Genomic DNA, 121,896 nt, shown 5'->3' with positions numbered 1-121,896 from the left:
AAATCAGTTGCAGCAATAGACACAGAAATGGCAGAGATAGTGCAATCATTGAAGACATTAAAACAGGTATCATAAATAGGCATAACTGCTGAAGAATACAAAAGAAACGTGGGTGAGCATAGTGAGGATAAAATGGAAGATATAATAAACAACAAAACTAAATTTCCAGAGGAGAAAAATAAAATTAAAATTAGTGGACTTCCCTGCTGGTCTAGTGGCTTAGACTCTTTGCTTCCAATGCAGGGGCCCCGGGTTCCGTGCTTGGGAGAGAACTAGATCCCACATGCCGCAAGTAGGAGTTGATATTCTGCAGCTGAAGATCTCACAGGCTGCAGCCAAAAGATTCCGCAAGCTGCAACAAAGACCTGGGGTAGTCAAATAAATAAATAAATAAATATATTTTAAAAAATTAAAATTAAATTGAATGGGATTAATGACAAATTGGATAATACTGGAGAAAATATTAGTGAACCTGAAGTAATAGGAAGCGCATTTATCCAAACTGAAGCAGAGAAAAAAAGACTGAAAAATAAAAAACAAAACCAGCAGAGCTTAGTGATCTGTGGGACATCAAATGATCTAAAATATAACAATTTGAGTCTCAGAACTGTTAAAGGGGAGTCTTCAGGTGAAAGCTTTTAAAAATCACTTTTTCCCTTTTATGAGCTACAAGTCTCCTTCTTTAAAATGACATGTCAGCTTTTTGTCATGTCATGTATTATTGTTATATTTTAACAGTATAGTTCGTGGGACTTCCCTTGTGGGCCAGGGGTTAAGACTCTGCGCTCACAATTCTGAGGACATGGGTTTGATACCTGGCCACATGCTGGCATTAAAGATCCCACATGCTACAACCAAGACCCAGTGCAACCAAGTAAATAAATATTTTTTTTTTAATTACAGTTTGTAGAAATCTAAATGATTTTCTTAGTAATATCTTGACCCAGTACCAATGATAATCTTTTATTTCCAGTGGGATAATCAAAGCTTATCTTGATATCTTGGAATTCTATATGAATAGCAAAGATAGATATATGTAAAGTATAGGCGGCCCTTGAGATAATCTGGAATCCTCTTTTGATGTAGGGACCAAAATGTCATATATATTTCAACTGTGTTTATTTTAATTGTAGATAACTCTAACCTCTAGTATAGAATTCTACTTTAATAAATACAAATATTTTTGTCTTAATGATTTGTGAACTAAAACATACAAAAGTCAATCAAGAAGAATTTGTATAAATCACATTTTATTTAGATAACATTTAATTAAGTTGATTATTGTGACGATTAATTTTATGTTTCAATTGACTAGGCTATAATGACTAGTTGTTTGAGCAAGCCCAAGTCTAGACATTGCTATAACAGTATTGTGTAGAATGATTAAAATTTGCAACAGCTGACTTTAAATGGATTACCAACCATAACATGGGTGGGCCTCATCCAATCAGTTGTAGGCTTCTAAAGCACAGATTGAGGTTTCCTGGAAAAAGAATTCTGCCCTAAGATTCAAACACAGTTTCTAACCTGCCCCACATATAGATAGATAGATAGATACACGTATATGTATATATATAAATGTGTCAAATGCTGAACATTTAAACTTACCCAGAATTTCAAAACAAAGTTTTCTATAGATTCAGGAAACTTTCAATTGTCTTAATTTGTATTAGAACTAACTCACAAAATATCAAGTTTTATATACACAAGCACAATATGTTCCACTTGAAACCTCATGTTTTTCATTATATTGACATAAATTTCACTATTTAATTTTAGTATACAATTCAGAATCTGTGCATGCCATTAAACATACAATATCCCAATTCCCAATTTGGTATTTTTTTAGTAAATGTACTTGTCACTACTGATAAAACTAGTAATACTATATTTCTTTAAAAATCAGGATAAAAATTTAAGTCTCCTAGATTCTTTGTAGACTATTTTATATCTTTAGATATTAAAATATGTGTAATACAAAATATCCAAATTTGGAATGTTAGAAAAAAATCCTGGAATTCATAAATCATCTTTCTACTTTCTGCCAAAAGGGATGGGGGAGGCTGGGTTTAATTCCTATCTTTATAAAACCAGAAATTTTATTTTAAACTAGATAATATTTAGAACTATCATTTTTTTCCTCCTTTATTTCTTTGAAGTTCTTTGCCTAGTTTCTATCTTTGAAGTCCCTTTGAAGTGCCTATTCTTTTACTGTCACCTATAATGTTTCTTTTTTATATTTTGAGCTTACATCTGATTTTAGAAAAAACATATTGTTTTCAAACATTTATTTTACACCACTTTTAGCTTCAAATACATTCACAGTCCCCCTGTTCCTCCCCATTTTTGGATAAAAGCAATTTCAAGTACAATAGTCAGCCTCCGATTCTTTTTATTTCATGTATTTAACCAATCAAACCTTCTAATTAAATCATGTTTGGAATACACAAGTGTCAGATAATTGTTCTTGAGCCCTGAGATCTCTGAATACCATTTTGAGTTCAATAGACTTCTACTATGTCTGTGTGATTCACAGCCTTGTAAGCTCTTTTTGGATAGAATAGAAACTTGTATCTGTGTAACAGATTACCTCACACTATAAAACAGAGTCTAAACATTTATAAATATTTAAAATTCATCAACTGCTCACTCACTGCCTTCTGCTTCACTGGGATTCTTTATTTCAAACATGGGCAATTCTTTACTCTTTGTAGTCTAGGCTTATTCTGACTTTTAATTTCTGAAATACTAAGCTTTAGACCATGAGGAAATTAATTTCAGTACATCTGACCTCTTCTGGGGAGATGTCTTTAGTCCATTTAAGATAGGTGGGACAACTCCAGTGGAACACAGCACTTTTATAAGACCTGCTGCTGCTGCTAAGTCACTTCAGTTGTGTCTGACTCTGTGCAACCCCATAGATGGCAGCCAACCAGGCTCCCCCATCCTTGGGATTCTCCAGGCAAGAACACTGGAGTGGGTTGCCATTTCCTTCTCCAATGCATGAAAGTGAAAAGTGAAAGTGAAGTCACTCAGTCGTGTCCGACTCTTAGCGACCCCATGGACTGCAGCCTACCAGGCTCCTCCGTCCATGGGATTTTCCAGGCAAGAGTACTGGAGTGGGGTGCCATTGCCTTCTCCGTTTATAAGACCTATATCCTGGTAATTCTGGACTTCCCGGGTGGCACTAGTGGTAAAGAACCAGCCTGCCAATGCAAGAGACATAAGAGATACAGGTTCAATCCCTGGGTTGGGGAGATCCCCGGTAGAGGGCATGGCGACCTACTCCTAGTATTCTTGCCTGGAGAATCCTCATAGACAGAGGAACATGGCGGGTTACAGTCCACAGGGGCCCAAAGAGTAGGACATGACTGAAGTGACTTAGCGCGCACGCATCCTGGTAATTCTACTTCTATTATTTTTATGATGTTTGCTAGGATATTCAGGCCAGCTTCTCCTCAAAGTGGAAAGCAAATAGGAAAAAAGTACCAGGGATTAACTAGTGTGGCTAGGGTCATGTGCAGTTCTTGAAAGGGACTGTCTCTGGTTCAGAGGACTGGGAAAGCCTCAGCCTTGGTTTTACACCCAGGCCTGCGGAGTGAGGGTTGTGAGGACAGAAGTCAGCTGCTACAAGGGAGGGAGAAGTGGTGTTGATTTTAAAGTCACTACCTGTAGACTGAAAGGAAGTACTCAATCTAAGCTGCTTTTGCATAAATCCCATAGCATTATTCCCATCAAGATTTCCAGGGACCTGAGCTTTGTAACACTTACTTTGCTGACTATTCAAGTGCCATAGTCACAGGAAGGAGACCCTGCTTTTACCAATAGTTCTGCTACCCAGCATGGAAAGGATTAGCTAGGAAATAGTTGGTCACAATAACTGGAAAATGAAAGCATTCCATGTTTGTTCCCAAATGCGCTGAGATATCTTTATCACACCTGTTATGGTCCTTTATAACCAAATTCAGAAATTATAGTTTTGTCACACATGCATGAAGGTGACGCTGATTGCCTCATTTCCAAGTGGAGGTACTGCTCTGTTGAAAGGAGTCCATATTGAGCCAAAGGATGCAGTTTCAGTAAAGAGGAGCCGTGAAAGTAATGTGCTTTGTATCCGGTTGCTCACTTTTAGTCCTTTTTGTTATTACAAATTTGTGGAGAAAAAAGAGAAACTCTGCAATGTGGTTTTCCTCTATTACAAATGTTCTCGTCTGTAGCCTCCACAGACGCATGTTTGCGGCTCTGCTAGTGTGATTGTGAAGCTCATTTCACAATGTATAACATAACAAAACATGTACAGATATATACATTTTCTATTTGTCAATTATACCAATAAAGCTGAAGAAGAGTTCCCATAAGGTGTGCATGACAGGCAGCAATGCTACGCCTTAGTCTTCTTCACTGTGCAGAATCTTAGATCAACCTGTTTGATATTATAAACATTTTCAAATTTTTTTCCTCCATGAGCTCCAGAAATGTCATGGTCTCATAAATGGTTGTGCTCCGTCACTAAATCGTGTCTGACTCTTTGCAACCCCATGGACTGTAGCTGCCAGGCTCCTCTGTCCATCGAATTTTCCAGGTGAGAATACCGGAGTGGGTCACCATTTCCTTCTCCATCATAAGTATTTAGTCAGAAGTTAATATCATCATCAGAGAATGAATGTAACCACACTGCATTCATATAATTTCAGCATAAAAACAAATAAAATTAGAATTTCTGACTGGCCTTGGCTGCAGAATTATAAATGTGCAATTCCTGTTTGGCTTTTGAAATATTTAGATTAGTTTCTCTATCGCTGCTACAGTTTTCAAGACCTCCTAGCCAGAAATGATTGATCCACTGGAAACTTCCATTTTACATCAGAAAAAGTAAAAATGTAGGGGAAGTATGGAATTGACATTAAAACAAATTGACATTAAAGCTCAGTATTCTTTGTTCCATAGCTCATTTGCATTTAAAAAAGAAGGCTTCAAGTAATTAATTTTAAAAGTCACAAAGAATATATTTCTAGTATTGGAGTTTTAGGCAGTTTTTTACTCTACTTTCATCCATACCTCTAGGGAACCTAGACTCCACACTGGAGACTTCACATATGGGGAGGGGTGTCAGGAGAGGGAAGGAGAGAGATAGGAGAAGATAACTATTTCATATCTCCTATTCCTTAATTTTTCAATTCAACTCAACTCAAACATTCATGGCAGGCTTACGGTACATGGAGAATTTTTTGACTCTGGAGATACAAACAAATTAGACCTGGACTTGACTTTTAGGTGCCTAAAATCCAGCATAGGAGTGTGGTTTATTTATATATATGTCTAATTGTTTTTATTCTAGAAAACCTAGCATGTGAGATGAAATAATTTACAATGCTGTAGTCACGTATTGGTCAGGAAAGGTGGCTAATATCTTGGAGTCCTTTGGAATTTCTTCCACTGTCAGGATCATTGTAAACAGTTTACCGCAGCTGGAACCAGCTTCTGTCCTTTCCAGAACCACTACACTATTTTTAGCTTAGACTGGAAATCTTCCTGTACCACTCCTGGCCAAGGTTCCAGCTGCTTTGTGTTTGCTCATTTCAATATTCTATTAACTTTTCTTTGGCATCGCAGAAAACTCCAGAACAGTTTACTCTTTGCACTATAACAAAAAATACGGTGAAGGTTTAGGCTTGTATTATGCTGCAGTCGCACAATACCAGTATTTCCTGAATGCCTAAGTCAGGTCTCTGGGATATGCTGATGAATATAACAGGCAAAGATTCCTGCCCTCATGGAACATATACTCCAATTATAACATATAATAAAAAATCCAAAATAACCGAGGCTCGAAAGAACATAACTTTTTTTCTCATGTAAAATAAGTCCAGATTTAGTCAGTCCAGGTCTCCATTGGTGGCTCCATTGTTGCTAAGGTTCTTGATCCCTTCACTGTCTGTTCTTCCCTCAGCCTGATCTCATAGCTTTGATCCTCAGAATCACCTCATAATCAGAAAGTGGCTGACGTAGTCCAGCCATCATATCCACATTCTAGGAGGCAGGAGGGCAGGGAGTGAAGGCAAAAGACCGTGACTTCATGTTAACCAGGTCTTTAAAAGTAGCTTTCCTAGAAGCCTCACCCAATTATGTCCACTTACAGAAGGGCTATCCACCAGGGGGGCTGGAAACTGTAGCTTTAAACATGGCCCATAAGCACAGCCAACAATTTAGGGGTTTTGTTATCAGGGAAGAAGGAAAGAATGTACGTAGGATAAGCAACTGTCTTTGTCATGTCTATCTTAATCTTCAATATAATGTGTGTGCATGTGTATATATTTATCTATAAATAGATGACAGCTAGGTAGGTAGATAGATGGATAGATGTACAAGGAGAAATTTTAGAGCATCATAAAGGGGAATTATCACATGTATGTAGTGCTTTGCAGTTGTTGTAAGTACTCTTGTAAAAAATCATATATATAAAACTTAACTTTAACTATTAGACTTCTACCTATTTTCAAATTTTTACAGTACTGATAATCCCACGTCATTATTATTTAAGAAGTGTGGGTTATGAGCTGTCACTTATTTAATTAAATGAAATCCACTATTCTTAGTTCTCAAAATAATCTGCAAATTTTATACTTTATTAATAATCTCAATCAAAAAGATCTCAACTGATTTTTTAAATAAGAGAAGGGAAAAAAAAAGAACTTCTCTGAGAGGTCATGTATTTAGTTCAGGTAAAACAATGTGTGTCCTTAAATCTTAATTCAAGGCCTCTTAATGATGCCTCAATCATCGAAAAAGCAAGGGAGTTCCAGAAAAACATTTATTTCTGCTTTATTGACTATGCCAAAGCCTTTGACTGTGTGGATCACAATAAACTGTGGAAAATTCTGAAAGAGGTAGGAATACCAGACCATGTGATCTGCCTATTGAGAAATTTGTATGAAGGTCAGGAAGCAACAGTTAGAACTGGACATGGAACAACAGACTGGTTCCAAATAGGAAAAGGAGTACGTCAAGGCTGCATATTGTCACCCTGCTTATTTAACTTCTATGCAGAGTACATCATGAGAAACGCTGGGCTGGAAGAATCACAAGTTGGAATCAAGATTTCCGGGAGAAATATCAATAACTTCAGATATGCAGATGACACCACCCTTATGGCAGAAAGTGAAGAAGAACTCAAAAGCCTCTTGATGAAAGTGAAAGTGGAGAGTGAAAAAGTTGGCTTAAAGCTCAACATTCAGAAAACGAAGATCATGGCATCTGGTCCCATCACTTCATGGGAAATAGATGGGGAAACAGTGGAAACAGCGTCAGACTTTATTTTTCTGGGCTCCAAAATCACTGCAGATGGTGACTGCAGCCATGAAATTAAAAGATGCTTACTCCTTGGAAGGAAAGTTATGACCAACCTAGATAGCATATTGAAAAGCAGAGACATTACTTTGCCAACAAAGGTCCGTCTAGTCAAGGCTATGGTTTTTCCAGTGGTCATGTATGGATGTGAGAGTTGGACTGTGAAGAAGGCTGAGCGCCAAAGAATTGATGCTTTTGAACTGTGGTGTTGGAGAAGACTCTTGAGAGTCCCTTGGACTGCAAGGAGATCCAACCAGTCCATTCTAAAGGAGATCAGCCCTGGGTGTTCTTTGGAAGGAATGATGCTAAAGCTGAAACTCCAGTACTTTGTCCACCTCATGCGAAGAGTTGACTCATTGGAAAAGACTCTGATGCTGGGAGGGATTGGGGGCAGGAGGAGAAGGGGACAACAGAGGATGAGATGGCTGGATGGCATCACTGACTCAATGGACATGAGTCTGAGTGAACTCCGGGAGTTGGTGATGGACAGGGAGGCCTGGTGTGCTGCGATTCGTGGGGTCGCAAAGAGTCGGACACGACTGAGTGACTGAACTGAACTGAACTGAACGGAATGATGTAGCAGGGCAGTGAGAGTGCAGTCAGTTTCTCCCTTTCCTCTTTACTGTACCCTGTAGCCCCAGGAAGATACGCACGGCTCAAAAGCAGTGGGTATAATGGTGAGAGCTCTGTGCAGAAGATAACTCTTAGTTCTGGCTCAGTCAGGAAAGAGCTGACTTCCTTTCTTTTGGCCTAAGTGTCCTAATTTGTAAAATGAAGGTGATTAAGTTCAATTACTGTCTCAGCATTTTGTTTAACTGTTAGAATAATCACTAAATAACTTTTTGAAAAGATTCTGAATTTGTACTATCTTTCTCTTTCTCTCTCTTTTTTGTCTTAGAAAGATTTTTGATTGAAGATAGGCATCAGTTCAGTTCAGTTCAGTTGCTCAGTCGTGTTCGACTCTTTGCAACCCCAATGAATCCCAGCACGCCAGGCCTCCCTGTCCAGCACCATCTCCTGGAGTTCACTCAAACTCACGACCATCAAGTCAGTGATGCCATCCAGCCATCTCATCCTCTGTCATGCCCTTCTCCTCCTGCCCCCAATCCCTCCCAGCATCAGTCTTTTCCAATGAGCCAACTCTTCGCATGAGGTGGACAAAGTACTGGAGTTTCAGCTTTAGCATCATTCCTTCCAAAGAACACCCAGGGCTGATCTCCTTTAGAATGGACTGGTTGTATCTCCTTGCAGTCCAAGGGACTCTCAAGAGTCTTCTCCAACACCACAGTTCAAAAGCATCAATTCTTTGGCGCTCAGCTTTCTTCACAGTCCAACTCTCACATCCATACATGACCACTGGAAAAACCATAGCCTTGACTAGACGGACCTTTGTTGGCAAAGTAATGTCTCTGCTTTTGAATATGCTATCTAGGTTGGTCATAACTTTCCTTCCAAGGAGTAAGCGTCTTTTAATTTCATGGCTGCAGTCACCATCTGCAGTGATTTTGAAGCCCCAAAAAATAAAGTCAGCCACTGTCTCCACATCTATTTCCCATGAAGTGATGGGACTAGATGCCATGATCTTCGTTTTCTGAATGTTGAGCTTTAAGTCAACTTTTTCACTCTCCTTTTTCACTTTTATCAAGAGGATTTTGAGTTCCTCTTCACTTTCTGCCATAAGGGTGGTGTCATCTGCATATCTGAAGTTATTGATATTTCTCCTGGCAATCTTGATTCCAGCCTGTGCTTCTTCCAGCCCAGCGTTTCTCATGATGTACTCTGCATAGAAGTTAAATAAGCAGGGTGACAATATGCAGCCTTGACGTACTCCTTTTCCTATTTGGAACCAGTCTGTTGTTCCATGTCCAGTTCTAACTGTTGCTTCCTGACCTGCATATAGGTTTCTTAAGAGGCAGGTCAGGTGGTCTGGTATTCCCATCTCTTTCAGAATTTTCCACAGTTTATTGTGATCCACACAGTCAAAGGCTTTGGCATAGTCAATAAAGCAGAAATAGATATTTTTCTGGAACTCTCTTGCTTTTTCCATGATCCAGCGGATGTTGGCAATTTGATCTTTGGTTCCTCTGCCTTTTCTAAAACCAGCTTGAACATCTGGAAGTTAACGGTTCATGTATTGCTGAAGCCTGGCTTGGAGAATTTTGAGCATTACTTTACCAGCGTGTGAGATGACTGCAATTGTGCAGTAGTTTGAGCATTATTTGGCATTGCCTTTCTTTGGGATTGGAATGAAAACTGACCATTTCCAGTCCCATGGCCACTGCTGAGTTTTCCAAATTTGCTGGCATATTGAGTGCAGCACTTTCACAGCATTATCTTTCAGGATTTGAAATAGCTCAACTGGAATTCCATCACCTCCACTAGCTTTGTTTGTAGTGATGCTTTCTAAGGCCCACTTGACTTCACATTCCAGGATGTCTGGCTCTAGGTGAGTGATCATACCATCGTGGTTATCTTGGTCATGAAGATCTTTTTCGTACATTTCTTCTGTGTATTCTTGCCACCTCTTCTTAATATTTTCTGCTTCTGTTAGGTCCATACCATTTCTGTCCTTTATCGAGCCCATCTTTGCATGAAATGTTCCCTTGGTATCTCTAATTTTCTTGAAGACATCTCTAGTCTTTCCCATTCTGTTGTTTTCCTCTATTTCTTTGCATTGATGCCTGAGGAAGGCTTTCTTATTTCTTCTTTCTATTCTTTGAAACTCTGCGTTCAGTTGCTTATATCTTTCCTTTTCTCCTTTGCTTTTTGCTTCTCTTCTTTTCAGAGCTGTTTGTAAGGCCTCCCCAGACAGCCATTTTGCTTTTCTGCATTTCTTTTCCATGGGGATGGTCTTGATCCCTGTTTCCTGTACAATGTCACAAACCTCAGTCCATAGTTCATCAGGCACTCTATCAGATCTAGTCCCTTAAATCTATTTCTCACTTCCACTGTATAATCATAAGGGATTTGATTTAGGTCATACCTGAATGGTCTAGTCGTTTTCCCTACTTTCTTCAATTTAAGTCTGAATTTGGCAATAAGGAGCTCATGATCTGAGCCACAGTCAGCTCCTGGTCTTGTTTTTGCTGACTGTATAGAGCTTCTCCATCTTTGGCTGCAAAGAATATAACCAATCTGATTTCGGTGTTGACCATCTGGTGATGTCCATGTGTAGAGTCTTCTATTGTGTTGTTGGAAGAGGGTGTTTGCTATGACCAGTGCATTCTCTTGGCAAAATTCTATTAGCCTTTGCCCTGCTTCATTCCATATTTTAGTCTATTCAGGCTGCTATAAAAAAATACTGCAGATTAGGTTGCTTGAACTACAACCATTTATTTTCTCACAGTTCTAGAAGTTCATGATCAAGGTGCTGGCAAATTTAGTTTCTGGTGAGAAGATCTCTTTCCTGCTTGTAAATGGCCACCCTCTTGCTGTACCCTCACACAGCTATTCCTCACTGTATGCACAGAGAACAAAGAACACTGATGTGTTTTCCTCTTCTTATAAGGACTCCAATCCTTTTGGATTAGGGCCCCACCCTTACAACTTCATTTAACCTTAATCACCTTTAAAGGATCCATCTCCAAATTTGGTCACATTAAGAGTTGGGGTTTCCACGTAAAAAGTGGTGTGGGGAGAAGGGGAGACACAATTAAGACCACCACAATAGTAAAACAGAGAGCAACGTTTTACCATCATTTCCTGATAATTGTGACAGTGCAGTAGATGAAATACATAAGCTATATGTTAGTTTAATGTTTAAATAGCTTCCTCACTTGGGGCATAAATTATTCAAATTGGATAGCTTGACTGACAATAAAACTGTATAATTGCTCCATGTTCTCTCATTTAACTACCTGAAAAATTAAATACAAACCTCCTTTCAAAGGATACATGATCTTAGATACCATTTAACACTTTTCAGAACTCATTTCTTCAGAGCAAAAGTCTGCTATGAACACAAAGACAGTAATAATTAATAACAACAATAACACTATATATTTGTCTTCCTATTTTAAGCATTTAATTAACTTTTCCAAATTACTAAAAAGCCAAGAGAGAAAAAATCTAAACTTCATTGAGCATTTACTATGTGTCTGGCATAATACTAGGCTCCTGGCATAATTATTCACTAAATCATTACAGCAACTCTAAGGGCTATTATTGTATCCATTTACAGAGATGGAAACTGAAGTGAAGTGGTTTGCCCACAGTTGAACTGAGAGTGGTGGAACCTGGATTTCAACCCATATTTTCTTAGTTCCAAAGTGTTCTCAGCAATATTATTTTGGGTAATACTGAATATATATAATTTCAAGTAGATGAAGAAACTTCTATATTGTTAAAAAGCATGGGATAAAATTATGTGTGTTTATTGAATGGTCTACAAGATACACTGTGGGAATTTTTAACTGATAGTTGCATATGGTAAAAAATTAAAAGATGAAAAAATATCCAGTGACTAGTAAGTCTTGATTACTAGTCCAGAGTCTTTTCTCTTGCTTTCCAGTGGCAACCATTATTATCAGTTTCCTGGTGTTTCTTTTCAAAGATATTCTATGAATTGAATAACAGGACATGTATACACATATACACATTTTGAAAACACAAACGGTGGCATATTAAACACTGTTTTTCACTTTGCTTTTTTTGGTAAACAGGATATTTCTCTCTGAGCAGGGGCACTGAAAAGTTAAAGAGTGAGAAGGAGACTGCTTCTGTGTATGTTGTAAAACATACACGCAAGAAAATGTGCATGTTCTTAATATTTGGATGAAGATCTAAAAACAAATAGTTAGATTTTAAAGAAAACTAATTCAAGGCCATTTTATGTCTCATTTCTACACCTTGAGGAGAATGATTTTCAGCATCATTACTTTCTGAATTAAGCTTTGGGTTATAATGCTACCTAAAATCAACTCACACCTAATAGGAAATGTTATTCTGCTGTCTACGAAATATAGAATCCAAATTTTGAGATAACGTGTGGCTACATCCTGGTAGTCTTACTTTGAATTAAAAAACCTTCATACAATAACTTTTCTTTATGACAAGTCTTGGAGTCATGATAGTAAGAGATAAAAAGAATTGGAATCTACCACACTTATTTTACATATGAGAGTACCAAAATGTAAAGCAGTATGTCCGAAAACATAAAAGAGATTCTTGACATTCAGCCCACTGCTGTCTCTATTTAAAAAATCTTAATAATCATTATCCTTATAAATATTTTATTCATTAAATTTGTCACAAAAAAGATATGATCCATACCATCCCCAAAAAAAGAAAAAATAAGAAAAGCAATTACAATTGTTACAAATGATATTAGATGTGTGCTGTTTTCATATTTGGAAGTTAAGTTCTAGAGATGAGCTACAATTTCTCGAAGTATTCAATCTTGAGGGAAAATCTGGAAGAGGACAGAGAGTTAGTTTGTGGGATAAGAAAGCAAAAGACTTTTCCTGCGTAGGGGGTAGCATTAAAGAACACCCAGAAAAGTTAGTGGGTGTAGGGAACAAAAGGATCTTTCAGAAGAAAGCTGTATGCAGCAATCCGTGTTAGTGAGATGGGAGAAGGGAGATTTTATTTTCTTTTTTAGCTTTTTGAAAGTTTTCTCTTGGAAGGGTAGTGGAGAATAAAATTAAATTTTAAGGCCTTTTGATTTATTTAAGAACATTAATTGCCAGTACAGTTTGTTTTTAATGCACTAGACTTCCTATAAAATTAAGACTATTTTTAGAGCCATTTTAGGTTCACAGCAAAATTGAGGGTAAAGTACAGAGACTCCCTATACCCCCCTTGCCCTGCACATGCATTGTTTCTCCCACATCAACATCCCCCCTAGGTTGATACCTTTGTTACAGTTGATGAACCTACAATGACACATCTTAATCACCCAAAGTCCGTAGTTTACATCAGGGTTCAGTCTTGGTTTTATACATTCTGTTGACTTGGACAAATGCATAATGACATGTATTCATCATCATGGAATCATACAGAATGTTTTTGCTACCCTAAAAATCCCCTGTGCTCTGCCTGTTCATCTCTTCCAACCCTCCCTCCTCTCCCGACCCAGCACCCATGGATCTTTTTACTGTCTTTATAATTTTGCTTTTCCAGAATGCCGTAGTTGGAAATCATACAATATGTAGACTTTTCAGATTGTATTTTTTCACTTAATAATATGTATATATAGTCCCTCCATGTTTTTTCAGGGCTTGATAGCTCATTTATTTTTAGTGTTGAATAATATTCCATTTTCTGGATACACCACAGCTCATTTATCCATTCACCTACTGAAAGACATCTGGGTTGCTTTCAGGTTTTGGCAATTATAAATAAAGTTGATATAAACATCCCTGTGCAGGGTTTTGGGTGGACATAAGTTTTCAACTCCTATGGGTAAATACCAAGGAGCACAACTGCTCGGTTGTACAGTAAGAGTATGTTTAGTTTTGTAAGAAACCACCAAACTGTCTTTCAAAGTATTGGTACAATTTTGCACTCCACCAGCAATGGATGAGAGTTCCTGCTGCTCCACAGTCTCACCAACATTTGGTGTTGTCAGAATTACACACTTTGATCATTCTTATAGGTATGTAGGGGCTTCCCTGGAGAAGGCAATGGCACCCCACTCCAGTACTCTTGCCTGGAAAAATCCCATGGATGGAGGAGCCTGGTAAGCTGCAGTCCATGGGGTCGCTAACAGTCGGACACGACTGAGCGACTTCACTTTCACTTTTCACTTTCATGCATTGGAGAAGGAAATGGCAACCCACTCCAGTATTCTTGCCTGGAGAATCCCAGGGATGGGGGAGCCTGGTGGGCTGCCATCTATGGGGTCACACAGAGTTGGACACGACTGAAGTGACTTAGCAGGTAGCAGGGGCTTCACAGAGTCGGACACGACTGAAGTGACTTAGCAGGTAGCAGGGGCTTCCCAGGTGGCCCGGTGGTAAAGAACCTGCCTCCCAATGCACAAGATGCAAGAGATGCGGGTTCGATCCCTGAGTCAGGAAGATCCCCTGGAGAAGGAAATGGTGACCCACTCCAGTATTCTTCCCTGGAAAATTCCATAGACAGAGGAGCCTGATGGGTTACAGTCCATGGGGTCCCAAAGAGTCAGACACAACTGAAGCAACTTAGCACATACATAGGTGTGCTAAGTGTACATACACATAGGTAAGTAGTGGTATCCAAGTTCTCTTAACAAATCTCTAAGTTATATGGCTTCCAGATCCCTCATTGCTCTGCTTGCCCTTCTCAAGAAGCTCTATTTTATGAAGAAACTGAGACTCAAAGAAATAAATTATTTGCTTAAAATCATACTGTCAACATCTGTGCTAAAATTTGTATTCATCATTATTTGCAATGAATTGATTCACAATGTAGAGAATTCGTCGTCTTCTTCTTCGTTTACTGTGAATAATGCTGTACTTTAAAAAATGTTACAGAGCCTGGGGGCTATGAGAAGAATGCTAGACAAAATCTAAGATTCCTCTTTCACATGAAAGCATGCCTGCCTTTTTTGAACAGTTTTGAAGTAAATCAGTGTTGTTTCTACTTCTCAGTTAATGAAAAGGATCACTTTTGCAGAATATGCTATTTTCCTGAGCTAAGAAATCCAAGGCAGGTAAAGAAGATACTAAATTTTCAAACTCTGATATTTACATTTAAGATGATCTGTATACTCCTTTTGTATTTGGTACAAAAGCAGAAGCCCAGGTGGCTAAAGGGTAAAGAAGTTTCCTGCCAATGCAGGAGATGCAGGAGACATGGGTTCGATCCCTAGATCAGGAAGATTCCCCTGGAGGAGGGCATGGCAACCCATTCCAGTATTCTTGCCTGGAAAACCCTGTGGACAGGAAAGCTTGGCAGGCTACAGTCCAGGGGGTTGAAAAGAGTCAGACATAACTTAGTGAGAGCGCTAGCATGCACAAGCTGTTTCTCTCTCTGATCTTATCTTTCTTAAGAATATGTAAACATATATACTGCATATTTGCCTGAGAGAATGAAATGTATTTAGTTACCTAGGTTTGTGTTTATTGTAAACGGTAAGATTTATGAATTGCTGAATCAACCTTACCAAGAATCCAGAAATGAGCAATTCTAATCTGTGATTTCTCCCTGAGGTCAGCTCTAGGTCATCATATTCTGAGTCTTTATGCCACTTAGTCATGACGGGAATTACAGTTGACCTGGACTTCCTCATTGACATTTCCAAATGATTAGCTCCGTTTCATTCGAGACTTAAACAGCAAAAAACTTCTGCTGTTCTTCTCAAATATGCCCTCAAATTTATGGAGTCAGAAGTCCCAGTCAAAATTCACACCACAGACATTTCTGGCATATGAATCACCTATTGGGACTATGTAGGCACTACTAGCAAAGGAATTTTTCACAGGTCTCCAGGGTGTACTTAACAAATTAGAACCATTTCTTGCTAATTCAAACTCATCGGACACAGAAAAGTCTGAATTAGTAAAATCTTTAATCATATACTTAAGAAAACCTTTTAACTGTAATAATTTCAAACTTATAAAAAAATTACAAAAATAATACATGAAATGCCCATATATCTTTTGCCCAGATTATCAAATTTTTAACATTTTAAACCACACTTGTTTTATCTTTCTCCCTATCGCACCTGTCTATATGCTTCATTTTTTTTTTCTGCACCATTTGAAGAGTTATTCCTTTATAATTTCCTTTAACTCTTTTTACTACTTAAGTATTTCCCAAGAATAAGGGCATCCTCTTATACAACCATAGAACAGTCATCAAATTTGGGACTCAAACTGATACAACTGTTTTTATCTATCATTTATATTTTTGAATTATTCCAATAAGGTGGGCACGACAGATGGCAACTCTATTTACCTCAGTCCTCTTTGCTGTACAGAATCTTAGAGATCAACCTGTTTAATACCTATGGGTGCATGCTAAGTTGCTTCAGACATATCCAACTCTTTGTGACCCTAGGTTCTGCCAGGCTCCTCTGTCCATGAAATTTTTCAGGCAAGAATACTGGAGTGGGTTGCCATTTCCTTCTCCAGGGGATCTTCCCTATCCGGGGATAGAACCCGAGTCTCTTACGTCTCCTGCATTGGCAGGCAGGTTCTTCACCACTAGCGCCACCTGGGAAGCCCGTTAAATACCTATTAATGTTTTCAGTTTTTTCTTCCCTGAGCTCCAGAAACATCATAATTTCATAAGCAGTCAATCAGAAATTAATATTAACATTAGAGAATGACTGACCACACTGCATTCATATAATCCCAGCCTAAAAACAAAGAAAATTAGAATTTCAGGCTGGTCTTTCCTGAAGAATTATAAATGTGCAATTCCTGTTTGTTTTTTAAATATTTAGATCAGTTCCTCTAACCCTGTTACAGTTTTCAAGACCACCTAGCTAGAAATGATTGATTCAGTTGAAACTTTTCCATTTTACATAGGAAGAAACAAGAATCTAGGCAAAGTTTATTACTGAAAACTAAAGGGCAAATTGAGATCAAACCTCAGTAATTTTTGTCCTGTAGCCTACTTGTGTTTAAAAGAGGAATCTTTAAATAATCAATTAAAAAACTCACTGCTAATAAATTTCTAGCATTGGAATTTTAGGCAGTTCTTAACAGGAAAACCAGGTCAGTGGTTGATCAGAAGTAAGGGTGGCTTTGAATGAAAAGGGGCACAAGGAAACTTTCAGGTTAGCTAGGCTTGGAAAATACCCTAGTAGGTTAGACTTTGGTTAACTAGTTTTCCCTGAGAGCAGGTCTTGTTAAGGCATATTTCAAAATGGTTCCTTTTCTTTTCCTTCTGCAGAAGATGTTTGTTTTTTCTTCCTTCTGATATTTACTATGAGAACCTGGTTGGCCTCCTAGGAGTAAATCTCACAATATTGTAGAGTGTAACTCTCTCCCATTAGCATAATCTTTGTTTACATTCTTATCTTTTGCTGGAACTATTGCTAAAGTCTTAACTGGCCTTCCTATCCCCAATCTCTGTCCTCCAGTTTTGTGCTGCCAGAAGATCTTATAAAATGAAACTTGGTCATTTAATTTCTCGCTTAAGAAACGACGGTTCCCTATTGCTTAAATTACAATATTAGTCCAATTCTGTTGGTATGACACACAAGACTCTTCATGACACAACACAGTATTCTAGTCTCTCCACCCAATACTCTTCACTATACCCCTTCCGTGAGGACAGGCTGATTCATGGCAGCTATAATCTCCTATAGATCATGCTGTTTTAGGTCTCTTGTTCCTGCTCCTGTAATCTCCTATAGATCATGCTGTTTTAGGTCTCTTGTTCCTGCTCCTCCATCTCCTTGTCCATTTAAAGGAAACCTTATCATCAACCCGCCTGCGAATACTGGAGATATAAGAGACTCGGATTGGATCCCTGGGGCGGGAAGATCCCCTGGAGGAGGAAATGGCAATCCACTCCAGTATTCTTGCTTGGAGAATCCCAAGGACAGTGGAACCTGGCAGGCTACAGTCCATGGTGTCACAGAGTCGGGCACGACTGAAGCAACTTAGCACTTATCATCATTTACACAAATATTACTTGCTTTCTGAAGCTTTTCCTCCTGTCTCCCATCCTCCAGCACTTTAGTTTTATAAAATATAAATAAAACAATTAGTTTTATTAAAAAAATAGCCCCTATATATTTCTCATAGCACCTACAGTATTTTGGTTACACTTAACTGATGACATGGGACTATATCTTCTTGCTTTGGAATCCCCAGTGCCTAGTACTGCACTTGGTGTATATTTTAAAGTGGCCATATGATTAGGTTTGTACCTGTTGACCTGGCTTAATTATTAACTGCACTCTCTTTCACTCTCAAAAGGGCCTTATTGGCAGATAAGTACTATATGGCCACTCTCTACATGGTATAGGTCTTCCCTAGTGGCGCAGAGATAAAGAATTTGCCTGCAATTCAGGAGACACAGGTTCGATCCCTGGGCCCGGAAAAATCCCCTGAAGGGCATGGCAACCCACTCCAGTATTCTTTCCTGGAGAATCCCATGGACAGAAGAGCCTGGTGGGCAAAAGTCCACTGGGTTGCAAAGAGTCGGATATGACTGAAGCAACTTAGCACACTATATTGGTATGTGAAGTGAAAGTCGCTCAGTCATGTCTGACTCTTTGCGATCCTACCAGGCTCCTTTGTCCATGGGGATTCTCCAGGCCAGAATACTGGAGTGGGTAGCCTTTCCTTTCCTTTCTCCAGGGGATCTTCCCAACCCAGGGATTGAACCCAGGTCTTCCGCATTGCAGGCGGATTCTTTACCAGCTGAGTCACAAGGGAAGCCCTATATGGTGTATGCCTGGTAAATATTTGAATGGATGAATGAGCCTTCGTTTTTCTTTATCAGCTCCAACACCTGAGCAGTTAATTCTATACAATAAATATAATGACAATTAAAAAAAATTTTTTTTTAAGTTAATTGCTAATGATGTCTCTTTCCTGAGCCTCACGCCCGTGGATTTAACTACGCCTTGTTTCCCTGAGCAACAAATCATTCAGTAGCCTTTCGAACTCGGGGCATGGTTTCAGACTTTGCTGAAACTTGTCTCATTTTGTGGACTTCCCTGGTGGCTCAGACGGTGAGAGTTGGACTCTGAAGAAGGCTGAGCGCCAAAGAATTGATGCTTTTGAACTATGTTGTTGTTGAAGACTCTTGAGAGTCCCTTGGACTGCAAGGAGATCCAACCAGTCCATTCTGAAGGAGATCAGCCCTGGGATTTCTTTGGAAGGAATGATGCTAAAGCTGAAACTCCAGTACTTTGGCCACCTCATGCGAAGAGTTGACTCATTGGAAAAGACTCTGATGCTGAGAGGGATTGGGGGCAGGAGGAGAAGGGGACGACAGAGGATGAGATGGCTGGATGGCATCACTGACTCGATGGACTTGAGTCTGAGTGAACTCTGAGAGTGGGTGATGGACAGGGAGGCCTGGCGTGCTGCGATTCATGGGGTCGCAAAGAGTCGTACACGACTGAGCGACTGAACTGAACTGAACTGAACTGAACAATGCGGGAGACCCACGTTCAGAAGATCTCCTGGAGAAGGAAATGGCAACCCACTCCGGTACTCTTGTCTGGAAAATCCCATGGACGGAGGAACCTGGTAGGCTACAGTCCATGGGGTCATTCCCTGATGCCAGTTTTTCATCGATCAACGAATTAATAAGATCAACGAATTAATAAGAACCAGATAGCCCGCGGTGGAGGCTGAGATGTAAAAACAAAAGGTGTCAGAATCACCACTTAATCTTTGAAAAACTACCTTCAGGTTTAATTCATTATAGCCGGCGCCAAGCGTTTGTTTTGCCCAAAACAAGTATGGCCTCCGTCAGAGTCAATTCCCTTTCCCATGCGGACCAATCGAAATCTAGCATTCAGGGCACCCGGTGTCTTCACTTCCGCCTTGGCTGCTAGAGTCAAACTCTTTTAGCGAGTCCGGACGGTCCGCCTCCTATTCGGAAGGGCTACGGCGGCTAAAGCGGCGAGGGCCGGAGGCAGCGGGCGGGATGAGCGCGACGCCCGGCGGAGGGGTACGGACGCTGCGGGTGCCAGGCCGCCACGGCTACGCCGCCGAGTTCTCCCCGTACCTGCCGGGCCGACTGGCCTGCGCCGCCTCGCAGCACTACGGCATCGCGGGTGAGGCCGGGTCGCGCCGAGCCCCCTGGGCGGGGGCGGGTTCCAGCAAAGGTCCAGCTCCTCCCCGTGGTCGGAAATCACTTCCGACAGTAGAAGGCGCGGCAAAAGAAGGCCAGGGGTAGCCAAGGAGTTGGCTGGCTTCCTGACCGTTTTTGTCCAGTGTGGGGAGTTGGTCTAGAGTAGAGTACTTCACCTTTCCACTTACTGTGCGGAGGCAGGAGGCGGAAGGTGCCTAGTGCCCGTAGTCCTTACTCTTAAAAAGCGCACCAACTCCTTCGCCCGCGTGACACACACCCCGCCGGGTACTAGTGGCTCTGCCGAGAGCTGGCTGAACCCGTGTGGCCCCTCCTACCGGTCCGACCGGACCCACAGCATTTGGAAGACGGTCTGCAGGATCACCCCAGTACCGGCTAGTTGGACCACATTCACCACAGGCTGTGCGTTGTAAGAATGCACCCTGTTCAGTTCAGTTCAGTCGCTCAGTCGTGTCCGACTCTTTGCGACCCCATGGAGTGCAGCACGCCAGGCCTCCCTCTCCATCACCAACTCCAAGAGCTTACTCAAACTCATATCCATCCAGTCGGTGATGCCATCCAACCATCTCATCCTCTGTCGTCCCCTTCTCCTCCTGCCTTCAATCTTTCCCAGCATCAGGGTCTTTTCCAAGGAGTCAGTTCTTCGCATCAGGTGGCCAAAGTATTGGAGTTTCAGCTTCAGCATCAGTCCTACCAATGAACAGACGCTAGAGTTTCCCTGCAAGAACTAGCGAGAAATTCATGAAGCTCTGAGTCCTTTGTTGTCTTGGGAGGAATATAGACCTATACAGGCAATTAGAGGCTCAAGTTAATTGTCTCTGATTGAAAGGCAGGATTCCTTTCTCGATTTTGGACTTTCTTTTAATTCATTTCCTAGCTCTTGTTTACACACTGAAATTCTATGAAATAATTCATTGCATAATATCAGATCGTGATAGTGTTTTTTTTTTTTTTGTAGAATCATACAGTTGAAAAAAAAAAGTGATTTCTACAGCTCAGAAGGAGAGAAATATTTGCTTTTTATGTTTTCACTATTAGCTTTTAGTGGTTGCAAATTCAGATTCGCAATACTTGCCCACCTTTAAGGTTGAAGACTCGTGAGTTTGTAATGATATTTTAAATTAAATCCTTAAAAATCTCTCTAAAAGGAGTTGGTGTTTTTTTTTTAAGTCAATCATGTATAAATACAGCTTTTTTTTTTCTTCCAATGGTGTAACAAATATAACTTTCTGAAATACACTGATCTTCAGTAAAATAATTCCTCTTTGGTAGGTAATGGTATATCGTGTCCAGCACTTTACTGCCAAGTATGTGGTAAAATCCACCAGGTATGTGTTTTTAAATCACACACAATGTATTTTAGGTTTTTTGTAGAGGCAGTGTGATGTATTATAGTAGAAGGTCCAGTCCCTGGTGTCTATAAGCCTAAGTTTTCTCACCTGTGAATAGGAATGATCACACATGTTTGGGAGGTTTGTGTGCATGTCATCCTGGCCATAGAGGATGCACTTAAATATCTCTTCCCTGTTCAGCTGTGTCTGGAATCCAAATGTAGGTGAGATAGTAAATTTAATATTTAATTATTGAAGTACAATGTAGAGAGACAGAAATGGAGAGCACAGTCCTGATCATTTTGTTTATGTGGTCTCAAGGAACTTTAGGGAGGAATTTGTGACTGTGGTATTGTTCTCAGTTCTTAATACTGCTTTGCCTTGACCTCAACTTTTTTCTCCTTTAGGCAGTGGAACTCTGCTAATATTGGATCAAAATGAATCTGGGCTTAGGCTTTTTAGAAGGTAAAATGGTTCTATTAAAATTATATGTATTCTCTGTTGCTTTTGGTTTTAAATCTTTGTAATCAATAAGATGTTTTAATTTGTAACATAAAAAAGCCTTCAGGATTTGCATAGTGTGGAACTGATTTTTGCCATTAACTTGTGATTATGTCACTTTTCTTCTAAATCTCTTGTCGTTCAGTATTCACTTATAAATGATAAAACTTAAACATACAAAAATGTGAGCTAGTTGGTATCCTGCTTGACATTCCTATCTTTGCTTTTTTGAAAAATTTATGTATTTGGCTGCATCGAGTCTTAGTTGTGGCACACAGGATATTCTTTGTGTCACATGGAATCTTGTGTTGTGGTATGTGGCCTTAGTTGCGCAGGGCGTCTGGGACCTTAGTTCCCAGACCTGCATCCTCTGAATTGCAAGGTGGATTCTTAACCACTGGACCACCAGGAAAGTCACCTTTGTGTCTTAGTGTAGGTTAGCTTTACTCATTCAGGAACTAATTATTACCTCTTTCCCTTTCTTCATTCTGTACTTTTCTTATCTGTGTGACTGTTAGATTCATTAACACCTCCATCAGAGTTAGTCAAGGGTGGAGAAAGGAAAGGAAATTTCCTCAGAAAATAATTACCTGCTGATACCTCAGGTGAAAGATTTATGGGAAACACTGAAAGTTTTGATCTAAATTGATATTTTCAAGTGCTTGCTGATCCCTCCTTTGAACCACAGAAGACAGCGAGCACCCAAGTGTGGCAGCGTGTTCTCATGTAAATGGTGTCCTATTTCTAGTTGGAAGCCCTGATGTTAATTTGCTGTGCAGTTCTCTGGCCTTGTGAGTGAGCTGTTCTTTTAAGGTTCTCTGCACTTGTTTCGGAGAAGGCAATGGCACCCCACTCCAGTACTCTTGCCTGGAAAATCCCATGGACGGAGGAGTCTGGTAGGCTGCAGTCCATGGGGTCGCTAAGAGTCGGACACGACTGAGGGGCTTCACTTTCACTTTCCACTTTTATGCATTGGAGAAGGAAATGGCAACCCACTCCAGTGTTCTTGCCTGGAGAATCCCAGGAACGGGGGAGCCTGGTGGGCTGCCGTCTATGGGGTCGCACAGAGTCGGACACGACTGAAGCGACTTAGCAGCTGCAGCAGCGCTTGTTTCTACATCTATCAAGTGCCTACTCTACGAATCTCCCATATTTGTGAAGACATTGTGAGATACTGTGTTAAAATATGTGATAAACTGAAAAAAAAAAAAAAAAAAAGATTGTTATTGTATATTCACCTGCCTATGTAACTAGATTTTCTGGTTTTAATTTTCCTGCTGTAGCTTTGACTGGAATGACGGTTTGTTTGACGTGACCTGGAGTGAGAACAATGAGCATGTGCTTGTCACCTGTAGTGGCGACGGCTCCTTACAGCTCTGGGATACCGCCAGGGCCACAGGGCCACTGCAGGTCTTCAAGGAGCACACTCAGGAGGTAGGAAGGAGGTCTTTCTGGGCTAGTTATTTTTCTTTGGTTGAAATCCATTTGGGGGTGGACACATAGGGAAATGTCTTCAGGGGACACGAAGTTTAAGTTTTAATGTTTCTTGTACATGTTAGATGTCACTGGTTATTTGATTATCCAGACATCAAGTACCTCTTGGCCTAAGGAGCTGGGAAAGAAGAAAAGGTCAGACTTCTCATTAGTCAGTAAAAACGCCTCTGGTAGGAAGTATACTGTGGCACTGTTTCCTCCAGAGGCCCATTACTTTCTTTAGGCTTTAGAAAGGCTATGCCTCCATACACTGCCTTAAAATAGAGGTAGGCGGACTTTTCACCCAGACGTTGTAAGATTGCCTTTAGGGCTTCACCAAGGATTTTCAGAATATATTTAAGCATGAGCATGAAATCCTGAATATAAAGCAGAGCTTACCAAATAAGTTTTAAAACTAAATCTCGTTCATGTATTAGATATTGTCTGTGTGTATGGGTAGCATAGAAAATAGTTTGGCCTTCAGTCATATTAAAATACATATATACTTTTACTGAACATGATAGTAAAAATTTTCTCCTTGGGTGTGTTTTAAGAATTTTCTCAGTAGATCCTTCAAATTAATACTTGCAAATTTACTTTCAAATTTGTGTCCAGCACAGTTCGTGGCTTCAGTAAATGCTTATTAGATGCAAGAGTGTTAGTTTTTTGTAATAACAGAGTAGTTATGTAAAGATTCTAGACATCATTTTTATAGCTCTAGCTATTAAAAATCATAATTTCTGAGATTGTGATGAAAATAATAGAAAATTTCAGTTCTTCCATTTTATTGTGAAGGAGGATCTTTGAGTAGATGTAGTTATGAATGATTGTATTTTGATAGAACCACTGAACACTAAGACAGCTTTGATAAAGGAGGAACTTTAGTTTTAGGATGTTCAGTGCAAGAATGCTCACAAAGCAGCATGTCCAGAATTCAGTCGTTTTTGTGGTACCTTCATAATTTTTGCCATTTCCATGTATTACTTATAGTTAACTGAATGTTTTTTCTTTCTTTTTTAAAATTATTTTTCCCTCTCAAAAATTTTTTCTTAAATCTTTGGGCCTTGTATTGCTTATCTGTATAAATTCTAGGGTTGTAACTAACAAATCACAAAGTAATATATCCAGTTATGTTAAATCTGAGATACTGGTTTAATGTTTTCCTTTAAATGAACTTTACATTGTTATTTCACTTATCCTAAAACAGCATATATTTGTGAAACCATGGAATGGATGGCTTAGTATGTACATTTATTTAATGTATGGTAAAATAAATACATAATAAGATTAAATGTAGGTACCAGTTAAAATCACTGTCTTGTACAACCAGTGATGTGTGTGTACTGCTACAATTCTGAAAAATACTGTTCTAGAATGTTCTTTGTGATTGCAACTCCATCTTTACTTCGTCTCAGTGAAAGTGAATTTCACTCTCTTATATGATAACTTATTTGGCTTTGTTTTTTAAGATTTACTTGTTTATTTTTTGGCTGTGGTGGCTGCACACAGGCTTCCTCTAGTTGCAGCAGGCAGGATAGTCTTCTTTGCGATGTGCAAGCTTCTCATTGCCGTGACTTCTCTTATTGCAGAGCACGGGCTCTAGGCCATGGACTCCAGTAGCTGCAGTGCATGGGCTCAGTAGTTGTGGCAGACGGGCTTAGTTGCTCTGTGGCATGCGGGATCTTCCCCAACCAGGGATCTGTTTTGCCTGCGTTGCAAATTGTATTCTTAACCACTGAACCACCGGGGAAGCCCCTATTTGGCTTTTTGATTGCTCTGTTGGTTAGTTGCTTTCTTAAAACCAAATCTATCTTCAGTATCAACCCACTATTGCTTCTAATACCTTTCTCTGACATGATGAAACCAAGTCCTGTCCCCCCTTCCAAGGGGAACCCTTGGAAGTAGCCATCATGCCCTCTCTAAGTCTTCTGTCTTCCAGACTGTGCATTTGTATTAATAATTCCTTTGGCCTGTCCTCAGGTCATACAGTCTCTTTATCTTTCACCCTCCTGGTAAACTCCTTTGGGTAATCTCCTGTTTTACAATGTTGCTTTTAACGTTGTAAACCTAATTTATTCCAGAAATATGATTATTAGTGTTGAGCTTTTTATGACTTTGCCACCATGATCTTAAGCCTGTAGTTCTAATAATATTGCTTAAAATGGTTGTAATATTTTCCTGAGCCAAGTTGTAGTACTGGGTTACTTTTAGTTAACTTGAAAAAAGTACCTCGATCTTTGTTATTTGAGTTACTGTTAAACTAGTAGTTTACAAGTTTTTTTCTATAATTATATAACTAATTTTTTGAAGACATGTTATTACTTGTTTTTTCAGACTTTTATTCAAGGTTGTCCTTCTTAATTTTCTTTTCAAATGCAATTTTTGATAAACATTTGTATCAGATGCCTTGGCCATTAGAATAAGAGAAAACCTGAGTAAAAGTGCATTCAACAATCAGAGTGTATTATTTCACATAACCAGGCATATGGAGGTGGCATGGGTCCAGGTTTGGTTAATTTAGGCTTGACAGTATCATCAAATACCCAGGTTTCTCCCACCTTTCCACTCTGCTCTCCTCAGTGGATTTCTTTATTCTTACACTTCTATGGTTCCAGTTATTAGCTTGCTGCAAACGTAATTGTGGTTTCAGGCCATGAGTCTTAAATCATTATAACTAGACTCTAAAAAAAAAAAAACTTTATTATCAAAATAAGCATTACAATCAACACATTTTTGCCATGAGAAATAACTTTATTCCTGTAACATAAAAGTCCCTGCTTTGGTGGGATGTAGTGAACTCTTGGAAAGCATTTTTTGCCTCCTGCTGGTTGTAGAAGTGTTTTCCCTGCAAAAAGTTGTTAGGATGCTTGAAGAAGTGGTAGTCAGTTAGTCAGAGGTCTGGTGAATATGGTGGGTGAGGTGAGACTTCGTAGTCTAATTTGTTCAACTTTTGAAGCATTGGTTGTGCAGTGTGCGGTTGGGCGTTGTCATAGAGGAGAATTGGGCTCTTGCTGTTGACCAACACCAGCGGCAGGTGTTGCAGTTTTTGGCAGGTCTCACCCATTTGCTGAGCATACTTCTCAGATGTAATGGAATTCAGAAATCTGTAGTGCATCAGACCAACAGCAGACCACCAAGCAGCAAGTTTGGCTTTGGGAAGTGCTTTGGAGCTTCTCAGTCCAACCACTGAGCTGGTCAAGGCTCGTTGTCATATAGAATCCACTTTTTGTCGCACATCACAATCTGATCAAGAAATGGTTTATTGTTGTTGCATAGAATAAGAGAAGGTGACACTTCAAAAGACAGTTTCTTTTGATTTGTGGTCAGCTCATGAGGCACCCACTTACTGAGTTTTTGCACCTTTCCAATTTGCTTCAAATGCTGAACGACCATGGTCGACATTGAGTTCTTTGGCAGCTTCTTGTGTAGTTGTAAGAGGATCAGCTTCGGTGATGGCTCTCAGTTGGTGGTTGTCAACTTCTGATGGCTGGCCACTGCGCTCCTCATCTTCAAAGCTCTTGTCTCCTTTGCAAAGCTTCCTGAGCGACCGCTGCACTGTCCGTTTGTTAGCAGCTCCTGGGCCAAATGCGTTGTTGATATTGCAAGTTGTCTCCAATGCTTTATGACCCATTTTGAACTTGAATAAGAAAATTGCTTGACTTTGCTTTTTGTCTAACATCATTTCCATGGTCTAAAATACATATGAACAGCAAGTAACAAGTCATTAGCAAAAAAACATAAAGTGAGAAATGTGCATTAAATGATGTATAACATAACCACATTTATTTAAGAATCGATTTCAGTGTCAAATGGCACATTTTGACAGTGCAAAAAGCTCAGTTACTTTTGCACCAGCCTAGTATCATCTCACTATATGCCCAATCTCAACTCTGTCACTTGTGAGGTAAACAAGCCACCACTCGTGTGCTTTCACCTGAGTAAGTTCACCCATGGTACGAGCGAGGAAGGGACAGAGCTTTCCCTAAAGGACAGAGCTGTGATTCATTGAGCAAGGAGAAAGGGAGATTGGTGGTTGGGAAGGTACCCATCAGTGCATGCTGCAATATTACTTCTTGTCTTTCTCATGATGGTTAGTAAAAGTCAAACCACACCAAGCAGGATGATGAGTGGAGGACTGTCAGGCCCTCAGAAAGGTCGTCCTCCATGAGATTAAGAGAATTTCTGGTGATCAGCCTAAAAGCTCAGTATTAAAATACCAAGTATCTGGCATTTTTCATTAGAGAGAAATACAGCATTTATTTAAAGTTTGTCTCTTACACCAAGTATGCAGAAACACTTAAAAGGACTGATTTAAAACCAAACAGTTTTGAGGAGCTACTAAATATTCGTTGAATATTCAGCAAACAGTGTTGAATAAATTAAGTTTAGCCATTAGTTTTCTGATAGTCAGATGAATAGTCACTGAAGCAAAAAGGAGACATCCAAGACCTAGATGTATTTTAGGCCTAAAGGAATGAAGGTGAAATGAAAAGAAAGAAAAGCATGGACATTTTCCCTTTGCATGGCTTCTAAACTTAGCATCAAAGCAGGAATTGATTTTTCTCTGTATTGTTTAACTGTAGAGGCCATTATGTCTTTTGAGCCCCATAGAATGCCTTTAGCTTAGCCTGCTGTTGAATATATAATTGGAATGGAAGAATGAGAATATTTTAAAAGATTCAGCAAGAAGGAGAAAAAAGAGTGAATTGAGACTTTTGTTTCTGACCTCATGGCTTATAGCATAGTGCCGTTGAGAGTGAGTTAAAAGTGACTTTAAAGATGACAGATTCAGTTTAATACTTCGACATCTGATTCTCAGTGTGCTTATTACAGTTTTTAAAAATAGTTAAAGTTTGTCTTCATTGTCAAATAGTGAGGCATATCAGTTTTCTGAAAAACTTTAAGAGATATTTGATCCATTTAAAGTCTTTGATCATGAATTGATAAATAAAGAATCAAGGCATTTATCCTGCTTTTCCTATATGAATTTCATTGTGGTGTAATCAAATAGTTGGTGTGCAAAATTTCTTGTAATAGAATCTTCCTAATACAATAGGAAGCTAAAAAACAGACTGAACTGAATGGAATCAAGCCTCTAGATCTAAATTCCAATTTAAATAAAATAAGAAGGGTAGAGGAAAAAGTTGAACACTACCATGAGGAAACAAGTCAAATTCAGAATGTAGAACATTCCGTAGGACCAATAATTTTGTTTCTTCAACAAATAAATGTCATTGGTGGGGTAAGGCGGCAGGAAAACCAAGGTGGGGAGGGAATTTTCTTAGATTAGAAAAGATTTAAGAGACATAACAGCTGAGTATAAAATATGAACTTTGGATCCTTGTTCAGATCCGAGTGTGCGTGCTCCATTGTGACCGACTTTTTGCAATCCCATGGACTGTAACCCACCAGGCTCCTCCTTCCATGGAATTTTCTAGGCAAGAATACTGGAGTGGGTTGCAGTTTCCTCCTCCAGGGGATCTTCCTGACCCAGGGATTGAACCCACATCTGTTACATCTCCTGCACTGGAGGCGGGTTTTTTTTTTTTTTTTACCAACTGTGCCACCTGGTAAACCAACCAGAAAAGATGTTTTTGATGCAGTTAGGGAAATAGGAATATGGATTAAGTATTAGATGATGTTAAGGAGCTGTTGTTAATATAAGGTGCGAAAATGGCCTTGTGCTCATGTAAAAGGTGAAAACATTCTTACTTCTGAAGTATTTGTGAATGAAATAGTCTGATGTTAAAATACTCCAACAGTCATTCAGTCGGTAACAGAACAGATGAAATAGGATGGGTAAAATGTTGATAATTAAGGAAGGTGTGTGATGGATACCTGAGGATTTGTTATGCTGTTTTCTCTACTCTTATGTGCATTTTAAAATATCTATAATGGAAAATACTTTTTAATTTGTTCCATATTTAAAAAATGCAGCACTTTCTAATCGCTCAGTAATTTAAAATTCAGTGTCCCTTTCCTTTGTATTGATACAGATAAGTATGAACATTCTGGATACAGTTTTTATTTGATGATTTTTAATTAAATAGGCCAACTTGAAAAAGGGCAATACTGTGCAGTAGATTAAAACTGAGCACTATGGGAATTGGATTCAGTAATAGAATTTGTCCTCTTCAAACTGTGGTTTTGATGAGATTCAGATTTCATAAAGCCCCACAAAGTATTGTTCAGTGTTTTTTTTTTTTCTTTTTGCAATTTCCCAATTAATTTTCTTCACCACTACCAAGAGTAGTCTCATAAAATAGGCCTTCAGAGGACTCTGTTTTTAAAGTATAGCTGTATATCACTCTTCTTTTTATATTTAACTTAACCATTTGCCATGTCCGCTCTTTGAACGGGAGTGGAGCCGGGAATTGGGACTGGGGAAAAGATAGAACCGTAGACTGATGTGAGATACGCTTTCCATCCAGATTGTTTCTCTGTTCCTCATTCAGTCCAGAAACTTTGATTAACTCTCTGTCTGCAAGGAACTGTATGAGGCCTAACAGGGAAGATGAACAAGTCAGGCAAGGTCCTTTCCCTCTCTAGGAAAGAGAGGCTTAAGCTGCTGGGTTATCTAATTTGGAATGTAATACATGCTGTGAATGTACAGAATGCTATGAGAGGGGAGGATCTGGCCTGGGGGAAGGGACCGGGAGGACATCCTTGAGTCTGAGGAGACAGTTGGAATGAACTATTCAGGTGGAGATGTCAGAGGACAGGGTTCAAGGCAAAAGAAAGTGCTTGCTTGCAAGGGAAGGGCTGAGTCTGTGTGCCTGGAGCAGTTAGCATTTTGGCTGTTATGATAAGATCAGTGGAAGAATACTGCAGATTTAAAAATTTTCCTATGATACATTTCGTACATATAAAATATATGTGGGTTGTAAAAATATATAGTGAGCACTTACATATTCATCATTTAGGTTAAGAAATAAAACATTACCTGTACCATTGGAGCCCCTGGTTACTGCTTCTGTCCTTCCTGTAGCTTCTTTTTTCTGAGTCAGTCCTTCATCCTCCTTTTTCCCCAAGAGCAACCATTATCCTGAATTTTCTATTTATATCTTCTTTATTTTTCCTTTTAGTTTTATGCATATACATGCACTCCTAATTCATGCACGGTTTTGCATGATTTTGACCTTTAGCTGAAAAGCAACAGCGTGAGTGAATCTCAGTGTTGAGTGAAGATGGTAAGCTGTAGGAGCCATGTAATGACCATGTGGAAACCAAGTGGGCAGCAGAGTATGAGACGGTTAGATAGCATCACCAACTCAATGGACATTGATTTGAGCAAACACTGGGAAATAGTGGAGGTAAGAGGAGCCTGGCATGCTGCAGCCCATGGGGTCACAGAGTCAAATCCCACTTCCCAACTGACCAACAGCAAATGGGTAATGGATTGGAGGTGAACAAGAATGGAGGAGGGAGCAGTCAGAAGCATCCTGTAATGTAGGTGGTCACTTACGGTTGATGATTGTAGCCTCTTCAGAGAAATTACATACAAACTCATGGCCCTTTGGAGTCTTGTCGCTCTGAACCGTTTGACCTTGATGGTCTTAAGGTGTGATGAGCCTGTTTCCTTCTTCAGGCTTGCTCTTTGCTTTGGAAACCTTTCCTCTCAAATCTGCAGGGTTCTGTCTTACTGCACTCAGGTCTCTGTTCAGAGACATCTTCACTTAGGACTTTACTGAGCAGTGACCTGTCCCCCTCCCCACTCTTGTTATTATTTTCTAGTCCTCTTACTCTGCATTATTTTTCTGAATAGTTTTTTTTAATCATAACCTGAAATTATATACTTATAGCGCATCTTCCCTTGCTAAAGTATAAGATCCACGAAGGCTGGTACTTTATCTGTCTTGCCTAACACTATACTCTTTGTCCCTTGTTCATAGTAAACATTTATTGAATAGATTTGACGTGAGGTTGGGATAATGGAATCCAGTCATTCCTTTTTGGCTGTCTCCCAAACATCTCTCTTGCTGTACATTTTTTTTCAGGGCTTGAGGTTAATGCCCAAACCCTGTCCTTCCTAGACATTTCCACTTGACTATCAGGCTGTCACCTCAAACTCACCATGTCTAAAATTACACATTATCACTCTTCCTCCAGCCTTCCAGTGTTGTTAATGCCACCATCGCTGACAGTCCCCAGGCACAAAACCATGGTGTTATCTTGCAGCGTTCACTAGTTCCCATCCCTAGGAGCTTTATGTCCCCCATTTATGTCTTTGAGGGAGTTTCTGGTCACTGTTTTCACCTCTGCCTTCTGCTATTGACATTTTAGCCAGCCTTCAGGGCCTCGCTAAGATTCTTCTGGGCGTCAAGCTGAATTTCCATCAGGCTTTTGTATTCATGGTCTACAGTTTTTGTGTTTTAAACCCCGTGTCCTGGCTTACACTGTTATGTTTCCATGTCCTAGTATTTTAAACACAGTAAAGCAGACAAAAGTATTTATTGATTGAGCCACCTTTGTCTCCTTCTTCTTTAGCCCATTTTAGACCTCACCACGTGTGTTCTACGCTCGGTCTTGTCCTAGACCTTGATGTTTGTCACTTTGTCCTGTGTCACAAAGCAGAGCTGGCAGCAGCACTGGCGGCAGCATAGTTTTCACACCTCCTGTCTTTTGTTATCTTTGGGGCTGGGTTTTCTCTGAGCCCATGGAGGCTCTTAAAGTTTTAAAAATGAGAAGTCATAAGGTTTCAAGTCCTGTGTCACGTTGGAAATGTGTAGGGGCAGAGGAGTCTGAGCTAATGATGTTAGCAGTAGCTCTTTACAATTACTTAGCAGTGATGCAGGTTGTAGAGATCAATTTGGTTTTTTAAATCATTATATTGCAATGAGCACAGACTCTTTCGGTCTCAAGATCTTCTCTGGTTGCCTCCAAGCTTGTCTTTTTCCATCCGTAACTGACAGATGACTGCAGCACCTCTTTGGATTTTGCTGATCCCACTGTGTACTTTATGAGCTACTCTGTTGCTGGGTTGTGATTTCTTTAGTGTTCCAACTGCTCTTCTCTCTTTTTTAAGAATATAGGCTACAGCTGGGCCAGAACTAGAGGGGTGAAGTGCTTACCTTGGGTATATAATTTAAGTGAAGTGAAAGTGAAGTTGCTCAGTCGTGTCCAACTCTTGGCAACCCCATGGAATGTAGCCTACCAGGCTCCTCCGTCCATGGGATTTTCCAGGCAAGAATACTGGATTGGGTTGCCATTTCCTTCTCCAGGAGATCTTCCCGACCCAGGGGTTGAACCTAGGTCTCCTGCATTGTAGACAGACACTTTACTGTCTGAGCCACCCCAAAAAACTTCCCAGGTGGCATTAGTGCTAAAGAACTCACCTGCCAGTGTGGGAGACCCAACAGACATGGGTTTGATCCCTGGTCAGAAAGATCCCCTAGAGGAGGAAATGGCAACCCACTCCAGTATTTTTGCCTGGAAAATTCCATGGACAGAGGAACCTGGCAGGCTACAGTCCATAGGGTTGCAAAGAGTCCGACAGGACTGAGTGACTGTACACAAAAAGCTCAGTAGTCAAGATAAATAATCTCTTGTGTTCATGCTAAGTCACTTCAGTCGTGTGTCAGACTCTTTGTGACCCCATGGACTATAGCTAGTCAGGCTCCTCTGTCCATGGGATTCTCCAGGCAAGAATACTGGAGTGGGTTGCCTCCTCCAGTGGATCTTTCTGACCCAGGGCTTGAACCTGTGTGCCTTGAGTCTCTTACATCTCCTGGATGGGCAGGCATGTTCTTTACCACTAGCGCCACCTGGGAAGCTCTAAACAATCTCTTAGTGCAGTATTTTTGAAATCAAATTTAATGTAAATCTACAATGAGCAAAATATCAAAGTTTTAAGTAAAGGCAGAATCAGTGTTACTAATTTTTTTGGTTTTAAACTCAGGTTCCAATATGGCTAGGCATAGCATTAGGCAGCAGAGAACAGGGAACCCGTACTTTAGCTGCCACAAACCCCAGTCATACCTCCTACATAAATATGGTCGAGTTTTTAGATTCAAGATAAACCTGCTGGCTGTTCACACTTAATGGCATATTATTGGGTCTGGGGCAGGACTGCTTTTGTGAAGTTTAATTATGCACATAATTTAGTTGAACTTAGCTTCCAGTAGTGATCTGTATATGACCTGTTGTATCTGATAACAGGATTAAAACTGTTTCCATATGTTTTCAAATAATTCACTTGAAGTGGTTTACTGAGAGCAGCATTAGATAACGGAAGCTGTTTACCAAGAGATCTGAAAGGAAAACCTCGTTCCTGTATGCTTTTATCAAGAAAGACTAAAACAGGGATATTAATTGAATTTTAATACTTTCTCATAAACTTTGGCCTGGCAAGTGTTTTTAGACGACTAACTTCCTAATCTTCTCTGATGTTTCTTCAGGGTGCTGCAGACAGTGATTTATTGGGAGGTTTAAGCATATGTATAATTTGTTTTAGTGGAGAAGGTCTTAGAAATACTCTGTAGTGTTCTCAGCTCTGTAGAGTGGAGCCTTATCTGTTAGGGGTAAGTCTAGGGGCATGGACACGATGACCTTTCTCTGACACCATGTGGAGATTTGTAGAGCTTTGATGTTTTAACCAAGTGAATTAGTGGTTCTGACTGACTATTCTGTTATAAATAGATAAGATGTAATGTTGAACTTGATGCTCTTTCCTTTTTAAAATTTATTTATTTATTTTAATTGGAGGATAATTACAACACTGAGATGGTTTCTGCCACACATCAGCACGAATCGGCCATAGGTATACCTGTGTCTCCCCCGCCCCAGCTCTTTTGCTTTATAAATGACACTTTTAAATGTTTTAGGTGTACAGTGTTGATTGGAGCCAAACCAGAGGTGAACAGCTTGTGGTGTCTGGCTCATGGGATCAAACTGTCAAACTGGTATGTCAGCATTACTGTATGTAAAACCAGATAGTCCCTTCCTCAGAGTGTCCACTCGAGTTTTTTATTTTCTAGAACATACTTCTCTTGCTTGTCAGTTAGACAGCTAATTTTCTTTTCAAAAAACATTATACTAAAGCGTGTATTAGAATTTAAAATTTTCTAATCTTTGAGCTATAAATAATTAGCTCAGCATTGATTATTTTGGCCTCTTAAATACTATATTGCTTTATATAAAAATATACTTTACATAAATCCTTGAGATATATGTGTATATTGTATGTGTATATACATATTAATATATATATATGATGTATCATATATAGTATATATAATGCATAAATTTTAATTTACTTCTGTTAAGTAATTAATCTGTTCCTTTATTTGTAGTGGGATCCAACTGTTGGAAAGTCTCTGTGCACTTTTAGAGGCCATGAAAGTGTCATTTATAGCACCATCTGGTCTCCCCACATTCCTGGCTGCTTTGCTTCATCCTCAGGTGAATAATACATTTACCAAAAACCTTGTTTGTGATGAATGGTGACCTCACTTTCCCCAGAAGGTGGCGCTGTGTACCTTAGGTTTGGAGAAGTAAGCATTCCTACTTGAACTCTTGAGACTATTTCATTCTTTCTTAGTCTCTAGACAAGAATTAGCCAACCTGCTTCTAACCTTTTCCCTTAACATGTACTTTTTTGGTGAGATGAGAGGTAAGGAACAAAGTGAGGACTCTGACATCGAACTTGATTGAATTTGGAAACTCTCTTCAGTGGTCGACTGTGGGACCTCAGGGTGATGTGATGACTTTTCTCATCAGTAAAATGGGGCTAAGAATGTCTGACTTGTGGAGTTGTTCACAGGATGAAATAAGGAAATACAAAATGTCTCGCACATAGTTAACCTCCTTTGCTTGATATTTACCCCTCTTTTAGGGATATTCTCTTTAATTCATTGCCACTAAGCCATAGCAAGACTGTATTTGGTATGATCATTTTTCCTGTTTGCTTTTAATGTATGTCTTCAATTCTAAGATTAAGTAGATACATACATCTATATATCTCTATATTTTTTAATGGAGAGAAGTCCTTTTATAGACATTTAAAAATTAGACTTTGTACTGTTTGCATGAGGGTTTACAAATTTGGTTCTTTAGGCCGATTCATAAATCATGTATAATCTGAACAATATAACATACATAATTTGTAGAGAAACATCACACAGCTTGTCTGCAGCCCATTTAAAACAACATGGGCCACCTGCCAAATGGTCATTGAAATACTGGTCCGCATCTTCACTCGCCCCTGGCTGCTCCGGAGCACCTCTCGCCTGGCTGTCTGCCTTTCTCTCTCACCCTGCAGCCCTGCCCTCACAGCGCTTGTGCCCTGCCCTCACAGTGCTTGTACTTTCATTCTTTTACCTTTTTTCCCACCAGCCTAGCCTGTCATACTTCTGTGGTCCTGGCTTTACATGAACAAGTTCAGTGGCAAGGTCCTCCCAGAGGGTGAGGGGGAGAAGAGGCTTGAGACAGCAAGAACAATTTTCCTTTCTGTCCCCGGTTAGAAGGTAGAGTCATTCCCAGTGGGGAAACAGTACGTTGGAAGTCAGGGTTATATTCATGTGGTTTAGAATGGAATATTAAATTCTTAGTAATATCATAATACCTGTCACACCATGACTTTTCATAATGTAAATTTGACAACCACAACTATTAATGAACAAATATGATTTAATTAATGATTAATTCATGATTAACGGTCTGTCTAAGGTAGGTCATAACCAGTTATGAATCTTTCCAAGTTGGAAACCAGTCTAGCTCCTTTTATTAGTTACTGAGCTGCTTTGGCTTAGATGGCTTTATCTTTGGTTTGTTGATCAGAATAAGGTTGCTAAGTCGGAGTAACAGTTACAGTAATGTGTAACATGTGTTAATTAATCATAAATGTTTGTGGTGATTGACAAGATAATATCAGCACTCTTTATTTCTTGTTTCTTGTATAACTATCAAAAAGTAAATTTATGAAGAGAAAACAGAAATGGTATCTCTGAAAATTTCTATTTGAGCATATACATAGTAAAGAAATTCAGACAACACAGAGACATGCCAAATAAAAAGTAAGTGCTCATCCCCCCTCTCCTATAGAACTGCTGTTAATAACATTTTCTTGTATTCCTCCATAAAAAGTCTATGCCCATTCCAAAATATTATTTAAAGTTGTTTTCTAGAACATACTTCTCTTGCTTTTCAGTTAGACAGCTAGTTTTCTTTTCAAAAAACATTATACTAAAGCCTTTATTAGAATTTAAAATTTTCTAATCTTTGAGCTAATTAATAAAAAGGAGGGTTTGTGGCATAGTAAAAGTTGGGGTAAGCTCTAAAACTCGCACTGTGCCTTTGCCATTTCAAGAGAGACAAGAAAATTTGCTTCCCAAATTGTGTACTTGCAGTGCCCTTCTTTGCATATTTTCTTTGCTTGAATTGTCTTCCTATATTTCCTATAGGGCATGTGTCTTCTTCAACATAGCTGAGTGCCTTACACAAGCAAGCAAACACTACAGTTTTTTGATTACTATTATATAAGCTATGGAAATAACCATATTATCAAATTTTTAAAAACATATTTAAGGTTAATTTTGATTGTCGAAAGGGATATTGTTGGTGAATCATTCAGATCATTAGTGAATGTCTGCTGTTGTCTGGGCACTGAAGATACACTGAGCATGTAGTCCAGTGGGAAAGAGAGCTGCTAAGAAAAAAAAACCTAGGGACAGGAATGATGAGGAGCGTGAAGTTCTTTGGGAAAGAGGTCACAGCACAGTGGTTAGGGACATGGACTCTGGAGCTGGACTTCCTGTGATCAGATTCTCCTTTCACTGCCCTTACATGGCTTCAGTCATGCTACTTAACCTCTGTCTCTTCATTCCTCATTTAAAAAATAAGAGTGATAATAATAACCTGTGTTGAGGAGTTTTGATGAGGATTAAGTGGATTAATTCAAATACAAGCTTGAAGGCTTAGGACCGTGCCTGGCACAGCATAAGGGCTCTCTGAGTGGCGTCTCCTGTCATTACCGTGTATGTTCAGGATCCGTGGGAACACAGCAAAGGGTTCTTGAGCTTGAGCTTGTCCAAAATTGGCTGGTCAGAGCAACTTCCCTAAGGAAATAGTGTTTCAGCTGCTACCTTATAAACAAGTAGATGAGGAAATGAGAAGTGGGAAGTAAAGGGATGAATGTGGAGAGTATAGGGCATGTTGGAGGAAGATTTGAATGGTCTTTGCATGCATTATGTGCTGTAAGGATTGAGAGTCAGTGCTTACCTGGGAGCTAAAACTCGGGGAACCGAGTTTCAGGTAACTTGCTCCAGGTAGAATCTGAAATGTCTGCTTGTATAATAACATACCTATCCAGTGATCCTGAAACCTGGCCCACCATCGCAGTCTGTTGCTGTTGTTTAGTCGCCAAGTCGAGTTTGGCTTTTTTGCGACTCCATGGACTGTAGCCCACCAGATTCCCCTGTCCATGGGGTTTTCCTGACAAGAATACTGGAGTGGATTGCTATTTCCTTCTCCAGGGGGTCTTCCTGACCCAGGGATCAAACCCGCGTCTCCTGCACTGGCAGGTAGATTCTTTACCCCTGAGCCACCAAGGAAGAGGAAGCTTAAAAAACAACAGAATTCTAGCCTTCATCTTAGTCCTGCTGAATCAGATGCCTCTGAGAGGTGTATGTTTTAATCACCCTAGCCGAGTCTAGTGATGAGCCTGATTTGGGAAACACTGTACTAGCCTGCAATATTGCTCTGTTTAAGATGTCTAATGAATAGCTTATTTCTGTTGATTCAATGGAAATTTCGTGTTTATTTTTAATAGAAATATACTTGTCTTTTAAAAACTCTACAGAATGGTTTCAGTGTTGAATTCAAAGAAGTGGTTTCCTAAGATTGAGAACTTAGTTTTTTTCCTGAGTTTTGTCAGTTATAGTTTGAGTTATAGTATAGTCTTTTATTCATTAATTCTCTTTGTTTTCTTGCTTACAGACAAGAGTTTGCTATGAAACATACTATAATGTTTGCATAAAATCATCTCAGCTGTAAAATTCATGGTTGAGGAACACAAAGTTGTAAAATATTTGTCTTCACAAATATTAAAAATGATAAGCAGCTTATATAATTGGCAGTCAAGACATAGTTTTATGTCTAATCCTGTGGCATACATATAGCTAACTATATCATTCAACTGCTTATAACAGTTTATATTTTAAGATAGTATATAATAACATGGGCTTCCCAGGTGGCTCAGATGACAAAGAATCCACCTGCAGTGCAGGAGATCTGAATTCATTCCCTGGGTTGGGACGATCCCCCAGAGAAAGGAATGGCTACCCACTCCAGTATTCTTGCCTGAAGAATTCCATGGACAGAAGAGCCTGGCGGGCTACAGTCCATGGGGTTGTAAGGTGTCGGACACGACTGAACACCTAACACTTTCACTTGCATGAGAATATAATATTTAAGTTTTTCCAAGAATTTGATCACCTTCAAAGTTGTAATACTAAATTTGTCATTAGCTAAGTTAAGACAAACCAAAAGGAAGTAGTACTTTGACATTTAGATCTTCCGTAGCAGACTTCTCTAAGGGCATTGGTTTTGTTTAGTTCATTAAAGTTTTATTCTTACATAATACACATTTCCAAATTATATGAGATGGAAGGGAAGAATATTTGAGCTCTTTACATGAGGAGGATTAATATGAAGTAAACTTTCTTTTGAACCAAGAAAACCAAATTACTGCTATTACCGACTCCATATAATTGCATAAATCATAGCCATGCCTCAATGTGTGGAGTCCAGCAGTTTGAAAAAAACATCATTCTACTCAAAGAAAAAAGTCATCTGATAGGCATCTGGCATTTCAAATAAATCAAATTATTTGGGCCCAATATGCATCTTTTGCTGTTCATTTCACTTCCTGGTTTCAGATTCACCGTTTACACTCATTCTCTTTACCCAGCTTCTTCTTAATGCCGCAACTTGAATTAGACTTGGTAGTAGCCAGCACTTCCTGTACCATATTATGCACTTAAATTCACTGGTTTTGTTGCCAGTGGTGAGTCTGCAACTGATAAGAGAAGCTGGTAATTCAGGTGGGTCTGTGGCACTGCCCCAGGGTCCTGGTAAACGTCTGGCTGACAATCAAAGGCCAGTTGTCTGGAAAATATAATTAAAAAAGCAATATAAATATAGATGTCCTGGTGGCTAAAAGAGTTGAATGAGTCATGTTACCAGTTGGCCAGAAGGTCTCTCCCCTACCTGGCAAATGAAATGAGGAGGAGGAAGTGCCGAATGTGTGCAGCAGAAGAGGAGTTCTCAGCTCCTTCAGAGCACTTCTCACTCTTTTTGTGCTCTTTAAGTTAACTGCCAGAGGGGACAACCTAAACCATAGTCTTTAAAAAAAAAATAAAAAAACTTTGCCTGACTATGCTGGTGAAGAACCAGAATATTGTCCCAGAGAAATTTGATAGAGGCATCCACCCAGCCGTTGTGGTTGTTATTTGTTTAATCTTTTGTTGAAGTATATAATACACACACAGAACAGTGCCTAATTATAGCATGATGAATTTTCACAATGAACACACCTGTGTACTGGGGCTTCCCAGGTGGCACTAGTGGTAAAGAATCTGCCTGCGCATGCACGAGACTCCGGAGACCTGGGGTCTCAGGACCCAGGTCAAGAAACAGAATGTTCTCAGAGGCCAGTCATTACCCACCCCTGTCCATTCTTCCAGTCATTACATTCTTCCAGTCATTAACCACCCCTGTCCATTCGAGGATGACCTCTGAACTGCCTCCTAATAGCATTGATTAATGTTACCTGTTTTTATGTTGTGCTGTCTTGGTTTCTTTTGCTCAGCATTATGTTTTGTGAGATTCATCCATATTGTTGCTAAAATTACTAGTTACTTCTTAACTCCTAGTCCACATTTATTGTAATGTTTCGACATTGTAAAGCATTCACATACACCCATAGAATGTAATTATTAGGATGAACATGAGCTCACTGAACTTTAAACAATGCTTTGAAGTGAAGTGAAGTCGCTCAGTCATGTCCGACTCTTTGCGACCCCATGGACTGTAGCCTGCCAGGCTCCTCTGTCCATGGGATTTTCCAGGCAAGAATACTGGAGTGGGTTGCCATGCCCTACTCCAGGGGATCTTCCTGATGCAGGAATCGAACCCATGTCTCCTACATCTTCTGCATTGCAGGTGGATTCTTTACCATCTGAGCCACCAAGGGAGCCCTTCAGACCTGATTGGTTCAGCTCAGTTCAGTTGCTCAGTTGTGTCTGCAACATCCGTCCTTCCAATGAACATTCAGGACTGATTTCCTTTAGGATGGACTGATTGGATCTCCTTGCAGTCCAAGGGACTCTCAAGAGTCTTCTCCAACACCACGGTTCAAAATCATCAATTCTTCGGCGCTCAGCTTTCTTTATAGTCCAACTCTCACATCCATACATGACTACTGGAGAAACCATAGCCTTGACTAGACAGATCTTTGTTGACAAAGTAATGTCTCTGCTTTTTAATATGCTGTCTAGGTTGGTCATAACTTTTCTTTCAAGGAGTAAGCGTCCTTTTATTTCATGGCTCTAGTCACCATCTTTAGTGATTTTGGAGCCCAGAAAAATAAATCTGCCACTGTTTCCATTGTTTCTCCATCTATTTCCCATGAAGTGATGGGACTGGATGCCATGATCTTAGTTTTCTGAATGTTGAGCTTTAAGCCAACTTTTTCACTCTACTCTTTCACTTTCATCAAGACACTCTTTGGTTCTTCTTCACTTTCTGCCATAAGGGTGGTGTCATCTGCATATCTGAGGTTATGATATTTCTCCAGGAAATCTTGATTCCAACATGTGCTTCATCCAGCCCAGTGTTTCTCATGATGTACTCTGCATATAAGGTAAATAACCACAGTGACAATATACAGCCTTGACATACTCCTTTTCCTATTTGGAACCAGTCTGTTGTTCCATGTCCAGTTCTAACTGTTACTTCCTGACCTGCATACAGATTTCTCAAGAGGCAGGTCAGGTGGTCTGGGATTCCCATCTCTAAGAATTTTCCACGGTTTATTGTGATCCACACAGTCAAAGGCTTTGGCATAGTCAATAAAGCAGAAGTAGATATTTTTCAGGAGCTCTCTTGTTATTCGATGATCCAGCAATTTGTTGGCTTTTTGATCTCTGGTTCCTCTGCCTTTTCTAAAACCAGCTTGAACATCTGGAAGCTCACAGTTTAAGTATTGCTGAAGCCTGGCTTGGAGAATTTTGAGCATTCCTTTACTAGCGTGTGAGATGAGTGCAATTGTGCAGTAGTTTGAGCATTCTTTGGCATTGCCTTTCTTTGGGATTAGAATGAAAACTGACCTTTTCCAGTTCTGTGGCCACTGCCAAGTTTTCTAAATTTGCTGGCATATTGAGTGCAGCACTTTCACAGCATCATCTTTTAGGATTTGAAGTAGCACAACTGGAATTCCATCACCTCCACTAGCTTTGTTCGTAGTGAGGCTTCCTAAGACCCACTTTGACATCACATTCCAGGATGTCTGGCTCTAGGTGAGTGATCACACCATCGTGATTATCTGGGTCGTGAAGATCTTTTTTGTACAGTTCTTCTGTGTATTCTTGCCACCTCTTCTTAATTATCTTCTGCTTCTGTTAGGTCCATACCATTTCTGTCCTTTATTGTGCCCATCTTTGCATGAATTGTTCCTTTGGTATCTCTGATTTTCTTGAAGAGATCTCTAGTCTTTCCCATTCTGTTGTTTTCCTCTATTTCTTTGCATTGATGGCTGAGGAAGGCTTTCTTATCTCTCCCTACTGTTCTTTGGAACTCTGCATTCAAATGGGTATATCTTTCCTTTTCTCCTTTGCTTTTCACTTCTTTTCAGAGCTGTTTGTAAGGCCTCCTCAGACAGCCATTTTGCTTTTTTGCATTTCTTTTTCTTGGAGATGGTTTTGCTCCCATCTCCTATACAATGTCACAAACCTCTATCCATAGTTCATTAGGCACTCTATCAGATCTAGTCCCTTAAATCTATTTCTCACTTCCACTGCATAATCATTAGGGATTTGATTTAGGTCATACCTGAATGGTCTAGTGGTTTTCCCTACTTTCTTCAATTTAAGTCTGAATTTGGCAATAAGTTCATGATCTGAGCCACAGTCAGTTCCCAGTCTTGTTTTTGCTGACTATATAGAGCCTCTCCATCTTTGACTTCAAAGAATATAATCAATCTGATTTCGGGGTTGACCATCTGGTGATGTCCATGTGTAGAGTCTTCTCTTGTGTTGTTGGAAGAGGGTGTTTGCCATGACCAGTGCATTCTCTTGGCAGAACTCTATTAGCCTTCACCCTGCTTCATTCTGTACTCCAAGGCCAAATTCGCCTGTTACCCCAGGTGTTTCTTAACTTTCTACTTTTGCCTTCCAGTCCCCTAAAATGAAAAGGACATCTGTTTTGGGTGTTAATTCTAGAAAGTCTTGTAGGTCTTCATAGAACTGTTCAGCTTCTTCAGCATTACTGGACAGGGCATAGACTTGGATTACTGTGATATTGAATGGTTTGCCTTGGAAACAAACAGAGATCATTCTGTTGTTTTTGAGATTGCATCCAAGCACTGCATTTCAGACCCTTTTGTTGACTGTGATGGCTACTCCCTTGCCCACAGTAGTAGATATAATGGTCATCTGAGTTAAATTCACCCATTCCAGTCCATTTTAGTTCGCTGATTCCTAGAATGTCAGTGTTCACTCTTGCCATCTCCTGTTTGATCACTTTCAATTTGCCTTGATTCATGGACCTAACATTCCAGGTTCCTATGCAATATTGCTCTTTATAGCATCGGACCCTGCTTGCATCACCAGTCACATCCACAACTGGGTGTTGTTTTTACTTTGGCTGCGTCTCTTCATTCTTTCTGGAGTTATTTCTCCACTGATCTCCAGCATATTGGGCACCTACTGACCTGGGGAGTTCATCTTTCACTGTCCTATCTTTGTGCCTTTTCATACTGTTCATGGGGTTCTCAAGGCAGGAATACTGAAGTGGTTTGCCATTCCCTTCTCCAATGGACCACATTTTGTCAGAACTCTCCACCATGACCCGTGTTATATGTTATATCAGATTTGATATAACATAAATTTATGAAATCTAGTGTACATCATTTAAACATTTCCTGTGTTTTAACTGGAAGCCCTGTGCTGAATTAAATCTTTTTCTCTGGAGCTAGGCTTTGAGATGGAGAAGGAAATGGCACCCCACTCCAGTACTCTTGCCTGGAAAATCCCATGGACGGAGGAGCCTGATAGGCTGCAGTCCATGGGGTCGCTAAGAGTCGGACACTGAAGCGACTTCCCTTTCACTTTCCACTTCCATGCATTGGAGAAGGAAATGGCAGCCCACTCCAGTGTTCTTGCCTGGAGAATCCCAGGGACGGCGGAGCCTGGTGGGCTGCCGTCTATGGGGTCGCACAGAGTCGGGCACGACTGAAGCGATTTAGCAGCAGCAGCAGCAGGCTTTGAGAGTCTGAAGCTTCAGGTGAATTCCATTCACTGCTGCCATGATGATAAGGAATCACCTCTGCCTGCAGGTGGTAATAGTAGAACTTGAGCAACTGTAGGTCTTTGTAGAATTTATTGAAAAGCAACCCCAGAAGGGGAAGGGGTGCTTAAACAACCTGAGGACACATTCTGTCTCTAATCTGGACTTTTGTCTGCTGGCTGACTTGACTGTGCCGGTCAACTTTCTCCATACAGTGAAACACATGGCCACCAACAATTCCTCCGTTTTGTAACCTGTAAATTCTCTTGTGTGAGGGGGACTAGCATTATTTTTTCAGTTATAGTTCAGAGAAATCCCAAATATCTCCTTTTGGCCAGTTTAGCTGTGCCAGGGGCAGCTTTGTAAGGCAGATATGTTTTTGTGTCTTTGGAAGTATAGTTGGTTTTCAAAGTTATGTAAGTTGCAGTTATACAAAATAGTGATTCACAATTTTTAAAGGTTATACACCATTTATAGTTATTATAAAATATTAGCTATATTCCCTTTGTTGTACAATATATGTTTGTATCTTATTTTATATGTGATAGTTTGTACTTCTTAATCTCCTACCCCTGTATTTTCCTCCTGTCCTTCTCTCACTGAGCTGGTGACCACTGATTTGTTCCCTGTTTCTGTGGGTCTGTATGAGGCAGATATTTTGTCGTAGGTAAGGAAAATGACAATTCAAGACATTAAGGAACTTGACTGAACGTCGTCAACTACGAAATGATTGAGCTGGACTAGAGCTAAGCTCTGAAGCTCCAAAGCCCCTGTTCTTCAACTCGACATTTCATTACCACAAGGAGTGTAATTCTTATCTTTCTTAACTTGCAAAGAAATCAGAAAAAAATTGTCTGAAATTATTGGACTTAGCTAAATGACAAATAATTTAGAATTGGGATGATAGGAAATTATATGTAGGTAACTAAAGGAAATGTTTAAAAGTTAATGTTTTTCAGTTCAGTTCAGTCACTCAGTTGTGTCTGACTCTTTGCGACCCCATGAATCGCAGCACGCCAGGCCTCCCTGTCCATCACCAACTCCCGGAGTTCCCTCAGACTCACGTCCATCGAGTCAGTGATGCCATCCAGCCATCTCATCCTCTGTTGTCCCCTTCTCCTCCTGCCCCCAATCCCTCCCAGCATCAGAGTCTTTTCCAATGAGTCAACTCTTCGCATGAGGTGGACAAAGTACTGGAGTTTCAGCTTTAGCATCATTCCTTCTAAGGAACACCCAGGCCTCATCTCCTTTAGAATGGACTGGTTGGATCTCCTTGCAGTCCAAGGGACTCTCAAGAGTCTTTGCCAACACCACAGTTCAAAAGCATCAATTCTTCAGCGCTCAGCTTTCTTCAAAGTCCAACTCTCACATCTATACATGACCACTGGAAAAACCATAGCCTTGACTAGAGGGACCTTTGTTGGCAAAGTAATGTCTCTGCTTTTGAATATGCTATCTAGGTTGGTCATAACTTTCCTTCCAAGGAGTAAGCGTCTTCTAATTTCATGGCTACAGTCACCATCTGTAGTGATTTTGGAGCCCAGAAAAATAAAGTCTGACACTGTTTCCACTGTTTCCCCATCTATTTCCCATGAAGTGGTGGGACCAGATGCCATGATCTTCATTTTCTGAATGTTGAGCTTTAAGCCAACTTTTTCACTCTCCTCTTTTACCTTCATCAAGAAGCTTTTTCTTCCCTTTCTGCCATAAGGGTGGTGTCATTTGCATATCTGAGGTTATTGATATTTCTCCCTGCAATCTTGATTCCAGCTTGTGCTACCACTTATTAGCATATCTGCTATATGCTAGAGACCATGCTAACGCTTTACAGAAACTTTATTACACTAAATGTTTTTGTACCATCCTCCATCCAGGCATTCTGAGGAACTAGTCTCAGAGATATTATACAGCTTGTACAGGGTCACACAACTACTAAATGGAATCAAGACCATCACAGCATTTTTATTTTACATTAACCTGAAATGGCTTTCTCAGAGGATCAGTTATTGTTTGTAATTTACTTTTGATGGAGATATACATATATTCAGAATTTTTCATCTGGTCATTTTGTTGTTTCCTCATATTTTACAAAATTGAAGGCAAACAGCATCTAAAACAGTTAATCAGGGTTGACTCTGTGCAGGTAGGTGGTATAAATTATTTTTGTAGTAATTCAGCATATAATCCTTACATTTTCTCTGCTTGTTTCTTTCAAGGTGAAATCCATACCTTTGGATGGCCCTTTAAAATGTAATAAATGTAATAGCTAAGATTTGAAATTATCCATTCTGACTTGGACTTTGCACACATTTTACAGTAAAACTGTTACCATTTTGCTTCCTGTAGAATATACTGGTATAGGGTGCTAACTTTACTTATAAGAAACGAGGATTTTCAGAGCCTTTTCCTTTCCTAAAGAAACATGCATTGGGTGTGTGCTTAGTCACTGTTCTGCTTGTGTCAGTGTGAGATTCAGGTTCTCCTGCTTTGAGTAGATCTAAAAACTTAATATGGTGCCTTGTTTTTTGTAGTTGTCACTTGTAGTAGTTCTTATATATTATTACAGTATAAAACAATGTATCTAGTGTATATGACATACAGATGGCACTGTCCTGATAATGGAAGTGGTGTGTTTTCCCTGACTTGTCATCATGGGTACCAAGCATCCAAGTGGTGTGATAGAGAGTGATCAAGTCTTCCTCTTTCACCAGGCGATCAGACTTTGAGAATTTGGGACGTGAAGACAACAGGAGTCAGAATTGTGGTTCCAGCACATCAGGCAGAAATTTTGAGCTGTGACTGGTGTAAATACAATGAGGTACCCTATCTGGTTCTATCCTTAGCTACCAAGCCCTTCCTAACGTTGAACTGTTCTAGATTTTATCTTTGTTTATGTGGACTTGGATAGTGTTTACGGGCCATTAAGTTAGATTTAGTCCCTTTCATTTCTAATTGATGATTGTGAGTGACCTGCATTAGCATTAATTGGATTTAAGTGCACATAAAACAGGCTGAATAAGAAACAGAAATTCTCAAAAGTTCAATAGTGCAGCCTTACTTGTTTGTTTGGGGAACTGCTTTACAATATGTATAATTTTTTACTTTATTGCTCCTAACCCTGCCAATTTGTATCATCTTTTGCCTTCATTTCTTGTGCACTTTGCTGGTGAGGCTGCTGAACTATTTGTAACTTGATTTTTACTTTGACAGTCCATTGCTTTTAGGAATTTTCTATTTCATTTTCTCTTAAAAGCCTAACCAAGCTTCATGTTTCTGGAAGATAGCAGTGTCCATTTGCAACCTTTTGCAACTTTCAGCTAACCATACGGGCATATGAATTAGAAATAGAAATGGATTAAATATGTGTTGATATGCCATTTAAATATATTTATCTCCTGAAGTGGTCTGTTGACTGTGACAGTTAAGCATAACATATACTTTGTTTTTTTCCCCAATTTTAGTCAGTGAAAATTAAGGGAACATTGTATTGGCTGAGTTTTTAAATTAGAAAGAAATAAAATAAATTAAAAGAAGATATAGAACATATTCAAAATAATACTTGATTTTAATAAAATTTTCAGTGCCGATGACTGCATTTCAAATCTCACCCATGATTTTTCCAAATAAGAAAATAAAATTGTGGACTATATGTTATACTTTCGGGAATTCTAAAAAAGATGCTGATATGTACTTGCTGCTGCTGCTGCTAAGTTGCTTCAGTCATGTCCAACTCTGTGTGACCCCATAGACGGCAGCCCACCAGGCTCCCCCGTCCCCGGAATTCTCCAGGCAAGAACACTGGAGTGGGTTGCCATTTCCTTCTCCAAATGCATGAAAGTGAAAAGTGAAAGTGAAGTCGCCCAGTCGTGTCCGACTCTTAGCAACCTCATGGACTGCAGCCTTCCAGGTCCTCTGTCCATGGGATTTTCCAGGCAAGAGTACTGGAGTGGGTTGCCATTGCCTTCTCCGGATATACACTTGAGAGTACTCTAAAAAATTTTTAAAAAACAATCACTGAAGCTTTTTAAAAATGAGCTTATATTGAAGTCCAAAATGTCAGACAATGGATTACTGCCCTGGTTGATGTGGAGTGGGGCTGAGTGTGGACCCAGCTCTTGGCTTATTCAGCCGTGAACTCTGGGTTCACCTAGGGTTCTAGATAGGAGACTACCCACTATTTGCATAAATTCTCAGATAGAGTTAGCTATTACATTAAGACATGGTCCATGAGAGTTAGGAGCAATGATTGATTAGGAAAACAACATTTAATCTATACCTTGGCCCTTTCAAATATTTGTCAATTAGCAGTCTCTTGCCTTTTAACGCAGGGTAGAAACCTCAGAGGACGCTGAAGAGACAGGTGGGCTCTTTTGTCAGGTGTACTTTTTAATAACTTGTGTTCTTATTAGTATCCCTACAAGTAGACGGGAGAAGCTACAATGTTGTTTGAGACTATGCCTTTTTCTCTTGTGTACTGTGTTCCTTCATATACCTAAGGCATATTGAGTTCCTTTTCTTTCAAGTCATACTAAGTTTTGCTTTTGATGTATATTTTAACTCCTTTCTATACTGTTATGTAACTTTTCAAGAATGACTCCTGGGTTCAGATTAAATAAGTACCAGAAAATAGGAAATATTTCCAGTAGGAAAGCTTGGCTACTGCATAATTGTAAAGAGTCGCATTTAACCTTGCTTTATTGTTTTCAGAATTTGGTGGTGACAGGGGCAGTTGATTGTAGTTTGAGAGGCTGGGACTTGAGGAATGTACAACAACCTGTGTTTGAACTTCTCGGTCACACCTATGCTATTAGGAGAGTGAAAGTAAGTTTTTATCCTTTCTTTTTCTACACAGAACAAAAAGATAGATACTGTCAATGAAGTATATTTAAAAGGTGTTTAAGGGATGGGGTTATTGATTCTTTTTTTTTTTTTTTTTTGCGTTTTGTTACCCAGTGAATGGTAGTAAACATTGAAAGCTAAAATTAGGTAAAACACTGGAATGATTATTGAGTGACTTATAACAATATAGTCAGGTGGTACTCAGGAGTCAATAAAAATGTTCTTCTCATTCTGTCATCCCCATGCTACTATTTCTTTTAAAACTTTATAGTAATTTAGTTTTAGTATTATAGTCTTTATAATTTTCAATTCAGTGGAAAAGTTTATTTTGTTGAAACTTGTACAGAGAGGTGGTTAATTCTTTCTTTTCCCTAACATGATTATATATGTGAATGTTCACAAAAGTTATAGAGTATAGAAAAATTTCCACTTTGTAAATAGTAGAGATAACTTTTTTCTTCTGCTTCTCCTGAATTTGTCAGGTTATAAAGTGACTAACGTTAGTTTTCCAGCTTTTTTTTTTTTTTTTGGTGTGTTGGGTCCTTGTTACTCCACGGGGGCATTCTCTAGTTATGGCAGGCGGGGACGTCTCACTGTGGTGGCTTCTCTTCTTATGGACCAGTGGGCTCTAGAGTGCCGGCTCAGTAGTTGTGGTGCATGGGCTTCGTTGCATGTGGGTAGCCTCCCGGACCAGGGATCAAATATATGTTTCCTGCATTGGCAAGTGGATTCTTAACCACTGAACCACCAGGGAAGTCCTTCCCAGCTTTTATTTAGATAAATTTTGCTAAGTCACTGTGGAAAACATCTTATTAAGGGACATCTCCCAATTTAATTTTTGATTTTTTACATTACAGATAAGTACCTTTTTGATCTTTCAATTAAGATAGTTATGTTATTCCTATTTTAAAAATTCTAAATTGCAGTTAATATTTAAAATTTTTCTGATTATAACTCAAAATATGAGACCCAGTGCCCAGATTTTTTTTAAATGGCACACAAGTTTTGGTAGTTAAAAAATGTTTTCTATATATACTTCATAATTCTTCTGAGAATGAAATAGGGTGAAATAGTGAAAGTGTTTTGCAAACTGTGAAGAAATTCAAATGTAAGTATATATGTGTCTATAAACATTTAAAGTACTGGTAAGAAAAACGCTGAGGAAATAAAATTACAGTGGGCAGCCAGTTAAAAGATATATATTAATACTTGTATATTACCTGTCTTAAAAATTTGCAATTTTTGACCTTGATATCATTTTCATTAGATGTGATATACAAATAGCATAAAAATTATTTTAAAACTTTTAACATTTAAATGTTAGATGCTTGTACCTAATAGCAGTCATAAAATATATTTACAAGATTGGTAAATTATATAATTAATTATATGTATAAATCGTCGTACACTTATGTCCTTTAGATTTGTAAAAGTTGATTTTGGATAACCAATATGAAATTGTGCTTAATTTTTCTGGAATAGCAACATTTAGGGAATATTTAATTCTAAATAAGATTTAAAAAGCTTGAGAAATGACTTTCTTTGAAGAATGTAAAAACAACCATTTTTCCTGTAGGTGGATACTAAAAGACTAAAAGATTTTTGCCTTGAATTAAAGCGTAATAAGGTTTGGAAAAGCATACTTAAAAAATTTTTTTATTGGAGTATAGTTGAGTTACAATGTTGTGTTAGTTTCACGTGTACAGCAAAGTGGATCAGTTATACATATACATATATCCATTCTTTTTTTAGATTCTTTTCCCATATACGCCATTACAGAGTACTGAGTATAGAGTTCTCTGTGCTATATAGTAGGTCTTTATTAGTTATCTATTTGACATATAGTAGTGTCTGTACTTCTGACAGTCCTGTCTAGACATTGTAATAATGTTCATGGGAATGATCTTATGAAGTACCATGTTATAATTACAGTTAACCTCAAAAAGGACTTTTTTGTTTTCTTTTGTAGTTTTCACCATTTCATGCTTCTGTGCTGGCCTCTTGTTCCTATGATTTTACTGTAAGGTACAGTGGTTTTTGATATGTTTCATTGTAAAATATCAAGTACCATTTGCATCTTTATAACTTTTATTAAGGATATGTTTATTTTGCTAATATAAAAATAATCTGAGCTGGGAACATGAGAATATTTTCTACTGGGATTAATATTATATTTTCCTGTTTTTATGATCTAGTCACATGAATGAATGAATTCTTTATTATTTAAAGATTTGCTTGATCTTTCTATTTAAGTCTTTTTTCCTGACTGTTCTTCCTAAAGTAATATCTTCCTATGCTATAGATTGACTAGCTAGTACCTTTTTAAATTTAGATTTCAAAAGTTGTGAAATCTTATTTGCTTAGGTCTAATTATATAAATCTTACGGCTAAAATTGATATAAAAAAACAACATGAATGTATGTATGTTTGCGGATGACTATGTATGTGTGTATACATTTGTATCTATGTATGAATATGTATATATGTATCTCTAATCCTAGCCCCAGTTCTGATCCCATACTACACAGGGTTCATTCTACTTTTTCTTCTTTTCCAGATTTATAACTCCTGATTTTCATTATTTACAACATTTTTACTTACTTGCTATTCTAGAATTCTAGGAAAGTAGTTTGGAAATCACTTTGTATCAATTCATAAAGATCTTTTTCATTCTGCATAATAACTCCTTTATGTACATATACTATAGTTTATTCAGTTATTCTCCTATATATGGATATTTAACTTGTTTCAAGTATTTTATAAATAACAGTGCCACAATGAATAATAACCTTGTACGTGCGTATGTTCACATCACTAGAGAATTAGCTTCAGAATATATTCCCAGAAGTGGGATTGCTAAAATAAAAGGTAATGATATAAATATATATCTTCTGTTTTGTTATATATATATATATATATTTGTTGTGTATTCCTACCCATGAGGAATATTCCAGTTTCCATTCCAAGCAATAGTGTTTGAGAGTGCCTGTTTCTCTACCATCTAAGGATCATTGATTCTTTAGGGGTTTCCAAGTTCATGATCATAACATCTATAAATCTAGTTTTACATCTTCAGGTTCTGATGCCCCTAATTGATTTATCTGATTGCCTTGATAGATACCTCTATTACAGTGTTAAATAGTGTTATAGTGAAGTGAAATTCAGACATAAATTGAAGAAAATAGGGGAAACCACTAGACCATTCAGGTATGACCTAAATCAAATCCCTTATGATTACACACTGGAAGTGACAAATAGATTCAAGGGAGTAGATCTGATAGAGTGCCTGAAGAACTATGGGCAGAGGTTCTTGACATTGTATAGGAGGCAGGGATCAAGACCATCCCCAAGAAAAAGAAATACAAAAAGGTAAAATGGTTGTCTGAGGCGGCCTTACAAATAGCTCTGAAAAGAAGAGAAGTGGAAGGCAAAGGAGAAAAGGAAAGATATACCCATTTGAATGCACAGTTCCAAAGAATAGCAAGGAGAGATAAGAAAGCCTTCCTCACTGATCAGTGCAAAGAAATAGAGGAAAACAATAGAATGGGAACGACTAGAGATCTCTTCAAGAAAATTAGAGATACCAAAGGAACAATTCATGCAAAGATAGGTACACTAAAGGACAGAAATGGTACAGACCTAACAGAAGCAGAAGATACTAAGAAGAGGTGGCAAGAATACACAGAAGAACTGTACAAAAAAGATCTTCATGACCCAGATAGTCATGATGGTGTGATCACTCACCTAGAGCCAGACATCCTGGAATGTGAAGTCAAGTGGGCCTTAGGAAGCCTCACTACAAACAAAGCTAGTGGAGGTGATGGAATTCCAGTTGTGCTACTTCAAATCCTAAAAGATGATGCTGTGAAAGTGCTGCACTCAATATGCCAGCAAATTTGGACAACTCAGCAGTGGCCACAGGACTGGAAAAGGTCAGTTTTCATTCCAATCCCAAAGAAAGGCAATGCCAAAGAACCTTCAGACTACCACACAATTGCACTCATCTCACACGCTAGTAAAGTAATGCTCAAAATTCTCCAAGTCAGGCTTCAGCAATAAGTGAACCGTGAACTTCCAGATGTTCAAGCTGGTTTTAGAAAAGGCAGAGGAACCAGAGGTCAAATTGCCAACATTTGTTGGATCATCGAATAATAAGAGAGCTCCAGAAAAACGTTTACTTCTGCTTTATTGACTATGCCAAAGCCTTTGACTGTGTGGATCACAACAAACTGTGGAAAATTCTTAAAGAAATGGGAATACCAGACCACATGCCCGGCCTCTTGAGAAATCTGTATGCAGGTCAGGAAGCAACAGTTAGAACTGGACATGGAAGAACAGACTGGTTCCAAATAGGAAAAGGAGTACGTCAAGGCTGTGTATTGTCACTGTGCCTATTTAACTTATGTGCAGAGTGCATCATGAGAAATGCTCATGATGAAGCGTTTGGATGGATGAAGCACATGCTGGAATCAAGATTGCCAGGAGAAATATCAATAACCTCAGATATGCAGATGACACCACCCTTATGGCAGAAAGTGAAGGACTAAAGAGCCCCTTGATGATAAAGAGGAGAGTGAAAAAGTTGGCTTAAGACTCAACATTCAGAAAACAAAGATCATGGCATCTGGTCCCACCACTTGATGGCAAATAGATGGGGAAACGGTGGAAACAGATTTTAGTTTTTTGGGCTCCAAAATCACTGCAGATGGTGACTGCAGCCATGAAACTGAAAGACCTTTGCTCCTTGGAAGAAAAGTTATGACCAACCTAGACAGTATATTAAAAAGCAGAGACATTATTTTGCCAACAAAGGACCATCAAGTCAAAGTTATGGTTTTTCCAGTATTCGTGTATGGATGTGAGAGTTGGACTGTAAAGAAAGCTGAGCGCTGAAGAATTGATGCTTTTGATCTGTGGTGTTGGAGAAGACTCTTGAGAGTCCCTTGGACTGCAAGGAGATCCAACCAGTCCATCCTAATGGAAATCAGGTCCTGAATATTCATTGGAAGGACTGATGCTGAAGCTGAAAGTCCAATACTTTGCCACCTGATGTGAAAAACTGACTCATTGGAAAAGACTGTGATGCTGGGAGGGACTGGGGGCAGGAGGAGAAGGGGACGACAGAAAATGATATGGTTGGATGGCATCACCAACAGAATGGACGTGAGTTTGAGTAAACTCCAGGAGTTGGTGATGGACAGGGAGGCCTGGCATGCTGTGGTTCATGGGGTCACAACAAATCAGACAGGACTGAGCGACTGAACTGAAGTGAAAGTGAAAGTTGCTCAGTCGTTTCTGACTCTTTGCGACCCCATGGACTATATAGTTCATGGAATTCTCCAAGCTGAAGTACTGGAGTGGGTAGCCATTCCCTTCTCCAGGATATCTTCCCAACCCAGGGATCGAACCCGGGTCTCCTACATTGCAGGTGGATTCTTTACCAGCTGAGCCACAAAGGAAGCCTAAGAATACTGGAGTGGGTAGCCTGTCCCTTCTCCAGAGGATCTTCCCTACCCAGGAATTGAATCTGGGTCTCCTGCATTGCAGGCATCCGCTCTGAGGGATGACAAGTGTCATCCCACAAGCTTCCCTGAGCTCTCAGGGAAGACAAGTGTTAAAGAGAATGTCTTAATTCATCTGTTTAGTGAAAATACCTCTAATGTTTCCCTGTTTAAAGAAGGATGCTGACTTTAAAACAAAGTGTATATTTATCATGCTGAGAAAGTATTCACTGATGCTTGTTTTGTTGAGTGTTTTTTTTTAGAATCAGGAATGGGTCTTAAGATTTGTTAAAGGCTTTTTCAGCATCTATGGAGATGATCATGATTTTTCTTTTTTGAGCTATTCATGTGGTGTGTTTTATTAATGGATCAAATCAGCCTTGCATTCTTAGACCAGATCTCTCCTATTCTTTGTATATCATTTTCTTACACATAGAACAAGATATTTTGTTGGATTTTGTCTGGTAATACTTTATTTAGAACTTTTATATCAATATTCAGAGGTGATTTTGGCCTATATGTGTTGCTAATCATATGCATATCTCTAATCATACCCCTAATTCTGGACCCACACCACAGAGGGTTTATGTAGGGATTTAAGTTTTTCTACATTTTTTAAGCTTCTGAACAGTTTTTGCAATATAGAGGAATTTGGTTTTTGCAGCTTTGATAGACTTTCTTTGTGAAACCATCTGGGCATGGGTCTTTTTGTGGAGTACTTCCTGATAACTTTATTTCTTCTATGGGAATTTTTCTCTTTAAACTTTCTGTCTCTAATGTGATCAGTTTAGGAAATTATCCTCTGCTTATGAGTTTTCACATTTATTTATACAAATGTCTGTAGTGTCATGACTTTTTTATTTCTTCTGATTCAGTGATATTTCTCTCATTATTTTTGATTTTGTATATTTGTGATTTCTACTTTAACTTATCTAATGGTATGCTTATTTTGTTATTTTTTTCTTAAGCATACAAAATTTTGATTTGTTAATGAGAACTATTGTTTTTCTATTCAGTACCTCATTAATTATTGCCTTTATTTCCTTCTTGGTACTTTCTTTTGGCTTACTTTGTTCTTTTCCACGGTTTGAACTGAGAATTTACTTATTTTTATTCTTTCATCTTGTTAATAAAGTGTTTAATAATATGAATTTTCTTCTAGTTTTTATTTCATTTGTAACCCATGAATTCTGATACGTATATTTTCATTATTGTAAAAAAATATGTAACTTCTATTTGTGTTTCATGTTTCTTCCAAGAGTTGTTTAGAAGGAAGTTATTTAATTTCAATATGAGAATACTTTTTAATTTTTGAAAATTTGTGAGTAATATCTAGTTTTATTGCATTGTGCAGAGAATACTATTTTTCAGTCATTCTGTTTTATGGGGGAGAACCTAATAAAAGGTCAATTTTTTGAATGTTACATATGCAGTTAAGAAGGTTTAATCTCTGCTTTCACTTTGTAAATTTAAATATATAACTATGCATATGTTGTGTCCAACTTTGTGACCTTAATGACTGTGGCCCGCCAGGCTCCTCTGTCCATGGGATTTTCTGGGCAAGAATACTGGAGTGGGTTGCCATGCCCTCCTCCATCGGATCTTCCTGACCCAGAGATTGATACCAGGTCTCTTATATCTCCTGCATTGGCAAGCGGGCTCTTTACCACTAGTGCCACCTTATAACCATAAGCTCCACTAAGTAATTATGTTATTTGGATCATCGGTATCCTTTCTTATTCCTAGTTCACGTAATCTGTTTTGTACCAAGAGTGGAATATTTAAAAATCCTATTATCAGTGGGCCTCTATCTATGTCTCCCTGAATCTATTCTAGCTTTGACTTCATAAGGACATATGCTGTATTATTTGGTGCATAGATATTTATAATATACATTTAGTGAACTGAAACTTTTAACATAAAAGAGAGTCTAACTTTGACACAGTTAAGTGCTTTTAGTTTTAATTACAGTTTATCTCTTATTGATATCATTGCTCCTGCTTTCATATTGTTTCCATCTTCCAGATACCTTTTCTGTACTTTTAGTTTTTTTGATCCATGTTGTTTTTGGTATGGCTCTCCTATAGAGCATACATTTGGGTTTTGCTCAGTGAACTAAATAAAAAATCTTTTTATTATAATATGCAAGTTTAGTTTGTTGCTTCAGTTCAGTTCAGTCGCTCAGTCATGTCCGACTCTTCGAGACCCCATGAATCGCAGCACGCCAGGCCTCCCTGTCCATCACCAACTCCCGGAGTTCACTCAGACTCACGTCCATTGAGCTGGTGATGCCATCCAGCCATCTCATCCTCTGTCATCCCCTTCTCCTCCTGCCCCCAATCCCTCCCAGCATCAGGGTCTTTTCCAATGAGTCAACTCTTCGCATGAGGTGGACAAAGTGCTGGAGTTTCAGCTTTAGCATCATTCCTTCCAAAGAAATCCCAGGGCTGATCTCCTTCAGAATGGACTGGTTGGATCTCCTTGCAGTCCAAGGGACTCTCAAGAGTCTTCTCCAACACCACAATTCAAAAGCATCAATTCTTTGGCGCTCAGCTTTCTTCACAGTCCAACTCTCACATCCATACATGACCACTGGAAAAACCATAGCCTTGACTAGACGGACCTTTGTTGGCAAAGTAATCTCTCTGCTTCTCAATATGCTATCTAGGTTGGTCATAACTTTCCTTCCAAGGAGTAAGCATCTTTTAATTTCATGGCTGCAGTCACCATCTGCAGTGATTTTGGAGCCCAAAAAAATAAAGTCTGACACTGTTTCCACTGTTTCCCCATCTATTTCTCATGAAGTGATGGGACCGGATGCCATGATCTTCATTTTCTGCATGTTGAGCTTTAAGCCAATTTTTTCACTCTTCACTTTCACTTTCATCAAGAGGCTTTTGAGTTCCTCTTCACTTTCTGCCATAAGGGTGGTGTCATCTGCATATCTGAGCTTATTGATATTTCTCCCGGCAATCTTGATTCCAGCTTGCGTTTCTTCCAGTCCAGCGTTTCTCATGATGTACTCTGCATATAAGTTAAATAAACAGGGTGACAATATACAGCCTTGACATACTCCTTTTCCTGTTTGGAACCAGTCTGTTGTTCCATGTCCAGTTCTAACTGTTGCTTCCTGACCTGCATACAAATTTCTCAAGAGGCAGGTCAGGTGGTCGGGTACTCCCATCTCTTTCAGAATATTCCACAGTTTATTGTGATCTACACAGTCAAAGGCTTTGGCATAGTCAATCAGGCAGAAATAGATGTTTTTCTGAAACTCTCTTGCTTTTTTGATGATCCAGCGGATGTTGGCAATTTGATCTCTGGTTCCTCTGCCTTTTCTAAAACCAGCTTGAACGTATGGAAGTTCATGGTTCATGTATTGCTGAAGCCTGGCTTGGAGAATTTTGAGCATTACTTTACTAGCATATGTGATGAGTGCAATTGTGTGGTAGTTTGAGCATTCTTTGGCATTGCCTTTCTTTGGGATTGGAATGAAAACTGACCTTTTCCAGTCCTGTGGCCACTGCTGAGTTGTCCAAATTTGCTGGCATATTGAGTGCAGCACTTTCACAGCATCATCTTTCAGGATTTGAAATAGCGCAACTGGAATTCCATCACCTCCACTAGCTTTGTTCGTAGTGATGCTTTCTAAGGCCCACTTGACTTCACATTCCAGGATGTCTGGCTCTAGGTCAGTGATCACACCATTGTGATTATCTTGATCGTGAGATCTTTTTGTACATTTCTGTGTATTCTTGCCACTTCTTAATATTTTCTACTTCTGTTAGGTCCATACCATTTCTGTCCTTTATCAAGCCCATCTTTGCATGAAATGTTCCCTTGGTATCTCTAATTTTCTTGAAGCGATCTCTAGTCTTTCCCATTCTGTTGTTTTCCTCTATTTCTTTGCATTGATCGCTGAGGAAGGCTTTCTTATCTCGTCTTATTATTCTTTGGAACTCTGCATTCAGATGCTTATATCTTTCCTTTTCTCCTTTACTTTTCGTTTCTCTTCTTTTCACAGCTATTGGTAAGGCCTCCCCAGACAGCCATTTTGCATTTTTGCATTTCTTTTCCATGGGGATGGTCTTGATCCCTGTCTCCTGTACAGTGTCACCCACCTCAGTCCATAGTTCATCAGGCACTCTATCTATCAGATCTAGTCCCTTAAATCTATTTCTCACTTCCATTGTATAATCATAAGGGATTTGATTTAGGTCATACATGAATGGTCTAGTGGTTTTCCCTTCTATCTGTAAGTCTGAATTTGGCAATAAGGAGCTCATGATCTGAGCCACAGTCAGCTCACAGTCAGTTTGTTGCTTACTTATGTCCGACTCTTTGTGACCCCATAGACTCCAGCCTGCCAGGCTCCTCTGTCCATGGTATTTTCCAGGCAAGAATACTGGAGTGGGTTGCAATTTCTTTCTCCAGGAGATCTTCCCCACCCAGGAATCAAATGGGTTTCCTGCATTGCAGGCAGATTCTTTACCAACTGATCCACCAGGGAAGCTTTAACTTATTCATATTTCTTGAGAAAAATACGTTTGGTAGCAAGTCTGTTGTATTTTGTTATGATTATTTTGTCTTATGTTGTGTTTATTGTTCCTGTTTGTGATATATTTTGTGTTGTATTTTTATTTTTTGCTCTTTTATTTAAAAAATTATATTTAAGTAAGTTTTTTTGCTTTGTTTTAGTGGTTGCCTTTGGCCTTATAAGTTTTGTGATGCTTTTATTCCCTTTATTTTATTTACATTTAAAGAAAAAAAAAACCAGAACAGTTCATTCAGTTCTCATATCTGCTGCCTCTGGCAACCACTAATCTCTGTTTTCTGTTTCTGTAAGCTTGTTTTGTTTTTGTTTATCTATATTGTTGCAGTTGACACAGTTTCAGTCTTCTCTTATGGCTGAATAATGTTCCATTGTATTCATATGCCACAGTTTCTTTATCCTTTCATCTGTTGATGGACACTTTGGTTGCTTCCATATTTTGACTATTGTAAATAACGCTGTGAGGAACATGGGGATACATATATCTTTTCATGTTAATGTTTTTGTTTCCTTCAGATAAAAATCCAGAACTGAAATTATTCGATCATATGGTGTTCTATTTTAAAATTTTTGAGGAACCTCTCAACTGTTTTCCATAGTGGCTATACCAGTTTGCATTCCCACCAGTGATGCACTGTGATTCCCATCCTTGCCAATACTTTCAACAGTAAGCTTATCAAATCTTGTTCAATAGATTTATAGAACTTTATTTCCATCCCTTCCTCTTCTCTGGGTATTCAGTGGATCGGGCTGAAAATTCCATCCCCTTAGTCACATGAGACTATGTAAGGACTCCATCTTAAGTCACCTTATTAGCATAACCTCAGGTGTGCTCCAGAGGGAGTCCTTATAACAAATACATTCCTTTATTCGGGCTTCCCTGGTGGCTCAGAGGTTAAAGCATCTGCCCGCAATGCGGAAGACCTGGGTTCGATCCCTGGGTTGGGAAGATCCACTGAATAAGGAAATGGCAGCCCATTCCAGTACTTTTACCTGGAAAATGCCATGCTCGGAGGAGCCTGGTAGGCTACAGTCAATGGGATCGCAGAGTTGTACATGACTGAGCAACTTCACTTCTTCTTTTATTCGGGAATTTCCAGGGGTTTTAGGAGCTCTGTGCCAGGAACTGTAGGTAAAGATCAAATATAATTCTTATTGTGTTATACTGATCTAGGTCAAGTTTTTCTTTGTGTCTCCAAATGCTTGTTTGGAGATATTAATTCCATTTAGAATATTATATTACAGTTTCCTTACACTTTGCTATTTATTTTTTTGAGGTGATTTTAATTGTTTGAGTTCATGACATCAATTAAAAAAATTTTTTTTACAATAGAGTAAGACTATATGTTTCTGCATATCTGTGTACAGGATTGATGCATTAGTACTGGTAGCCTTCTTTCCTTTTAGTCTTCTTTTCCCTTTAAACTATTAACTTCCTAAAATACCACCTTGTGTCCTGTGCACTTTAAAATCTGTACTCTATTCTATGCTAAGCTTTTCAGTATTTTCACTCATAGGATGGGCTTTCTCTTTGTGGTGGTAGCTTTAAATCAGTTTTTGACCTGATCCTAGCTCTTCTCTGTTCTATTCAGTTTTTCCTAAATTCCCCTTGCTGTTCAATAAAGCTTAGATCTAGAACATGGGAGAATGCACACTGAGATTCTGATTTTCTTCTTTTTACATGTAATTACAAGTTGGGATTTGTTAAAGACCTGAGTTTTATTTGTTCTTTTTGCTGTTCTGTATTGGTTTCTGTGAGGATACACTAAGAGGTTTGGATTTACATGGCCTCATTACTTCAACTACCCAGTATTCCTTTCTCCTTTACTTCTAAGTCAGTATTTGATATGGCAGAAGCTATGTAACTTTGTTTGTGTGGAATGTAACTCTAATAGAATAAATTACAACAATGCCTGAGGAGGAATTACATGCCCTAACTCAGTTTTTTTGGACTGATCCAATACAAGCAGGCAGACACACTGGGGAGTATAATCACACTAAATCTTCCAGCTCTCAATTAAAAGGATACCATGACCAATTTTTTTTTATGTAATAGTCTGTATAAAATAGTATGGAGTTATTATAGAATTTTTAGCATGGGAGCCAAAAAATGGCAACATGGTGGACAGGAGGAAAACCTATCCGTTGTTCACCACCCGCCCCAAGCTCTTCCAGACTGCATCTATGGAGCTGAATCATGGGCTAGAGGTGAGGGCTGTAAGTATGGATTTGAAGGCCGTTAACTTAGATGGTTTAGTCCAGAAGAATGCATCGATCAGAGGGAGATAGGTTTAGAGAAAGAAGAGCAAGCCAAACAAACAATCTCTAGGAGGGAATTAATGTTGGAAGGAAGAAGGGAATAGGTTACCCAAAACAAGAGGAGACCTCGGAGCATGTAGTATGTCAGAGAAACTACAGGTGAAGATGTCAACCACACATGGGTGGCCTGTGTAATGTGAGATCCTCCAGGTAGGCTAAACAAGACAAAGAGTGAGCTTGGGATCTTCTCTCTTACATAGTGTCACTTGTGGGCTCAGAGGAGATTTCTAAATATAGAATCCAGTTCCTGGATTTCAGACTCTCTTCTGGAGTTTGAAGCTGATTGCCAAAGGCTTGAAAACTGAAGTGGGGGCATTAATCTTTGGACATCTTAAATCCATTTCACTGACCTTTTTCTAATTAAAGGGGAAAACCTAGTGACTACTTGTTCTTGCTTTTCAGAATTGTCATTATGATCTTAATTTTACTGACCACTCCCTGTTTTATCTATATACTTGCTGCTGCTGCGGCTTAGTCGCTTCAGTCGTGTCTGACTCTGTGCTACCCCATAGACGGCAGCCCACCAGGCTCCCCTGTCCCTGGGATTCTCCAGATGAGAACACTGGAGTGGGTTGCCATTTCCTTCTCCAGGGGATCTTCCCAACCCAGGGATCAAACCTGGTCTCCTGCATTGCAGACAGATGCTGTACCGTCTGAGCCACCAGGGAAGCCCATCTATATACTTAAGTATCCCTAAACACACAGTTGGGAGATGCCTCACTTTTGTTGATGTAGGTTTATCTCAGGAATATTTGTCCAGACTGGGCTTTTGAATGCAAACTGTAGTACTCTAAAATCTTGTAGGTACCTAACTAAGCTCAGAAATCATTGCAGTTTTGTGGCACAGAGTCTTCCCTTCAGTTTTTAATTGAAGTATAGTTGATTTATAATATTGTATTAGTTTCAGGTGTATTTCATAGTGATTCACTACTTTTATAGATTCTTTTTTCTCTCCACTTTTAAGAATTAGGCATTGCTTTTTTTCTGAATCCTGAGCAGGACTAGAGATTTCGAGATAGATGTTCAGTGCTTCTGGGGAGAGAGAGATGGCTAGGTCTTGGTTCTGTGACATACTGCAAGATCAAAAACATCACCGGTAAACATTTGGCAAGATTATGATCATAATTAGGTAATGTGAGATTTTTAACATCGTTGAAAAAGACTTCAAATAGGCATTTTTGTCTATATAACTAGAGTTTAGGTTTCTTTACTATGAAAATGGAATGTCCTCACAAGCTTGCAAAGTGATTGAAGAACTGCGTAAAAGGACATACTTGAAAATACCGTGCTAATTCTTTACCTAGGTTTCCAATCTTTACTTCTCTTCTTAAGTTACCTCCTCTGTTCTTATTCCCTGCACTTTAAGCAAACCACCTTATCTCTTTCTTTAAAAAAAATAATTGTAGGGCTCAAACACAAATTATCTTAATTTTTTCTGTGCTGTGCTTAGTCGTTCAGTCGACTCTTTGTGACCCCATGGACTGTAGCCCGCCAGGCTCTTCTCTCCATGGGGATTCTTCAGGCAAGAATTCTGGAGTGGATTGCCGTGCCCTCCTCCAGGGGATCTTCCCAACCCAGGGATAGAACCCATGTCTCTCATGTCTCCTGTATTGGCAGGCGGGTTCTTTACCATCTGAGCCACCAGGGAAGCCCTAATTTTCACTGCAAACCTGTAAATTTATCGAAATCTGTACCTAGCCATTTCTTTTGTGCTAATCAGAACCTGTGCACATGAGTGGTTTTAATCCCAAACACTTCTGTGTCCTTCAGCACTTTTTTCCATGAAATGCCTTCTTTGTGTTGTATCATCAGTCTGCAACTCTCTACTGACTTTCTCCTCAGCCTGTAACTTCTTCCTGTATCCTGTATTTTCCTTTAAGTTCTCTTTCTTTCTTAGCCAAGCTTTGTTGTTGTTTATAGTTGCTAAGTTGTGTCTGACTTTTTGCAACTCCATGGACTGCAGCCCTCCGGACTCCTCTGTCTATGGGATTTCCCAGGCAAAAATACTAGTGTTGCCATTTCTTTCTCCAGGGGATCTTCCCAAATCAGGGACTGAACCTCTGTCTCCTGTGTTGGCAGGCAGATTTGTTTTTACCACTGAGTCACCTGGGAAGCCCTAGCCAAGCTTTAGAGTCCCCTGAAGCTCCAGTCACCAAGGCCATAAAAGCTCTGCTTGGAGGTCTTAACTTACCCTATCTCATTTGAATCTATAAAATGGATCCACATCACTGATTCAGCAGGGCTAATTATCTTGAAAGATTTTTATGCTTTGGCTTTTGAAGTCATCTTGCAATAAGTGGCTTACTTGTGATGGATTATGATTTCTTGGCAATCATTATGCTTACTTAGGAATTTTTGTGAAGTAAAAAAAAAATCCAACATAAAAATTGTTTTTAAATGGAATGAAATGTTTAAATACAACACTTAACAATTAATAATGTTAAATTTATATGTACTTAATTAAAAATTGATTTTGATTGTCAGCTCTCAGACATTCTTGTAGCTCCTTGAAAGTTTATAGTCCTACGCACTTAGGGCAATGTGTCCGTTTACTCCTAAGCCTAAAGCTGGCTTACCCCACTTTACTGAAATTGCTCTGGCAGAAGCATCAGTGACCTCAGTAATACCACATCCAGTCCACTTGTCAGCACTTGTCATACTGGACCTTGTTGCTGTATTTCAAATTGTTGATCAGTCTTTCCTTGTTAAAACTCCTTACCTTAGGGATTCCATGCTCTTTTTTGTTTTTATTTTTTCATCCTCCCCAGCCCTTCTTTTCTGTACTTCATCATAGAATCTCTTTCTCTCCCCTTTAAACTTGGTAAACTCTGGCTCAGTATACTTTTACATATGCATTCTAGCTGATACTGCCCACCCCCTTGTCCAGCTCTGACCTCTCTTGCCCAGCTCAGGCCCACTTTTTCAGCTCGCTGCTGGATGCAGGCACCTGAGTGTCCACACAGGCATCTCATTCTTTATTTCTTCACTTCCTTCACTCTGCAAGGTTTGCATATTCCTCTACATTATTTGTCTCAGTTATTGAGAACAGTAGCCCTAGTCAGGTCTAAACCCTGGAGTTCTCCTTTTTTTCTATAAAATTGAGAAACACTTTCCCAGTATGAAGTGGAGTTAAAAAAAAATTTTAAACCCAGTTTCTTCACTGGCAGTATATAGAGACAAAATCATTTTTCTTCCAGAAATAGGATTTTAATTTTAGCATATAATTTTAGAGGAACTGGCATCCTATCCCAGTATTCTTGCCTGGACAGACGCACCTGGCAGTCTATAGTCCACAGGATCGCAGAGTCAGACCACGACTGAAGCAACTTAGCCTGCTTACATAGCTACTACTGTTCCATCTTCATACAAGATGTAACTAGAGGCTGCTAATCATATATTCCAATATAGGGTTACCAAAGACTTCCTTATGTAAAGGAAAATGAATAGAAAAAGAAATCAAAATCATTTGAAAAACTTTTAATTTTTGAAAGTGTGTATATATGTATGCACACTTGTAACTCTCAACATATGTTAAAAATATGACTTTTAATTGTACTAATTCGTTGTTTGACTTTTGTCTCTCATTACTTGTGAGTGGTGACCACTCATTGGAAAGGTCAGGAAAGGTGCATTTTGGGTAGATTTTTACTCCATGTGCTATTAGTTAAATTTATCCTCTGAAGAATTTTAAATCTCATTGGATTGATAATATTTTTAGTGACAGAAAAATTATTTTAAAACAACAACAAAAAAAGATTTAAGACATAAGATGAGCAGTCAACTGTTTAGTTTTTAGCACTGGTACTTTTATAGATAGCACTGTAGATTCTGTGTGGCTAGTTTCTCTAACATAGACTTTTCAAATATATATTTTCATTTACTTATCAATTTATATTTTGTTCAGTTTTTAAGCTTTTAAAACAGTTTACATGGAGGGCATTATATCAAAACTGATGCTATGGCGGATATTTTAGTTTTATAAAATTTCTATATTTTTTATGTGGGTAGATTATCATATCTAACTGGGAAAAGTTTTAAGTCCTTTCTTTACCTGTAGAGTAGCTCATTATGTTTCATCAATAAAGATCTAAAAAAGTAATGTATAACATAGATTTGAAATTATTTAGTATAGTTTAGGTTAAATAAAAACTCCAGTCTTTTGGAAAAAATATCAGAACTCCCTTCAGCTGATAGGCAATATATTCTATAGAAATGCACATTGGTTCTTTCTGAACTTCACTCAGAATAGTACTTAATTTTAAAATATTTAATAGTGAATTATTTACATTCTTTTATGAATGTTATCATCATCAATGTTAGTCTGTTATCTTTCTTCTGATATACTCTCCATTAAGTTACTGCTTTTTCTGCCAAGACATGTTTGCTGTACCAGCCACACATGAGTATGGTTTGAGTTCTAAATGCTAGTATTTGGTTTTATACCTATAGATCATTTCATAAACACAGGCAGAAATCAACAAAGTAGATATGTATGAATCCAGGCAAAAGTAAAAGCTGCTTTAATTACGTTCCTTCATTAGGAAGGACGTTTTGTCTCTTTCATGTATATAACAAATACTTCTCAGATAAAGATATAACTTTCATAAATTGATAAAGCTAAAATTATTAGTCTCAAACAGAGTAACACTTTTCTGTTTCAGGATAGTTTTACAAATATTCTATCTTTTAAAACATTTTAAAATCAGTGCACTTTGATAACAATAAAGCAAACAGAAGGGGTTTTTTTTTTAGACTTTTTTGGACTTAGATTCTTTTTGCAAGAAAAATTTGAATTGAATTTTAATTCCAGTGTTTTCAAACTGTACTTATCCACAGCTTATATGAAACTGTTTGCCCATACCAGCAATTTTAATGTTTCCAACTGAACTGTTCAGCTCCTTTTTGGATATAAAATGGTACAAGTGTGCTTTTAAAATTTAGGCATATTTTACAGAATGGCTGTTATCTTCCAGCTATTGTAATAAACAGTTGGGACTATCTTGCTGAGGAAATGATAAAAGCAAAGACTTAAAGAGAAATAGAAGCTCACAAAGGAACCTGAAGCATGTCAGTTGTGTTGGCATAGTGGCAGATAGGTAGTCACAAAAACAGAAGTGGGGTAGTGAAAGATATATTTGAATAGGTCAGTTTTCATTCCAATCACAAAGAAAGGCAGTGCCAAAGAATGCTCAAACTACTGCACAATTGCACTCATCTCACACGCTAGTAAAGTAATGCTCAAAATTCTCCAAGCCAGGCTTCAGCAATACATGAACTGTGAACTTCCTGATGTTCAAGCTGGTTTTAGAAAAGGCAGAGGAACCAGAGATCAAATTGCCAACATCCGCTGGATCATGGAAAAAGCAAGAGAGTTCTAGAAAAACATCTATTTCTGCCTGATTGACTATGCCAAAGCCTTTGACTGTGTGGATCACAATAAACTGTGGAAAATTCTGAAAGAGATGGGAATACCAGACCACCTGACCTGCCTCTTGAGAAATTTGTATGCAGGTCAGGAAGCAACAGTTAGAACTGGACATGGAACAACAGACTGGCTCCAAATAGGAAAAGGAGTACATCAAGGCTGTATATTATCACCCTGCTTATTTAACTTATATGCAGAGTACATCATGAGAAACGCTGGGCTGGAAGAAGCACAAGCTGGAATCAAGATTGCCGGGAGAAATATCAATAAGCTCAGATACGCAGATGACACCACCCTTATGGCAGAAAGTGAAGAGGAACTAAAAAGCCTCTCGATGAAAGTGAAAGTGGAGAGTGAAAAGTTGGCTTAAAGCTCAACATTCAGAAAACGAAGATCATGGCATCCGGTCCCATCACTTCATGGCAAATAGATGGGGAAACAGTGGAAACAGTGTCAGGCTTTCTTTTTTGGGGCTCCAAAATCACTGCAGATGGTGACTGCAGCCATGAAATTAAAAGACGCTTACTCCTTGGAAGGAAAGTTATGACCAACCTAGATAGCGTATTGAGAAGCAGAGACATTACTTTGCGAACAAAAGTCCGTCTAGTCAAGGCTATGGTTTTTCTAGTGGTCATGTATGGATGTGAGAGTTGGACTGTGAAGAAGGCTGAGTGCCAAAGAATTGATGCTTTTGAACTGTGGTGTTGGAGAAGACTCTTGAGAGTCCCTTGGACTGCAAGGAGATCCAACCAGTCCATTCTGAAGGAGATCAGCCCTGGGATTTCTTTGGAAGGAATGATGCTGAAGCTGAAACTCCAGTACTTTGGCCACCTCATGCGAAGAGTTGACTCATTGGAAAAGACTCTGATGCTGGGAGGGATTGGGGGCAGGAGGAGAAGGGGACAACAGAGGATGAGATGGCTGGATGGCATCACTGACTTGATGGATGTGAATCTGAGTGAACTCCAGGAGTTGGTGATGGACAGGGGGGCCTGGCATGCTGCGATTCATGGGGTCGTGAAGAGTTGGACATGACTGACCAACTGAACTGAACTGAACTATACTATATCTTGAATAGACTAACTGTGAGTTGGCACATTCCCAGGTAACATAGGAGTTAGGACCACAGACTGTGGAGCCAGATTGTTCTTTACTTCCTGTGTAAGTGTGAACATCTGTAAACTGGAGATAGTGATAGTACCTACTACGTTAAGATGGTTGTGAGGATTAGGTGAGTGATACACACAAATGCTGGCACATAGCAGACACTGTATAAGTTTTTGCTACTGTAGTCATTATTAGTATTGAATGAATGGTGACAGAGAGCATCTGTTTGGGGTTGAGGCCGATTCCTGGTCTAGTCTTCAAGGGTAAGGTAATAATCTTTGTTTTACGCCCACACAGTCTGCCTCAACCTGACCTTTGGTGGTCCTCTGTCTGCATCCTTGGAGTTCGGTTTCCAGTGAAACAGTGTGAAACTTGTCAGTATGTTCTCTGGTACATAACTTTGAAATTCAGAGCTTTAGCCTTGAGTTCTAAATATATATATACACAAGGTAATAGTATTTTTATAATATTTTTTGTCTGTGTTTCTCTTTTGTGTAGACCTGGTAATGACAGCATTTGAATTTGTTAACAATTTATTATTCAACATAGATCGTAGGGAGGGCTGACCAGTGGTGTGGTGATAGATGTTTAACAACCAGCTCTCTAGGTGAGCAGGGGGAGCCTGATTTGTAGTGTTTGAAGTAGGAGTTCAGTGGTGTAAGTACTCCCCACGTGGCAGGGTCAAGCTACCAGTATGATACGATGTCGGTAAACTTGGGGTCAAGAAGAGACATGCACACCAGCTCTCAAGCCAGTACAGTCCACTGGGGCTGGCCCGAGACCTCCACGATTGCTGTCTTAATAATTGTTGACTTTTTAAAACTTCTATAATTACCGGGTTGGCCAACCCAATGTATATTCCGTTTCATTGCAAAATGTCTGAAAAGGAAAGGTATACACCAGATTAACTTTTACTCAAGCATTCTCTACCTCCTTTCCTTTCAGTGGCTTTCTGCCCCCCGGGCAGAATATATTTTCCCTGCAGTGCATCTTAGATTTCTAGAACTTTCATATTGTCTCCCTGGGCTTTCAGAAGAACATTCTTACCCTCCCATGGAGGTAATAGGGCCTGAGGCTTACTGTGTATGTTTCCCTAGTTATATTTACACTCTGAAGTTACACCTTTATTAATTCTTAGTGGGGACATAATTGATTTTGTGGCAGTGGTGGGCGACACTACCAGGATTTGGTTGGCAGGGACCATGCATAAGGTCCTACAGTGGTCATGACAGTCCTTACAGTTATGAATTGACTCCCCTTTTTCCAGAGTCAGAAGTGCTCCGATTTTTAGTGGGGTAGGGCCAAGAGTAGCTAAGTCTTTATATGCCAAAAATCCTTCCACATCAGTATCTGTTCTTACATTTTAAGTATTTTCACACAACACTACTTCTGTGAGGGTGTGCCCATTTATCCAGAAGACAGTTGATGCAGATGGAAAGACTGACTGATGTCACATAGGTGGCAAGTAATAGACCCAAACTTGAGCCTAGACCTTCTTTTCCAGTCTTTTTATATTACTTGATACCTGAAAATTTCTTGTAAGCCCAGGGTTCTTTTATTTCTGATCAAAATTGCTAAAAACTAGCAGAATCACAGAAACACTCAAATCCTGGTGTCTGTGAAAGTCGCTCAGTTGTGTCCATCTCTTTGCAACCCCATGGACTAACTATATAGTCCATGGAATTCTCCAGGCCAGAATACTGGAGTGGGTAGCCTGTCCCTTCTTCAGTGGATCTTTCTGACCCAGGAATTGATCCAGGGTCTCCTACATTGCAGGCAGGTTCTTTACCAACTGAGCTATCAGGGAAGCCCTCATGATGTCTGTAGTTTATTTTTAGATAGTTCAGCAAAGATATTATTTTATATGCATATTTGTAGAGGGAGAAAAAGCAAATGTGGCAAAATCTTAAGAACTGGTGAATCTTGATGAAGAGTATATGGATGTTCAATATATATTATTTGACTTTTTCTGTGGGTTGGTAATTCAAAATAAAAACATTTGAGAGAAAAATAAGCAGTGTTTGATCATGTAAAATAAAATTCTGAAAATGTTTCTTATTATCAATACCTTCTAATAAATGTGATAATTATAATGTTTAATTGTAAAATAAAATAAATAGCTTTATTATGTTGCATAAGCATGAAAACGGCCTTTAGGTGAATTGTAGTAAATTTAAAAGCCTAACAAAGCAGCAGACACAGAAATACCTTTTATCTTTGTCACATTTACTCGCCGGGGATTTGCCTTTATACAGTAAGTGTCTTAACTTTGGTGTGCATGACAGGCTTTTTTTTTTTGATCCTTATGATTATTAGCACAGAGATTTCCACGAGCAGATACTTCTCTTTCTTCCCCTTCCCCATAAAAAAAAGGTCAGCCAAAGCAAACAGATAGTATAGCTGAATATGTACTCTGTCTCACAAACCTTTCATTTCAACTTTACCCAGTCCCCCTTACTCACAAAAAAAAAAAGGTCAGTCAAAGTAAATAGATGAGAAATGTGAGGAGCTGAACGTGAACGCCTGTGCAGCTTCACATGATCATTTTACTTCATCTTTTTCAGACAGTTGCTTTTAGTTCCTCTACATTTGTTCCTCCAACCACAAGAAATTGTGTGGCTAACCATAGGATGCTAATTGTTAGTTTGTCGGAACAGATTCTTAAAATGATCAGAGTTGTTGAATGTTCCGTGCCTTTCAGAGATCTTAGGTATAAATATGTTTGTAACTCTTATCACTCATCAAATTTTTTGCTTTGTAACAAAGGTTCACTAAACTTCATCCCTGGTATTAAGAAAGCATCTTAATGTAGTTTACTTTTTTAATAATGAGAATATATGCATTCACATGTTTCTTTAATTCTTGCAAGGATATTTTAGTACTGAATATATTTTGTGTTAGTAAAGCAAGTTGTCTGATTACAGGGTAGGACTCATCTCTTTCTTCATTTTGTCCCTGGCACCTGGGGCGTGGATATACTAACATAATTGTTTATAAATACAAGCGAATTTAAGTAATATGAAAATTTATGATATCCTTTGGTCACTCTGACCTTAAGAGCCTGCAAGCAGTTGTATATAAATTAGGTTTTAACTTTGTGTTTTAAGTAGTAATTCATAAAACTGAATTTAAAGTAGAAAGTCATAATGTGATAAAAAAAATGATATTTATCAAAGAGAAAACTTGCTGTTGTGTTTAACATGTGTGTGTGCTTAGTCACTAATGACTTGATTGCAAAATTTCACTATTGAACAAATTTGGAGTCTTTTATTGGTATCCTGATTGTTAACTGAAGTTACAGAAATATATTTTTGTCTTTTTCTACAGTTAATTGTAATATGCACTTTACTGTTATTTCTCTTTAAACTGTATATACCTAATGGTTAAGATATTTGTAGGTATAAACCAGTAACTCTCGAGCTTGTTAGTATGTTCCCAAAGATTTTTTCCATTTGACTTGTTTAAATTAGAAAATTCTTAAGGTAATTATTGTCATACTGGAAAGATCTTTTGATGAAGTGAAGCATAAATTTGCTAGTTAAATGCTGGGTGAAAAAATGAAAATAATTTCCTATAAAATGAAACACCATATTAATTAGAAAAAAAAACTTGTAAGACTTCGGATTTTAAGTACCTTGATTCATAACTGCAGAACATTTTCCAGAATTATTTATTACTAACATTTTTCTGTAAGAATCACCAAATCCATGTCTAATTCATAACCTAATGCCAGTGCATGAAGAAATAGATCTAAAAGGAGTGAGGAATGTTAAGCCTTAGCTTAATGCAGTAAAAGTCACCGCTTTGAACTTTGAATTGTGCTGATTAGTTCCAACAGAAAATTTATGGATTTTTGTCAGTTAATTTGCATTATAATTTAAAAATTCTGTTGTGCAGTGTCAGGAAGGCAACTGACTGGAATTTGTTGTGTATGTTTATACAACATCTAATGTAGATGTTGCTTTGCCTCATCTTCCATAGTAGGAAGTCAAAAGATAAAAATCTAAAAATGAAAATAATCAGTGATTTCTGTGTATTATTTAGAAATATGGAATAAAATATCAGAGAAACAGCTAAAAGAATTTAAAGTGATTGCCTTTGAGGTGAAGGGTTGAAGAGGTGCATCAGGAAGCATCTGCTCTTTGTCATGAACTTTGCAGAAGTAATGGACTCTAATCTGTACAATTATCATTTTTAAGAAAAGGGTTATAAAGCAGAGAATCTCAGTGTTTTCTCCTGTTAGTTATTTGCATGCATAGTAAGTCTTTATTTTGAACAACGGGGTACTACCTGTCAGCTGTTAGAAGTTCACTCTGTTCCCTGAGAACTCGGGGATAAATAATTCACCCTTGAGGTCTGTCCTGTTACCCTAGTCTAGAATGTGCCAGCTCTAAATGTTCTAAAATTGAATTCTTAGAGATTTGACCTAATAGATTGAACTGTATAGAGAATGCAAAGAAATCGAGGAAGACAATACAGAGAATAAAAACCAATAATTATTCATCTGTTTTCATCTTAAAATTCAGTAGCGTCCCTTTTCTTTCTCCACTATTAGATCCTGTGTTTGTGTGTGTGTGCGCGCGTGCTTGCATGCGTGCGTGCATGCGTGCAAGTGTGAAACAATCTTGAGCTAGCTTCAATATAAAGGGAATATTTCTCAAAATAACAGTTCTCATGAGGTCGTGAGGCTCTCAATCTGTACTGTGCATTATAATCACCTGGAGAACATTTGCACCTTCCAGTGCCTGAGCTGCACCTCAGATGAATTAAGTTTCTCAATTGATTCCAGCAGTCAGGGTTGAGAACCACTGCCCTATGGCCTCCCTTTCCGCCTAAGATCGCTGCTGTTTCTAATGGGAATTTGTCACATTGGTATCTTGAAATAAGTTAAGCTTAAGAAGTACTGCTTTGGATGGTGATTCCCAAACCTAGTTGGTTGAGCAACATTATTTCCTGGGGAAAGCTTTCTGGGTTCGTTTCTGATCTACTCAGAATTTTCAGGAAAAAATTCCTCAGCAAAGCTGGGAAGTGTGTATTTTTTGAATGTCTTGTATAAGGAGCTTTTGGTCCATCATTTGGGAACCAGGTCTAAAGGTGATTTAAATGTTACATTATTTGTGAGATTGGCCCTTGTTATTTCTCTATCTTGTGCTTTATATCCTCACTTAATTTTTTTATTCATCCATTCATGAAACATTCTTCGGGTGTCCCTGTGTCAGACAGACATTTTTATACATGCAAGAGATACAAATAGAATACTGTTCCTGAATTCAAGGAGGCTACTAGAGGAAAATGTGCTGTGCTTAGTCACATCTGACTCTTTGTGACTCCATGGACTGTAGCCTGCCAGGCTCTTTTGTCCACGGGGATTCTCCAGACAAGAATACCGGAGTGGGTTGCCATGCCCTCGTCCAGGGGATCTTCTCAACCCAGGGATCGAACCCCGGTCTCCCACATTACAGGCAGATTCTTGACCATCTGAGCTACCAGGGAAGCCCAAGAACACTGGAGTTAGCCTGTCCCTTCTGCAGGGTATCTTCCCGACCCAGGAATTGAACTGGGGTCTCCTGCATTGCAGATGGGTTCTTTACCAGCTGAGGTGCCGGGGAAGCCCCACTAGAGGACAATAGATCTGTAAATAAATGTATAGTGGAAGCATTGTAAGTATTATGCTGGAAGCCAGAAACGTGGGAGTCAGTCTTGATTTCTTCTGTCCTATTAATTCTGCCTAGATTTATTTTCATCCTACCAGCCTTTCTTCATCATCACTTGTAGCACCTTAAATCCAAGCTGCTTTTTCTGCTTTCCACCTGGCTATCTCCTCAACCTTCAGATTTCAGCTCAGGGTCACTTTACTCGTAAGTTCATTCTTACATCCTTCTTCATTGTCTTTTGGGGGTACTTGTTAATTGCAACTACATTTGTGTTATTGTCATCTTTTTTTAAAATGTCAGTCTATCCCACTGGACAATGAGCTGCAGGAAGTCTGAGGTCAGCTCTCTTGCTTCTCGTGCTTGTACCTAGCATATTCCAGGACTTACAAATTGTTGAATAAATAAGTAATTAAATAATGAGAAAAGAAGATGTTGTGACATTTTTGCTCATCACTCTAGAGTCTTCTAGACCCAAACAGTGCAAACAGAGGGACTTATAATGGTGCAGTTTGCTTAAAATTTTAAAAACACGAGAAGACCATGAGTGGTCTTCTGATCCCTAAAAAATTAAATTATGAGCAGTTTGAAAACAAAGGCTTCATAATTAACTAATTACTAATTAATTAAAACTAATGTACATATAAGACATTGAAAAGTTGCCAAAACATTTCCCCATCTTTTTTTTTGAAGTTAGGAAAGACAAAGAGTTAATAACTCTAAAGTTGAAAACAGAAAAGGAAAATAAAGAACTTTGAAAAATATTTTAAACCTGCTGAGCTCACCTATAAGCTAAATTTCAAAAGCATTAGTATAGAGATTTCAAATTACATGTAAATTAAAAAGTAATTTTGACTTAATTTTTGAAATAATTTTGATGTTTTGTTTAGACACAGTACTACATGTTTGCTATGTTCATGAATTGTAGAGTCAGAGGTGAAAAGAAACTCAACCCAGACATTGTACTATGATGAATTTTTCTTTTTCCATCTCCAGTTTAAATGAAAAATATTCCTACAGTTCTGTAATATTTTTAATCGTTGGAGGCCTTTCCAGTATATTTACTTCCCATGAGTCAGTGATTTCATCAGCAAAGAGACAAAAAGGCACCAAGTAGTATATGTGCTAGACCAAAACAAACATTTCACTTAAAATAATATGTCTTACTTGACCACTTAATGATATATGTGGCCTGACTTTTCCCAATTAAAAGGAGCCAGTTTTACTGGCATGATAAGCATATGAAAGTCCTGAGATATATAGAACTTCTGGAGCCCTAGAGTCCAGAGGAAGACTGCAGGAAGAGCACTTGCCCACTCCCTCCATCAATTGCAAGAAAACCTGGAGAAAAGCTCACCTCCTCCTTAGAGTTCACCACTTCCTGTTGCAACATGAATGGAGACAGAAGAATTCTGGCAGTGTATGCATATCAAACTGTTAACAGTGGTTGCCATTGGAGGGTGGGAATAAAGAAAAATACATTTCTTTCTGTTATTTATTGAAAGAGCCATTTGCGATTAAGAAACAAATTATAGTGTTTAGTCACATTGTTCCACTTTTGGTTTTCTCAACTGATTTAGCTTATGCAGTTTACTGTATTCAACTTGATGTTTTTGTTGAGACATTTTAATTAGGTGAAAATTATTAATATTAATTAATCTGAAGCTTGGTTCTCTCTATTTAGCAGATCCTGTCAAGGCAAAAACTGGCTTCATTGTTCCACATCCATTTCTGGGTTTCAGTGTTGACATGGTTTTTACCTGAGTGTTCCTTGCTGATGCTTTTATGAAGTTTTTCTGGTGTTTGTTTGTTTTTCTGTATTATGTAGGATTTGGGTTTTTTTTTTCAGTAGGAGTATTGGTCTAGGCACCTAGTCAGCCATTCTGCTAGGAATGAATGTCTCATTGTTTTTGCACCGTAATATACACTTTATATGTTACATAATTTCATAATTACATTGGAGCTGTGAAATGGTGTAATAGTCAATAATGCTATTATGACATTCACTAGACTAGCCCACCTTTCACCAAATAATAACCTTAGAGTGTTAGCATGCATTTGTTTCATGAGGGTTTTACAAAATGCACAGTAATACTTGATAGATTCTCCTATGATAAAATTAGGATGGTATGAATCTGTGGTGTGGAACTGGGTGGGGCCATGACCGCCCATTAAACTGTGTATTAGAGCAAATTCAAACTGACTTTTTGAGTAGAATTTCAGCCCTCCTGCATGTGTGACTTTCTCTGTCACACTTGTTCAAGCTAAAGTTGGATGGTTTCACACACGTGCTCTTATTAGTAACCAAATTTTCTTAAAGCCACCTGTCTTGTCCTCAGTGCTGCCTTATCCTTTAACTGCCTTAAAATAACAAAAGAACAGTAAAAACTGTTTTCCAGAAACTTGTCAGGAGAGTATAAACAAATCCACGTTCAGTTCAGTCGCTCAGTCATGTCTGACTTTTTGTGACCCCATGAACCGCAGCACGCCAGGCCTCCCTGTCCATCACCAACTCCTGGAGTCTTACCCAAACCCATGTCCATTGAGTCAGTGATGCCATCCAACCATCTCATCCTCTGTCGTCCCCTTCTCCTCTTGCCCTCAATCTTTCCCAGGGTCTTTTCTAATGAGTCAGCTCTTCACATCAGGTGGCTAAAGTACTGGAGTTTCAGCTTCAACGTCAGTCCTTCCAATGAACACCCAGGACTGATCTCCTTTAGGATGGACTGGTTGGATCTCCTTGCAGTCCTAGGGACTCTCAAGAGTCTTCTCCAAAACCACAATTCAAAAGCGTTAATTCTTTGGCGCTCGGCTTTCTTTACAGTCCAACTCTCACATCCATACATGACTACTGGAAAAACCATAGCCTTGACTAGACAGATCTTTGTTGACAAAGTAATGTCTCTGCTTCTTAATATGCTATCTAGGTTGGTCGTAACTTTTCTTCCAAGGAGTAAGTGTCTTTTAATTTCATGGCTGCAGTCACCATCTGCAGTGATTTTGGAGCCCAGAAAAATAAAGTCAGCCAGTTTCCCCATCTGTTTCCCATGAAGTGATGGGACCAGAAGCCATGATCTTAGTTTTCTGAATGTTGAGCTTTAAGCCAACTTTTTCACTCTCTTCTTTTACTTTTGTCAAGAGGCTCTTTATTTCTTCTTCACTTTCTGCCATAAGGGTGGTGTCTTCTGCATATCTGAGCTTATTGATATTTCTCCCGGCAATCTTGATTCCAGCTTGTGCTTCCTCCAGCCCAGCATTTCTCATGACGTACTCTGCATATAAGTTAAATAAGCAGGGTGACAATATGCAGCCTTGACGTTCTCCTTTTCCTATTATCTTTAAAAAAATTCTAAAACCATTTTTATGGTTTGTATTTAATTCATTCTATTGAAAATAAATATAAATCTCAAATGAAGTCAGAGAGCTGATACCTGGATTAAATGACCTTCCTGTAGAAGGATTCTGCTAAACCACTGTTTGGTATGATGCTGTTGACTCATGAGGAATAGCCCATGAAACATCTCTGTGTTTCCTTAAGGAATGTTGAGGATGCTCTTCATTACCCAAGTATAGGATTAGGTAATGTGAATTCCCAAGGATGAATTTCCTTCTGAAATTTCCAAGAGCAATTTGGATGTAGACACTATGAATTCAGGGCCTGGTCATGTCTCCTATTCTGCTTTGACTGCTGAAAGGCGTAGCATCTCAAGGTCCTTCCTGTCAAGTATATACAACTTCATGAATATATATTTTTGTTTACCAGTCTCATTACAGGTTTGAATTGACTTTCCTACCCTTACTTTTCCTTTAACTTATACATTTTTTGCCGTATTAAATGCATATTTTAAAAACCATTTTAATATTTTTTGGAACAAAGTGTGTATGTACAAAATCATTTGATTATTGACTCAAATAATGCAAATCAGTGAATAACCATGTTTCATGAATGAAATTATACAATTATATATTTACTTTTGCTTATAAACATTATCAAGATCTGGAAAATTAGATTTCAGTACAATTCTGTCTCTAGATCCAAATGAACAAATACGCAAAAACATCGGAGACTGCTATTATAATTTCTGAGGAAGACCACAGCCTGTACCCTCATTTGTTTAGACAAGATATTTTTCAAAAGTAAAATGACTCTCCTTAAATATTGTGTAGATTTCAGTGATCTGATAAATGGGCTGTTTATTCATTGTCTCTGTGGTACCCCACAGTGGATTATCCATAGCAACAGTCCTTTTCAAACTTAATAAGACCAACTCTGTATTTATTAGGGAAATAATACCACCGGGTTAAACAAACTGACTGTTGGTTCTGTGTATTTACCCTCTTTCAAAGAGATCTGCTAAACCTTTAGTGTGCCCCATGTTGTAGATGATTAGGCAAGCTGAATTGGTATGACTCTGTGATTCTGAATATGCCCTTTTTGTGGTGTGTGTAGAGTCAAATAATGAAGATGATGAGCAAATAAAGCTTCAGACATAAAGTACTATTTTGTGCATTGAGAACAGGACAAAATTCTTCTCTGTATAGTAGAAATCAGAGATATATTATGATAAATATTACCACTTCCAGTCTATAGAGGATAAATAGAATATTTAATTTTGGCCGAGGAAAACATATTTCAGTTTTTCTTGCCTCTAGAAATTACATTGATGTGGAATCTGTAAGAAAGGCCCTGCCTCAGAAAAAAGATAATTTCAGAAAGAGAACAGATTCTTTTTAAAGACTTTGAATTGCTGTTGAAATGTAAATTAAACCTACAATCTGTTTATGTCACTTGTTGAGAAATGAAGTAGTATTTAAAAACACAAAATGTTAAGAGTTCATGTAATCCAATATCCTTATTTTACAGCCATGAATGCTTTTAGAATTGCTAAAAAAGCCTAGTGTCTCTCATCTCAAATGTCCTTGGACAATTTTACTTCTGGCCTATAAAGTACACTAATGGGAATACAATAAACTTCTACAGAAGTGCATTGATTAATAATTCCATTTGGTTTTTGTCTTTTTATATACACTAGAAAACACATTTTTTTCTTTATTAGATTTTTATGTAGATTAGTAGTGGGGCTCTGCATTTATGTTTGGTTGAGCCTGTTTTGATAAAATCTTTGCTATGTTTAATATCTGTTTTTTCGTAAAGTTTTTTTGTAGTTTTAATATTTAAATTATTTATTTTTCTTTATATTCACAGATTCTGGAACTTTTCAAAGCCTGACCCTCTTCTTGAAACAGTGGAACATCATACAGAATTTACTTGTGGTTTAGATTTAAGTCTTCAGAGTCCTACTCAGGTAATGGATCCATCTCCTCATATTTTTTCCTACCCATACAGTTTACAAATAGCTCTACGTGTGGCATGCATTGCTTTTATGAACAAAATTCTTGCCTTTAGGGCAAGGTAAAGTACATTTACTTAAGAAACCTGACCTTTTTCGCTGTGTAAACTTGAGCATTTGAAATACTAGGGAAGAAGAGGTATCCAGAAACTTGACATACTTTTCTCCTCTAGAAGGGTTAACTTTGCTGAGAGGAAAAGGAAACCTCCCCCAGATTATTGTGCCTAACTTGTAGACTCTGCCAATGGAAAGGGTAACAGGAGAAGAATGGAGTGCGGAAGGATTGGCCCCAGAGGCGGATGGAAGTCAAGCGTGTGTGGTCCTGGATTCAGCTGCCCACTGAGCAGTCGAGATTAAGGGCCTGCCATTTCCCTCTCAGGACTGTGTCCCTCACCTCCTCCTGCCAGGTCAGAATAGAGGCTCCACATGGGGAACAAAGTAGAGGAGAGTGGCTAATGTTTTAGTTACCAAACTTCATATTTTCCCCTTTTTGTTTTCTTGAGGACTTTTTAAAATATTCTTCAGGTTTTTAATAAAGCAGTTTCAGTTTTGGAAATTGTAAACTCAGATCAGAAACATTTGATTACGTTGAGTGATAAGATACTTTAATAATGCAGGCTATGTGAAAATACCATCCTGTTACTGAAACAAAATATGTGGAAATTCTATACTGTATGACTAAGAAGTTATGCATTTATGAGAACTTTTAGAAGTTAAACACAAAGCAAATTCTGTTTCTCATTACGGTGTGCTTAAATTTAAATGAATACACGGGTTTCTTTTTATTTTAGAAGTTCAAGACATAATTCTGAGTTTAAAATATTCTCAATGTACGTTAAAATATTCTCATTAGCATTAGAATAGCTTTGAAAATGACTTAGTTGAAATAGTGATGAGTGAAATGGTATGATCCTTAACGTAAATACAATGTGGTTTAAATATACTGGTTCCTTTTCTGAGAAAAACATTTATCATAGAAGCTGTTTTTAATAAAATAATCATACCTGTTTGCTATCCCAGTTTATAAAAATGTTGTAATGTGCCTATTGAAGCATGACAATACCCAAAAAGGGACCCTAAATTAGATATTTTCCTTCTCGTATATTTCTGTTGACCCATCTCTACAATCCCCAGCCTGTGGCCTGAGGCAGTACATGTGCATCCATGATGCATGGCAACTCCTCAGCCAGGTCTTGGAGAGTGCCAAATGTCAAATTGGTGTTTTCACTTTCGTCAGATAAATACCGAGAAGTGTAATTCCTGCATCATATAGTAGTTCTATTTTTAATTTTTTGAGGAATCTTCATTTTTTTCCCCATTGTGGCTGTACCAATTTGCATTCCCACCAACAGTATATAGAGGTTCACTTTTCTCCACATCCTCGCCAACACTATTTCTTGTCTTTTTGTTAAGAGCCGTTCTCATAGGTGTGAGGTGATACCTTACTGTGGTTTTGATTTGCATTTCCCTGATAGATAGTGATGTTGAACACCATTTCATGTATTATACCTGTTGGCCATCTGTATGGCTTCTTTGGAAAATGTCTATTCACTTCTCCTGCCCATTTTTTAATCAGATTATTTGTTTTTGGTGCTAAGTTATACAAGTTCTTTACATATTTTGAGTAGTAACCTCTTATCAGATATATGGCTTGCAAACATAGTCTCCCACTCAGTAGGTTATCTTCTTTTTTGATGATTTCCTTCACTGGGCAAAATCTTTAGTCTGATGTAGTCCCACTTGATTTTTTTTTTTTTCCGCTTTTATTGCCTTTGCTTCTGGAGTTAGAGCCAAAAAATTATTACTAGGACCAGTGTCAAGGAGCTTACTGCCTATGTTTTCTTCTAGGAGTTTTATAGTTTCAGGTCTTACATTCAAATCTTTAATCCATTTTCATTTTTGTTTATGGTGTAAGATAGTGGTCCGGTTTCATTCTTACTGCACATGGCTGTCCAGGGATTTGTGTTTTTAAAGACCTGTGGTGGATTCATTTTGATATTTGGCAAAACTAATACAATTATGTAAAGTAAAAAAAATAAAAATAAAAAAAATAAAGATCGTTCTGGCTATTGTGGGAGAACAAACCATAGGTATGACTAGAGATGTAAAGATGGAAAGATTCAGAATAAATTGCTAGATGTTTCATATGATTTAACATTTTCAGTGATTAGTTTATACTTTTCTTCTCCCTGTAAATTTATCTTTTTCCCTTTATTTATATTCTGTCTTGGACTTTAAACTTTACTTTCAAACTAAGTTTTTTTAAAACCAACATTTTTTTAAAAAAGAGCATATCTAAAATCATCACATTTTAATGCAGGCATTTGTTTTATTTATATTATTAATGTATAGTTTTACCAAATAACGTTAAACTCCTTTCTAGGGGAAATAAGCATCAAGTTCTTAGTTCACCTCCCTGTCTTTCTCTCACTTATCTTATCTCAGTTATCTTTTGCTATATAACAAACTTCCTTACAACCTAGTAGTTTAAACAACAATTTTCTTTCCTTACAATTAATTCTGTGATCTCACCTGGGGTCACTTACGTGACTCCAGTCATCTAGTGCTTTAACCAGGGCTGTGTGATCTGAGATGGCGTCACACAAATACATAGAGTAAGCACTGGTTTTCTTCTGAGCCAGGTGCCTCCAGATGAGCCCAGGCTTCTTTATCTAGCAGTTGTAGATTTCCTGGAGCAAGGTGTCTTCAGGACTAGACTTCAAAGTCACACAGCATTCCTTCTGTTGCAAAGCAAGTTACAAGGCCAGGTCAGATTCAGAGTGACAGAGAGACTCCACCTCTTGTTGGAAGTAGGTGCAAAGAATTGGTAACCATTTTAAATCTACCACATTAACCTTTTGTTGGTAGTTTAAGTTATTTTTAACATATATTTATCCTTTATTCTCATATATATGTATTCAAGATTACTGATTGCATGTTAATTTAATTTCACTCTTTGTTCATAGTTTATTCTCTTAAAAAGTAGTTTTCTCTCACCTCTTAGAGAGTACCTTTCAATCTTCTTTGAAAAACTTGTCATCTCTTATGTTGATTCTAACAGTTATGAGACTTTGCTGACGTACTTTTGGGCTTCCGTGCTTTAATATATTCCCTGTCTTAAAAGAGATTTTTCTTGTATTTATAATTTTCTTTTAAGCGTCTCCCTTCTTAGAGATCTGAAAAATGAGATCCAAAGACATTCTTGTATTATAACCTCCTTTCTTTCTGACTGAGTGTAAGGTCTTGTCTTTAAACGTTTAAAACTTGACAAATAAGTGTCTGGGGTCATTCTTTAAGGATAATTGCTAAGAAATACTCCATGCCCTCTTGTTAACCAGGCTGAAATCATCTTTCACTTCAGAACACTTTTCTTTGAATTTTTTTCCCTCTGATCTTGATTTGTATAGTCCTGGCATTTTCTCTTTTCTCTCTTACCCTTATTATTTCTAAATTGGAAACCTTTTTTCTGTTTTTAGGCTAATGATTCTAGACCTGTAATATATGTCCATTGGTATAATAGAAATTTTCTGTATTAATGTATTTTTAGAATCCCTGACTTTGTCTCTTCAGTATCAATTCTGCTCATTGATATTTAGTTTAGTATTTATAAGCTGGGTATGGGTTTATGTGTCATTATGCATTTGGAGGATAGTTATTTCTCTTTTAAAAAGCAGACATTTCTAGTTCATTCCAAGATACCTCATCTGTGTGTTTAATAAATATATAGTTTTTCCTTTGATGAAATTGAGAAGTTATATTTAGAAGAAAGGATAAAGATTATCCATGGTTTTGCCACTCTGGAAAGCATCTGTATTATACCGTATTAACTTGTTTCTTTTCAGCCTTTTTCCAGGAATATTTATTTGAAGTGTAATATGTACATTGGAAAACACACGTATTTTAAGTATGTAATTCAGTAAGTTACCAAGAAGTAACTACACTTGTGTAACAACCAGTTAGGTTAAGTATGGAACACACTACCAGCATCTCAAAAAGCCTAGTCATGCTTCCTTCCAAATCTCACCCCCTCTCTCCTTCCCAAAGGTAAATACTCTTCTGGTCATTTTGTGTACCTGTTTTTCATTGTTGTGATTTTATCACATGTATGCATTTATCTTCTGGGACTCCAAAATATCAGTCCTTGGTAATCATAATCTTTAATGAGTGAATTTTCTAGTCTATCCATGAACATGTAGGTACTATAAAGTGTGAAAGTGAAAGTGTTAGTTGCTCAGAAGTGTCCAGCTCTTTGCGACCCCAGGGACTGTAGCACACCAGGCTCTGTCCATGGGATTGCAGGCAGATTCTTTACCGTCTGAACCACCAGGGAAACAAGATTTTTCCCTAAAATAAAGCAGAAGAAATTTTGTGTATTTTCATTTGGTATCAGTGAAAGATGGTTAGATTTGGTTCTCTGTGTGTAAGTATATATATATGTATAAGATAGATATATATATAATCATTATGCTGTATACCTGCAACTGATGTTAACATGTCAGTTCTATCTCAGTTAAAATAAAATAATAAAAAACCAACAAATATTAGGCTATCATTAAGACATACAGCTCATGTTTTGATTGAGATCCCTAGTCCTGCAATCATAGATACCAAGTTTAAAGGTTGACAGTAGATAAAATATTTTAAAATTTTCAGTATGAGATTGGAAAATCAGATTTTAGAAGACAACTAGCATTGTCGGTATATGGGATATACATGTCCTGTTCAGCTTTAGTCTGAGATGGTATTTTGTGCTTCTGTCATAGACCGGCTTTAGAGTTGAAAAGAACAGGTGCCAGAAGCGCCCAGTGTTCTCAGGCATTAGGCTCTGTTGTTGCCTCTTCGAGGCTTTCATAACTGTGTAACATTTAACTTAAAATTATACAAGCACTTACAACAAGTGCTTGTTTTCCCCCAGCTACAAAACCTTCCCCTGGCCCAGCTCTGCAGAATCTTGCTGTAATCCTGTTTCTCTTGCCCCTGCACTCCATGAACAGCCCTTGCAATGAGAGGTTCTGAAATTGTTGCCACCTTAGCCTCTGCTGTTTCTGGGTTCCCTTCCTGAATCAGTCGTTCACTCTCTCTCATTTTTATTTCTCTAGACTATGGTGCATTGCTTCTTAAAAAACAAGCAAAAATGCTGACAACACCCAGCAAATTACTTTTTCAAAAAAAAAACTTCGTTTAGGCTCTTGGTCCTACTCAACTTGCCTCTGAAGTCTTTTTGATTTTCCAGCCCATTCTCCACAATATCTTCCCTCAGCCTTCTGAGACATCATTAACACTCTGAACATTTGTCCTTACCTCCTACCTTATTGTATAAATAGACAAGAATGAATGTCTTCTTTCAGTTCTATGACCTCAAAATATTTATGTTCAGCTCTGTTTTTTTCCCCTTTCCATTAGGTTCCTAATTTTCTCACTGGCTTTTTCATTCAGATCTTTGCTTCCTCAATAATCCACTGTGGGATTTTGTTTTTGTTGTAGATTTCCAGTCAGTTCTTTTCTCTATTTTCAAAACTCACTTGACCCCACTGTCTTACCTCCCTACCAGTAAATTTAGTTTCTCTTCTATTATTAGACATCAAGAATTAGTAGCTTAACTGTTGCTTTTACTTCTCAAAGTCAACATTCTCTTTTTAGCCCCTGTACCTGTCTCCCTTTCATCATTCAATTGAAGTTAAGCCCCAAAAGGTCACCAGTAAAAGCTTCAGAAAACCAAGTTAGCCTTTTCTCGGACTTTTCTTTTTTTAGCTATATAATTTTTATAAAAGAAAAATCTTCCCCTCCTGTTGCTTTAATGTAAACCATGCTAACCAGTTGTTCCTTATTTCTTTGCTAAATATCTCCATCTCCTATGCCAGTTTCTTCCTTACCATCCTTCCAAAAGCAGATGTTCTCCAATATACAAGTGTTAGTCCTCTTACTTTCACACACCTTCTTCTTTAAGCTGGCCTTTAATTATATGTCAATGATGCTTGACCTATTTATCCAATTGCTTTTTCTGTGTGATCTCAACAGATGTTTCATTACTTTTCTTTCAATATTCCTAATGTTGCATTGGCTGGATGGCATCGCCGACTCGATGGACATGAGTTTGAGTGAACTCCGGGAGTTGGAGATGGACAGGGAGGCCTGGCGTGCTATAGTTCATGGGGTCGCAAAGAGTCGGACACTACTGAGTGACTGAACTGAACTGAATGTTGCACCTTGGAGCCAGACTCAAGACCTGGGAAACCATCCTAGTTTTCTTGTTTCTCTTTGCACCCCTAAAATTCAGTGGGCATCAAGCTTATGGATTTTTCCTTAGCAATATTTCTGAAATGTGGGCCATACTCTTCTAGCTCTGCTGCCTTTGATAAACATTTATTAGTATCTCTGCCATGGATGACTGCAATCATCTCCTAACCGGTCTCTAAGCTCTTTCCATCATTCTATTGATTTCTCAGTGCTGCTTATTGGCAGAGCTCTGCATTATGCAAAGCTGATTTTTTCTTAATCCTTGACCTTAAATATATCAATGGCCCCACTGAAGGCAAGAAGAAGATGAGATTTGCCACCATAATAGTTAATCACCATGGTTCTAAAATTGTCACCAGTTAGTAATAGGAGAAAACAAAATGGAATATAAAAGGGAGAAAAATTTTTAAAGGTAGAAAATTTTATCTTTGTACTTCATACAATTGTCAAGTGTTATAATCTAAGAACCTCAATTTTAAACCCATTAAAAATAATGAGTTCAATAAAAAGCAATAAAATATATAAAAAATGAATGCCATGTGGATATGCATAATCATCAGTTAAAGAGTAAAATAGGAAAATTACTTTCACATGGCAACAACTGTGTATGTGGTATGTATGATACATAGAAAAATAAAAGTGTTTAAATGTGCAGGACTCTAGATAAAGAAAATTATATACCTTTACTAAGGGACCTTAAAAAATGACTGGAATAAATGAACAGACACATCATGTTCTTGCAGCAGAATACTCTCTTTTTCTTTCGGCTATCTTTCTCATCTTATAAAAGATACTCCATTTGCCTCCTAATAGATCTTTCTCGTCTGGAACACATGGTCAGCCATTCCTGTGACTGCTCTTTAAGGACTCTGACCATTAACTGTCTGCCATACTAGTTATGTACTAGTTTTAATTTACAAATCAACATAGTTAAATTGTCCCTCTTCATCATGTCCTCTCAGAAACCTTTCAAGAGGCAGCCTCTTACCTCCAGAATAGTCTGAACTGTTAATCTTACTTTCAAGATTCAGTGTAATCTGTATTGCTATCTGATTTAACTTCTCACTATCCTATGTAATTTCCCTATTTTATACCAATTATATTCTATTATTTGTTATCTCCATGTGTTTGCCACTGTTTCCCTCTCTGTCCTCCACTTCTGCTTGTGCAAAGTATCTCTGCCTTTCCAAGTCCTTGCCAAAGTCTTCTCTCCTTTCCCTTTTTTTGCTTCAGTAAATATTTGAGTGCCAGCCCCTTGCCAGAAGTTACATAAACTCCCTCATATGTAGGTACTGAATAAATGTTGAATGAATTAATGACTGGATGAATGAAAAGACCCTTTTTTTAGTATACTAGTCAACAATTTCTTCAGTTCACTTCAGTTCAGTCGCTCAGTCGTGTCTGACTCTTTGCGACCCCATGAATCGCAGCACGCCAGGCCGCCCTGTCCATCACCAACTCCCGGAGTTCACTCAGACTCACGTCCATCGAGTCAGTGATGCCATCCAGCCATCTCATCCTCTGTCGTCCCCTTCTCCTCCTGCCCCCAATCCCTCCCAGCATCAGAGTCTTTTCCAATGAGTCAACCCTTCGCATGAGGTGGCCAAAGTACTGGAGTTTCAGCTTCAGTATCATTCCTTCCAAAGAACACCCAGGGCTGATCTCCTTCAGAATGGACTGGTTGGATCTCCTTGCAGTCCAAGGGACTCTCAAGAGTCTTCTCCAACACCACAGTTCAAAAGCATCAATTCTTCGGCACTCAGCCTTCTTCACAGTCCAACTCTCACATCCATACATGACCACTGGAAAAACCATAGCCTTGACTAGATGGACCTTTGTTGGCAAAGTAATGTCTCTGCTTTTCAATATGCTATCTAGGTTGGTCATAACTTTCCTTCCAAGGAGTAAGCGTCTTTTAATTTCATGGCTGCAGTCACCATCTGCAGTGATTTTGGAGCCCAAAAAAATAAAGTCTGACACTGTTTCCACTATTTCCCCATCTATTTGCCATGAAGTGATGGGACCGGATGCCATGATCTTCATTTTCTGAATGTTGAGCTTTAAGCCAACTTTTTCACTCTCCTCTTTCACTTTCATCAAGAGGCTTTTGAATTCCTCTTCACTTTCTGCCATAAGGGTGGTGTCATCTGCATATCTGAGGTTATTGATATTTCTCCCGGCAATCTTGATTCCAGCTTGTGTTTTTTCCAGTCCAGCATTTCTCATGATGCACTCTGAATATAAGTTAAATAAGCAGGGTGACAATATACAGCCTTGACGTAGTCCTTTTCCTATTTGGAACCAGTCTGTTGTTCCATGTCCAGTTCTAACTGTTGCTTCCTGACCTGCATACCCTTTCTTAACTTTACTTAAACCCCATATTGATTAACATAATAAACTACATTTTTCTCTGCAGTCACTTCCTTTGGGAAGCTGGTTGAGTAAATAAGACGTGTTTTCTTTAGTCTGTAGTTTAATACATTGCAACATACTGTCTGCGCTGCTTTTTAAAATTTAGAGTTGACTCTTGGTGATTTCTTTCATTTTCTTTACATTCCTCTGCTTATTTCTCTTGTCCATTTTTGCTAAAGATATATAATTATCATACAGATATTTATAATAGATTAAACAAATTTCCCAAGGGCAAAAACAATTGTACATAAAATTGAGAGGAAAGAGTATAATGATAAATAAGAAATGGAAAATTTGTCAGTAAAGTAAACCTTTTAATTGGTCTGTAGGATGTCTTTGTTATATTAACACCCATATTAAATCAATTGAAATAAATTACCTTATCAATGGCTTGTGTAAACATTTTAATAAAATGGAGAACATTGATAAACTAGGAATATAAATCATTTATAAATTACACATATATATAAAGTCTGATGTTTTTATTATAATGTTTTCCAAAATTTGCATTTATAGGATCATTATTATTGACAATGGTTTATAACACATCTTACTTGATCCATCAGTGATAAATTTTTATTATCAACTCCTTATTGACTGAATTTGTTTCTTTAATATCCTTGGGTCTACTGTGGAACTTAGCCCAGTAGTTTACACATAGAAAATGGTAAAATATTTAATACAGTTGCTCTTAAGCATTCCATGTACGATGTCATGATGTATATGCTGTAGCTGAATTCAGAAATTAATAGGCTTTTTTGATAGATAATAAGTTTCTATTCTGTTTTTCAAGAATGCTTCTTTACATGTTTTAAGGAAATTGACATGCTGGGATAATATCAAGAAATTCATATTTCTAATTAATGTGCTTACTCTTAAAATTAGAAATACCAAATGTGCTGTTCAAAGTAAAATTGAACTAACAAAAAAACAGACGTTTGTATGGGCTCTTACCTTATTGGTTATTTTCACTACTCTAGAAGATAGGAGCTTTTAAAAATAATAGTGAAAAAGATTAATCTTTTCTTCCAATTTTACATTAAACAAATATAAAATATTCTAACAAACCATTTTTCCTGTAATAATGATTTTCATTCTGAGTTTTATTGAAAAGGTTGGTGTTTTGATCTCAGATTAAAGGAAGTTTAGAGGACATAGGGATGAAATGTACAACAATGGGAGCTTGCAAGGTAAGAAATAGTTTTCCACTTGAATATCCTCGGGCAGAAGATGCAGAGCCTGGAGGTCAGCCTATGCTATGGTGTCCACATGCACACTCACCTTCAGAGGGGAGGGTCAAACAAGGTCGGCCTTGGCAGCCAGCCTTCGGAAACCCTAGACGGGAGTCAGGAGTCAGAAAAAGCCTCTCTTAAAAGATTAAGGGTTTTATCAGAGGACTTATAATGCAATGTAGTTGCCTTTAAGCTAGAACTTTTTAGTTCCTCATTTATTCTTTCTTTGTTGCTGATGTATTAGTTGATTTACATTGTGTTAGTTTCAGGTGTATAGCATAGTGGTTCAGTATTTTTGCAGATTATATCCTATTATAGGTTATTATAAGATAGTGGGTATAATTTCCAGATTCTGCCAAGACACATAATCAATGACTCTGAAAAAAATCCTGTTTAGGTGTACTTGTACAAAAGTGTTTCCATCCATATGCGAATGTTGTTAGAAAACAGAAGCTATATTACCCAGAATACTTTCATTTTCTCCATAGTTATTGTAAAGCAAAGAGCCCAATTTATTATGTAGATGTATGATTAGCTTTGACACCTGAAAGATTTTGCTCCATTTGTTCCCTTTAGAACAGATATTTTAAAATCTGTATTTACTTTATTTGGCCCTGTGGGTCTATCTATAAACTGTTCTAACCCATTTAGAACTCACCAGGGTACAAATCTAAAATAAAATAAGTAACACAAAAATACTGTTATTCACCATAGTTTAAATGAGTAATAGAATTTTGTAATGTGTTCAAGTAGAAATTCTGGATTCTTACTCATGGAGAACCAGGTCTGGAAGCTACATAAACTTTTGGTTAAGAATGCTTCAGGTGTAAGACTAGTGATTTTCTTTAAAGATAATTCAGTGTGTCTTCTTTCTTAGTCCTCCTCACAACTTACTGTCTTCCCGTCACATATCAGCCTACCAGATTTGAAACTTAGATTGTAAATAAAAATGTAAAAATATGGCACAAGGTATTTTCCATTTTATTAGTGGCAAATTAACCTCTTGTTTTTCCTCAAGATAGGAAGAGAAATCTTCCTTTGAAAGATTTTTTTCAATAATGCTAAATTTCCTTTTAGTTGATAACCAAAAATTCTTGCATATAAGTACTTCCTCAAATCTCCAGGTTAGTGCACAGGATGAAAGCCCAGTTAAGTGATATAGAGTAAACCTTCTGTACCATGGGTTCCCCATCCACAGGTTTTCAGTTCAGTTGTTCAGTTGTGTCTGACTCTATGCGACCCCATGGACTGTAGCCTGCCAGGCTTCTCTGTCTATGGGATTTTCCAGGAAGAATACTGGAGTGAGTTGCTGTTTCCTACTCCAGGGGATCTTCCTGACCCAGGGATTGAACCCACGTCTGTTGCATCTCTTTCACTGGCAGGCAGATTCTTTACCTGGGAAGCTATTCTAATGTACGCCAAAGCTTGAGACCACTGCACAGTAGAAATGCCTCTAGGAAACTAAAGTTTAACAGTGTGCTTTTGTCTTATTTGAGGGTTGAGATGTTTATTTTTAAAACAGCTATATGAAGAATGACTTTTTATCTCTCTTAAATCTACTCTTTTGGCATTATATTGCTTTTTGTAACAGGGGTCTATTATATATTTCTCTTATCATCAAGTTCTAGAAAAAAAGACTAATCTCCCCTGATGAACTGGTAAATTCATTGTATTTGTGTATCTTATATTATTGTTTGCCTTTTTCACCTTTGCTGCCAAAATGTATAGAGCTCAATTTCATACCCCATTTTAGCAGTTATTCTTAGCCTCCTTTTTCTAGATGATTATCAGCCCCTTATTCCCATTTCATGTTTGTTCTTTTAATGAAATGGCTTTTCTGTGGCCATATTCAAGGATAATTTTCAATATGGCTGTCATGGCTCTCATACAAGTATAATATGAACATGTGTCAAAGACCTTTTGTAACTTGTGAAGGATTTTACAGCTAGCTCAAAGGAACCAAAGAACAAACACATATAGGCAGCTGATGAATGTGAGAATGAATTTACTAATAGATGCAGAACTAGTCAGTATCCATGGACAGTAACACTTAATGATTAGAATCATCTCTCGGGAGACAGGACAAGGCATCGATTGTGTCTCTATAGGAGAGCCTTCATTTGCAATTTTAATGGCTGAGAATCATTTGATTACTGTCAGTTTTCTATAACTTTAGAGTTGTAAAATAATCCAGTCAGAGCCAGTGGAAGGCATAAGACCCCTATAGATTCCAGTAATCCTGTGAGACTCTAGAACAATGCCAGCATTCCACTGCAAGAACACCTAGCAGTCTATCTGCTGATTGCAACCTTTCACAGTTTTTCCTGACAGCAAGGTAATGGGCAAAGAAATGGGTCCTCGTATAGGAGCCTGAAATGGAGAAAGAGGATCTTCGGTAGATGAGAAAGGAGATATCCTGTTATTGTCTTCTCATTCTCTGTCGTGAGTCATCTGCCCTTGAAGGAGTCCATGTGTTCAGGAGTGAATTCCTGGGGATGGGAGGGAAAGATGGCTTTGCCACAGAGAAGCAGGACCAGGGCTGGGAAAGACTCCTTGCTGTATTGGACAAGCTACTGCAATGGGTGGATCTCATCCAGTAAAACAAGAGTATTTATTACCATATCATCTGATTTACTTACTTATTTTTTGGTCTTTCTGTTAACCCTAATTTTTAGCCAAGTCTTTTAGGCTGGCTTTAGATAGGTAGCATGGGACATTAAGAAAAAGCCCTGTTTACCCTAATTTATAGAACTACGTGGGGAGCAGTCCCTTCAAGGCCATTGGAGTTGTGATGGTAATTAATGAGCGCCCCACTGCAGACCCACAGTGACCTCATGGTTACGTTTCTTTATCAGGAAGTCTCATCTCTACATTGCCTCTCTTAGAGAATCTGGAGCCTTGTTGTTAGTTTAGTAAAGTGCTTTTCTTTCTTACCTTATTATTATTATTATTATTTTTACTTGTTAGCTTTTTAAAATTCACAGCACTCGATGTTGTTTAGTCGCTCAGTTGTATCTGACTCTTTTGTGACCCCATGGACTGTAGCCCGCCAGACTTCTTTGTCCCACGGATTTTCCAGGGAAGAATACTGGGATAGGTTGCCATTTTCCTCTGCAGGGGATCCTCCAGACCCAGGGATTGAACTTGTGTCTCCTTCATTAGCAAGGAGGAGGATTCTTTTCCACTGAGCCACTGGAGAAGCCCAGCACTAGGTGGGGTTTAATGAAATAGTTAATTAATTTTAATTAATTAGTTAATGGGTAAAGAGTGTTTGCATTAATTTGAATCAATCTATTCATGTGTGCTCAGTCATGTCCTACTCTTGGCAACCCCTTGGACTGTAGCCCCCCAGGCCCCTCTGTCCATGGGATTTTTCCAGGCAGGAATACTGGCTGTGTTTGCATGCTCGGTCACGTCCAACTCTTTGCAACCCCATAGACTGTAGCCCCCCAGGCACCTTTGTCCATGGGATTTTCCAGGCAGGAATACTGGCTGTGCGTGCATGCTCAGTCACGTCCAACTCTTTGCAACCCCATAGACTGTAGCCCCCCGGCCCCTCTGTCCATGGGATTTTCCAGGCAGGAATACTGGCTGTGCGTGCATGCTCAGTCACGTCCAACTCTTTGCAACCCCATAGACTGTAGTCCACCAGGCCCTCTGTCCATGGGATTTTCTAGGCAAGAATACTGGAATGTGTTGCCATTTCCTTCTCTAGAGGATCTTCCCGACCCAGGGCTCAAACCCATGTCTGATGCATCTCCTGCATTAGGAAGTGGATTCCTTACCACTCATGCCACCTGGGAAGCCCATAATCTAGTCATGATTCTGTATCCTTGCAATTTTAGTTCTTTCTCATATTATCAATTAATTTAGTGTATAGAGTTACAAACATTTGCTGATTCTGTGGCCTTGACATTTGTTAGTTTTATATATATATATATATATATATATATATATATATATATAAAAGTTCTTAGTAGATAAGAAGCTGGATTGAGAGTGCTAAATAAGGATTCAGAAACATAAGTTACAGATATGTTATATTAGAAGCTTAAGTCTCATTTCTCTGATTCTCTTTTCTGTAATAGTTGACACAACATACAGAAAGGCCCAGCACTTGAAAAACTATATACATAAATGAGACAAATAAATTTGTGTAATAATCTTTGTGTTTTGGGGTATAAAAATTTACAGTTGCAGGATTAGGCAGATAATGAGTATTGATCAGCCTTTTGTGAGGCCACGGTTTTCAGTCAACAGACTCAGCAGTGTTAGGTTCTGGTTCCACTTCTGCTGCTGTAGTGTGAATATGAGAAAAAGTTAAGCTCTGCAATCTTAATCTATAAAACTCATTCTTTGAGCTAAACTTTATTGAATCATTGTTAAGTTATAGCACAACATGGTCCATGCCCTCAAAGAGCTGGAAACACTTGTTAATAAATAAGCACAGCTGATATATTATAGGTACAGCGAATGACTTCCCAGAGGAGGTAATGCTTAAATGGATTCTTCTGCAAAGAGGTGTCATCTCCAGGCAAAGCAAGATAAGGGCCAGAGAGGGTGGGAGGGAGAAAGGTTATTCAGGGGAGGGGATCAGTGAGAGCACACGAGCACAGAGGCATGAGCAAGATGCCAGGATTTGAGCGTGTGAGTCTGGTGCACTGAGAAACAGAAGTAGGTAGCAACCAAATCTTGAAGAGTCTGATTTTTAATGCTTAAATTAAAAAAGTTTGACTAAAAGGTCTCTAATGCTTTTTCTAGCTTGAATTATGAGCTGAGCTATTGTTAGTGAATGATAAGGAGTTGATCTGTTCTGATTGGGCTTACCTTGTGACTCAGCTGGTAAAGAATCCGCCTGCAATGCAGAAGACCTATGTTCAATCCCTGAGTTGGGAAGATCCCCTGGAGAAAGGAAAGGCTACCCAGTCCAGCATTCTGGCCAGGAGAATTCCATGGACTGTAAAGTCCATTGGGATTCCAAAGAGTTGGACACGACTGAGCAACTTTCACTTTACTTCAAGTTCTGATTAATCTGCAGTTCCTGTATTCTATAGTGACAGCCAGGTAATTTGACTGACCGAGACTTTGAGTTCCCTTTTGTAACTTTCAGCCTTTGCAACCATTAAAGGACCGGAAATATAGTTCAAATAACTTTGGTCAAATCCCTTCTTGCTGCTTCATCCTTAATGTTACTGTCTACATTTTTTTCATTTCCTTCTCTTACTTCTGGAAAATTTCGAATGTATAGAAAGTAAACAATGCTATGCTATGCTAAGTCACTTCAGTCGTGTCCGACTCTGTGCGACCCCATAGACGGCAGCCCACCAGGCTTCCCCGTCCCCGGGATTCTCCAGGCAAGAACACTGGAGTGGGTTGCCATTTCCTTCTCCAATGCATGAAAGTGAAAAGTGAAAGTGAAGTCGCTCAGTCGTGTCTGACCCTCAGCGACCCCATGGACTGCAGCCTTCCAGGCTCCTCCATCCATGGGATTTTCCAGGCAAGAGTACTGGAGTGGGGTGCCATTGCCTTCTCCGAAAGTAAACAATAGGATAATACAATTCCATTATCCAGATTTGACAATTACCAACATTCTTGTTTTGTTTATTCCTCAACTCATGTCTTCCTTCAATTTTTATTATTGTCATTATTACTGTTTCTAGGTGTCGTTTTTGTACACTGAAATGTACAAATCTTATATATAGGTTTTTGACAAACAGATATACTTGTGTAATCTACATCTCATCTCAATACAAAACAATTGCATCTTCCTTTCAAATTTCCTTGTTCTCCTTTCCAGACTCTCCCTGGCCCCATACCTCCCTCCAGTTGAAAAGACAAAACTACCGTTTGCTTAATTTTTATTTTGCCTTAGATTAGTTTTGCCTGTTTTAGAACTTACATGATGGCATCTCCTGTATGTGCTCTTTGGTTTCTGTCTTCTTTCACTCACTTACTGTCTGTGAGATTCATCCATGTTGCTCCCTCCACCACCAGTAGTTCCCTCCGTTGTGTTGCTTAGCATTGTTCTATTGTTTGAATTTACTAGTTTGTCAGCCATTCTTTTGTATGTGTTATGCTTGTTTCCAGTTGTGTGCTATTGTGAATGAGGTTGCTAAGGATATCCTTATATACACTGTTTTGTAAAAATGTTTTCAGTTCTGTTGGAAGCCCCTCTAGGAGTGAAATCACTCGGTGTGTGTTTATAAGAAACAGCCAGTTTTCCGCAGTGGTTATACCAACACAGGCTTTCCAGGTGGCGCTAGTGTAAAGAACAACCGGTGTGCCAATGCAGGAGACATAAGAGACACAGGTTCCATCCCTGGGTTGGGAAGATCCCCTGGAGGAGGGCATGGCAACCCACTCCAGTATTGCCTGGAGAATCCCATGGACAGAGGAACCTGGCGGGCTACAGTCCATAGGGTCGCAAAGGGTCAGACACAACTGAAGCAGCTTAACACACATAACACACTTGAGAGTGACAGCTCGTCTGCATCCCTCCTAACATTTGATGTTGTCTGTCTTTAATTTGGGGGCTTCCCTGGTAGCTCAGCTGGTAAAGAATCTGCCTGCAATGCAGGAGACCCCAGTTTAATTCCTGGGTCGGGAGAAGGGATAAGCTATCCACTCCAGTATTCTTGGGCTTCCGTGGAAGCTCAGATGGTAAAGAAGCCATCTGCGGTGTGGGAGACCTGGCTTTGATCCCTGGGTTGGGAAGATCCCCTGGAGGAGGGCATAGCAACCCACTCCAGTATTCCTGCCTGGAGAATCCACATGGACAGAGGAGCATGGCGGGCTACAGTCCATGCATGGGGTCACAAAGAGTCAGACACGACTGAATGACTAAGCACAGCACAGCACATCTTTAATTTTAGCCATTCTTGTGCATATGTAGTGGTATCTCATTGTGGTTTTTATTTGCATTTCCATGATGCCTAATGATATTGAATGTTTTTATGTGCTTATTGATCATTTATATATTTTTTATCTGTTAATAAAGTCTATTGTTCATTTTTAATTGGGTTGTCTTTATTACTGAGTTATAGTAATTCTTTATATATTCTGGATACAAATTCTTTGCCAGATGTCTGTTTTGTGAATATTTTCTCCCACTCTGTGTTTTGCTTATTCGGTTTCTTTTTTTTTTTTTTTTTAATTTTATTTTATTTTGAAACTTTACATAATTGTATTAGTTTTGCCAAATATCAAAATGAATCCGCCACAGAACAAGACCTTTTAGAACTAACACCCAAAAAGATGTCCAACGCTGGCAAAGTGAAGTGAAGTCGCTCAGTCGTGTCCAACTCTTTGCGACCCCATGGGTTGTAGCCCACCAGGCTCCTAGGTCCATGGGATTTTCCAGGCATGAATACTGGAGTGGGTTGCCATTTCCTTCTCCAGGGTGCTTATTCAGTTTCTTAGTGGTGTCTTTGGATGATCAAAAGTTTTATTTGATTGAGTCTATTATCTAATCTTTATGGTTATTACTTCCTGTTTAAGAAATCTTTGCTTGCCCTCGGATTGAGACTATATGTCTCCTGTGTTTTCTTCTAAAAGCTTTATACCATTAGCTTTTATATTTCAGTCTCTGATCCATCCATCTTAAATGAACTTGTGTTTTATGGTGTGGAGTTGGGCTTTAATTCTTATGTTTTCCATATGGCCATCCAGTTCTAGCATCATTTGTTGAAGAGACTTTTCTTTTCCTATTGGGTTGTTTTGGAACATTTGTTAAAAAGCAGCTGTCCAAGTGTTGGGTCTGTTCCAGAGCTGTGTTCTGTTCCTTTGATCTGTTTGTATATCCTTATTCCAGTATTGCACTGTCTTGATTGCTTTTCTTTTATGATTAGTCTTGACTCCAGGAGTGTAAACAGTACAATTCTGTTCTTTTTCAAAATTTTTGTGGCTATTCTAGATCCTCTGTCTTTCTACATAAACTAAAAGTCATCTTCTACATTTTTATTAAAAAGCTTGCTGGGATTATGAATTTTTTATAAATCATTTAGGGGGAAAATTAACATTTTAATAAATATCGAACCCATGAACATGGTATGTTTTCCATTTATTTGGGCCATCTTTAATTTCTCTCAGCTGCATTTTAGGGTGGATATTTTGCATACCTTTTGTTAAATGTATTTCTAAGTATTTTGTTATTTGATACTATTCTAAGTGAATTTTGTATTTGCAATTTAAAAATTTTCTCTTGTTGGTATACAGAAATACAATTGATTTTATACCCTGAGATATTGCTATACTTACCAATTTTTTAACACACATTTTTGAGCACCCTGAACTGTCTTCCCTTCATGTTTTTATGTGACTTTTTAGACTTGAATGTCTATGTCTACCCTATATCTGCCCCTAAAGAGGGCCAGTGTGAATGCAATGGCATTTGTGAAATCTTCTGACACTTTCCCAGCTAGAGTCAAAGAATTGCTTCCCTGAGAGTCTATTAGAGCACTTTCCACTTTTGGTTTTGAATGAGCCATTCTTTGAAGGCAGGCACTATGCTTTTCCTTCCTTTTTATCCCCATAATAACCGGTATGGTATCTTGGTTCACAGTTTAGGAATGTACCTTTTCAACATTTATCTCAGGACCCGTAGGGAATTATGTAGCTCTGGTGGGAAACCCTTACAGGCAACTTCAGTCACTTGGAAACCAAGCCCCAAAGTGTATCTTAAAAAGGGAAAGTAGACTTTTTTCCAGAAACGCGTTCCTGTGTTCCTCCTATTTAAAGATCTGTTGAGTGGTGGATGATCTACTTACACTCCAAGTGACTTAGGCTTTTTTCTCCCAATTTTGAATGTTTGTGGATTGTTTCTTCTCACTTCCTTTTTGTTTTCCAGGTGGCTGACTGTGCTTGGGATGAAACAATAAAGATATATGATCCTGTTTGTCTTACCATGCTGGCTTGAGACAAGCTTCTTCATTCAGAAACAAAGGAGACTGACTGAAGAACTGCTTAGCAGGAAATAAGTTATTGATATTATAGATTTTATGTTTTTATATACTATTCATATTTCAAATTTTAAAAAATCATTTTGGAATCAATTTTGAGGCAGCTGATAAAGACTTTGGTTCACTATTTAAAGCCTGGTACATAAGCCATATTTCTTAAAATCTTAAGAATAATTGAAGTTATGGTATATGGTGTATCTTATAGTATCTATTAAAATATAACCTATTATAAAATGGATTAAAATATGGGAGCTCTGTAGATTATATTGATAGTGATATATTTCACTTTTAATTTGTCATCTTTGATTTAAAATATAATGACTGCTATTGATAAAAATCACAAAAACAGTATCTCTTGATCATTTATGATTTTATGACACCCCTACCAAGGTTACTTTTTCTAATACAGTACATATGTATAACACTATATAATATTGGTACATCTATGGTTATAGTAACAGGGCTCTAGTAACTGCAGATTTATTCAGGGATTATTTATTGAGCATCTACTATGTGCTTGACACACAGAATGAATGAGATTCTCTCAAGGACTGGTGTCCATCATACATAAGAACATGGGAGCTTTCCTGGTGGTAAAGAATCCGCCTGCCAATGCTGGAGACTCGGGTTCAGTCCCTGGTCCAGAAAAATCCCACATGCTGCAGAGCAACTAGTCCATGTGCCACAACTTTTGAGCCTGTGCTCTAGAGCCTGGGAGCTACAGCTACTGAGCCCACATGCCTAGAGCCTGTGCTCTGCAACAAGAGAAGCCACCACAATTAAAAAACGTGCACACAACTAGAGAGTACCCTACTCGCTGCAACTTTAGAGAAAAGCCTGCACAGCAACAAGGACCCAGCAAGCCAAAAATAAATAAATAAAATTATTAAAAAAAAAAAAGATGCTGAGAGTTAAGAGCTTACATGTATTTTGCTTTTATTCAAATATTTTTAGATATTATACCCATGACCCTATATTTCTCTCTTCCTATTTCTCTATAATCAGATTTTTGAAAAACTGGTCACTGGGCAAAAAGTCTTAGGTCCTACAAAGGTTTCAGGAAATTACCTTAAAACTAAGTAATGAAATACTTAGTTAATTCATAACTAATAATGAAATATCCTAATTAATGCCATAAACCCTCCTCACTACCTCCTTAGGTCTTGAAAAACCTTAAGGTGTGATGATCCATAAAAAATTAGGTTGAAAGAGAAAAAGTAGTAGAATAGACAACTTTGTTCAGGAAGGAGGGGATATATGTACACCTATGACTGATTCCCTTGCGACTCAGCTGGTAAAGAATCCGTCTGCAATGTGAGAGAGCTAGGTTCCATCCCTGGGTTGGGAAGATCCCCTGGAGAGGGAAAGGCTACCCATTCCAGTATTCTGGCCTGGAGAATTCCATCAACTGTATAGTCCATGGTATCGCAAAGAGTCGGACATGACTGAGCAACTTTCACTTTCACATTGCTGATTCATGTTGAGGTTTGACAGAAAACAACAAAATTCTGTAAAGCAATTGTCCTTCAATCAAAAAATGAATAAATTAAAAATGTTACAAATGCCAAAGCTGTCATTAAATTTTTAACAAGTTTTTGAGAATGTTTAAAGAGAAAAATACATTCGTAGTTATCAGAACAAAAATAAAATATATGTATATTGTCTAATTTACGTATTTCCCAGTTTCTGCAGAAAAACAAGATACCTTACAAGATACAAAAATTAAAAAAAACAAAAGGAAACATAAAGTGGAGCAAAGCGTGAGCTTGAAAATATATGTATTCTAAGAATAAGTTTTAGAAAGTTGCTACTGGAGGTGTAAATGGGAAGTCTGGTCAAGTACAGGATGCAGTGGCCAAGGCCTGAGGGCAAGGACCTCATTCTGGCTTGGCCCTAGCACCATGCCCGGCACATAGAAAGTGTTCAGTGAATATCTGTCGAATGAATGAATGGTCTCACAGAAAGTATTAACTCTTTTTGGTTCTTAGACCAATCAGTGCTGTTTTTGAGAGGCCCCCATAGAGAGGACACTGCTTCACATGACTGTCTTGTAAGGTCCAAGGTGCTCAAGCACGTCCTTAGAGCTGGCACAATGATGAGGCCAGTTCATAAACTGCTTTTGTGTTGCTTCCCTCCGTAAGAAAGACAAACTGTTGAACCAAGTGTATGCAGCTCAGTAAAAGCAGGTTCACAACTGGTATTCTCTGTATGGGCAGAATTTATAATAGACCTTCTAAAATACCTAACCCAGATCATGTTTACAGTGAAAGGAAATGACTTATTTTCCTTTTAGATGCAAGAGATTTTATTAAAATAATTTACCATGTATCATCTGAAACAGACACTGGTAATTTAAAAACTAATATCCCTCTCGATTTTTCCCCCCTCTGTTTTGGGGATGTTAGAGCTATTTAGAACACTACTTACCTCAGAATACCTTAGAATAATACTTACCTCAGGTGCTTGGGGTCTGTTAATCTGAAAGAGGGTGGAGGAACATTTATTCAGTGAGTTCCTTGAGCTAGGATTGTCAAGCTAGAGGGAAAGGAGCTGGATTCTATCCTGAAAGAGAATGCACAAGATTTTTGAATTCTTACTAATTCACAAGCCAAGCAGCCTCTGGACTTTGAGAGGACAGCCAGTCCTTCCCTCTAGGTCTGGAAAATCAGAATTTGTCTCCTGGCAGCTGAGTTCTTGAGTTTCATCCCCGTCTGCCTCTCCCAAGTTCCTCCTGTACCTGCAGTGAGAGCACAGCACTGAGGAGTGACTGCAGGAAAGGGGAACTCAGGTCACCGGGTATCTTCTGTGACCTGGGCATCACATGAGATGCTTTCTGTATCTTATTCCCTTTAATCTTTATGACATCCCTGCAAGGAAGCCCTCCCATTTTCCAGACACGGAAACGAAGGCTTTCAGAGGCCATAATTGCCAGGAAGTATGGAGCTGGAATTTGAAATCAGCTATGACTCGATCTGGTCCTGCCACGTGGCTTTTTTCTTAGAAATAACAGAAATTGGCCCACTGAGAAATAGGAAGTTGTGGGACTCTCTGGTAACTAGAGCCTCATCATTCCCAAGAGAATTGTTTCCAAGTCTAAACTGACAAGATTGTGTTTCCAAGTTTAAAGAGCTAAGAAACACCGTGGTCCTAAAGCATGTCTCATCTGGGAAGACTCAGGCTGAGGGTCAGCTGTCCCTTCTGCTTTTGGCAGTGAGCACTCTCTGTGTATCTTAGCTATAATTTGGCTCTTCCAGAAATGAACTCATTAATTTATTACTTAATAGGCCTCTTTTTTGAAAGAGATAATCTATTTATATGTTCTTGACTTCCATACTGACTACTCCTGAATCTCCTGCCTTCCCCGCCTGGGTCTCCCAGTTGAACCAAATTCATCATGCTCACTGCATGGGTTCCTCCTGCACGTGCGTGTTTCATTTGTTGTCAGTACAGTCCACCCAGTAGCTCAAGCTAAACTCCTAATGCCATCCTTGCTCCTTTCCTTATTCCCACCTCTCCACTCCAAGACACATCAAATCAGTCAATAAGTCCTATCCCTTTTACCCCCTAAATACTTCTCCACTCTGTCTCCTCCTCAATCCGAACACCACTGCCCTAGTTCAAGCCCTCATTAGCTTTTCTCTGGACAATCGCTGCAGTTTCCTAAGTGATGTGTCTGTTTCGAGTTCTGTGCCCTCAGAGCCATCCTTCTCAACACAGCTGCCGGAGGCTGATCTAAAATGCAATCTGATTACATCAATTTCAGTGTAAAACCTTTCTCTGCTTATAGGATTGCCTACAGGAAAAAGTTCAAGCTCACTAACCAGGCAGCCAAGGTCCTCTGGGGCTAGCCCTTGCCTCTATCTGCAGCGTTGCTTCTCTCCACACTGTCACAACTTTGTGCCCCAGGAACACCAGCATGCTCACAAACTCCCCATGTAAATAATGCTTCCAAAGTCACTCAGGTGATTGTTAGCCGGCCTCAGATACTCACCATGTAGAACCCTCCACTGGCTGAGTGTCCCTGAAACATGGCATCTGGCTTTCCCTGAGACTGACTGAGACAAGAGAAAGAGAAAATTCAACATGGAAGCCTCAGTCTTTTACACACTCATCTCGGAGTGAGGCCATCACTTCTTGCTGCCTCCTGTCAGTCGCGGCCACTCAGACCAACCATGCTAGAGCGCGGGAGGGGCTGACAGGGCGTAAAGATGCGGAAGCCAGCAATCTATAGGGACTCTCTTAGAGGCTGGTTACCACAATGTGCTTTTATAGACAGGTGTGTATGATATCCTAAGTGTATTTTTTTTGAAGGAGGGCTTATGTATGCATCCATATATGCACAAGAAAAACTGAAATGTTCATGTCAAACTCCTAACAGTAGCCAACTCTCTGTAGTGGGGCTGGGGGTGGGAAATATGGAAAACAGCAAGTTCTCTTATTTATAAATTTTGTTTTCCTCTTACATAGTATAATGAGCATGCCTTATTTTTGCAATTAAAATAATTAAATAAGACCTTATTTTCTTCTCCAGGAAGCCTTCTCTGATGCACTTGTCAGGCTGATGTTGCTGCCCTCCTTGGCACTCCCCTGTTTCTGGCACAAGCCCCCACTGTTGTATAAGTGTCATTGTGTTACCTTATCTCCTCCTGTGAATCCCTTAAGGACTAAGATGGGCGTTTATCTCTGAATCCTCTGTGGCTAAGAGACAGCCTGGTACAAAACACTAGCTGGATATATTCACCAAATAAACGAACTAAAGGATTTATTTAATACTGTAAAAATATAATGTGTGGCTCCAAAGAAAATGGACCCTAGATACCAGTAGGTCAAATAAGTTTTTTGACCTTCAGATTGACATTCATGTTCAATTAACCTTGCTAAAAATGGTATTCTTATTCCCACCCACCCCCCATTTTTCTTCAGGAGATTTACCATTTTTTTCTTTTAGGAGCTTATCTAGTAACTGGTGTGGGAGATGGTATTAATTTTGTAAAAAATGAAAGCCCTAATGGAAAAGAATTATCTGCAGTAAAGTGGAGAAAATGTACTGTTCCATGCCAATGCAGGTTTCAAATTAAGCTAAATATTCTTGCCTAAATGAGAAGAGTAAGATAGCTGAATCAGCCTCAAATCTTTTACTTAATGTTAGCATCACAAATGGAAGCAATTATAATTGCTGGCAGAAATGAATCATTCCAAAACTAGGTCTGTGCAGACAATTCTTTATATTCACTTAATATGGCTTAAAACCACCATTCTTTGATTGGAACAGCCCCCAGAAGTAGAACAGTGGTATTTGCTGATGTTGTCTTTAAAAAATTAATTTTCAAAGTTTTTATGAGTGTACTTTAAATATAGGCTTATACCACACACACAAATTTCAACTGTTGCTTCAAACCTCATTTTCTAAAGAAATAACATCAACAGTTGAAGAACAGAGTCCCTGAAATTGCCAATGGTGTGTAACCATAGATTGTAGCTACAAAAAAAAAAAAAAAAAACCCACCCAGAAACCCACGAATTCCCCAGGGAACCGGAAGCACGCATGTAACTATAATACTATCCAGTGTTGTTCCTGGAAAGTTGGCACAGGGGCCATTCTGAAAACATTTTCTTGAATACACTCACCTGTGGCGGGGCAGGGAGGTGGCCTTACTAGGCCCTGAGCATCCCAGCTAGAGACAGGTCTGTCTCTCCCACCCACGTGAGCTCCCAGCACACACAAAGCTGGCTAAGATGAAAGATCGCTATGATGGTACCTATCCCCGACCTAAACTGTTCTTTTCCTTCCGGCACCAATAATAATCGCGGCTTCAACATCTGGACTGGAAATGATGCGGTGGAAGTGTGGAGGACAAAAAAGGAATTGCTGGGGAAATGTATCGTGTGTATTAGGTTATTGTCGTAGTTAGAAGTTGGGATCCTGGTGGGTAACAGAAGTGAAGGAAATGGAGAGGTAGGGCGCCGCGATCTCGAGCCTTCTTCCTTGCTCCCAAGCCCTGGTCAAGCCTGTCATGTTTAAGTAGCACGAAAACTAAACTGTGCTCACTCTTAGCGGTAACCTCGGCTGGGCGAACCCCTCTCTGATGCTGAGTTTACTGGTCCGGACGTTACTTTCCAGAAAACTTAATTCAGATTAATGGGACACACAAGTCTTGCACCTGCAGAAATTAAGAATTTCATTATTTTACTCTGAGTCAAATAAGAAGTAAACAGTCCACCAGTCCTGTGGGAGGCGGACATCTCCTGGGCCGGGGAGCCAGGAGGTAGGGGTTGTCTTGCTTCCCAAAGTGGCGGGCTGTATGTTGCGCGGATCCAGAGAAAGCTGTTATCAAGTCTCATCCCGGGTTCCCGCCCCCCGGGACTGTGCCCTCCCCAGCCTCCACGCCCGCAACCCCTAGAGCCTCCAGTCGCTCCCGGCTCACCCCTGGGAACCGGCGCCCCGGCGATCCTCCGGAACCATTAGACGCTACTTGGACTCAGAGTCTGCTTTTTGGCTTATTTCACATCTTTGCCTCGCCATAGACGTCCATGCCCCCCGCCCCCAGGCTTTGCAGCCCTGCGAGGCCACGGAGCGCCCCGTAACATCCCTGCGCTCCTAGCCGCGAGCGTAATCCCAGGTCCCTCCGTAGAAGGAGCAAGGACTGGAGAGCGCGTCGCCTGAGACTGGAAGGGACCGGTTCGCGCCCTAAGTGAAGCACGCCCCGGTGGCGTCCTTGGAGGGATTCTGGGTTCCTTCAACGGTGGGGCGTTGGCATCCAGGAGCCCCGAACCCCGCGGGAACCGAAGTTTCTCTCTTCCCTGGCCGGCAGCTGAACAGGGTCCCGCGGCTGCGCCGGGAGAAACCGTGGGTGGAAAAGCCGCTGCATCTCGCGGGGAAGGGGGCTGAGGGCGCTGTCACTCGTTGAGGCTAATAAACGCGGCGCGACCCCGGAACGCTGTTGTTTCTAAAATCTTTAGCTGTGCCCGCGATCCCCCAGCCCGGATCCGGGAAGGAGGGACGAGCGCGAGCGGCTGGCAATGCAGGAGAAGAGGGGCCCGCGCTCCGACACCCGACCCGGGTGGGTGCTGGGGCGCCCGAGGGGAGCAGGTCCGGTCCCCCTCGCGGCAGCTGCCGAGGTTTCCAGCCGCAGAGCGTCCTCCCTGCCGGTGAAACCGCGTGGGACACAACCCATGGCCGCTCGTCACCTACTTACAAGTCGCTGTCGCTAGGATTCCCGCCACTCCTCTCAGACCAGCCCCCCACCTCTGCCACTTTTCGGAGTCCCCCGCCCCCGTCTCTGCCTCCCCGGAGCTGCGGGGCAGTCGGACGCGGAACCGCCGAGCCGCGAGGACGCCTGCCTTGAGCTGCCTTCTCTCCGCAGCCGAGCCGGCGCCCCCTGCCCTTCGCCGCGGTGTTGGGCGGGCGCCCCTGCCGCCCTCGCTCAGCGGCTCATCCCGGCCTTCTTCCACGCTGTCCTCCAGCCGGTCCCGTAGCTTCGCCACAGCCGGGTGCGGCGGGGCAGGCGCGATGCGACAGCTGTGCCGCCGGGGCCGCGTTCTGGGCATCGCGGTGGCCATCGCGCACGGGGTCTTCTCCGGCTCCCTCAACATCCTGCTTAAGTTCCTCATCAGCCGCTACCAGTTCTCCTTCTTGACCCTGGTGCAGTGCCTGACCAGCTCCACCGCGGCGCTGAGCCTGGAGCTGCTGAGGCGCCTGGGGTTCATCGCGGTGCCCCCCTTCGGCCTGAACCTGGCTCGCTCCTTCGCGGGGGTCGCCGTGCTCTCCACGCTGCAGTCCAGCCTCACGCTTTGGTCCCTGCGCGGCCTCAGCCTACCCATGTACGTGGTCTTCAAGCGCTGCCTGCCCCTGGTCACCATGCTCATCGGCGTCCTGGTGCTCAAGAACGGAGCGCCCTCGCCGGGGGTGCTCGCGGCCGTGCTCATCACCACCTGCGGTGCGGCTCTGGCAGGTGAGCTGGACCCGCGCGGACCCCCGGCCCACCCCACCCCACCAGCCAGTGACCTCAGGGATCACTCAGTGCAAAGCCCTCACTTCCAGATGGGGAGACTGAGGCAGGGAGCTTTGAACGCGGTGGCTCCGCTAGCAGATGGGACCCCTGAGACCCAGCCGAGTCTTCCTCTGCGCTCCGGCCTCCTCCTTTAGAGCCCTCACTCCCAATACTAGTCCGGGTTTCCGACCCCCGCCCCTGTCTCGCTCCTTAAAGCCCTTCCCTCCTCGCCCTCCCCCTTCCGTCTTCCCCCTTTATTTCTTCCTTCCTCCGGGAGGGGGTGGGCGAGCCGCCCTAGCCTGGGAGCTAGAGCCCCCAGACCGAGACGGAAGGAGGGGGTCGAGAACTTCCCTGGGTCACGCGGGGCCGGAGTAGGCAGGGACGATGCGAGCCAAGTTTGAGCCCCGAGGCTAGCTTGGGATCTCCGGCGCCGCGCAGGGGGCTGCAGACTCTAGGCAGAGGTGGGCGGATTGAGACTCGGGCAGGTTGGGCGTGGAGGACTGAGCGAGATGGGTGCCGGCGGAGCGGGCAACCTTCTTTCGAGGGTCTCCTCATGCCCAGCCTGCCCGGGGAAAAGCCACGAGCCGGGACCTCCCTCTCTCTTCTGTGCCCCACGGAGGCGGCAGTCGTACCACGTGCCCAGGCGACACCCGTGCCAGCTCGGGGAAGCCACAGCGCCTACCCCGAGGGCATCGGTGCTGTCCTGAGCCTCTGTCTTGGAGAGAGGTAGACGGGACGCCCCCGAGGATAAGGAAGGGAGGGCGCGCCTCTCCTGCCTTGCACTGGGCAATTGACTGTACTTGGCTTTTCCTTTCGATACGCGTGGGTAGAGCTAGGGCGCACACCCTACTTTCCAGCCTACGCCGTTGCCCCCCGTGGATACCAACTCCTGCCAACCCAGTGTCTTCTCTGTTTCCTTCCTGCCCTACGTTCCTCGGACCTCTCTCGATGCACTCCAGGAGCCGGTGACCTGACCGGCGACCCCATCGGGTACGTCACCGGCGTGCTGGCGGTGCTGGTGCACGCCGCCTATTTGGTGCTCATCCAGAAGGCGAGCGCAGACACGGAGCACGGGCCGCTCACCGCGCAGTACGTCATCGCCGTGTCCGCCACCCCGCTGCTGGTCGTCTTATCCTTTGCCAGCACCGACTCGATCCACGCCTGGACCTTCCCCGGCTGGAAGGACCCGGCCATGGTGACCATCTTCGTGGCGTGCATCCTGATCGGCTGTGCCATGAACTTCACCACGCTGCACTGCACCTACATCAACTCGGCGGTGACCACCAGCTTCGTGGGGGTGGTGAAGAGCATTGCTACCATCACTGTGGGTATGGTGGCCTTCAGCGACGTGGAGCCCACCTCTCTATTCATTGCTGGCGTCGTGGTGAACACCCTGGGCTCCATCATTTACTGTGCGGCCAAATTTTTGGAAACTAGAAAGCAGAGCAACTACGAGGACCTGGAAACGCAGCCGGGGGGAGAGGAGGCGCAGCCAAGTGGAGATCAGCTGCCATTCGTCATGGAGGAGCTGCCCGCAGAGGGTGGAAATGGCGGGTCGGAAGGTGGGAAGGCAGCAGGTGGCTCCACTCAACGGGGTGGGCAAGAGGCTAGGGGCAGCCCCAGAGGGGTCTCGCTGATGGCTAGGAGCTCGCAGATCTCAGACAGCCCTGAAGACGTGGGCAGGAGTTCATTAAAGGATGCTTACCTCGAAGTGTGGAGGTTAGTTAGGGGAGCCAAGTATGTAAAGAAGGATTATTTGATAGACAATGAGGAGTTACCCAGTCCTTGAAAAGGAAATGCACGTATGTATATATGTACATACACTTATTTTATATGTGAAAGATGACATATTTTAATGAGGAGCCGCCCAGTTTCATGCTTGGAGTGGGGAAGGGGAGCAAAGAAAGAAGCTGAAATGCCTGACTGCAACAATATTGTACCCGTGTGAATTTTTTAGCCTGAGAATACCAGAGGCATCACAGAGGCAAAAGAATGTGAAGGTGACTAAGAAACAAAGGCAGGGTTTCAGCTGCAGATTCCTAGCACATTTTTGGTCATTATGACCATAACCAAATATCTGCATGTATGGAGAGTCCTTCAACCACCCCCTCCAAAGATGGAGCAGAGAGATGAAAGCAGCACTTAATTAAGTTCAAAGATTACACACAGGGGCACCTTTTTGACGATAGTTTGAACTATAGTTTTTATGGCCACTTTGGAAGAATATATTATTGAAATGACATATTTAAATACACTGAATTAATGTTTACTGTTTAAAGTCACCAGAAATATGTTTACTCTAATTTACTTTCAAAAAATATATAAGTGCTCTACTCTTCTATTGGTAGAAAATGTTAAAACTATTTTGAAACTGAATTCTTAGCTTTAATCATGAAGTTTAAAGTTGGCTTTTAGTAATTAAAAATATTTGAAAGGTTTTTTAGTTCATTGCTTTGTAATATTTGTTATTGAATGCCATAACCTTTTTAAAAAACAGTTTTACTGTGTCCAGTATTCCTTCAAGCAAATGCAATGGCTGATGTATAATTCAGTGTTAACTGAAACCCAAACAGAAATGAGACCGTTCAGTTAAGCTAGGCCTTTCAAGTCGCACCGCACATCCTAAACCGTGTTACAGAAAGAGCAACTGCTATATTCACTTTATGATATTTTTCTATCTTAAATTTGTCAAAATAAAGTATGAGTCTCTGCTAAAAGGCATATTGTTAGAAATTTGTCTTAGACACACCTGTGTTCTGTTGTTGCTGTGTGGCTTGTGTTTGCCCCCTGTGAGTGGTGTTTAGTATCTGGGGTGCAGGGCCCACCCTCCATCAGGAACTTTCTAAATTAGCACTGCAGTTTGGTTTCAAACAACACCATCAAAAACACTCTCATTTTCCAGTCAAGGAAAAGTAACGTAAAATAAAGTCCTGCCTCATGCTGCCTTGTGAGAGCCATCCACAACTGACTTCAGTTAAGATGGAGTTTGAAACGTAATAAAAGCGGGAAGCCAGGGGAAGTCTTCCTGTCAGCCCCTCCCAGAGTGTACTTGGAAGGTGAAGACACTCATCATTTGCCAGCATGTTTCTGAGACTTTATTTTTCTTCATTTTCCAAAGATGAAAACCAAGCAAAAAGCAGAGGCATCAGTTTTTCCCTACAAGCTGGTAAGTGTCATTGTGACGGTTTGTGATTGGTTCTGGCTTGCTTGTTTTCATCAGCAATTGATGTTTCCATAGGTACCTCTAGAAGCCATTTAAGTGGTAGGAGCTCTCATATGGCTGCTTAGAAATGGTTGACTAGAGTTATAATAACTTCTTTCAAAATAAGCATTAAAGGTAATGCCAGCATGCCAGAAGGCAACATCCTGTAGCTACTCTGTGAAGCTGAGAATTTGTGAAAAGCAGCAAAACCGAACAAAGTATATATTTTTTAAGTCCACTATCAGACAAATCAATAAAATGAGATTGTTTTTCACTGAAAAAATTCCCTTTTGGTTAAAACTGTGGGTTTATATTTATTACAAAAAGATTAACTCTTTTCTGTCAATAGACTTGTAGAAACATTTGTAGAGACACTCCAACCAATCCAGTGGAAGCATTTCCTTTACTTGGATGGATGAACTCCATTCATTCAAGGATGGTCATGGGAACTGTCGGAGCCAAGGAGGTGCAAAGGTACTTTTGGTAAGACTTAAGTTTCCTATTTTTCTTTTCTGGGCTTGCCTGGTGGCTCAGCAGTAAGGAATCTGCCTGCCAGTGCAGGAGATGTGAGCTCGATCCCTAGGTTGGGAAGATCCCCTGGAGAAGGAAATGGCAACACACTCCAGCATTCTTGCCTGGGAAATCCCATGACTAGAGGAGTCTAGTGGGCTACAATCCACGGGGTCATAGAGAGTCAGATGCAACTAAGCGACTAAACAACATTTTTCCTTTCACTGGACTTGAACCTAGAAGGATGGGGTGGGAGTGGGGCAGACATGCTGCTGTCATCTTACCACCAAGAAAAGATACAACAGGAAAAAATCAACACAGAGAGGTGGACCAGGGTGGGAGAGAGAGAGAGAGAAACTGAGTCCTGAGTCCTGATTTCACAGGGTCCTAGATTCAGATGACTTTCCTGTAAGTTAGCACTAGACCTCAGATTGTCAGATATAAAACAAGGTCTTTTTTTTTATTGTTTTTATTTGCTTTAGTCATTGAGATTTCTGCCACTTTCAATAACAAAGAATAACAAGTGACACAAATATAAGTGACTGGTTTTTAGCAACAAGGTGGGGTAAAAGGACCAGAAGAGGTTTTTGTTTGTTTTTTGCTTGTTTTGTTTGTTTTTTCATTTTTCACCAACACAAGCTTTTACCCCTACCCTTGACTAGGGATTAGATATGCCACTCTGGTCTCTTAAAAATTACCATCTACTCTGTATCACCCATGGTCTTAAACAAACCATGGTTTTACCTATCATCTTTGTCTTCAGTTTACAATTCAGTTGAATCCTACATTCATGTTTCTCAAATTCACTGGGTGTTGGAGCAATGTTTTATATTGCACACTATTATAAATAATATCTGAGGTTTATTATTATAGTCCTTGCTAGGTGCTAGGTGCAGTTCTCAGTGTTTTACATGGACTAACTCATGTACTTCTTACAGTATTTCTACATGTTGGCATTAATATTATCCCAATAATACAAGGAGTAAACTGAGGTGTGGAGAGCTAAGGAACTTTCCCTGACCTCTTAGCTGGTGACCTGTAGATGTAGGAGCTGATTTGAACCCAGGCAGTATGACTCCAGTGCCCATCTGTCTCACCATTATGGTATCCTGCCTCTTGGTGAGATACATTCAACCTGACATCATAAAGCTGGAGAATGTGGGAGTGCTGGCGGGTAGTTCCAGTGCTTGTTCATTGCAACTCAGTGAGGACCATAGAGTCTGCTGTCCTCAGAAAGAAAAGGGATACAACCTATATGTGTGTGTGTATGAACAGGTTCCTGTTTGTGAGCACTAAGGGACCCAGAGAGCAGTTGAGGTACCATGAAAACAGAATCAAGAAAGGGGTTCTATTGCTATTATAACCAAGTCCCCAAGATCTCCAGACTTTCCAGTCCATCACTTATTTAATATTCAAACAAGTCAACTTAATCCTTCACCTTAAATAACCCTGAGAGGTACAGACCTTCAGACTAGTGTTTCTGAGGATTCACTGAGCATGCTCAGTGTTGCTGATTACTTCCTGTTCCCAGCTGCTGTGTTGATCATTTAAAAAAAAGACTTTATTGAAATATAATTTACATACCATAAAATTTGCTCATTTTAAGTGCACGATAGTCATTAGCATGTTTATAGAATGGTACAACTGTTGCTGCTGCTGCTAAGTCGCTTCAGTCGTGTCTGACTCTGTGCGACCCCATAGACAGCGCTGCCCACCAGGCCCTGCCGTCCCTGGGATTCTCCAGGCAAGAACACTGGAGTGGGTTGCCATTTCCTCCTCCAATGCATGAAAGTGGAAAGTGAAAGTGAAGTCGCTCAGTCGTGTCCGACTCCTAGCGACCCCATGAACTGCAGCCCACCAGGCTCCTCCGTCCATGGGATTTTCCAGGCAAGAGTACTGGAGTGGGGTGCCATTGCCTTCTCCAGTAGCAATGTTACTACTGTCTAATTCCAGAACATTTTCATTGTCCCAAAAAGAAATCCTGTACCCATTAGAAGTCACTATCTATATTCCCTGAATCTCCCCACCCCCCGGCATTGCTAACCAACTTTCAGCCTCTGTGGGTTTGCTTCTTCTGGTTAAATGCTTTCTGCTGTCCTGAAATTGCTCTTTCAAGCTGTTCTTCCTAACCTGCTCCTCTGCTCCATTTTTTTTTTTAACAGCAGGTACTGCTATTAATAATAAAAAGTTGATGTTGGGATGCAGTTGGTAAGATTTACTGAATGCTGACAACTACCTATTCTAAGGACATTTCAGTGCAGGAAAGGAAAACTTAAAAGTCAGTATCGGAAGTCTCTGCTCCTGAGGTCTGAGTGGTCCTCTGCCACCTGGGCCCTGCCTGCTGCTCTGTGGGGCCCACTCCTGCCCAGGACAGTGCCTTCCCCACAGTCACACTTACCCTAGGCTTAAGCCCCCAAGATGCTTATTTTCCTATTATTTTTCTGAAGAAGTACCTGGAAGAGCTGTGACACAAAAACAAAAGAGAAATCATTTGACAATATAATTCTTCTCTTCCAAGAATGTGGAAAAGCCATAGTTATCAAAAAATGTCATTCCTGGGACTTCCCTGGTAGTCCAGTGGTTAAGACTCTACTTCCACTGCAGGGGACAGAGGTTCCATCCTTGGTAGCAGGGAAGATCCTACATGCCATGCAGTGTGGCCAAAAAAATAAACAAGCTTAAAATTTTTTTTACACAAAACACACACACTCACACATATAGGAGGTTTAGATCGATAGAGATAGTTATTCTGGAAAAGTTTGTAACTAATGCAAAGTTGGCTATCGGCCCACTTGTTGGCTCCCGGCCCCTCCCACATTCTTCCTTGCGCACAGATCTCTAAACTTGTTTGAGTACAAGCAGCAATGTGCTCAGGGAAGGTGGGTCAACCCCCTGTTGGATTAATCCTCATTTTTCTAAAGCCTTCATGGAGGACCCATAGCTCTTTGCCAATGATTGGCTTAGCAGAGAGCCTGTGATGCAGCTAGAGAAGGAGATAAATGAGTAAGTATGCTAGGAAAGGGGTTCTGGGCCAGTTCTCTATGATAAGAAGATGCTCTTAACCCTTTATCCTGCCTTTGTATGCAGTTGGTAGGGATGTAATTTCAGAAGCTATGGCAGTTATTTTGCAGCCTCAAGTGGACAACCCTAAGTGTGAACAGTGATGTGTTCAGGGCAAACAAGAAAATGAGGGAAAAAGCCTGTTTCTTGATGCCTTCATTGTGCTGCTCATATAGCAGCACTGGAACTGCCTACTTCAGGCATCTTTTTACAGGAGAGGACAAATTCCTATTCTAAAGTCACTTGTAGCTGGGCATTCTTTTTCTTTAAGCCAAATCTTTCCAACTGATATTAAATTTAGATTTGATAGTTAATTTTGCATCAGAAAGAAAATACAGTTGAAAAACAAAATGTTTTTTCATTGCAACATCAATTTTAATCCATCCACCTATAATTTATTCCTTGATTCAACAAACACTTAAATAAGTAAATATTATATACCAACTTCTGAACAGTTTATTTCCTTTTTAAAACTATTTCTTTATAGTCAATGTAATTGGTGATTTCTTTATACATGAAGGATTACTTCCAAAAGGGCTAATTTGAGGATGAAGACTAGCCAAACATTCTTTGTTAAGGGCAATAAAAACGCTAAGGTTTATCTTCTAAAGTTTATCTGAAAGACATAACTGGACAATGTTTCCCATAGTCACCAAGAGTTAAAAAAAAAATGACCCAGAAAGATGAAAAAGGGGCAAAAGTATCAACAAAAAGTGTTTAGCCAAGGAGATCAAATTGCTCTTATACAATGAAAGGATCCTTGTGTGTTTAATCACTCAGTTATGTCTATCTTTTTGCTACCCAATGGACTGAGTAGCCGGCCAGACTCCCTGTCCATGGGATTTCCCAGGCAAGAATATTAGAGTGGGTTGCCATTTTCTCCTCCAGAGGATCTTTCTGACTCTGGGATTGAACCCTCATCTCCTGTGTCTCCTGCACTGCAGGTGGATTCTTTACCTGTTGAGCCATCAGAGAACGCCAACCTCATTTAAATAGGAAAAAAGCAAATTAACCCACAGTGAAAACATTTGTGTCAGTGAGGCTGCTGGAACGGAAGTTTGTTCGTGAGCAAGCAGATTAGAATCACCTCTGCAGAAAAGAAAACAGATAATAAACAATGTACATTATTATGGGCTGAATGTTAATGTCTCCCTCCTTCACCCCCAATTCATATGTTGAAATACTAACCCTCAAGGCATTGGTATTAGGAGACGGGGCCTTTGGAGTGATTAAGTCATGAGGGTGTGGCTCTTTTACCTGGGATTGGTGCCCTTATAAGAAAACACAGGTGAACGTGCCTCCTGTCTCGGCTCTTTGCCAGGTGAGCATAAAGAGGTGCTGGCCATGTGCAATCCAGGTATCAGGCCCTCACCAGACACTGGATCTCCTGATGCCTTCATCTCATATGTTCCCAGTCTCTAGAATTGTGAGAAATACATGTTGATTGTTTAAGCTACCCAGTCTATAGTATCCCTGTTATAGTGTCTTTAGAAGAAAACTGATAAACTGAATATTCCTGTGAGTGAGGGTTTCTACCATTACAACCCCATCCCTACTTTAAGATTATTATGAGAGAGAAATGCACTTTTGTTGAGATTTTATATTCAGGCTCCTTTTTAGTTCAGCAGTTTAGCCAGTATTCTCACCAAAACACTGTCATCTCACTTGTCACAGTGAGAAAGAAGGATTTTAAAAAAAAGAGGCAGGGAATGAGGACTTCCTCCTACTCTTTCTTCTCTTCCTTCTCACTGTCATCCTGACCAACACTCCGTGTGTAATGTCCCAGGACTCCAGACTTCCTATACTCGCTGCATCATTTTAATTTACAGAACTACTGAAGGCACAGGACTGTATATAAGAGTGTGGCTGGTTTAGTCACAAAGTCGTGTCTGACTCTTGTGACCCTATGAACTGTAGCCCACCAGGCTCCTCTGTCCATGGGATTCTACAGGCAAGAATACTGGAGTGGGTTGCCATTTCCTTCTCCAAGGGATCCTGACCCAGGGATTGAACTCAGGGCTACTGTATTGCAAACAGTCTTCTGCATTGCAAGCGGATTCTTTCCTGACTGAGCCACAGGGATGGACATATATATATATAAAGTAAGTTACTACTATCCATTTTTCCCATTGATTTCATTAACAATAGATGGAATTCCCACTCCAGTACTCTTGCCTAGAAAATCCCATGGGCGGCAGAGCCTGGTAGGCTGCGGTCCATGGGGTCGCTAAGAGTCGGACATGACTGAGCAACTTCACTTTCACTTTTCACTTTCATGCATTGGAGAAGGAAATGGCACCCCACTCCAGTGTTCTTGCCTGGAGAATCCCAGGGATGGGGGAGCCTGGTTGGCTTCCATCTATGGGATCGCACAGAGTTGGACACGACTGAAGTGACTTAGCAGCAGATAGAATTCAATGAGTACAATATTCTTTGCATGTTTAGTCATGTCCAACTCTTTGTGACACTTTGGACTGTAGTCAGCCAGGCTTCTCTGTCCATGGGATTTTCCAAGTAAGAATATTGGGGTGGGTTGCCATGCCCTCCTCCAGGGGATCTTCCTGAACCAGGGATTGAACCTACGTCTTCTGAGTCTTCTGCACTGCAGGTGGATTCTTCACTGCTGAGCCATCAGGGAAGCACAATATTCTTTAGTAGAACTTAAATAAGAATTAGTTCATGGTTTACACCAACAGAATCAATTGAATATATCAAGTGCATTCAAATGAGAAAAATCATTTTTTCCTTAGCTATCTGAGTAATGTCTATTTATCATTTCTTTCTTTGATTTCACTACAGAAAAGATTTTGGAACTCAAAAGCAAATGAGTAGAACCATCACTTTTCTGAAATCCATCCTTTATGGCAATCTAATTTGATAGATCTTCAGTGATATATTCTGAAAATAATCCATAAAATACACTTGATGCAACAGAAGGAACAATAACTTATTATCAAGGGCAAGCGTTTGATTTTATCTCTTCACATGCTGTAATATGTTTGGTTCTTTTCTGCCTCTGGATCAGCCTTTTCCTGTGATGGGACGGGAGAGAGAAAATTTGATTTTAATTATTTGATGCTAAAATGCCAAAACACGTTGAAAAATTGAAAAACCTGATAATCTTTATTTTTTTCTATCTTGATGCAGAAGACCTAATTCAGAGAGGTCTGGACAGTGGACCAAATTTCCTGCTTTTTGCTTGGCTCTTTGGCATCATGCATACCCTATGTGTGTATGTGTCCTTGCATCAAATGTCTCTCAGTGGGTGAGAGATGCTATTGGTCTTGGACTGGCTTTCTGTATAATTATGATGAATCTAGAGTGCTAATCTATGGTGTGATTGAATAAAATAATACCAGTTATAAATCTCTGCTGTATAGCACCCCTGCCTTGGATTATTGGGAGTTAACACAGGTCATGTCTGAATTTCAAAAGTCTTGACTGTATGTGGAGTGCTTTCACACTGATTGCCCAGTTCTCTGGAGGGCTACCATTCTTTCTCATCAATAACTGCTGTGTACAGTTACCCTTAAAGAAGCCCATTGCAAGCAGCCCAGTTCCAAAGACTAGTTTCCTGTTTTTCTTTCAAGAGGAATGTTCAATTTTCAAATGAATTGGATAGGCAGATAGGGAAAAGTTTTACATTTTGCAATTTGCCTAGTGGCTGTCTTCCAAAATCTGCAATATGTTTTGTAAACATTATTACCAACTTGGTAAGCGGCCATTTCGGTAGGCACTTACTGTCATTGTGATGTATAAAGGGAAATTCACTTTACCTAATATTCCCTAAGCCTTCCAGAGCACTGCTGTAATCATGGGATGGCACTACCTCTTCCACGTGATAAATGTGAATGGCTTTGTAAGTAAACACCGTCCCCTTTAATTCCATTACCATATGGAGAGATGATTGTGGAAAGGGGGCCAGTAGGCCAGACAGTTCACCACCGCACAAAGGTAGGTGTTCCACTGTCTTATCTGCCCTCCTCTTTCCCACCGCCCAGCACTCTGCCTAGAACGCAGTCTAGCACTCAATTAATATTTGTTGACTGATTGACAAAAGAAAGCCAAGTCAGGAAAAGTCAAAGCACAACTTCAGTTTTCTCATTCAATTATAAGCTCTTTTAAGATGGCCCAATTGGTAAGCCTGATTTCCCTAAAGTGCCATACTTGAAAAATAAAATGCTGTAAATTGAATCTGCTGGATAAGGAATTGGCTGTGTAGTCTCTGCATAAAGGCAGAGGCAGGAAGGTTTGGTGCACTGTTTGGAGGTCTGCTCTGCAAGGAAGGAGCTCTTGCCCAGCACTTTTGGCGCCCCGGGGCTCCATGCAGTCAGGTTTTAGGAGACTTGTTGTGGCTCAATCCAATAAAAATGTTCATAAAGAAACTTTTTTTTTTTTGGCTAGGATGCTTGTCTTGAAAAATAATATAGAACATTGTTAACAATTCAGCCAGGGAAGATAGAAATAGGTCACACAAAAAAATGAAGAGTGAAGTCGTCCTGGCCTTTCTTTAATCTTTTGAACAGTGTTTGAAAGAGCTCTTGGCTGATGAACAAATGTGTTCTACTGTGGAGTTAATATCTGTGCCAGTGTTTCTGTCATCCCTCTGGGGGTGGTGATCAATATAACTAATAAAGAGGAAATGACTAGACTGAGCCCATTGGAGGCCAGCAATCTCCCTAATGGGACCACAGAAGAAGACATCCTGAGATACCAGTCACGCTGAGTTTGGAGAAGTGTGGGTCTTAACAGAACAGTTAGTGGCTACTCAGTTAACACTGTTATCTTAAGGAAGCCAGGTAACATCCAAGGATAACACTAAAAAAGAGCAAGAGAATGAGCTTAGCAGACTTCCCTGGTGGTCCAGTGGCTAAGACTCCAAGATCCCAATGCAGGGGGCCTGGGTTTGATTCTGATCCCAGAACTAGATCCCACAAACTGCAACTAAGACCCAGTGCAGCCAAATACTAATATATATATATATTTTTTTTTTAGTAAGAAAGAAAATGCACCTAGTGAGTAAGGGAAGAAGGAACCATGGAAGAGAGTGAACAAGCAGAAAACAAAAATGCCTTTTTGCAAAACCGTTATTTTCTTAGAGCATTTTTAGGTTCACAGTGAAACTGAAAGCACAGAGATTTCCCACTTATCCTCTGCCCCACACATGCGTGGCCTCTCCCATTGTCAACATCCTCCCCCACAGAGCAATACATTTGCTACAATTGATTAATCAAATTGACACATCATTATCACCCCAAGTTTGTAGTTTACATTACAGTTCTGTATATTATATGGGTCTCAACAAATGTATAATGACATGCATCCATCATTATAATATCATAGAGTATTTTCAAGCCCTAAAAATCTTCTGTGGACTGCCTATTCATTCCTCTCACACACTCCCAGTCCCTGGCAAACACTGATCCTTTGGTTGTTTCCAGTGTTATATAGTTGGAATGTTATATAGTTGGAATGATATAATACTTAGCCTTAAAGAAGCCCACTGCAAGCAGCCCAGTTCAAAAGACTAGTTTCCTGTTTTTCTTTCAAGAGGAATGTTCAATTTTCAAATGAATTGGATAGGCAAATAAGGAAAAGTTTTACATTTTGCAATTTGCCTTTTCAGACTGATTTCTTTCACTGAATAATATGCGTTTTAGTTTCCATGTCCTTTTTTGGCTTGATATTCCTATTTTTTAGTGCTGAATAATATTCCATTTTTGGATAGACCATAGTTTACTTACCCATTTACCTACTGAAAGATATTTTGGTTGCTTCAAAATTTGAGCAATTATGAATAAAGCCTCAAAAACACCCATGTGCAGGTTTTTGTGTGGACTCAAGTTTTCAACTGCTTGGGTAAATACCAAGGAATATGATTACTGGATAGTATGGTAAGGATATGTTTTGTTTTGAAAGAAACTGCCAAGCTGTCTTCCAAAGTGGCCATATCATTTTGTATTCCAGCAGAAATGGGTGAGAGTTCCTGCTGCTCCATATCTTCACTAGCATTTGTTGTTCAGTGTTCCAGGTCCTGGCCATTGTAATACCTGTATAGTGGTATATTACTGTTGTTTTAACTTGTTATTTCCCTGATGATATGTGATGTGGGATTTCTTTCCATATGCTTATTTGCCAGCTGTATACCTTCTTTGGTTAAGGTCTTTGGTCCCATTTTCTCAATGGGATTGTTTTCTTGGTGTTGACAAAGGATCCTTTTTTAAGGACAACAGAAGAGTTTGCTGATATTGGGAGTAAACCAGTGACCTCAAAGGTGTCTCTTGGCTTTCCAGGTGGCGCTAGTGGTAAAAAATTTGCTTGCTAATACAGGAGACACAAGAGATTCGGGTTTCATTTCTGGGCCAGGAAGATCCCCTGGAGTAGGGAATGGCGACCCACTCCAGTATTCTTGCCTGGAGAATTCCATGGACAGGGGAACCTGACAGGCTATACAGTCCATGGGGCCACAAAGAGTGGACATGACTGAGCATACATAGGTATTACAACCAGTGCTAATACCATCTAAGTCACAGCCAAGAGAACCTTTGATTAAAGCACGATGATAAATAGAGAAATAGGTAGTCACCAACTCAAGTGCAAGGAAGAAGGTACATATTGTTAGAGGTATTGTTTCAGAATCTAATAGAAATTCTGGTTTCAGTAGAATTTTAAGGTTTAATGGTTCAATAAGAAAAGTTAAGGAGGTCTTTCCCTTTAAAAGACAATTGACTAATTCCTGAAATAGAAATCACATTTAGTTACCAAGTCTTCATTCAACATTAGGAAGAAATTAAAGAGGTATGTGAAGAATTAACTGCAAGGCAGGAGCCCGTGCTTTATACCAGGCTCCCATTACTACCCAGGGTGGCCTCAGATTTCCTCTTTGAAAACTGGGATAATCAAAGAGATTCAGTAATGTTATATGTTTCTTTGTTTTTGTTGTTTTAAGAGCTTTGTATACACCTTGGTTATTTTTAAGGGCTTAATATGTCAAAATTAATTAAAAATGAAATCAATGATTTGCTTTACAGATTCTAAAATGGTTTGTTTAGATTAGGAAGTTACCACATTGGGGACTTCCCTGGTGGTCCAGTGGCTAAGATTTTTTGCTTCCAACACAGTGGGCTGGGTTTGATCCCATGTTAGCCGCAACTAAGAGCTGCTGCTGCTGCTAAGTCACTTCAGTCGTGTCCAACTCTGTGTGACCCCATAGACGGCAGCCTACCAGGCTCCTCCATCCCTGGGATTCTCCAGGCAAGAACAATGGAGTGGGTTGCCATTTCCTTCTCCAATGCATGAAAGTGAAAAGTGAAAGTGAAGTTGCTCAGTCGTGTTCGACTCTTTGCGACCCTATGGACTACAGCCTACCAGGCTCCTCCGTCCATAGGATTTTCCAGGCAAGAGTACTGGAGTGGGGTGCCAGTGCCTTCTCTGAACTACGAGCTAGCATGCCACAACTAAAAAACCCACATGCCGCAACTAAGACCCAGCACAGTCAAATCAATAAAAATTTTTTTTTTTAAGAAATTTACCACATCTACACTGGAAGAACCTATTCAACTTCCTTAGCCTCCCCTAGTAAGATCCATATCAACACACGTTAGAGGACTCTCCCCTCGCATCTTCCACCAGTTATGTTCTTATTTATGTTTTTGTATTTGTGTCTCCAATATTCTGAACTTCCATAGAACAGGGTTTGGGTTTGTTCATTTTGTATTTCTAGTGACCATGTTCTTTCTAGCACTTAGTATGTAGTTAGTAAGTGCTTGCTCAATGCATGAATTCCTTCTGTGTTGAAAACGTGTTTCAGTCAAAGAAACACTTGTGATAGAGTTACAGGCCCTTCAAAGGCAGACATTGAAAAACAGTGATGCAATGAAAATCCTCTTTCAATTTCCTGCTATGGCATTGTTGTCACAATATTAAAAACCAAATTATGCCACAGACATTTAGTTAATTATTCTTCCTTTTTTACTAACTTGGCCATGCATTTCTTACTTGCAAATTATGTTGTCCTCAAATCTGTGCAAGTCATTGTTACTCAAGCTGGACATTCACAGACAAAGAATTTGGTTTTTGTTGTTTGGTTTGCAGGTTCAAAATGGAAAAAGATCCCCGGGAAACTAGGAAAGCAGGATGAGTAGGAAGAGTCCAGCTATGGAGTGATAGAAAAGGTGGCTTTCTAAAAGTGGCTTAATCAATGGAACTAAGGCTGAGGATAAATTCAAATGCCTGCCAGAACGTATTAGTTCTGGATGAACAATGCAAGCTCTAATTTTTGTTGGCTTAATTTTGAGGATTTTTCCAAAGCCGGAGGTACTCTGATTAAATCTCCAAATTTGTTAATTAACAAACATTCTTACGCAGGCTAGAATTTCTCCTGATTGAACACTTTTAATATACAACACAGAAGCACAGGGCACCTCAGTAGATAATTATTTAAATGAGGTGCCAAATACTTGTGTTAAACAGACATCTTAATTAGCAAAACAGATATATTCATATTTTTGCATATGAAATACTTAATAATACCACTATTCAAGATTTATAAAGACTGTCTTCTCTGAGAAGGTCAATGAAGTCCCTACATTGTTCATTTCCATTCATCCCAAAGCGCCTTTCTTATTTCCTGCTATTCATGTCATTCTCATGGAGTTGCTTAAGAGGTGTTGCATGTGGCTGAGAGAATAATTTTCATTGTCAGATATGTAAAATGATGTTTTCCTGAGACTGTACACATTGGCAAAGCTGAGAATAAGAATATGACCTAAAGTATTTTGTGGAGCAGCATTTAGTTTGTTTGTGATGCTTTTGTTGGCTGCTTATGGGAGAAAAGGCTTATCTTTTCTGAGATGGATTATGGTGGATCCCTGGTGGCTCAGATGGTAAAGAATCTGCCTGCAGTGTGGAAGACCCAGGTTTGGTCCCTGAATTGGGAAGATCCCCTGGAGAAGGGAACGGCTACCCACTCCAGTATTCTTGCCTGGAGAATTCCATGGACAGAGGAGCTTGGTGGGCTACAGTTCATGGGGTCACAAAGAGTCGGACATGACTGAGCGACTCTCACTTTCATCTGAAGTGATTATTAGAAATATTAAAGGAAAGGTATTAATCTCTCTGAGTGATATTCAACCTTATTGGATGGTTGAATTGTTTAATGTCTGCAACAGTAGTTTAATTTTGAATAAGACTGGATTTATACAACTACTATGACAGATCAAAATTAGAGAGTATATTTCTAAATTTAAAAAATATGAATATGATCTCTCAGGTTTTTTCTTTGACCAATCATCCAGTTAACAAGTATTTCTTAGGCACTATGTTGAGTAAGGCACTTTGGGCACACAAAAAAATGTAAGTGAGACTTGGTTCCTACTCTTAAGGAGCTAACATTCTCCTTGAAAAGATAAGACATATGTACATGGTGAGTGACCTAACAGTCCAAAGTAGCACATAGATCAGTACCAAAAGCAAAGCAAAGCAACAGACTATTCACTTGCCAACTATAGATGTTTACTCCAAGGCAGAATAAAGTTGGTAACTACCAAAGCTGGATTAAATTTTACTCTCTTGGTAAGTCTGATCTTCAGTGGGCTCAGCCTGCAAGTCTTGAAGTAGGGCTTGGATTCCCAGAGATAGGGGCTGGGTCACAGCATGAAAACACCAAATCCTAGCTACTAGACCAGTG

General features: G+C 39.6%; 2 protein-coding genes and 1 long non-coding RNA gene across 5 annotated transcripts; all 3 read left to right on the top strand.

Moving 5' to 3' along the window:
- Window positions 1–19,764: 19,764 nt before the first annotated feature.
- Window positions 19,765–97,796, top strand: PEX7 (peroxisomal biogenesis factor 7). Of its 3 annotated transcripts, XR_006542318.1 has the most exons (11): window positions 19,770–20,020; window positions 21,794–21,851; window positions 23,171–23,321; window positions 34,184–34,261; window positions 34,652–34,760; window positions 46,574–46,680; window positions 48,570–48,683; window positions 50,671–50,726; window positions 78,463–78,562; window positions 78,784–79,014; window positions 97,334–97,796. XR_006542318.1 is itself a non-coding variant. In XM_006052269.3 (10 exons), the coding sequence occupies exons 1-10, from the start codon at window positions 19,891–19,893 to the stop codon at window positions 97,400–97,402; spliced, it is 972 nt and encodes a 323-aa protein (XP_006052331.1). In that variant the 5' UTR covers window positions 19,770–19,890; the 3' UTR covers window positions 97,403–97,796. The 3 variants fall into 3 exon arrangements, 2 of the variants coding, with proteins under 2 accessions (XP_044780117.1, XP_006052331.1); XM_006052269.3 differs by lacking the exon at window positions 78,784–79,014; XM_044924182.1 differs by lacking the exons at window positions 78,463–78,562; window positions 78,784–79,014; window positions 97,334–97,796 and adding an exon at window positions 51,259–51,589 and having other exon boundaries at window positions 19,765–20,020.
- A 6,974-nt stretch (window positions 97,797–104,770) lies between these two features.
- SLC35D3 (solute carrier family 35 member D3) lies at window positions 104,771–108,150 on the top strand. The gene is made up of 2 exons (XM_006052270.3): window positions 104,771–105,397; window positions 106,396–108,150. The coding sequence occupies exons 1-2, from the start codon at window positions 104,956–104,958 to the stop codon at window positions 107,223–107,225; spliced, it is 1,272 nt and encodes a 423-aa protein (XP_006052332.1). The 5' UTR covers window positions 104,771–104,955; the 3' UTR covers window positions 107,226–108,150.
- A 312-nt stretch (window positions 108,151–108,462) lies between these two features.
- LOC123327854 lies at window positions 108,463–115,523 on the top strand. The gene is made up of 3 exons (XR_006542532.1): window positions 108,463–108,602; window positions 108,988–109,121; window positions 115,356–115,523. It is a non-coding gene; the product is annotated as an uncharacterized LOC123327854 (long non-coding RNA).
- Window positions 115,524–121,896: the final 6,373 nt, after the last annotated feature.

This window comes from Bubalus bubalis, chromosome 10 (genome assembly GCF_019923935.1).
Source record: "Bubalus bubalis isolate 160015118507 breed Murrah chromosome 10, NDDB_SH_1, whole genome shotgun sequence".
In the NCBI taxonomy this organism is placed as follows: Eukaryota; Metazoa; Chordata; class Mammalia; order Artiodactyla; family Bovidae; genus Bubalus; species Bubalus bubalis.
Note: the sequence above shows the minus strand (reverse complement) of the source record. Positions and strands in the feature narration are given on the sequence as shown.

What these genes read in the sequence shown, in the direction of transcription:
- PEX7 (XM_006052269.3), top strand. Translation starts at nt 19,891, where the DNA reads ATGAGCGCGACGCCCGGCGGAGGGGTACGGACGCTGCGGGTGCCAGGC. An exon ending in GCAGCACTACGGCATCGCGG is followed by an intron (nt 20,021 to 21,793) that starts GTGAGGCCGGGT and finishes TTTCTCCTTTAG; the next exon opens with GCAGTGGAACTCTGCTAATA. An exon ending in ACTGGTGTAAATACAATGAG is followed by an intron (nt 46,681 to 48,569) that starts GTACCCTATCTG and finishes TATTGTTTTCAG; the next exon opens with AATTTGGTGGTGACAGGGGC.
- SLC35D3 (XM_006052270.3), top strand. Translation starts at nt 104,956, where the DNA reads ATGCGACAGCTGTGCCGCCGGGGCCGCGTTCTGGGCATCGCGGTGGCC. An exon ending in CTGCGGTGCGGCTCTGGCAG is followed by an intron (nt 105,398 to 106,395) that starts GTGAGCTGGACC and finishes GATGCACTCCAG; the next exon opens with GAGCCGGTGACCTGACCGGC.